Raw genomic sequence first — 119706 nt, forward strand, 5'->3', positions numbered from 1 at the left:
GTGCCCATCAATGCAGACTCACCAGTGCCTGGATGGATCATACACAGCGGGCATCTCCCGCTGTGTCACAGAGTTTTGATCTGAATATACCGGCATGCCCATCCTCCTCCTCCAGCGGCCGCTGTAACAAAGCCCCGCCTCCAAGAAGGGGTCCTGTGATAGACAGAACACTAATCCAATCAGTGTGCCGTCTATCACAGGACCTGGTCTAGGAGGTGGGACTCTGTTACAGCGGCCACTGGAGGAGGAGGAGGGGAGGAGCGCTGGGATATTCAGATCAAAGCTCCACGACACAGTAGGAGATGCCCGTTGTGTATGATCCATCCAGGCACTGGTGAGTCTGCATTGATGGGCACAGTGAGGCTGATTGATGGGCAGACGCCATTTGGATGGCTGACGCATTTCGGGGGAAGGACCCCCTTCCTCAGAGCTAATCCAACCTACAGTTCAGTGGCCATTTTTTGGTGTTTTATGCCTATTGATTTTCACTGTAAGTATCCATTGGTCTTGCAAATTGGAATAAATCTGTCTATAGTAATGCACAAGCTGTTTGCACCCTCCTGTGTGTTTTTTTTGTAGTTTGTTAAAGATTCCCCAATCTCCTCCCCCGATCTCTGTTTGGCCAGGCGGCCCGCTCTAAGAAGAGTCCTGGTGGTTCCAAACTTCTTCCATTTATGGATGATGGAGACCACTGTGCTCATTGGGACCTTCAATGCTGCAGACATTTTTCTTTACCCTTCCCCAGATCTGTGGCTCGATACAATCCTGTCTTGGAGGTCTACAGACAATTCCTTGGACTTCATGGCTTGGTTTGTGCTCTGACATGCACTGCTGTGGGACTTTATATAGACAGGTGGGTGCCTTTCCAAATCATGTCTAATCAATTGAATTTACCACAGGTGGACTCCAATCAAGTTGTAAAAACAGTTAAGGCTGGGTTCACACTAAGATCACACGCGGCTCACAGCAGGGGGTCAGGTGTGTCTCTGTTCTCCGTTTCAGGCCCGAATTTTTGCCTGAATTCAGACCTGAAACTAAGCCAAAGACGCGCAGACCCCTATGCAATCTGCTCAGCAGCCTCCACGGAGATTAATCTCCTGTCATGCAAATTGAATGTGGGGAAAACTGCATCCAATTCGCACTAGTGTGAACCCAGCCTCAAGGATGATCAGTGGAAACAGGATGCACCTGAGCTCAATTATGAGTGTCATGGCAAAGGCTGTGAATACTTCTGTACATGGGATTTTTTTTCGCTTTTAATTTTTAATAAATTTGCAAAGATTTCAAACAAACTTTTTTCACGTTATCATAATGGGGGATTGTTTGTAGAATTTTGAGGAAAATAATGAATTTAATCCATTTTGGAATAAGGCTGTAACATAACAAAATGTGGAACAAGTGAAGCGCTGTGAATACTTTCTGGATGCACTGTATATATCCTGCAGAATTGATAGTCTGAAAAATGCACAAAAAGTAAAACTAAAGATGACAACAACATTATGCATTATTTTATTCCCGGAAAAATCAGAATGAATACAGTAGACGGAGGAGTGAGGCGGAGCTGTGTATCTATGAGGATGAGGAGGAGGAGGAGGACTCCTGTATACAGCACAGCCCACCATCACCCCGCACTGCTCGGACAGGAAGACTGTCGCCCATTGATGACGTAGAGTGACAATATGGCGGACCCGAGGAGACGTAGAAGGTTTTCACCAGCAGGTCTGATTATTGATTATTTATAATGCCGATAAGTGTGAGTGTCGGGTGTTGTGGCGCGGTGTTCGGTGGGCGGGAACTGAGTCGGTGACGGGTTCAAAGGGCATATAACGGGAGTCACGTGACTTGTCCATTTGTTCAGGGGGCCCGGCTCCCAAAATGGCCCTGTAGGTGAAAGCAGAGCATGCTGTGGTGTGCACAGCTCCTTATATTGGCTGCAGACTCTCTGCCCCTCTATAGAACAATTGATGGGAGATGCAAAGTCTGCTTCTCAGCCGACCCTGCCCCCTTATTAAAAACAAACATTTGGGTAATTAATGCACCCATATAGCAATAGAAAAAAACGTGCATGTGTTAATCATTTGCATTGAGGCATGCAGAGCATTGCAGCTGTGAGCAGTGTTTCATGGGTAATGCTCTGCTTTCTGCAGACTGTTCCTCCAGGTATGGTCTGGGAGGTATGCACCTTCCGCTATGGCCCTTGATGAAGTATATCCACTGAGATCCAGGGGGCCGTCTGCTGTAGTTTTCCAATTACAGCTCTGTGAATGGATGCTGTGCAGGCAGCTACACACCTGTGGGGAGAAGTACCCCATGGTTCAGGTAGGTGGGAGGCTGCAGAATGGCACCACATATCATTTACATTCAAAGGCTTCATTAACATGGGGCGTACTACATTGTATGCCAACGATGTATCCTGGCCTAGGCCGACAAGACCCAGGCCAGCACTTTCCAGGGGGGCAGCAGGGAAAGAGTCCCCACCGGCTTGCGATACCCTGTAATGCCCCGTACACACGGTCGGATTTTTCTACGGAAAATGTTCGATGGGAGCTTGTTGTTGGAAATTCCGACCGTGTGTAGGCTCCATTGGATATTTTCTATCAGAATTTCCGTCACACAAAATTTGAGATCTGGATCTCAAATTTTCCGACAACAAAATCCGTTGTCGTAAATTCCGATCGTGTGTACACAATTCCAACACACAAACTTCCATGTATGCTCGGAATCAAGCAGAAGAGCCGCACTGGCTATTGAACTTAATTTCTCTAGGCTCATCGTACGTGTTGTATGTCACCGCGTTCGTGTGTATGCAAGACAAGTTTGAGCCAACATCCGTCGGAAAAAAAACATGGATTTTGTTGTCGGAAAATCCTATTGTGTGTACAGGGAATTGGTGAAGCGCCAGTCTTATTGGGCAGACTGGGCTAAAAGGCAAATTAGTCTAGCACCCCCATAAACCGGCCGCACTGCTTTCGGTATGTGGGTGGCCGGCATTCCACAACTGGGGGGGGGGGGGGGGGGGCGCGCGCCGCTTCTAATTTTGACTGTCCTCTCATCCTGGACCACAAACCTTGCTCACTGTGCTAAGCTGCACCACTGGCATGGTTATATCTTCTTAGTCCTCTCCATAAAATTATCAGACATTTGTGCTTAAAGTAGAACTATAGGCAACATTTTTTTTTTTCTTTTTGGATAGAATAAGGGAGGGTTAAAACCCCTGTCAGTTTATTTTTTACCATCCCTGTCCCATTGCAGAGATTTCCCTTCACTTCCTGCCCCATAGCCAAACAGGGAGTGAGAGGAAATCTATGCTGCCCCCCCCCCCCCCCCCCAGGCCCTCAGGCCCTCAGAACTAGTGTCCCCACTTGAAAATTTCAGGGCAGGAGATAACACCCTGAAAATACTTCTCATTGCGGATTATGCTCGGACCCATAATGTCCCACTGTGCCTTCTTACGGTCGACGCGGAGAAGGCTTTCGACCTCGTCGACTGGCAATTTCTCCGTCTATCACTACAGCAGCTAGGTCTAGGCCAAAATATGATCTCCAGAATAATGTCCCTCTATACATCTCCCTCCGCTAGGATCAGACTGAACGGTTTCCTATCTCCAAAATTCACTATTCACAATGGAACGTGGCAGGGATGCCCCTTGTCCCCCATTCTCTATGTCCTTGTTATGGAACACCTAGCCAACGCCCTCAGAAACAACCCAGCTATTCGTGGTATCAATATAGGCCCTATACATACTAAAATTGCCCTATTTGCGGATGACTTGCTCTTGTTTGTAACTCAACCGCAAGTCTCCCTGCCCTCTATATTACAGGAATTTATGAGATATGGAGAGGTTAGTAACTTTAAAGTTAATCATAGTAAGTCAGAAATTCTCAACATTTCACTCCCAAAGGAGGCTCTCCAACAGCTCTCATCCTCCTTCCCCTTTAAGACAAGCTCCACATCTATTCCTTATCTAGGAATCCATATCCCAACAGACGCATCCCAACTATTCTCCAGCAACTTTACCCCTCTACTTCTTAGAACACAAGTGGATCTGGCTACATACACATCTAAACAGCTCTCTTGGTTAGGTAGGGTGAATGTTTTGAAGATGGATGTTCTCCCTCAATTTCTCTATCTTTTTCAAACCATTCCTATTCATATTCCCACCTCGTTCTTCCAAAAGCTTCGTCAGATTTTTTCTAAATTCATATGGAAGGGAAACTGCCCCAGAATTAAATACGACACAATGACCCTTCCGAAGGCCAGGGGGGGAGCAGGGGTCCCAGATGCCTCTACATACCATAAGGCGGCGGTTCTCACACGTATCGTGGATTGGTTTCACCACCCTTCTTCCAAGCTCTGGGTTCAATTGCAGAGATATCTCAATGAGATTGATCTTTGCGCTCTGCCGTGGACTCCTATGGCCCAGCGTAAAGATAGTACACTCTCCGCTGCTCTTACTCGGCAAACTCTCCAGATTTGGGACCGCCTGATCTCAACTGGTAAAATATCAAAACTCAGGGGCCCAATGACCCCTCTCTTTGGGACTCCGGCCTTCCCCCCCAGCTGTCAGTAGGTGGAGATTTGGACCCTGGAATAGGGACAGTCATAGACGCTTAGCTCAGGTTTTACACGCTGACCCATCCTTGAGAACAGATATACGCTCCCAGTTTGACCTAGGGCCCCCAGCAATGTGGTTGCAGAGGGGTCAATTAAGGTCTTACATACGCACTTTCTCTTCCATCTCTGAGATCCTGAGTGACCCATCAGACTTTGACAAGTTACTTCTACAATCAGACCCGCCAACTCACGTAGTATCATTGTTATATTCTCTATTATTAAATGCTTCTGCCCCTGACCTTCCAACGTACACATAGCAATGGGAATCAGATCTACAACACTCCATCTCCCCTGCTGATTGGCAAAAAAGCTTTATCCTGACGCATAGGATTTCCTTAGCAACTAAGACTCAAGAAAAAGGGTTTAAACTATTGACGAGGTGGTACAGATGCCCAGTGACTATCCAACGGTTTAACCCCTCTTTGTCAGATACTTGTTGGCGATGCCAGTCCTCTAAAGGGACGATGCTCCACATTTGGTGGGCTTGCCCTCCAATTAGGAAACTCTGGCAAACGGTCTTTGAGCTATATGACAGGCTGATGGGGACTTCAATTAAGCCCACACCAGAGATAGCCATACTATCTATGCTCCCAGGCCCACTCAAGTTGATCAAAAAAGATATATTGCGCCACTTTCTAGCCGCAGTTAGGACAGTGATTCCCCGACATTGGAGAACAACAGATGTGCCTTCCTTGGGCGATTGGGTTGTTGAGGTGGATCAGATAAGAGATCTGGAGCGCCTATTGGCGCAGGAAGCCGGGAGGGAGGAACAGTTCTCCATCACCTGGACCTCGTGGTCAATGTTTCGATACTCCGATGACTTTTCAGTATGTGTCAGGGATGACCCATCCCTATCCACCGGCTAGCCATGCCGGGGTGTCTTCCCCACCTTTTTTTATTATTCTCTATTTCTGTTCCCACTAACACTCTCTCTTCTCTTTTTCTTTTTTTTGCCAACTCTTCTGCATATACTGAACCAAACAAGTAAACAGTTGAATAAAGGTCATATACCTAAAATAGTTCAACGACTTAAATACCTAATATAAGTAAATAAAAGATCACGACAGCATATCAGCCTGATTTGGTAGATCCTTCTGATAACGCCAGCACGCAAAACATAAGGGTAAACATATGTTGGATCCCACATGTTTGTTACTCTTCTCATATGTCTAAAGGCTTTTATGTACAATACGAGACTTTGTTGATACACCTGAGACTATGTGCCAAATTGTTTATATAGGCTCATTTCTGATAAAGTTTAAATTCATTGTTCTGTGCATACTATATGTAATGTTCTAATGTAGAACACTTTCTTCTTGTGTTAAACTTTTTTCTCTCGAAATAAAATAAGATTGAAAAAAAAATTTCAGGGCAGGTCCTAAACAGCAAGGGGTGTGGCCTTGACAGGAAGGGGTGAGTCATATTTAAATTAGGGGGTGCTCGAGTTTAGTCAGGCCTAGGGCAGCACAAGGCCATGTTTACCTGCACAATGTTCCATGCATCCCTGTGCAGGGAGTTCCATTTATGTTAATTGGATGCAGCATCCGCACAGACACAGCTCCCAGGTTGACATTTAGGCTACTTTCACACTGAGGCTAAAAATCGTGCCTGTAAAGAGCTTCTATGTCTCTCCTGGGGCGGTGCACTTGCAGGATGGTAAAAAAAGTCCTGCAAGCAGCATCTTTGCAGCGCTGTAGGAGCGGTGTATACACCGCCCCTAAAGCCTCTCTGCCCATTGAAATCAATGGGGTAGCACCGGCAAAGCGGTTTTAACCCTTTTTCAGCTGCTAGCGGAGGCTAAAAACGCCTCGCTAGCGGCCGAAGCACCGCTAAAATAGCGCCGGTAATGCGCCGCTAAAAATAGCGGCGCTTTACCACCGATGCCCGTCCGCCCCAGTGTGAAAGTAGCCTTATGTGAGTGCGGGTGGTGTCCTCAAACTTGTACTGTCTGCATGCAGGGCTATGCACCCCTATGGATGTCATATTGGGAGCAGTATCTGTGTCTGTGCAGACGCTGCATCCAGTTGACTTCTATGGGACTAGCTGCACAGGGATGCATGGAACACCTGTGCATCCCCGTACGGAGAAACATGGCTCTCGACATGGGCATTCGCTGTAGTGTGCCCCATGTGAACAAGGTCTAAAAATGGGTGCAGCATAAAACATACTTAAAAAGGTGAAATTTGCCTTTAAAGAAAGAGAAAAATAAAATGGTGGGGGGGGGGGGGGGGAGTAAAAAGAAAAAAACCTACCTTACCCCCTTAGTTCAAGTGCACTTACTTAGACAAGGGTGAAATTACTGTGCTTTATTCTGAGAAAGCGGAGGATCCTCAGTCTTATGAGAATGCACTCCTGAACAGGGGCAGAGATCATTTTTACAGGATTTAGGATTTTCTGGTTCAAAGGAATGATGACATGGTTGTCTACATGAAGCAGAGATGTAATGTGAGTATTTGTTTAACGAAACTATAGGGATTTCATTTAAAGTGGAGTACCACCCAAAAGTGGAAGCTCCGCTTTAACCACTTAAGGACCAGCCTCGTTTTGGATTTTAGATGTTTACATGTTTAAAACAGGTTTTTCTGCTAGAAAATTACTTAGAACCCCCAAACATTATATATGGTTTTTCTTCTAACACCCTAGAGAATACAATGGCGGTCATTGCAATACTTTTTTTTGCACCGTATTTGCGCAGCGGTCTTATAAGCGCACTTTTTTTGGAAAAAATTCACTTTTTTGAATAAAAAAATAAAACAACAGTAAAGTTATCCCAATTTTTTTTTATATTGTGAAATATAATGTTACGCCAAGTAAATTGATACCCAACATGTCATGCTTGAAAATTGCGCCCGCTCGTGGAATGGCGTCAAACTTTTACCCTCAAAAATCTCCATAGGCGACGTTTAAAAAATTCTACAGGTTGCATATTTTGCGCTACAGAGGAGGTCTAGGGCTAGAATTATTGCTCTCGCTCTACCGGTCGCTGTGATACCTCACATGTGTGGTTTTATCACCGTTTTCATATGCGGGCGCTACTCGCGTGTGCGTTCGCTTCTGCGCGCGAGCTCGTCGGGACAGGGGGGTTTAAAAAATTTTTTTTTTTATTATTTATTTTAAAATATTTTATTTATTTTTACACTGTTTAAAAAAAAAAAAAAAATTGTGTCACTTTTATTCCTATTACAAGGAATGTAAACATCCCTTGTAATAGAAAAAAGCATGGCAGGACCTCTTAAATATGAGATCTGGGGTCAAAAAGACCTCAGATCTCATATTTACACTAAAATGCAATAAAAAAAAAAAAAAAAAAAAAAAAAAAAAAAAGTCATTTAGAAAAATGACATTTGAAAAAATATGCCTTTAAGAGGCGTGGACGGAAGTGACGTTTTGACGTCGCTTCCGCCCAGCAGTGTCATGGAGACGAGTGAGCGCCATCTTGGCCTCACTTGTCTCCAGACACACCACGCAGAAGGACGCGATCGCCTCCGCCGCTACCGACGGCTCCGGTAAGCGGCGGAGGGCACCGGTAAGCGGCGGGAGGGGGGGGGCCCTCTCCCGCCACCGATAAAAGTGATCTCGCGGCGAATCCCCTGCAGGGACCACTTTTATCTGAAAGCCGGCCGCCGCACGAAAACGGGGATACCGGGGTTATGGCAGCTAGCTGCTGCCATAACAACGATATCCCCGTTCAAACTTAGGACGTATATAGTCGTGCGGCGGTCGGGAAGTGGTTAAGCACTTCTTACATGCCACACTTGGTATGTCATTTTTTTTGGGGGAAGCGGCTACCTAGTTTTGACAGATACTGTACCTGCTCCTACTTTCGCTCAGGCCACCAAGAATTACATGCAAGGGAGACAATGAGGACAGATCTGATCATTGCATATACTTGTATCTAGAATTCTATCATCTTTGTGCAAGACCACCAGATATGGAAGAGAGTGCCGTGTTCCCTGCATCTCTAAAAGCACAGGGGGCACAAATTTGACTACACGCATCAGGGTAATGTACCAACGTGAAGGCAGTTTGTAGCCATTCTCTTTTTGTGTGCATTTAGAAGAGCCCAGCCATATTTGGTTACAGGTGGCTTGGTCTGACGTTTTGCCTAGGTCAGCTTCCCCCTGAGTGTACGCGGGCCCATAAAATTAGTAAGTGAGGCTTACAGGTCTGAAACTAGGCCCTACAGGTAGGAGTCTTTCCGAAAGCGGTTTTTAAATGGGGTTAGACGTTTGGGAGATTCTGTTTGGCACTTGAGAAGATTATGAGTAAGTATAGTGGTGTATTTGAATACAGTGCCTTGCAAAAGTATTCAGCCCTCCCCCCCTTGGCTTTTTACCTATTTTGTTACATTACAGCCTTTAGTTCAATGTTTTTTTAATCTGAATTATATGTGATGGATCAGAACACAATAGTCTAAATTGGTGAAATAAAATTAGAAAAATATATACATAAAACTATTTTTCAGAAATAAAAAAACGATAATTGGCATGTGTGTATGTATTCACCCCCTTTGTAATGATGCCCATAAAAAGCTCTGGTGCAACCAATTACCTTCAGAAGTCACATAATTAGTGAAATGATGTCCACCTGTGTGCAATCTAAGTGTCACATGATCTGTCATTACATATACACACCTTTTTGAAAGACCCCAGAGGCTGCAACACCTAAGCAAGAGGCATCACTAACCAAACACTGTGAAATAATTAATTAAATGAATTAATTAAAACCGCGCTCTCTATAAAAGTGCAAGTGCAAAAAAGGTGCTATTATTGCTGATAATGCATAAACCACAAACACAACAATTAGAATCATGTGCAAACTTCTTAGCGCTAAAGCTGATAAAGTGCTAGTATGTTTGGACCACAAGCATAACATTCAGTCATGTATAAGCTTCTCAGCTTTAGAGTCCAAGTGTGGAATCAACCAACATAGTTTACCATAAAGCAAAAACGAATCGAAAAAATAAAAACGTCAGAAAAATCAAAAAACAAACAAAAACAGAAAATCACACTATTGAGTGAAAAGTGTTCGAATAGACAATTTCTGGATAGAATCTTCCTGTATTCGGCAATCATCAAAGAAGTATGTCTTCCACCACCATCACCAGCCACACATCCTACTCACCAGAATCCAATGACCCCCATTACAGGTAGTCAAAAATGCTTCAATGGAAGGTGCCAAATGGAGAATCTCACGGCCGCGGCCCAATCCAAATGCTGTGTGGTCAGGATTTCTGTAGCCCTATGCAGGTACTTGATGGATGTATTGTGGAAACCTCGATGTGGAATTGGTCATAACAGACCATCAATGCCATAGGTTAAAAGAGGAAAAAGACTCCCATGGTGAAGTATATCAAAAATGTATTCAAAAGACGAAATAAAACCAAGTAAAAACTTCATAGCAGCTTAAGCAAACATAACCATGTGTATGGAGACGCTGTTGGCATTCCAGCTGCGTTGCAAATGGCGGAAGTGACGTATCACACTCAAGCAACCCTACCGGTTTCGTCAGTATGCTCTGGCGTCATCAGGGGTCATGTGAACAGATACGTCGCCTCCAACTATATAGGTCTGCCAATTAAGGATATCCAATCTGGCTCAATCCTCGCTAAATAAAAGAAAAATTGTAAATGTGACTAGTTAAATTGATGTAGGACATTAAGAACTACTATATTTTATTCATATTACTTATATTTGAATTGTATGAAAATTATTAGAAGTAAATTAATATTAGATTAAATTAAAATAAATTTAAATTGGATACTGCCATCTTGTGGCCAAAAAGCCAAATTAGGATAAGAAAGGGAAAAAATTTAATTAAATGTGGAGCCATCTTGTGGTGAGAAAGTAGATAGGATTTGAATCAATATTTCACCTCCAAATACTGCCACCTTGTGGCCAACAATAAAAGCACAAATAGCAACAATATGGGGCAACAAGAAAAAAGGTAAGCTATGGAGCCATCTTGTGGTGAAAAAATAAAACTAGAATGGATTAGCCTTTTACAATGCCAAACATGTTCAATAAGTAGACAAATAACAATTTAAGTCAATGTCAACATTGATACCCACGGGAGTGAGTGTGTTTAATTTGTAAATCCATTCCGTTTCATTTTTGATATTCTCTGGGTCATATCCCCCCCCCTCCAATCTACATCTAATCTATCTATCCCAAAGAATTTGGCTACACTATGATCCTTGTGATATATCCTGAAATTATTGGAGAGACTGTGTTTTAGGAACCAATTTTTTATATTATTTAGATGCTCATTGATACGAGTGCAGAGATTTCTTTTAGTACGTCCCACGTACTGCAACCCGCAGGGGCAGATTATAAGATAAGTTACATGGGTGAATTTGCATGTGATGAATTTTTCAATTTTATATTCACTCCCTGTACTAAAAGATGTAAAGTTCACTACTTTACTAGCATTATTCCTTGTCAGTTTACATGCCTTACATTTTTTACAGTAGAAAAATCCTGTTAGATCCAAAAAAGTACCTGCTTTCCTTGGGGGGTTTGAGTACATTAGGGGCTAATTTATTTTTTAAATTAGATGCACGCAATAGATGAATTTAGGACATTCAGGCAACAGTTTGGACAGTGTCCTGTCTCTCAACAAGACTGGCCAGTGCTTCAAGAAAATTTTCTCCAAACTTTTATAGTCCCTATTGAAATTAGTCAGAAATGCTACATAATCCAAATCTTGTTTCTTTTTGTTTTGTCTTCCAAAAGTTTATCTCTGCCCATCTCCAAAATTTGTAATTGGGTGACCCTAAGTTTGTGACCTCGATAACCTTTCTTTTTGAATTTATCAACTACAATGTTAGACTGATGTATATAATCTGACATAGTATCACAGTTACGCCTAATGTTTATTAGTTAATCCTTCGGTATCCCACTCAACCATCTAAGATGATGGCAGCTAGCCGTGGGAATGTAGCTGTTTCTGTCAGTACCCTTGAAATGAGTCCTACTCTGAACACGTCCTTATTGATGATGGCAGCTAGCCGTGGGAATGTAGCTGTTTTCTGTCAGTACCCTTGAAATGAGTCCTTGTCTGAACACGTCCTTATTCTTTATCATGACCAGGTCAAGGAAACTGATCTCACTCAAATGCCAATTGCCTGTAAATTTTAGTCCATAACAGTTGTGGCTGATATTATTCATTCAGGAATGTTTCCAGTGCCTCCACTGTACCATTCCACAGAATTACAGTGTCGTCAATATATATTTTATACAAGGAGATCTCAGGGATATGGGCTCCAAATATGCTATGTTCCTCCCATTGGCTCATAAGTATGTTTGCCACACTGGGAGCATATTTGGCTCCCATAGCCACTCCTTTGATCTGCTTATAACATGAACCTTCATGCCAAAAATAGTTGTTAGACATAGCTAACTCCAATACCTCAATCAAGAACTCCTTTTGTTCCATTTTGAGATTAGACTTGGAGTCAAGGGCTCTCCTAGTAGTTATTAAGACGTCTTTTTGTACAAGATTGGTGTAAAGTGATTCGACATCAATCGTTACAATAATTGTATTATTATGAACTGGAATGTCTTTAAGGAGGTTCATAAGATGTTTGCTATCTCTCAGGTAAGAAGGGTAGGGTTGGACAATGGGTTGCAAGAAAAAATCAACGTATTCACCTATTCTAGAAAGAATGGAATTTATAGCGCTAATAATGGGTCTACCCGGTGGACATTTAGAATTTTTATGTATTTTGGGCAATTGGTATATTACGGGAAGTCTGGGTGCATCAGGGACAAGATATCTAGCCTCTTTTTTTTTTATTGACAATTCCTACTTCTTTTGCCTTCTGTACACTATTTTTCACAGAGGCTTTGAGTTTTTTTGTAGGGTCCCCTTTTATTTTCTTATAGGTATTGGTGTCACCTACCAACCTATTTAGTTCTTTAATGTAGTCATCTTTATTTAAAACTACAATACCCCCACCTTTATCGGCTTGGCGGATGGCTATATTCTTTCTTTTTTCCAATGCTTCTATTCCTTTTTGGACATTCCCTTTCTTATTTCCTCTTTTGGTTTTTATAAGTGTAATATCTTGCTCAACCATAATCTTCAACATCTCCAAAAAACTATTGGACGACTTTTTGGGATTAAACACAGATTGATTTCTCAACCCACTATTCTGGTATTCTTTTTTTTTTCTGGTTTAAGTGATAGGGGTGTGTTTTTCTGCAAAATGTTTTTTAAGTTTCCTTAAAAAAAATTTCTGTATCAATAAACGCATCAAATTTATTTAGTCCCTTATCAGGGGCATACTTGAGACCTAACTCCAACACTCTGAGTTCATTGAAAGTAAAGGTCTCATTACTCCAAATTAAAAATCCCTTTGCCCACTATTCTCTCTTTCTTTTTATTCTTCCTTCCTCCTCTCGTTCCTCTGCGTTGTTTCTTTGTGCTCCTTGAGTTGGCCAAGTAGGTGGTTCCCATTGTTGCCAATGAGGGGTCCCCTGCTGTCCATATTGGGTCCCTTGTTTATTGTACCAAGGTGGATTTGGTGGTCCACCTCTCCCCTTTCCCCTCCAATTTCCTCTCTGGCCGGGATACCTCCTGTTCGAATTCTAGCCTCCTCTGGAAGGTGGGTCCCCATGTCCCCTCTTTTGAAAACCTCTATAGGGTTGGTGGCCTCTCTGTGGATCCTCTTCTTGGTATAAGGGTTGGAATCTGTTGTAGGTGGGAACTTCCTATCCCCCCTAATAGCCATTGTCATATTGATTGGGATTGGAGGTAGGGTAGGTCGAATTAATAGAATTAGCAGTGGCTCCCCTGGTGCCACCACCTCCCCGGTTATTCCTATTACCCCGAGTGGAGGGACCAGGCATCCGCCCTTGGTTACCTCCACCCGGTGTAGAGCATATAGGGGCACCCAGGTCTTGGGTAGGTTCTAGCCTATCTGAGGAAGAATCCAAGGACTGGTTGAGAGCCACTTCAACCAGTTCTTCCTGCCACTTATAAACTCTAATTTCCCTATAATCTTTAAGGTCTCGTTGATACTTCTTTAATTTCCTAAATTTAGTATTCTTATCTAATTTTTCTAAATGTTTTTGTACCTGTGTATTTTTTTTTTTGTATTCTGCAGTATCCTTAAAAGGTGTAATGGCTTCTTTAAGCTCAATAATTTTCGTTTCTAGTAGTTGGAATTTAGCTTGTCTAATCAATACAAAACATTTTTGTGCACTACCATTAAAAAAATTGTACCATTGGGTGTCTAAATCAGAATCTTCAAGACCATCATTGGGGCCAATAACCCAGCGTAAGCGTCATTTTGTTTTTAACATATTGTTCAAGTGTAGCAATGTCCCACCAAGCCCGAATTTTTTTATCCACAACACTTTTTAGAGATTTAAAATTGTGTTCCAAATCTTTAACTGCTAAATTTTCAGCTGATGAAAAAACATTGTGTGTGTCAGTGGGTCTATTACTCATATATTTGAATATGTCCATCGCTGTGGGTGTGTCTCCAAAAGAGGTAGTAAAGAAATTGGTAATAAGTGGAAATACCACCAGCCCGCGCAGATGAAAAAATCTTGTGTAATTAAATGTGTATAATAACAACAAAATAGGAACAGCACATTGTAATGAAGATAAATGTGAAATAATTAATTAAAACCGCGCTCTCTATAATAGTGCAAGTGCAAAAAAGGTGCTATTATTTCTGATAATGCATAAACCACAAACACAACAATTAGAATCATGTGGAAACTTCTTAGCACTAAAGCTGATAAAGTGCTAGTATGTTTGGACCACAAGCATAACATTCAATCATGTATAAGCTTCTCAGCTTTAGAGTCCAAGTGTGGAATCAAGCAAAATAATTTACCATAAAGCAAAAACGATCAGAAGAAATCAAAACGTCAGAAAAATCAAAAAACAAACAAAAACAGAAAATCACACTATTGAGTGAAAAGTGTTCGAATAGACAATTTCTGGATAGAATCTTCCTGTATTTGGCAATCATCAGAGAGGTATGTCTTCCACCACCATCACCAGCCACACATCCTACTCTCCAGAATCCAATGACCCCCATTACAGGTAGTCAAAACCGCCTTAATGGAAGGTGCCAAATGGAGAATCTCACGGCCGCAGCTCAATCCAAATGCTGTGTGGTCAGGATTTCTGTAGACCTATGCAGGTACTTGATGGACGTATTGTGGAAACCTCAATGTGGAATTGGTCATAACAGACCATCAATGCCATAGGTTAAAAGAGGAAAAAGGCTCCCATGGTGAAGTATATCAAAAATGTACTCAAAAGACTAAATAAAACCAAGTAAAAACTTCATAGCAGCTTAAGCAAACATAACCATGTGTATGGAGACGCCGTTGGCGTTCCAGCTGCGTTGCAAATGGTGGAAGTGATGTATCACGCTCAAGCCACCCTACTGGTTTCGTCAGTACGCTCTGATGTCATCAGGGGTCATGTGAACGGATACGTCACCTCCAACTATATAGGTCCGCCAATTAAGGATATCCAATCTGGTTCAATCCTCGCTAAATAAAAAAAAAATGTAAATGTGACTAGCTAAATTGATGTAGGACATTAAGAACTACTATATTTTATTTATATTAATTAAATGTGAATTGTATGAAAATTATTAGAAGCCAAACACTGCCATGAAGACCAAGGAACTCTCCAAACAAGTAAGGGACAATGTTGTTGAGAAGTACAAGTCAGGGTTAGGGTTTAAAAAAAAAAATATCCAAATCTTTGATGATCCCTAGGAGCACCATCAAATCTATCATAACCAAATGGAAAGAACATGGCACAACAGCAAACCTGCCAAGAGATGGCCGCACACCAAAACTCACGGACCGAGCAAGGAGGGCATTAATCAGAGAGGCAGCACAGAGATTTAAGGTAACCCTGGAGGAGCTGCAGAGTTCCACGGCAGAGACTGGAGTATCTGTACATATGACGACAATAAGCCGTACGCTCCATTGAGTTGGGCTTTATGGCAGAGTGGCCAGAAGAAAGTCACTACTTTCAACAAATAACAGAATGGCACATTTTGAGTTTGCAAGGCAACTCCCAAAATGTATGGAGGAAGGTGCTCTGGTCTGACGAGACTAAAATGTAACTTTTTGGCCATCAAAGAAAACGATAAACCCAACACATCACATCACCCATTGATGGGTGGCTTTGATGAGATCTCGGGGGTCTAAATAGACCCCTGACATCTCCCTTTAGACAGGGAAAGGGACTGAGGACAGAGGTTCCCCAGTCAGTGGTTCAGAAAAGGAAGGAGCCGGTAAATGACATATTTACTGGCTCTTTCCTCCGCTCCCCATCTTGACAGATCCGGAGGGGGGGGGGACTGGAGGACACCAGGAGCCAGAGCAGGACACAGGGGACAGTCAGGGGTGATCGGTGCAGCGGTGCAGGCAGTTACAAGCACCAATCTCACTGTATAGCTTTCAGTAATGCAGCTGACAGCCGCGGGAGGGAGAGGAGAAGGAGAAGCGGCTGTCAGCTGCTTTTATTGAAAGCTGTACAGTGAGATCGGTGCTTGTAACTGCCCGTACCGATCATCTGTGAGGCTGCCTGGCCAATCCCCCCCCCCCGTTATGCTGAGGACGCTGGCCCGCTGCAACAGGTATCTGATTAAGTATCGGAGCATTTGCATGATTACAAGTACTCGTGCTAATGCTTGGTATCGGCACCTATACTATTATCGGTATCGGTGCAACCCCAATATCTATACAAAAATGTTTTGCCTTTCATTTCTATTTTAAACTGAATGGGCTGTTTTACAAGGTGATCATTTACAATTACTTTAAGTGTTCTAAAGATACCGTTGAGCACCAGGAGTTCGTAGATGTATTTTATTCCCTTTCCATGCCACCATCGAAGCACCAGGGAAACGAGAGGAGAAATTTGTGCGGTGGTATAGTAATGTTTGAGGTTGGGTACTGCCAAGCCTCCTGCTAACCTTCGCCGATATAATACAGAAGCAGCTGATTAACTCCGTCTATGGCTCTACCGAATGAAACAAATCAGTTTGCATTGTTCAATTCGCAGCATGTGGTTCGGAATGGAGATCGGAAAGACTGGAGTAGTCGAGGAGCTTTGACAAATAGGTCATGCAAAGGGTATGAATTCTTCCAAACCAAGAGAACTGAAGGGAGGTCGAGGAAGTGAGGTTGCCTAAATTCCTAAAGAGAGAGGGGTAGTCTGCCTGATAGAGGGAGTCATAGGATGGGGTTAGGCAAATGCCAAGGTATGGTAGGGGGTTCTTGGGCATTTTGGCATCAAGCAGCTGATTTTTTTGAACTGGAGAGGAATGGCAGAGGATCCCCAAATCCAGGTGTGAAAAACTTGTTGCATCATTCCCAAAAAGACTCATGGCTGTATTAGATCAAAAGGGTGCTTCTACTAAATACTGAGCAAAGGGTCTGAATACTTAGGACCATGTGATATTTCAGTTTTTCTTTTTTAATAAATCTGCAAAAATGTCAACAATTCTGTGTTTTTCTGTCAATATGGGGTGCTGTGTGTACATTAATGAGGAAAAAAAAAGAACTTAAATGATTTTAGCAAATGGCTGCAATATAACAAAGAGTGAAAAATGTAAGGGGGTCTGAATACTTTCTGCCCCCACTGTATATTATAGGTTGTATTTGGGAATAGTTCATGCTTGCAATTTTTTTTTCTGATTTGTAATGATAAACCCAGCACAAAATGTATTGCTTTCTAATAAGCTTTATTTTTATTTTGAAATATGTTCATTATGCTACACTGAAAATGACTAGGTGGGTCTTTCTTGGTAAAGAAGGGCAGACATTTGCAGAGCTGTAGGTGCTGTTGAAAATTGGGGTGATTTAATGTAATTTTACCTTTGCATAACACAGAATCTAATATTAATAATGCTTAATATAAGTGTAAGTGTTCTGCATGTAAAGTTATTGCCCTTCATCTCCAGTGAATCCCCCTATGTCTGATTTCTCCACCATGGACTGCGATGTTCTGACCACGGAGGACTGTAGTGGCAGTGATGAGGAATCCTGTGGTGTGGAAAGTGGTATGCCTCCTGAATTCAACACTTTCTGGAAAGCAGCTATGCGGAAGCCATTCAATTTCCATGCTTGGACTAAACTGGTAGCATATGCAGAAAGTGAGGTAAAGGCCTAATGCCTTTTTTATCATTGCTGATTTGACATAAATTTTTTTAAGGTGTATACAGAAACATTATTGTTCATGTTTTATTACTTGTGTTGTCTTTGTATCTCCTTTTCAGACTCTTGTTTGTTGTTCATTTTTTTAACATCAGGCTGTTATTAACATTATCATTAGCCACCTAGTGTGGGCAAGCATGTAATGTTGGCACTGATCCTATCACAGTGGATCTTACACAAGGAGGTTGATTTACTAAAGCTGTAGAGTGCAAAATCTGGTGCAGCTGTGCATAGAGATTAGTCAGCTTCCAGGTTCTTTTGTCAAAGCGTATACACCGCTCCTCTACCACGCCTGCCCATTGAAATGAATGGGCAGCGCTCCCAAATCTCCTGCAAAGCGCTTCGGCAGTGCCACAACACAGGTGCTTTTAACCCTTTATTCGGCCACAAGCAGGGGTGAAAAGCGATGCTATAACAGCGGTAAAGTGCTGCTAAAACTAGCTGCATTTTACCGCTACCGCCCACACCACCCCAGTGTGAAAGGGGTCTTGGTAAATCAACCCCATGGAGTTTTTTCTTTGAGGTTTGTGTTGCCCCTTTAGCGATTGATTTCAGTTATTTTTTCCAAGGGGTGTGCTACCAAATATTAAATTAAGGATGCCAATAATTTTGCCCAGTCCGTTTTTGGAGTATTGAGTGAAATGTGTCAGATTTGGCTTTTTGTTTCTCCACTTTTTTGTCATACCAATACAAACAAAAGAAATAAACATGAGAATGCCTAAACCTTTGTAATTGCAACAATTTTCTGGGCGAGGAGCTGCGTTACCTAACAGAAATGCAGGGGTGCCAATATTTTTGGCCATGACTGTATATGCTCAAAAGACATCATTGTGTGTGTGTGTAATGTTCCTGTTAATCCAAGCCTCATCCATGTGGCATCATAAGCACTGTTCACTCCAAGACCCCTTTCACATTGTGCCGCCCCGGGCATCATCGGTAAAGCAGCGCTATTTTTAGTGCCGCTTTACCGTCGTTTTGTTGGCGCTATTCGGCTGCTAGCGGGGCAGTTTTAACCCCCGCTAGTGGCCGAAAAGGGGTTAAATCCGCCCGCAAAACGCAGCCTCAGCGCTGCCCCATTGATTTCAATGTGGAGGAGCGGTGAGTTCACCGCTCCTTCACCACTCTAAAGAAGCTGCTGGCAGGACTTTTTCTGACGCCCTGCCAGCGCAACGCTCCAGTGTGAAAGCCCTCGGGCTTTCATACTGGAGTGAATGGAGCAGCTGTTTTAGGGAGTTTTGCAGGCGCTATTTTTAACGCTATAGCGCCTGCAAAATGTCCCAATGTGAAAGGGGTCTTAGATTACACACTTGTACTGTATAGTACAGTGCCCTAAAAACCCCTACCCCTTGAAATTTTCCACATTTTGTCATGTTGCAACCAAAAATGTAAATGTATTTTATTGGGATTTTATGTGAAAGAACAAAACACCATGTGGTACATAATTGTGAAGTGGAAGGAAAATGATAAATGGTTTTCAAGATTTTTTTTTACAAATATCTGAAAATGGTGGCTGCATTTGTATTCAGCCCCCTTTACTCTGATATCCCAACTAAAATCTAGTGGAAACATTTGCCTTCAGAAGTCACCTAATTAGTAAATAGAGTCCACCTGTGTGTAATTTAATCTCAGTATAAAGACAGGTGTTCTGTGAAGCCCTCAGAGGTTTGTTAGAGGACCTTAGTGAACAAACAGCATCATGAAGGCCAAGGAACACACCAGACAGGTCAGGGATAAAGTTGTGGAGAAGATTAAAGTGGATGTAAACCCTCTCCTATATCCAGTGAAGTGAACAGCATCAGATGATACACAGGGATGAAACAAATCTCCCTACATAAGTTTTACATGTATATCTGCTGTCTTCAGCTTTTTATATTCTTTAGAAAGTGAATATTGTGTATTTACTTCCTCTTTCAGCAGTGGGAGGGTAGTCTTGGCATACAATGTGTGACAGCTGTTTGGAGGAAAGGCACCCCCCCTCCTCCACATAGGCAGAGGAAGAAAGACACATGCAGAGCTGTGCTGTGAATAGATCAGCTCTCTGCTAATCTATTTATAGCAACCTCCCTGACACAAATTTTCAGCTGCTTTTATCTCCTGTGTCGGAGAGCTTGTCATTAGTTATAATGCTGATAACAGAGGAATGAAGCAGCAGAAAGACACAGGACTTAATGCTTTGAAGATCGATAAGTAAACACTACAGATATATGTGCCCAGGTCAAATTTCATCGGGTTTACATCCACTTTAAAGCAGGGTTAGGTTATAAAAAATATCCCAAGCTTTGAACATCTCACAGAGCACTGTTCAGTCCATTATCCGAAAATAGAAGAATAATGGCACAACTGCAAACCTACCAAGACATGGCTGTCCAGCTAAACTGACAGGCCGGGCAAGGAGAGAATTAATCAGAGAAGCAGCCAAGAGGCCCATGGTAACTCTGGAGGAGCTGCAGAGATCCACAGCTCAGGTGGGAGAATCTGTCCACAGGACAACTATTAGTCGTGCACTCTACAAATCAGGCCTTTATGGCAAGAAGAAAGCCATTGTTGAAAGAAAGCCATAAGAAGTCCAGTTTGCGAGAAGCCATGTGGGGGATACAGCAAACGTGTGAGAAGGTGCTCTGGTCAGATGAGACAAAAATTGAAAGTTTTGGCCTAAAAGCAAAACGCTATGTGTGGCGGAAAAGTAACACTGAACACACCATCCCCACCGTGAAACATGGTGGTGGCAGCATCATGTTGTGGGAATGCTTTTCTTCAGCAGGAACAGGGAAGCTGGTAAGTTAATGGGAAGATGGATGGAGCCAAATACAGGGCAATCTTAGAATAAAACCTGTTAGAGTCTGCAAAACACTTGAGACTGGGGCGGAGGTTCACCTTTCAGCAGGACAACAACCCTAAACATACAGCCAGAGCTACAATTAAATGGTTTAGATCAAAGCATATTCATGTACTAGAATGGCCCAGTCAAAGGCCAGACCTAAATCCAATTGAGAATCTGTGACAAGACTTTAAAGTTGCTGTTCAGACTCTCTCCATCTAATCTGACAGAACTTGAGCTATTTTGCAAAGGAGAATGGGCAAAAATTTCACTCTTTAGATGTGCAAAGATGGTAGAGACATCCCCAAAAGACTTGCAGCTGTAATTGCAGTGAAAGGTGGTTCTACAAAGTATTGACTCAGGGGGATGAATACAAATGCATGCCACACTTTTCACAAAGTGGATTTGCCTTTTGTAAATGACCCCCCATATGTCCACCTCCAAAATGAAAGCGCAGGTCCCTCTCCCTCTCAAATTATTAGCCATCACATGCCCCATCACCATTAACTAGCAGAACCAGCAAATTGAAGGTAATCATCTTCTTTCTCACCTTTTTTAAACTTTTTTCTTATCCTTTTTCCATTACTCCTTTCTCTGATGCGCATTGAGTGAATAAATCTAAATGCACTGGGATATCCTTGGGATTGAATACTATTTTCCAGGTATGGAAATATCAACTCTATTGCAACTATTCGGAATATCTTGAGAAAGTGCGTTCAGATTATTTCACTCAATGTGCATCAGAGAAAGAAGTAACGGAAAAAGGATAAGAAAGAAGGAAAAAAAAGGGGAGAAAAGAGATGATTATCTTCAATTTGCTGGTTCTGCTAGTTATTGGTGATGAGGCATGTGGTGGCTATTAATATGAGAGCCGGAGTAATGAATTAGAGGTGGTGTTTTGAATTTCCCAGGTGGAGATTTATACTCGAGCATTATTGACAATCATGAGAATGAGTGGCAATGAGGTCCGGTGAGTGATATACTAAAGGGAGATGGACCTGCACTTTTATTTTGGTAGTGGACATATGGTGCATCATCTCTAGTGAGATGAGAAGATGCACAATTTTTTTAGCACTTTTATGGACATTTGCTTTATTACTCACATATTAGTTTATGACAATCTGTATTTTTTTTTTTGTAACGTTTGCGCTACTGTGGAATATTTTCACCTTTTGGGTATAAAGTGCATACATAGTTGTCAGTATAGCCATATTTTATTTTCTTCCCACAGAAAAACCTGCCAGCATGCAGAAAAGCTTATGATGCGTTCCTCGCATATTTTCCTCTTTGTCACATCTACTGGAAGAAGTATGCTGACCTGGAGGAGCATCATGGTAATGAAGAAGAGACAGAAAAGGTATTTGTAACTGGAATATCAAAACCATAAAGTTTATGCAACACAGAAATTTCAATGAAATAAGCCAACATAGACATTACATTCACTGTACTTACATGAAAGATTGCATTGCTATTGAGTCTACTTTTTATACAGGTCACATTCATTGCTAAATAGCATTTATTTGGATGAAAAGCATTGACAAGTTTGTAGGCAGGAAGAAATATTGTGAAGGTTAGATTTTCTTACAGTTTCCTAACACCATACCTATGGAGTTTATGCACAAAAAAATGAAATTCTACTTTTATATGGGGTACCTGAGCGTAGTGGCACAAGGCAGCCATATATTTTTTACTTGTTATAGTAACCCAAAGAAAGGCAAACTCAGCTGTGATTGTGTGATGCTTAGACACAGCCTCCATTTCTACAGTCAGGCGGACTTACACAGAGCTTGTACAAGCTGTGAGAACCATTTAAAAATTGTTTTTGATCATTGGACATTGAAGGGGTAAATGAGCTAGTGATGTCTGAGTGAGCACATAATATGTTTTGGAATGAACACACTGATTTTACAATGGAAAGTGCGTGCAATGTCACTTTATTCAAAGAAAGTCACATAAAGAACACTTAGATCTCTCAATTCCAGTGATCTTTGGTCAAATATTTGCCCATCTGCCATCCAAAAATAAGCTTGATGAAAGCAAAAGATGCATATGATTTCAAGTGTTACTTTGGATTGCTGAACGTTATTTTTCTTCTTTCTTAATGTATGTCTGGGGCAGTTGGGGGTGCTTGTTATTCCAATGGAGATTTTTCAGTTTGCTGTAATAGCTCCATTTAAGCAGGACCCAATGTTTGTATGGGTAAGCGTGCAGCACTTACACATACAGCCGTGATTGTCATATGAATATCATGATTGGTACCTATGCTAGAACAGGTCATGCAAGAGCATGCTCCTTACCCTTTGTTTCTTGGGGTCAGATTTAATCCCACACATAAATCAAATTCCACAAAATGGTTCCTAAACAAGCATTAGTCACTTCTGGGCAGTGCATGTGTTTACAGTTCTTTTAATAACTAGTGTTATTACAGCTTATTTTCACCAGATTCATTTGAAAAAGCATGCAGTAAAACACTTTGCAGTAATGTGTGTTTCCATGAATTTTCAGATGCTTTGTAATTTTGCAACGTTGATTCAGATGTTTGTTTTGAAATTTGAAGCAATGTTCAGGGCTGTATAGCTAGAGAGTCGTCATCGGCACATACACACTCAAGCAACGGCTCGTTCATGCTGTTGCTTCAGCTGATGTGCCGTTACTGGCAGCTCCCGTGCGCATGCTCGGGAGTGACGTCATCGCCGCTCCGGCCAGTCACAGCGCCAGAGCCCACGATACCTGCAAATAACTCCGGGAGTGATGTCGTCAGCCAGAGAGCAGTGTATAGGGACCGCAGCGGGGGCTTTGATCTAAGGTGAGTATTTCATAATGAGAGAGTATGCTATGCATACTCGCTCATTAGGCCTTTGTCTTGCAGATTTTTTTTTTTTTTTTTTTTTTGTAGTGGTTTTACAACCATTTTAACACACTATATAGTAGAGGACAATGCTCCTGCAGCGCAGCGCATTACAGTGTCCATGCTGTACTTCGTGATGTGTACACTAGAGTGTGATGGATGTTTTTCATTGGAGAAGTGACCCAGGTTTTAGTCTTCCTTGTGCACTAATGATTGTATTGGCGCTATTACACTAGTAAGGGTGAGTTGTGATACTGTCTCGTGTATTGCAATCACACATGTGAAAGAAGGGTATGTGCAAAAGGTGGTTACTTTTTATGAACTACTTCTTTTGCCAGTATCCAAATATCCATATTTTTTTTTTTTTTTTTTTTTTAAGTCTAGGTCAGTGTTTCTCAACTCCAGTCCTCAAGGCGCCCCAACAGATCATGTTTTCGGATTTCCCCCAGGTGAAATGGCTGTGGTAATTACTAAGGCAGTGAGACTGATCAAATCACCTGTGCAAAATAATGGAGAGCTTGAAAACATGACTGTTGGGGTGCCTTGAGGACCGGAGTTGAGAAACACTGGTCAAGCTAGTGGTTCCAGTCAAATTAAAGTCGTGGGCTTCTTAACCTTGTGCCTAAATTGTTCTGAATATTTCATTTCCTCACCCAGGCTGTGTTGATAGGGGCAGGTAGGATGATTATCGCCAACAGTAAGACACGAGACTTGCTTACTACTAGAAGGGGAGCATATGTATTATGGTGGCAAGGATGAAGAGGCTGTACGAGTCTGCAGATCGTTGTCGCCAACGAGGGGAGAGTTGTTAGTGAATGGCATAATTTACAGGTGTTTTCTCCTAAAGGAACGTTTTAATGAACAAAGGGCAAAGAGAGATTTCAAAAATTGTTAGGGTTCGGTCACACGTGTGTCAATACCCTGCGTTTATGCGGCATTTATTCAGCATTTTTAAAGCCTCATAGTCGCCCTTCAACACCTGCCATGAATATTATAGTGACCCCAAACAGTGCTGCTCACACACGAGTGGTAGTGTTGTGTTAAAAACTAGGTGGCATATCCATTTCATGAGACCTGATACTTGTCAGCCACCTCCATTAATTTCAATGGTAATGCTCTGTAACTGCACTTTAATGCCCCGTACACACGGTCGGACATTCCGACAACAAAATCCTAGGATTTTTTCCGACGGATGTTGGCTAAAAACTTGTTTTGCGTACACACGGTCACACAAAGTTGTCGGAAAATCCGATCATTCTAAACGCGGTGACGTAAAACACGTACGTCGGGACTATAAACGGGGCAGTGGCCAATAGCTTTCATCCCTTTATTTATTCTGAGCATGCCTGGCACTTTGTACGTCGGATTTGTGTACACACGATCGGAATTTCCGACAATGGATTTTGTTGTCGGAAAATTTTATATCCTGCTCTCAAACTTTGTGGGTCGGAAAATCCGATGGAAAATGTGTGATGGAGCCCACACACGGTCGGAATTTACGACAACAAGATCCTATCACACATTTTCCGTCGGAAAATCCGACCGTGTGTACGGGGCATAACAGTACCTATAGTATTTATGGTGTGCTAGTGAAGTATTTATATAGTGTTACTCGGGCACTGGGGGAGAGATAGTGGAGGATCCAGTATCCCAGAATGCACTGGGAAATAATAAAGAACTGGGACAGAGCAGCTCTAGCCACTTCCTGTTTGTACAGAGTGGCTTTATGGTAACACCATTTGTATGCAGGCAAAAGCATCAAGCCAGCCAGCAATACTGACAGTGCACCCGACCATGGTTCAGCAAACCTGAGCTGGACCAAATCAAGGGTCAAAGAGATGAAAATATTGGAATCCATCTTGCACTTCTGCCTAGCAGGACTAGGGTCGTCTGTTCGAATTCCAACCATTACACCACCTGCCTGGAGTTTGCATGTTCTCCCTGTGCCTGTGTGGGTTTCCTCCGGTGACTCCAGTTTCCTCCCACACTCCAAAGATATGCTGGTAGGTTAAATTGGCTCTAGTATGTGTATGTATAAATGTGAGTTAGGGACCTTAGATTGTAAGCTCCTTGAGGGCAAGGAGTGATGTAAATGTACAATATGTATATGAAAAGTGCTGCGTAAATTGACAGCGCTATAGAAGTACCTCTGATAAATAAATAATCTTGCAGAGAATTTACAAAAATGTCCATCACACCACATGCCTACTAGGCCTTGAAATAGATGATTTCCGCTACATTGCTTCCCCTGCAAGCACTTCCCACTAGAAAAGCAACACTTTCATAGGCATTTATCAAGATTTTTAAACGTTTCAACAACACAATGAAAACGCATCATAAACATGTCATAAATGCTAAAGCCTCATTAATGAGCATTGCTTCCTTCTTTATAATCAAGACACGTATAACTGAACCCTTAAGGAATATATGTGTTTTGTTTTTTAGAGAAGGGGGTTTACTGACACCTAAAAGGAGTTGTGTGAGCTGTCAGTGCCAACCTGTTTTTATGAAAATGCTAGCAGTCTGGCTGTCATAGTGGTTTAAATGCTCTCTGGCCCTGGAAAAAGTATGCAGATTCTGGGTTCAGATTGTACTTGTAGCAGGTCAGTGACTCAAAGTATTTAGACCAGAGGCAGCTAGGCATTTGGCTATTACAAAAGAAAGTACACCTTGACAGCTCCAGTATTCCTCTCCATTCCTTTTACAGCTCCAAAGTGCACCCAGCTTCTCTTCTCTGCAGATCGTGTTCTCTTCCACTGGGCTTCTAATACTGCCGCTTAATATTTTCTCTCCATTCCATACACTCTGACATTGCAGATATTACACTAATGCTGTGTCCGCCTGCAATTACAAACACAAAGTAACTGCATCAGTTGCAGCAAGAGTTATGGAATTGAACCGAGCCTCGGAGACATTATACAGTGTGCAGCTTCTTCAGGGAACGTGAATGAATGGACTTTCTGAAAATATGAAAACAATAATGTTGTAAAAATATTTGAACGTTTGTCCTCAGATGTGTGTAAATTCAGAGTTTTTTTTCCTGTTGTGTGAGTGTTCCTTTAGTCATTGTACGTGCTCTATTTGTGTGTGCCTGTCTGTTACATGACTTGGTGGCTGAGTGTTTTGTCCTCTTTACTTAAATTTTAAGGATAAGCTTCACTCCCACAAGCAACATGTTCTGCTTGTAATTTGTGTGTTTACCTGGTATTTGCATGGAATTCCTCTGAATGATTCACTTTCCTCTCATACTACAAAAACTGAAAAGGAGGTCAACTGCTGCATGGCCAAACAGATCATAGAGTGTGTGTGTGTGTGTGTGTGTGTGTGTGTGTGTGTATGTGTGGAGTAGGGATTTTAGACTGTAACCTCTTTTCGGGGCAGGGTCTGATGTGACTGGCTATATGTACTCTAGAGACACTACATAAATATGATAAATAAAGGATACCAAAAAATAATGGCTGTGTGTAAGTGCTGTATAAACCTGTTGTAGAATTTTTTATATACTCACACTTTGAAACCTCCACTTTATTTGATCGTGTGTAGTAACTATTGTACAGTTTTCATAAAATATACATATCCTATGTAAAGGATGTCTACAGTATTATAAATACTAGGACATATACATAGTAGCAAATACACTAAAAGGTGCTAGCAATAATATTCTATACATACAATCACTTGCAGATTCACACGGTGTACATGCACTGAAGTTAACATTCTCATTATTTCTCTGTACAGTAGAACTAAAATGCTAAAACACAAAGGGGACAAATTCATTAGGGCATTTGTGACACATTTCTGCATTGTGGATGTAGTCAGAAGCCTTGTGCCGAATTCATTAAACCCATGCAACGGTTTCATTTTTGGTACCCACACGTGCTTATTTGACATGTGCTTCCTATTTAATTGATGCAGTTCTTGTTCACTTTTACTGTCTGTTGCTATTGTTGCAACAAATACATAAAGAAAAGCCACTGTATCGATGATAAGAAAAGTGGACGTAGAATGTAAACAAGTCCTGTTCCATGTTGGATTTGTAGCACAGGTGCAAGAATTGTGTCACAGAAAAAAATTCTGTTTGAGACTGTTCTGCTATACACCTTTTCGAAACACACATGAATCTGTCACAAGTTGCGTACCACTGCAAATTATATTTCTAATGAGTATTTACAACACTTTTTATGAATGTCACAGATTTCGATTCAGACATGTTTACCCTAAAGCTGAATTCCAGGCAGGTATAAAGACACAAATTAATGTAGCTTTATATCATAAATGTTTTTGTTTTTTTTAACTCAAGCAGTGTAAGTACAATAAGTTCCCTACTTGTGAACGCTCAGTGCTTGCATACAAAGGCTGCGAGCGCTGATCAGTGTGTTCTGGTGGGGGGCGTCCCCTTGTCAGAACACAATTGCACAACTAGGGAAATTGCTGCTTGTGTTGGTACAGCGATCTGTCAGTTTTTTCGTTCAGCCTGTTGGGTTGAATGGGAAAAAAAACTGTGCAAACACCTGTTCACATCCTTTAAAGTTCACAACTGAAAGGTTCTTATGTAGGGGACATACTGTACCTGAATTTGACTTGATATCAGCTTCTTGCAGCCTAAGTATAGTCTGTACAGCAGAACTTAAGGGAGTAGAGAAGATGCATCAGGTTTACTACAGTGCAAGGAGCATGCTGATAGGTAAGAGCAAAGCCACAGAGAGCTCATCAGTGTGAAGCTCTCCTCTTACTGCCCATTTATAATGACATCTGAAAGTCCATGGGATTTACTATTTTAGGCAGAAAGTTAACATGTCTTCCCTGAAGTTGATGTGTTGAAAGCAGAAAAAAAATGGACATCACAGTTCGTGTATGGTGTTGCATAGCCGCAGACCGGTCAGGGTGCCTATGCTGAACTGTGTCCGTAGTCCTGTTCACTGTGTGCTGTCATACAGGTTTACATGGCTAGATAGGTATATTGAAATGAATAATTATACAACATTCGAACCACGCCATAATGCGATTTTACCACAAAATGAAGACTTTTAATTGCCACTTGAAAATACTGAAATGCCCACACTTTATTTCCTTCAAAGACATTATCCATACTAATTAAATTGAAGGGCATTATGTGCATGCAAAGAAATCTTGCGCACTCGCTTACAGTGTATAGCCACCCCCACTTGAGAGGTTGCGCCGTTTTCTTCAGTGTGCTTTTATGTGAAATCTGAACAATCTGGGGAGTTCCTGGAGGGCTGGATGGGCTTAGACGCTCCTTTTGACATCTGCTCTGCAACCATCAAGATTGTGATTTACAAGGGGAGAGACATCCTGAAAGAAAAAAGGCAAGTTTTATATTCAGTTGGTGTACTGAATTATTTTACTACTGTATTTAAGAGATATATAATATTGCAGCTTCTTATAGAGGTTTTTTAGAATGTTTAATATAAGCGGACATTTGTAACAATATAAGATATATTTGAGTACAGGCTATATGTAATTTGGAAATATTAGTAGCAGTCGGGGCAAATGGGGTCTACTTTTATTTTAAAAATTGCTATGCGATTGTATCAGAATTTGCACACAAATCGTGAATAATACCCTTGCAAAGGTTTTTAATGTGTGAACTTCCACTCAGATCGCCTAGGCCCTATCGCAGTGATGGCGAACCTTGGCACCCCAGATGTTTTGTAACTACATTTCCCATGATGCTCAACTACACTGCAGAGTGCATTAGCATCATAGGAAATGTAGTTCCAAAACATCTGGGGTGCCAAGGTTCGCATCACTGGCCTAGGGGATCCTAGCTCCCAAACAAAAAATAATGTGCCAAAAGTTGAAGGGGGGTTGGGGAGGAGGAGGAAGAGTGCAACTTCCCCTTTTGGGTGAAGTTCCGCTTTATATTTTATTTTGCAGGGCAAATTCTGTTTGTTCAAATGTTGTCTAATTGAATGTAATTAGAATAAGTTACCTATTTTACATGTTATTTTATGGATTTCTCTGGGGAATATAAGTAGTACTGGATATAGCATATTCTAAGTACATTCAATCCTTAAAGAACATACCTTTAAAAACATTTGATCCCAAGAGGAAATACTCTAAGAACATTCAGTCAGAAGAGAAAATACTTTAAAAACATTACATTTTCTCCATTTGCTCACATGCCATTGCTTTACACATTGAGCATAAAATCCCTAAAATGAATAAGAAAATGCTGGTTTAGTCACACAGAATGAATGTACTTGCAGTTTCTCTGGACAAAAAGCTAGGCAATTTTTTTTATAAATAGACCCCTAAGTTTACAGCTTATCCTTTAAAACTGCACTAATATGGTAAGATTTATGAAACTGAAGCAAAAATCTAAAAAATTAAACTTACAAAATAATTGTTGTGGTCCACCCTCATATCATTCTTGGCTACAGTATTCATATATCAAACCATAAATTTATATTTTAATCATTGCATATGGTAATTCGATTTTTTTTTTCAATTTATTTCTAGTTTGTTTCAAATTATTTGTCTATTTAGGATATATATGTTTTTTTTAATGTGTGTTATCCACAAAGTGAAAGTTGCAATATAAGTGCAAATCTCAAAAACAAGACAAGTTACATTACCAATTTCTGCTAATACTTGTTTTTCACCTCTAAAATGTTGTATGTTCTAATATTTTTATTCTGTGCAGATCTTTGAGCGTGCTGTGAAGGCCAACCCACTTAATGTCAACATGTGGACCAACTACATTCAGTTTCTGAAGAAGACTATGGACATGGATTTGACAAAATCTGTTGACAAGTTACGAGGGTAAGACTGATATGACGCTGTTTTTATTCTGGCGTTAGAGAGTAACTCTACTTTTGTTGAGAAAACACTTTCCCCTCTGGGTGATTTATGTATATTACAAGGATCTTAACAAACGTGGTTGTAGACTACTACCTTTTGTTGTTCTGAATAAACAGCTATTTGTTTGTCTGTGTCTATGTGCAAAAGTGAACGTGAATGGGAGTGACTTTATAATGATCATTTATGCACTAATGGGTTGTACATGGTTCTAATGAGGAAAGTGGCAGAGTCTTCGTTCCTTTAGACGTGATTTCCCTTTGGGGTTATCTTACCAAAAAGTTTGTTGCAGGTGATGCCCAAAGTCTGACTTGTATCTTGTAGTGCAGATGTCCTGGAAAATCGGTAAGCCAATCATACAAGCATGAAGTGACATTTTGAGGGGCATTCTATACACCATCTGTGTACAGAACACCTTCAGGTTACCATATTGCATTGCAATTTACAGAACATTACAGAGCTGCAGATTGAAAAGGAAATGTATTTTTTAATAACATTTATTTACAAAATGACTTGTATAGTTATTGTATATGCTAGATTATTATTATTTTTCCTACCAAAGTGCAGTTACCCTTTAGGCTTGACTTGGGCGATGGGGAAATCTATGAATTATTCTGTTGGTATGTCAAAGGACAATAGATTAGATTATGCATGTTTTTCTTTTATTATTATTATTATTATTATTATTATAGACTCTATAAATAATTTTGCTACAGATCCCCATATTTAATGTCCCTTTAAATAGTTTGTTTTGTCCAAGTTAGCCCAAACAAACTATTTACTGCACTAACAGATCCACTTGCAGGGCGCGCTGTATTTACTTTGTGTAACATCAGCTACATACAGTATACAGCACTGTTCTGGCAGTGGGATGGGGACTTTCCATCCCACTACCAGAAAAAAACAAGAGTTTGGCTGGGTGCTGCTTAGCCATTCATGGGAAGCTTTGTATTCTATGAATGAATACAAAGTTTCCTCTGATTGGCTGAGGCAGATTTTGATTTCATCTGCTCGCCTCATCGCCTCACCCTATCTGCTCCCATCCCACTGCCAGAACACAGCGCTGTTAACTGTATGTATCTAAGGCCACATACAGTTAATACAGCGCACCCAGCTTATGTACTTGTTAGTGCAGTAAATGGTTTGCTTGGGCCAACTTGGCTCAAACTAACTGTTTAAAGGGACAATAAACGTGGAGTTAGTCTTTAAGTGTGTGTGGTTGTTTGTTGACTTTTTGTTCTCACTCCCTAGTTAATCAGTGTGTGTGTGTGTGTGTGTGTGTGTCAGAGGGGGTTGGTGGTGGTAAAGGCCGTGTGCAATGTGAATTGAATATTTCTGTTAAAAGGCCCTAACTGATTATTATTTGAAAGTTTTTCTTTGATTTGTTATCACTTAACCATCATGTGCTTTGGAGTTTCCTAAAACTGGTTGTGATATTTCCATTTTTACTTTCAACAAGTTTTACTTAACTTATGACATTTATTCACTTCAGACAGGTGAAGATCCTAAACTTCATGAAAGGGCATCTTTTAGAACAGGTGTAGACCTATTTTTGACTACTAGGGGGAAGAGGTTCAAATGATCAGCCAGATTTTAGTAAATGTATTTCTACTGCTAATAACACTACAGACACCTTCCTGCTCTGTTTTTTTCCCCCATGAATCCCACCCCACCCTAAATTTGCAGTGAACTTTTTTTTTTCCAGGTGACTTTTTTAGTAGTATAATTGCCAGCGTTGGAGATTGAGCCAAGGAAATTGGTGACAATTGGTCAAATCTGGATTTGTGCAGTAGTGTTCACCCTTCTATTATTTATTGCTACTAGATCTCAGTAGACCAATCCACAGATTATTTTGCTAATCTCTCAACTTTAATCATGTAAGGAACAGAGGAGTTTACATTTTCCCATTTTATACGCAAAAAATTTACCTGCAGTATAATATGAAATGACCGGTGTGTAATTCTCTGCCATTAATGTGTGTCTTATAATAAATTGCCTACATGAATATTACCTTGTTGATGACATGGACAAAGATTAGATAATACAGTCTCCTCTTACACCCCCATTCCTGTTGGCAATATTTTCTCCAAAGAAAAGATTATACAGCAAAGGCTACTTTGCTGATTATAAGATACATTTGGGGCTGGGATTTTTGCCAAAGGAAAAGTTAAATACTGACCGACAGGCTCTTCAAACTTTTACACATGCTACATTTTTTTCCAGTTCAATAAATGCAAAATCAAATAGTAAATGTGCATTGTAAGTTGTACAATATGTCGTGTTTTTGGCTACACTCACTTGCACTCCTGTGTTTACCTTTTTAAGATCACCTTTTGCTGCATTTTTTAAGATGTTTGGATACTGGACGTAAGGAATTCTACTTGTTCTGAATGCAGGTAGATGCACAGTGTGAGCGGAACCATTGAAAAATTCTAGCTGCATGGGGAGAGGATGTCTAGACGGCTCGATTTTCAGCTGATTCCTGCGGAATCAACAGAAACTCTAGCCGTGGGTGGCCCTGTGGGAACCAATCGGCATGACAAAATTTGCTTTCTCAATCAACATTTGTTGAAGAAGCTTGGTGGCTGAAGAGTGACTGCATCTAATCAAATGCAATAGCTCGCAGGAAAGATTCCTCCACCTACCCTGTTGAGCGCGTATGGCTAGCTTAAGGGAAACGCACACCAGGATTGACAGGAGGACAACATACAAGGAAAACTTGAGGGATGCCAAACAGTGCTGTTAATTTTAAATTCACTATACAGGCAATAATACAATTGTTTAATATAGTGATCTCTTGAATAAATCAAATGGTGGGTTTGAAAGTTTGATCTGTAAACATTGTATTTAATTGGAAAAGAACAGTGGTGGAAAGTCCAGTTAAGCTGAACCAAACTGTACAAAAGCTCATTTGAAATGAATCTTTAACTGATCGTTTATTAGTGCATTTAGGGTCAGCATTAGGGTTCAGTGAGAGGCCAAAACCTGTGGTAGCCTTTGGGAGAAGAAGCTGTGACCAAGAGAATGGTTGCTAAATGTTTGTGATGGTCTTGAGCATGCACATTTGTTGGGGAATTGTGCATTGGAGTTATTAAGATCACCATGAAATTGGTACACCAGACAGGATGAAGGTGTGCGTAAGGGGCTGGATATGTAGTGGGTAGTGGCCTAATTATTTTTTATAATACTTAGAGCTATACCATATTACAGAATTCTAAATACTTACTAAAAAAACAGGGAATCCAGCTTTTTTTTTTTTTTTACTTTTTGCAAATTAATAATTAATGTGAGGGAGATATACCAGACATGTAAGTACAGATCACCTTCATCCTGAGCCTTGTTCTGGTATCAGAATTCAGAAAGGAACACCATATCACTATTCTTTGCCAAGCACTTCATTTCATGCAGCCTTATCTTCACTTAACCATTTACATCAGTGGGCAACGCATAGGCTAATTTTCTGAAGAACTGTATTGATGTGTACATTTTGACAACATGTGGTTCTTTCATGACTCTGAAATCTGAAGATCAGTGAGAAGAACAGAAGCTGAAGACTGACTGCTGTGCGGTTCCTTTAGATGAGGAGAATTGCTGTGATCTAATGCAAAGGGGAATTTTGACTTCAGCAGCCTGGGTTTAGTTTCTTTGTCATATTTCAGCAAACTTGTTCTATTACAAAGTAACGCTTGAGAGTGTTCATAAATTTGCCAATATGGTCCACAGATTTTTTTTCATTACTGTTTCTCTACTTGTGTTTCTGTTAAATTTTCACTCTTTTGTGAATTAAATGTGTACTGTCATGATTGCTAGAGCTATTGTACTTATTACTTCCAATAAAAAATACATTGAAATAATGTAGCAGTGGAAAAAACTTTTGAGATGCTTGTTGCTTATGGGATCCTACATTTTCTGAATTCCTGTTTAAAACATAGAAGTTTGTCTTCTACAATCCCTTTGCTTCAGTAGTATAGTAAAGGTTCAGTAAAATTGAAACAAACCATGTCTCTCATAACAAATAATACACCATTGCTTAGGGATTTTGCTGAGCTGCTATATAGTTCATTTTATTCAGTTGGGCATTCTTATACAAGTGTTTTTAAATTGTGATGCTTTTTCATTTTTGCAGCATGTCATTGTGACATGCAGCGTATGCAGAAATTAACCTTATTCATTTGAGACTTGCCTTCATTTTGTACCTTCTTGCAGTGTGTTTAGGGAGGCTGCAAAAGCTTCTGGTATGGAGTTTCATTCAGATGTGCTATGGAGGATGTACATAGAGTTTGAGATTCAGCAGAAGAACCTAAAAGAAGTTACTGTACTATTCGATCGAGTGCTTACTATTCCCACTCAGCTATATAAAACACACTATGAGAGGTGAGGATAATGGTTGGTATGCTTAGAATTTAGAATTACTTTCTTTCATTTTCTATTCTTTTACTTCTGTTTTATGATTTATAAAATGTTTCTTTCTGCAAAAACAAACATCTTTGTTGTGTATACTTTGCTTTTTTTAAAGTAAATGTAGTCTCCTTTTTTTTCCTATAAAAATAAAATACATGTTATACTTACCTGCTCTGTGCAGTGGATTTGCACAGGGCAGCCTGGATCCTCCTATTCTCTGGTCCCTTTTCTGTACTCCTGGCCCCTCCCTCCTTTTGAGTGCCCACACAGCAAGTAGCTTGCTATGGAGGCACCCGAGCTGAGTCACAGCTCCCTGGGTCCATTCAGACACAGAGCCCTGATTCAGCTCTGCCCCCTCTCTCTCCTGATTGGCTAGCTGACTTTGACAGCAGCTGGAGCCAATGGAGCTGCTGCTGTGTCTTAGCCAATTAGGAGGGAGAATCTCAGAGGGCTGAGACACTTGGGGATGTCGCTGGACAGAGAGGGACCTCAGGTAAGTGTTAGGGGGGCTGCTGCACACAGAAGGCTTTTTATCTTAATGCATAGAATGCATTAAGATAAAGGGGTTGTAAGGGCAGAAAGTTTTTTAAGTGTCAGGTAAACCTAGTAAAGATTGTTCTTTTCTTTTGTACTATCCAGATTTAGGGCGTTTATATTCTCTTATTCCCCGATTGAAATCTTGAACACAGAGGAACTGGATTGGATCCACTCAAGAGTACAGATTGAAAGTGACAATGATCAGATCGCTGCTGAAGATTCAGATGACTGTTTGGAGTCATTAACAGTGTGTATTTTCTCCCAAATTTTTTGATTTGATTTTGATTCTTGATGTTTACTTGTATATTTTGACACATTTATGTAATGTAACATAGTTAGGGAACAAAGTCCCACATACTATGACAGATGATCAGGTCCCAAACTGACTTTTCACTTTGATTTACTTTAGAGGCTGCGCCATAAAGTGGAAGGGCACAAGAATTGATCATTTCCATAGTGGAAGGGCACTATCCTCAGCCTTTCCTAAACAACTGCATCAATCCAAACATGTTTGAAATCTTTTGTGCATGAAAGGCTTGGTTTCATCCAATTTATGTCAAAATTAGACGTGTTCACAGTTTTTAAAAAATTACTAATATTCACATGTGGATTATGCCTGGCATATTCCATATTTTGTAGTGCTACAACCTAATTGTGGTAATTTTTCTGCCAGCAGGTGAACCTGTGCCCCACTCTCAGATCACCTCTTTACTAAAAGAAACATTCCCATAGCATATCCCTGTATTTCCTTAACATGTTACTAACAACAATCTCCATCCTGATTAGTTTTCCAGTCTTTATTGACAAAAAACATTTTTGCAACATAGTGCTAATTGTGAGGATTGTGTTCTCAGGAAGATGGACTGTGTTGACTTACACCACATACAGTATTTTGTTCTCCATCCAAAAAGTTTGGTTTTGATCTCACCAAAGAGCTATTATCCACCTGTTTGCTGTCTCTCCTACATGCCTTGTGGCAGTGCATTCTGTTAGTGACCATAGTAGATAGTGATATTCTTATGTACATTTAATATAATATCAAGCAGATATGTGCTTATTCATGAAAGAGATAATATGGCTTGAATCGTTTTTGGCTTTTGAGTGATTCCTAACATGCAGGTAGTGACCAGCAATTGCCCCATGTCCCTAAAAAAGGGAACATGACTCCAAGTTTTCTGGACATCCAGATAAACTTTCTACCTTGGCAGGCTCCACAGACATCTGCGTGGTGTTAAACAGTTTTTGCAAACTTGCACCTAACTTCGCCCTAAATAACGCCACCAATGCTAGTACCAGGAAATCCCCTTTCTTCTCTTGACTTGCCATTTCCTGTTCCTGTCTCTCCACTAGTATCAGTGGCAGCTTAAACTCAAAAGACCTTCACCTTCAGACAGTTCCTGTCTCTGCCTTTACTGCCCAAACGCTTCTGTGCTGCTTACCTCTGTTTGTGCAGGTTATGCTTCACACGTTTGAGTAGGGTGAACCTAGTTGCCATGACCTGGGATCAGCATGGCACTTCCGAAGTTTTGTGAGTGGTCCCTGGCAAAATGCTGACAAGCCCTTAGATTCTGCACCACTTGGGGTCCCAAACCCACTGCTTGCACGTGATGTCACTCCTTTTATTCCTGTGACAGTCTGATTTGAGAGGAAGCAGGTTTTCCTGCTAAATTTATTCCTGGTGACAGAATATTCCAGTAAAAGGGAAAATTGCAGTCTCTCTAGACCACACAGGGGGAAAACATTAAAACCCATGCGTCCTATGTGTCAGTGTTGAGAATCATTGTGTGCAAATGCACATCCCAAAATCATAGCTTTCTTGAATCCATTAAAGGTGAATTGTGGTAATCGGAAAAAAGAAGAGTAAATTGTAATCACATTTAATACAGGATAGAAAGTGAAACTGCCATTACCACTATTCTGTAAACTAACATCACTGGTAAAGTGTAGGACCTGCACATGTCTTCAGATTAATTAACTTAACTTAATTTAGACTTTTTGCTAGGTTGTTATTAAAGTGTTACTAAACCCAGGACCCTGCATTCACTATATCTGGTCTCCCACATTACACAGAACACAGAACATGGAAATGCAATTGATTTTTGTAGATATAAATTGCTAAATACCTTTTCTCAGCAGCAGTTAGAGCAGTCTTGTGACTTCTATCAGTGTCCAGTGGAGCACTGGTTAAAGCTTGTAGGAGGCGTTTTCATTCTCCCCTGATTGTCCTATGAGGCTGCATGACTCCTGACCCTCTGTGTGGACAGTGCTGATTGGCACTGTACTGATCACATGAACAAACTGAGCATGTGCAGCTTGCCCCCAAGGTTCTGTCAGGAGGTTTAGTAACACTTTAAGTCAAGCCATTTTGTAATGTTCTGTTAATAAACAATTACATTTTAATTTATTCTGCAAAGATATGTAGCCATCTAGAGGTGTTATGATGGTGTTACAAAATGCTCCTCAAAATCTAATTTCCATATTGTGCAATTGGTTTATCTATAGTAATAGAATACAGACACTGCAGCTTTTCTAGGCAGGTCATCCTATTCACAAATTATTTTGAGATGGAAACAGAACACCAACAGCAATTTATTCAGAGCAGAGAAAGGTGTAAATGTGCCAAAGTGTAAACAAAACAGTTGTACCCTGTTTTGTGACCTAGAGTAAAGTCAAATCCCTGCATACACCTGGGGCATGCAATCAGGGTTCTTTTTCCCATGGACAGAGTATTGGCTTGTAAAGCAAAAACATTTGTTTGTAGTTACCACAAGGTTCAATTCAATTAAATAGTTTAGTATTTACAAACTAAGTTTATGTGTTTGTGTAGCTATAGTCCTCTAGAAACTATTAAAAGAAAAACATAGGGTTTGGTGTATATAATTAATTTAATTTAATAATTATAAGCTTCATAATACAGTTAAGGCAGTTAATTGATGTGATACATGCAAAATGGAGTGTCATTTTGCTAAAATTATTAATATATGCACTTTTTAATTTTTTCTTTCATTTTAGGAATCTGATATAGCAAAGTTTCGGGAACATATACTCAAAATTAGAGAGCAGTTGTACATCTTAAATGAAGCAGAAGTTAAAAAGCGCTGGACCTTTGAAGAGTCGGTGAGGGCACTCTCTCATTCTTTTTTTTTTTTTTTTTTCTTCACACCCCTTTCTCCCACCTTGTACATTTATTTTTATTTATTTTTTACTGTGTTCTGTTTTCTTTTGTACGATTTCTTTCATCCAGATCAAACGGCTTTATTTCTATGCTATACCAGTGAATGTTAAGCAGCTGCAAAACTGGAGAAAATATCTGGAGTTTGAGGTGTCTCAGGGTCAGCATGAGCGTATAGTATTACTGTATGAGCGCTGCCTGATGAGTTGTGCACTTTATGAGGATTTCTGGCTGTCGGTAAGTCTTGTTTGTTGTATTTATATTGTGGGGCAGGAGCTATAGATTGGCCATAGATTTTACAAGGTGGTTGGGCATGCAGCCATGATACGAGGGTCCTTAGGGAAAAACACCTTAAAAACTCCTGTTTTGGCTAATGGTGTTGACATCATTCTGTTCAAAACTGCCAGGGGGCAACTCATCCAATTTATGTGGGGTAACCTAATGTAGATAGAAGATTAAAATATGCACAATCATACTAATTGGTATTTGAGTAAATTCTCTGAAACATGTGCTGCTCTTGTAGCAAAGAGTGCAAGTAGACATAACAAAACTTGCCAAGGCAACCACACAGTTACCTTCATGCCTCCTGAAAGAGTTAGTTGCATTATAATCACAAACAAATGCTTGTATCATAGCTTTCCATGAAAGACAACAGCTCACGTTTGTGATGAGACAGCCTACTATAACTATATTTCTCCATTTTCTATCAGTGATGTGGATATCTCATTATGAACTTGAGCTGTTGTCTGTCATGGAAAACTATGATACAAGCATTTGTTTGTGAGTATAATACTTACCTTCTTTTTACTTATTAAATATATTTATTGAGGATAATGCAGTAGGCCTGTGTGCCCTTTGTTCTATTATATTATTTCAGTGTATTCAGACTTCCCCAGTCTTTGGAGGGCAGCAAGTTGTGACATATCCGGATAAGCCAGGATAAGTGTCTGGCCCCACTTCTAAGCGCAGGAGATTGTGTGTTCTGATATGTAGAGTTACATATTTATCTGCGTATAACACGCATCCCAATTTCGGAGGGAAGTTTCAGGAAATTTTTTTTTTTTTTTAATAAACCACTTTGAAGCAAAATAATGGTCAGTGAGCATCAATGCAGCCTGATTAGTGCCAATCTGCAACCTCCATGCAGCCTGATCTGTGCCCATCTGCAGCTTCAGTGCAGCCTGATCTGTGCCCATCTGCAGCCTTGCTCCTCACTGCAGCCTAATCAGTGCCCATCTGCAGCCTTGCTCCTCACTGCAGTCTAATCAGTGGCCATCTGCAGCCTAATCAGTGCCCATCTGCAGCCTTGCTCCTCACTGCAGCCTGATCAGTGCCCATCTGCAGCCTAATCAGTGAACATTTGCAGCCTTGCTCCTCACTGCAGTCTAATCAGTGGCCATCTGCAGCCTAATCAGTGCCCATCTGCAGCCTTGCTCCTCACTGCAGCCTGATCAGTGCCCATCTGCAGCCTAATCAGTGCCCATCTGCAGCCTTACTCCTCACTGCAGCCTGATTGGTGCCCATCTGCAGTATTACTCCTCACTGCAGCCTGATTAGTGCCAATCTGCAGCATTGCTCCTCACTGCAGCCTGATCAGTGTCCATCTGCAGCCTTGCCGAAATAGACAGAGCTGGATCTCCTGTGTACTTGGCTCAGCATCACGCCCAATCCCGCCCCTTGGTCCGGATCCTATGATGGACATAACGCCGGTTTAATGCCGGGACGTCAATGCTAGGAGCCATCCAGGTTGCAGGACTGAGCAGAGCCGAGTACACAGGAGATCCGGCTCTATTACGGCGGTGCTCGTCCCCTCCTTCCCCTCGGTGGCAGCCTATATCGGCGTATAACGACCACATGCGATTTTCCCCCTATTTTAAGGGGGAAAAGTGTGTGTTATATGCCAATAAATATGGTAGTTGCATGGCTGTGATGTAAGATCACCTTTTTTTAAATGAGTGGCTGACCTGGAACAAGTATGGAGAGCGGGAGTTCTTAAAGGGGTTGTAAACCCTTGTGTTTTTTCACCTTAATGCATCCTATGCATTAAGGTGAAAAAAGTTCTGTCACTGAACAGCCCCCTGTTTTACTCACCTGATCCCATATGTTTACACGCTGGAGACGCGCACACCCTCTCTGGCCTGAGTCTCGGCTTTTGATTGGATAGATTGATCGCAGCGCAGGCATAGGCTCCCGCAGCTGTCAATCAAATCCAATGACGCGGGCCTGAGTCCAACATTCTGTGTCTATGGACAAAAAAGATATAATTTCCACAAAAAAAGTCAGCAATGGCAGGCTATAAGGCAACTTTAAAAAAAAAATTATTATATTTAATTCTTTTTTAAATTTGAAACAGTCATGTGGCAATTTAAGTTTTATAGGAGGCCTAATATAATAAATGGATCTAGCATTTTAGTACAAGGTCTGCTTTAAATATCAGGGACTTAAATAACCAAACTAATAAAGTTTATTTCTATACAGTATGCACAATATATGGAGGGCCATTCAGTGGAGGGTGCCCGTTCTGTATTTGAGAGAGCCTGTCGTATCCATTTACCAATAAAATATGGCATACATCTTCAATGGGCTGCATTTGAGGAGAAGCATGGTAAGTTACTATTTTCTGTTCTGTGTATGTTGTGCCATATAATTTGTTTAGCCAGTGTTTTGCACCTCCTATTTTTCAATTCACGGGCTTCAACCTAGAAGTATAAAAAGATTTTTTGGCCCTGACGTTAAAAGAAAAAAAAAAAGACAGTCATAACTATTAGAGGTGCTGCCTTTAGCAAGTCTCCAATATTGGCTATCAGTTTCCAAACTGCAGTGAAAAAAGTAATTGCTGTAGACATTATCACCCCCTGTCAGGAGTCTGTGATAGTGAGCCCTTGTAGATCGCCAACTCGGGATTACCCAGGGCGTGGAGTCTAAGCCCCAGCCTGCTTCTTCACCAGAGCCCCTGATGGTGGGGTTGACCTTGCAGCAAGCTGCAATCAGGTCCTGGCTCCCAAGTACACCCAGCTGAGAATGCAGAGACCGGATACATAAAGTAGTAAGCGGCCAGGAGCTCCGAGAAATATATAATAGTGATGGTGTTTGCGCTGTGGGGGAAGGTGAGAGGAGTGTTGCCAAAAGAATACTGGTGAAAGCTGAAGTGGTAATAGCAACTAAATAAGTGTACATAAAATCCAAGTACATAAAATAATGACTGGTATAGTAATCATAAAATATAAAACATATGAAATAGATGCCAGTCCAGTGTTAATTTAATATAGAAACACATACAAATGAAATAACAAGTCCTTGTGATAATAAAGAAAGGTAACAAAAGTCTGTGTCGAGCAAAAAAGGAACAATCCCACCACCAGGAATCATATCGCTTATGCCTGCCTTTGTCTTCTCCATGGGCAGGCATGAGCGATATGATTCGCTGGCTGGATCACAAGATGAAAATAGAAGAAAGAAAGATTTAAAAAAAGAACATAGGCATCAAGTTAGGCAAGAAGTGTCACTGAGTCCACCCGACAAACAGTGGGAAGCAGGAGCTAATTGAAGATGCCACACTGAGGACATACGAACTCGGCGTTCGTTGGATTGACGCCTATGTTCCTTTTTCAAAAGTGAGTGCATCATTGTTTGATCCGCCTCTGTCCCACTGTGTTTGTTGCGGTATTATGCTATATACTCTTTATGTTTCTCCGTATGATCCCATACATCCATTATTGGGACTGCTCAAGCAACACATAGGAAATTGTTCTATCTTCTCATCAACCATCCTTACCTGTGATCTGTGACCAGTATATGCTGTACACCTTACAGCAGTAAGGTGAGCTGCTTGCAGACACAGAGGTGTCATCACTGAAGATTGCATTTGGTACACGTGTGCTTCCTGGTGGTGGGATTGTTCCTTTTTTGCTCGACAGACTTTTGTTACCTTTCTTTATTATCACAAGGACTTGTTATTTCATTTGTATGTGTTTCTATATTAATTAACACTGGACTGGCATCTATTTCATATGTTTTATATTTTATGATTACTATACCAGTCATTATTTTATGTACTTGGATTTTATGTACACTTATTTAGTTTCTATTACCACTTCAGCTTTCACCAGTATTCTTTTGGCAACACTCCTCTCACCTTCCCTCACAGCGCAAACACCATCACTATTATATTTTTCTTTCTTTCTGTTTGGATCAGAGTCACAGGTGTTTGCAGCAGTGCCCCCTTAGTTTAAATTTTAGACAGAGCGGGAGTCTTTTTCATATATACAGGAGCTCAGAGAACTGTGAAGTTGCTCGGGTAATCTGACCTGCACTGAGCATGTCTTTAACCACTTAAGGACCACTCCATGTACATTTACTGCGGCGGGGCGGCCCTTAAACGGTTGAAGTGGTTATATAGGGAAGCAGACTGGGAGGTGACCAAGGAAGTGATAGAAGGGAAAAGCTATAAATCCCAGAGTAAGGCTCGATTCACATCTATGCATGTTGCTTTTGAGCGTTTCTGCAGTGCTTTTTGTGCGGTGCTTGCCGCGTTTTTACTGCAATTTTTCCACTATTTGCATTTTGCGTTTTTTTTTTTTTTTTTACACTGTATATAGCTGGTTGCTAAGGAGGGGGCCGGGAAGCCGGCTGGCATGTCCTTACCAACCGATGAGTCATCAGCTGTCAGCTGGCTTCCCGCTCAATGTAAAAAAAAATATGCCTCTGCGCCCCCCACCCCAAAGCACCTTGGCCCCATGATGTCACAAGGGGCGTGGCCTCTGGATGACATAATCCGATTGCCACACCCCCATCATTATTTAAGAAGTGCAGGACATCGGCGCCGACAGATCAGCGGGAAACAGCATTTTTACAGTGTAAAAAAAGAAATTAAAAACCGCAAATTGCGGCAAAATTGGGGTAAAAACATGGTATTTGCGTTTTGGATGCGGGTCCATTGAATTCTATTACATGCAAAACACTGCATTTTGCGCGAAAAAAGTCCCCGACCCTTTCAAAAACGCAGAGGCACATAAATGCATTGATGTGAACATGTTCCATAGAAACCCATGTTAAAAAATTTTCCCTGCATTTCTGCAAAATGCACCAAAAAACGCATTAGTGTGAATCAAGCCTAAAGCAGGAGACGTCCATAGGTGAACAGAGATGCCAGCAGCACATCTAAAATGGAGCCACAGTTCTAGCAGAACACTGAAGCAAGGAGGAAAGAGTTTCACAAACAGAAATCTACAGGCTTAACTTGTGACACCTCTACTCTCTTTTTTTTTTTTTTTTTCACGTTTTTACATTTGCATCTTGGATTCTTTGTTATGATAGCTATTTTCTTCCAGGATGTTTGGACTCTGCCCGTGACATTTTGTGTAACTTTGAACGTAGAACACCTGGTTTAGCTATTGTACGTCTGAGGCGTGTTGGTCTGGAACAGCGAAATGGAAATCTACAGGAGGCTGAACGATTGCTAAAGGAGGCTGTGCAGATCAGTGCAGGCACAAAGTTAGAAGGATTTTATGCTGTGAAACTCTCACGACTAATTCTAAAGCTCCAGAGAGACCCACACAAGGCAAAGGCTGTACTTGGTGAAGCCATTAAGAAGGATCCGGTGAGAATGAATAAACTATTGAAAGTAGATGTTTGGTGTGTACTCTGCTATGTAGCTTCAGCATTCAACTTCTTTTATTGTAATCTTGTTTATAAAGTTCTCCTCAGCCATCAAGACTGCCGATTTGTAGGATCCGCTAATCATGGCTGATGGCAAATTTTATACCAGATCGGGCTATGCCTGCCAAAGAGAGGAAGTTTTGGGCATTTAGATCTGCTCATGTATGGGCAGCTTTAAAGGGAATGTGTCTGAATGCACATACAAAACTTTCATCTTCATTTTTGCTTCTTTTACAGTCAGTCTTTAAAATAGAACAAGTATGTGCATATCCTGTGTATGTGTGTTTTAGGTCAGCAACTCTTCAAGTAGTAAAGGAAGGATAAAAATGACAATCTTGGCGCGTGCATCATCAAAAACAACTTTGCTTTGGCAGTTGTCCTATTTACGTTCCTCTTAAAGAGAAAATGATTTAGATGTTCCACTCCATAAAGTGGCAAGAAAAATATTCATATTCTTGTTACCTCAAATGAGTAAATTTTTCGTTAGGCTGCCCAGGTTATTTTATTCTGCATTTTATTTGAAGTCGTACTTCTATTTTCATACATGAAGTATATAGCAGATATAATTTAGTATTTTTCCACCAACATGTTTTCCCATGAGCGACACAAGAGTATCATACCATTTGGTTGATTGGGATTTTAATTGGCATGTTCTGTGACTTAAATGTATATATCTCCTAGGAAAATCCCCATTTACATATGTGTATGCTGGAGATTAAGATGTCCACAGATGATGCTGAAGATGCTCCTCTGGTCTGTTTGGAAGAAGCTTTGAAATGTAAACTCTCTGATGATTCGAAGAAGATCCTATCTCAAAAACGACTTGAATTTCTAGAAGACTTTGGCAGTAACCTAGCAAGGTACAATGTCTTTTCCAGGTTAGCCCAGTCTCCCATGATCTGTAGGTGTTCGTACAAGAGCACATTCAGATGCGCAGTGTCAGCATCTGGCGATTTGTCTCTTAAACTGCAGATAATCCTATATCTGTTAGATAAATGTAAAGTCACTTTTACAATAACTGTATGTTTGGGGACTGGGGACTTAAGATATATGTTCATATCCCACAGGAATAAAACTGTTTGTCATAGCGATAGCATACCCTATTAGATGAAGTAGCTTTATTAATGTGGATGTAATTGATTATCCAGCATCATTTGTCTCTTATTCTTTTCTTCCAACACACATGGAAATTATTCACAAAACAAAGTATTTAAAGTAAAACTCTTCTCTTGGAGTTCATTAAGGGACACAGAGTTAGAGGGATTCTGAGATACATAGGTTATATTGCCACCTTCAGGAAAATTGGTAAACTGACATTGGCAAACAAAGCTGTTAATCAGCCAGTATAACCCCTCCCAGTCAGAAGTCAGAGGGATACTTGGATGTATGGGACATCCTAAGGCAGTCCAACTGAGCGTTGGGCAATACCGCAAACAGAATGCTACAAGCCTGCAAAACTGCAGTGTAAAATTGGGGGCAGTTTGCAGCTCATCGAGCCACAGAAGGTCCTTGTGTCCAAATCTGGCATCAGATGAGGCCTGAACATCCACCTGGTAAACCTCAGAGAACATGTGAATGGAAGACCAGATGGCAGTCTTGCAAATTTTAGAAACGTGCCTGATGCTGAAAGGCCCAACAGACACTCTTAGATCTAGTAGAGTGTGCCTTAACCACTTTCCGCCCAAGCCTATTCTGGCACTCCTCTCCTACATGTAAAAATCATCATTTTTTTGTTAGAAAATTACTCAGAACCCCCAATCATTATATATGTTTTTTTAGCAGAGACCCTAGGGAAAAAAATGTCAGTCATTGCAACTTTTTATGTCACACGATATTTGCGCAGCAGTTTTTCAAACGCTTTAAAAAAAAAAAAAAGATCATGAATTAAAAAAAACAAAACCGTAAAGTTAGTCCAAATTTTTTCTATATTGTGAAAGATGATGTTATGCCGAATAAATAGATACCTAACATGCCATGCTTTAAAATTGTGCACACTCGTGGAATAGCGCCAAACTTTGTTACTTAAAAATCTCCATAGGCGATGCTTTAAACATTTTTACAGGTTACCTGTTTAGAGTTGCAGAGGTCTTGGGCTAGAATTGTTGCTCTGGCTCGAACGTTCCCGGCGATACCCCATGTGTGGTTTAAACGCCGTTTACATATGTGGGTGCAGAGTATGTATGCATTCGCTTCTGTGTGCGGGGACGGGGGCGCTTAAAAAAAAAAAAAAAAAATTAATTTTAATTTTTTTATTTTTACACTTTCCCTTTAAATTTTTATTTATTTTTTGATCACTTTTATTCCTATTACAAGGAATGTAAATATCCCTTGTAATAGGAATAGGGCATGACAGGTCCTCTTTATGGAGAGATGTGGGGTCTTATCGACCTCACATCTCTCCTCTAGGCAGGAAAGACAGATAAAGAAAAACGAAAAACCTTTTGGCCTGTCCAGCCGAGTACTCGGCAATGTTTACTTCTGCTGGGCCAGATGTGACGTCATAACCTTGCGCTCGGGCCTCCGAAGGTCATAGAGACTGCCGGGGACCATCTGGTCACCAGAAATCTCTATGGCAAACTTCCGGCACCAGAGGATTCCTTCTCCGGCTTGCCGATCGCAAGGGGGGCCATCCCCGCCCACCACCTGTAGAAACGTTCAAGTGGCTGAGCAGGCACTGATTGTTTTTACGGTGCAGGGAATCACTGGTAGAAAAGAATGATATCTGGATGATGCCTGTAGCTGCAGGCATCATTCAGATATCACCACTCAAACCCCAGGATGTCATATGACGTACCTTGGGTGGCAAGTGGTTAACTGGGAAAGGTGGAACCTTATTTTTAATAAACCAGTTGCTGGAGCCACCTAAAAATGGTGGAATCCGAGGCAGGTTGTCTGTTACAGGCACCCCTCAGACATGATAAAAAGGGAGTTGGTCAACCAGAAACAATAATTAGTTGAGAGACTCAAACAGCTTGTACCATGTCCAAACAATGGAGGGAAATCTCCTTCGGTTGTACAGGAGCAGGACAAATAGATGGAAGTACAGTGTCTTGGTTAAGGAAAAAGGAAGAAACCAGGAAAAAAAAGATCTTATCTCTGTGAAGAACAAGAAAAGGTGCTCTAAAAGAGAGGACCTCCAACTCAGAGACTGGCTTTGCATAGGTGATGGCTATAATGAAGGTAACCTTGTGGGTGAGTGGGGACAGAGGACTGTTACTGATAAGTTCAAAGAGCAGTTTTTCAAGAGCTGTCAAAACTAAGTTGAGATTCCATGGAGTCACAAGTGTACAGGTGAACCTACAGTATTTTTTTTTTGTTCAATACATTTTTATTGAAGGGTAAAATACAGTTTACAATGAAATAGCAGTATGTTTCCCCTAGTGGCAATCTCAACAAACACAGGGTGCCACCTGGCTTAGGGAAAACTCAAGAAAGCATTAGTCCTAAACAATGAGTCATTAGATACTTAGGACCATTCAATAAACATAGGCCAGCACGACTCATTGGCATTGTAAAAAACATGAACATAAAATGCCATTAAAGGGCAAAACATACCTCGTATAGAGGATAATGAAAGATAGAAATGGAGAGTGAGGAGAGGTAGAGAAATAGAGAAACAAAGAGAGAGGATGAGGAGGGGGGTGGGGGGAGGGGAAAAGTTATCCTTGACTTAACACTAGGATTGTCCCGATACCACTTTTTTAGGACCGAGTACAAGTACCGATACTTTTTTTCAAGTACTCGCCAATACCGATTACCGATACTTTTTTTTTTAATGTCACGTGATAGTGTTTTGTTTTTTTTTTGTTTGTTTTTTTTTTTTTTTTTTTTTACTCTTTTAGGGGGGGGTGAACGGTGTCTGTGTGTTTTTTTTTTTATTTACATTTTTATTATTTTTTACAATAGTATTTTTTTTTTATTATTTATTGTAATATGTGTTTTTTTTTTTTTCTTAATCAGTACTGTTGGGGGGCTTTGGTGAGATATTAGGTGTCTTTACAGACCCCTGACATCTCCCCCTTGAGACAGAGAAAGAGACCGAGGATAGAGATTCCCCAGTCCCTTTCTCTGCAGCCTCAGCTGCACTGAGAATGAATGGAGAGAAGACAGCGGCTCCTCTCCATTCATGAACTGAGACATCGTAATCACAGGAGGTTACAATGTTTCAGTTATGTGAATGGACAGAGTCAGCTGACTCTGTCCATACACAAAGGAAGACATGGAGAGAGAGAGACAGCACAACGGAGGGGGACAGCAGAACGGAGGGGGCATGGAGGATGCGGTGACAGTCAGCGGTGATCGTGTGTGGGGGAGTTACAAGCACCGATCACCGCTGTATGTCACTAAGCAGCTGAAAGCCGCGGGGGGAGAAGCTTGTAACTCCCCCATGCCCGATCACTGCTGACTGTACAGGTATCGGCGGAAGCATCGGGAGCATTTGCCCGAGTACAAGTACTTGGGCAAATGCTCGGTATCGGTACCGATACTAGTATCGGTATCGGGACAACCCTACTTAACACCGATGTACACAATAAATGACTATGAATCATCTTATGTTGATTGAGACATAATTTCCGCATAGGCGGAGGAGAATTTAAAAGCAAACCAGTAGGACCATATCTTCTTGGATAAATCAGGTTTACAGGCGGTCCCCGTGTTATAAACAAGATAGGGGGTCTGTAGGTTTATTCTTAAGTTGAATCTATTTGCAAGTCAGAACAGGTAAATTTTTTAAGTGTAGCTCCAGCCAAAAAAACTATTTTTAAGCTTTTTGGATAGCATAGGGAAAGGTTAACGCCCCTGTAATGTTTGTTTTGCTGTCTGTGCCTCTGTTCAGATGATTTCACCTCACATTCTGTCCCAATGACAATTGGATTTTGAAAATTTTGGGTTGTGAAAACAAGCTTTGGTGATAAAGCATCAGTGGAGACACCTTCTTCCCATAACAGGAGTGAATTTCCCTTCCTAAGAGTAGATTTCCTCTCACTTCCTGTTGTCTCCCTCCGTTTGTAAGTAGGAGTCGTTTGTAAGTCGGATGTTTGTAACTAGAGGACCGCCTGTATTTCTAAGGGTATAAGTGAGATCTTCCATATAATATATATGGTCTACTTCCTGTAATGAGTCCCAGATTGCTAGAGTAGACCAAGTAAGTGGTGAAGTGTTCGGGGTCAGCTTCCGAAATTTCCTGGGTATCCATATCTGAGGGAACAAGTCCACACCACTTAGGTCCAATTCTAGTTGTACCCATAGCTTAGATTATTTATGGTATTCCCATCCGATATTCTATTCAATAATATCGCTAAGAAGTAACTCTTAAAGTCTGGTATGGCTAGACCCCCTTCCCTTTTAGGTTTAATAGGTAATTCTCTAGCAATTTGGGGACGTTTGCGATTCCAGATGTATTTGCATACTGTACTATCGGTTTCAACACTGTAAAGAACCCCAAAGGGATCTTGTAAGGGATCATTTGAAACATGAAGAGCAGCCTGGGCAAGATGTTTATCTTCACAACGCTGATTCTCCCCAACCATGAGTGTGCTAGCTGGGTCCGATCTAATCGAGTTCAGTAATGGGATAAAGTTTACACAGAACAGAGAAGCTGGGTTAGGTGTAAGAAATATGCCAAGATATTTAATCGAGTGTGGTTGCCAACTAAAGGGAAAGGATGGTTTTAATTGAAACTCAGTTTTATGTGCGATTGAGATATTTAATATTTAGGATTTGGACAGGTTAATTTTAAAATTGGAAATGGTTCAGAACATTGTAAAGGCCAACATCAGGTTAGGGAGTGAAATAATGGGCTGTTGAACATAAAATAATATGTCGCCTGCGTATGCCGCATATTTATTCTCTGTGGTGCCTGTTTTAATTCTGTGTATGCTGGGGTTGTTCCGTACCGTCGAGAGGAAAGATTCTAACGAGAGGGCGAATAAGATAGGGGGAAGGTAAAAGTGAAAGGTTCACTTAAAGTGTCGTTAATTCGTAGTTGTGTGCTAGGGGAATTATAAAGTGCTGAGATCCAGGATAACATGGGTGGGCCAATGCCCAGGTGAGATTGGGTGGACTGGAAATATCTGATGTCCACATTATCGAAAACTTTTTCAGCATCTGGATAGGAGAAGGGTGGGCTTGGAAGATCTACGAACGTAAAAGATCATGGAAAAGGTTCTTAGGGAGTCGTCATGGGCCTCTCTCCCCAGGATAAATCCAGTTTGGTTTCTAGATATCCATTGAGGTATCAGGGGCAGGAGCCTGTGGCTTTAGCATACAGTTTGGCATCTAAGTTCAATAAGGAAATTGGTCTATAACTGCAGCAAATGCTGGGGTCTTTACCAGGTTTAGGGAGAATAGTGATGTGGGCTTGAAGAGTTTCTGGTCAGAGACCCGCTACCTTCAGAGACCGAGTTAGCATATGACGTTAGACAAGGAAGTAATGTATCCGCAAAGGCGCGGTAATAAGCTATTGTTAGACCATCTGGTCCCGGGGCTTTGCCATTAGCCATGGTCTTAAGCACTAGTCGTAATTCTGAGGTAGTGAGTTCCCCTTCCAGTGCTTCAAGAGCAGAAGTGGGTAGTTTTGGTAGGTTAGCTTGTGCAAAATACTCTTGGATAAGGGCTTCTCTAGTCCCCTTATTTACTGTAGTATGGTGCACGTGATAGAGTTGTTGATATAAGGAGCGGAATTCTTTAGCTATGGCAGAAGTCTCATGTACCAGGGTATCCAAGGGTGTCTTAATTTTAGCTATAAATGAGGCTAATTTTTTCTGTTGTAGGGGGGAGCGAGCAAGGAGCTGCCTGGGTTCATTACCCTATTCGTACAAGTGTTGGGAAACTATACAGAATTGATTTTTTTGTAACAAGTGGAAGAGGGTCTTTAACTCTTCCCTCTTCAAAGTCAGAGAATGATATAGTGTCTGGGAATGTAATGTTTTGTGATTTCTCTATAATGAACCGATTTCTCGGATTAGCTTTGATTGTAGATGTGTTCTCTCTCTTTTTTTCCCTAAAACCAAGTTCTATGAACTTCCCACAAATGTGTGCCTTGTGGGCCTCCCAGAGTACACCAGATGAAACATCTGGGGTCATATTGTCTTTGAAATAAAGAGAGAGGTCATCTCCAATCTGTTTTTTATCAATGTCTTCAGAGATAAGGGTATCATTTAGTTTCCATTTTGTAGTTTTTAAGGGTAAGGAGGGAATTTTCAATTTTGAGACTGATCGGAGCAAGGTCCGATATTGTTGAAGTTTCAATGTTAGAACGGAGTGACAAGGCTAAGTGGTGATGATCAATAAAAAAAGAATCTATCCTTGAGTAGGAACGATGAAGGTGCGAGTAGTGCGTATAGTCTTTTGCTCGCGGATGCATCACCCTTCAAACATCCATGCGTTGAGCATCGTGGAATCGTATGCGGATGAAAGTCAAATGTTTGTGGGGGATACTAGATCTGCCCTGTGAGGTGTCTATGGCAGGTTCCAGGGGAGTGTTAAAATCCCCTGCTAGGAGAATGCAGCAAAGCGAGCAAAATCCCTAAATTTGGTAAGGGTAGCAGCTATGAAACCTGCTTGATCATGGTTGGGGGCGTATCTATTTGCTAAAGTACACGCCATATTACCCAGGCTGCCCCTCAAGAATAAGTATCTTCCAGAGGGATCACTCAGTGCTGTTTCGAACGTGAAAGAGGTTCCCCCTACTGAGTCCAATGGCCACTCCTTTTGCCTTATTGACATCTGATGGCTGTAGTGCCATGTTGGATAGTGTTGGGAAAGAAGCTTAACAGAAGTAGTGTGGGTAAGGTGAGTTTCCTGCAAGAAAACAATGCCCCCTTGCAGGCGATTAAGTTCTCTATAGAGGTTATATCTCTTACCAGGGGCATAATGTCCCTGCACATTGAGGGAGATCAGATTTACCATAGCAATTGGAACCATCGGAGAGTTTCTTGATACATAGTCCACCAAAATATCTGGAGATGAGGCAGGAGGTGGGGGGAGAGAGAGGGAGCAGAGAAGTGAGGGAGGCAGAAAGGGCAAAAGACAAAATACCAGTCAAAGTCCAAAAAGAGCAAATTGAAAACTTCAACTAACATATATGATTGTCTGGGATATGCACACAAAATCTTGCGGTGTGTAGACAGGGCAGGCGCGGGACCCAACACCCCTGAGCATGTCACCCAGCGAAGGGCAACGACACGTGGGCATGGGGTCACACAGTGCCCTGTAAGGGGGGCTTGTGGAGACCCGGACATCAGCGCATACCAAGCAGAAGTGTGCGCCATCTGGGTGCTCCGGCGCGGGCATTGTGCATAAAACAATTATATGGTCATAAAATATAACTTTAGGCATAGTAACTAAAGCGTATACCTCTTAGTAAACAGTTAAAAAGTCATAATCAAACCACTGGTGGGCAGTGATTTATAATGTCCAACCGAACAGTAGGGACAGAAAAAACAGATATATCTACCGATATGATACTTGCTTGTGGTAATCAGGGGTGAGACCCCTGCACTAGGGCAACAAAGATCGCATCATGGGGGATTTACCCCATCTGTGGTGAAGAGCCCGGAGTGGCAGAGCAGTGTTTCTGGGCCACTTTCTGCCAGTGTAGTGTTTCTGTCAGAGGTAGTAGGGAGCGGAGGGATGGCATCCTGCCAACCAGGGAGTTCCGGAGGATTGATGTTGAGATCCATGTAGAACTTGTCTAAGTCCTCTGGAAAGCGAAGGACAGGGGTTTTACCATCCCTATTCGCTATGAGGGGAGCCGGGAAACCCCATTGGTAATTGATAGAAGCAGAGTGCAGATTATCCGTCAGGGGTTTAAGAGCCCTACGACACTCCTGGGTTTCCCTGGCCAGATCAGGGAAGTAAGACAGGGTAACTCCATAAAATTCTAGGGTGGCTGCCTTCCTTGCCTTCCGCATGATGAACTCCTTCTCCTTGAAGTAGTGGACCCTGCAGATGACGTCTCTTGGGGTGTCTGAAGACAAGTTGCGGGGGTTGAGGGCCTGGTGAACTCTATTCAGTTTCAAAGGATGGTCTGCCAGGTTTCCCAGCAGGCTGTTAAAAATGCCACAGGTATAGGCAGGAAGATCATAATCTCTGGTCGCCTCAGGCAGGCCTCTGATCCGTATATTGTTCCGCCTGTTGCGGTTCTCTTGGTCTTCAATTTTGTACAGGGCCATGCTGTGAGCGATGGAGAGATTGCGGGTGGTAGTCTGCAGTTCTGTAATGGCTGCCTCATGGCGATCCAGGCGCAGCTCAGATTCCTCTACTCGCACAAGTACTTGTGAGAGGCCAGACCGAACCTCTGAGACCTCTTTCTTTATGGCTCTCTCAAAGCTGAGTAGCATGGAGGCTAGCTCCGACTTGGTGGGAAGTCCGCTCACTAGCGCCGCAGAAGTGTTTTTCTTAGGCAGGGATTTACCCGTTCTCTTGCCCATAATGTCCATACAATAGGAGCTGTTAAATATCAAGGTAAAGCTGATAACTCGGGTGCCAGCGCTGGAGCTCACAGGAGAAGCCTCCTCACTGCTTCATGCCGAAACCTCTCCCTGTGAACCTACAGCATTTGAGCAGTCACCTGTACATAGGTCTTTACCAAGGAATGGGGGTCCAACTGTCTTTAAAAAAAGAAAAGCTGGGGCCAAGATTTTGGCCTTTGATAGTACTGAAGGGCAAATGTTGATCCAGACCTGATTGTAGGAATATCAAGATGTGTCTCAGACAGGGCTAGAATGAGAAGTTCTGCCCAAGTCATAATCGGATCAGTTTCTCTTTAAACCACAAGACTTCTGGTTCTACCTTGGTGATTGATGTATGCCACTGCTGTGGCATTGTCTGATGGAATCCATAATGAATGACCTTGCAGTCAAGAGGTCCACGGTTGAAGGGAGAGATGGGCTTCTAATAGTGACTAAGACCTCTGCAATGATAGGGTGTTCAGGACCTCTCTCCTGCCTGCCAGGCTGGCATCCATCATGGGAATCGTCCAGACCAATTTAAGAAAGGACTTCCCTTCGACTCCAGGGCTGAATTTGTGAGCATCAGGCCAGAGATAACCTGGCCCTGGATGTCAGGCGAATAGGTGAATACAGAGACTGTACCTTCTTGACCCATGCAGCCAGAATGTTGAGTTGCAACAATCTGGTGTGGAATTGGCATACAGGGCTACCAAGGATGCCACTATGAAGCCCAAGACTCTTTTATACAAAGTAAAGAGTTTTGGCTTCTGAACATAGGAGCGGAAGTTAAGGAGTTTGTCTCATCAAATTAAAACTCAGAATCAAGTATTATGTAGTAGAAAACCTAAATTCAAGTGATGAGTGGGTTCCAGCACTGACCTCCTGTAAGTTCAGGATCCTACTGAACTGTTAAAAAGTCTGAACAGTCCTTTGGATGTTGGCTAACAGGGACTGACCAGACTGCTCAGTAAGAGGTCTAGATACCCCACAGTAGGAATGGCCCTTGAGCGCCGCAAAGCTAGCACAGGGCTTAGAAACTTGGTGAATACTCAAGGTGTAATGGACAAGCCAAATGGAAGGGCAACAAACCCACAGTGCGCCAAAAGCAAAACACAGGTAGTGTTGATGTGTGGTAAAGATGGGGACATGATGTCCACATAGGCCAGAAAATCTCCCAAATGGAGGTAAACAATAATTAACTTATTGCATTCCATGTAGAATTTTTGCACTTCAATGAAGGAATTGAATGCATTTAGAGCTGAAATGGGCAACATACCTCCTTTCGTTTTGGGAAATGTGAACAGGTCTGAGTTGAAACTGTGCCTGTTCTAGAATAATTGCAGTGACTCTTTGAGAGAGGCGTGTTGTCCCAGAGCAGTGTGGAGGCCTGTTAATCATTGCTGAGACATTGGAGGAATTGACAAAATGAAGCAGGGTAAAGGTACAGATTGAAACTCTGGTTTGTAGCCCCTGAACACCTTGTCCATTACCCAGGCTTTTGAGATATTAAGTGTTCAGGTCACCGCAAATTACATTCCCTTACTGTAACAAGATGGGGCGGTCAATCTTTGTAAAGAGCACTTGCTTTCAGGCTTGGAAGATTTAGTCCAAAGTTTGTGATGGAACTGAAACCCGGACTTTGACTTAGGCAGGCCATACACAATTCATTTTCTTTTGTGCGACCAGCAGATTGCACGAAAGAAAATGAATTGATTCCCCCATCCACACAATTGAGGCGAATGAGGGAATCCCTCCTGCGGTACTATTGTATTCTGACAGTGGAGGAGAGTTCCCCGCTGTCAGAATACATTCATCAGCACCGCCTGCTATAGCTAGGAGCAGTGATCGACTGAAATATTTTCAACAGGCTGGTTGTAGAGATCGACTTCTGTAAAACCAGCCTCCCTATTGATGGATTGAAATTTGATCCAGTCCCTGCTGAACCAGCCGCATTTCAATCCATCTATGTTGGGCTGTAGAGTTTTGGGAAACTGGTTTTAGTGGTAGGAAGTGTTCCAGCCTGAAACTTAGATTTCTTTTGCCGAGGCAAATTAATGTTTTTTTCCCCATAAAGTAAGTTGTCCAGGGAGGCATTAAAGAGACGGTCCCTATCAAAAGACATACACAGTAAAAAAATTTTTTGCTGTTCTGCATTTTAGCCAAAGGAATACTCTGCATGTGTGCAGACAGGAGAATCATTTTAGATATGAGACTTATGATATCCACAAGCTCCTCAACACAGTAGTGTAGGGCAACATACATGATCTATAGTTGTTTTAAAATGAAAGGGTCAGTGAGGATTGACTCAGGGGCATTAGCTACATCTTCAACCATACCCCCAGGGTTTGGCAAATGGACATAACAGCAGTGACAGGTTGCAAGACCGGGCCTGTTAGGGAGAACAAGCCCAGGGTTTCCAATCTCTAGTCTACTGTGTTCTTAAACATTGGGGATGTCCTCAATGGAAACAGTATTTCTTCATCGTACATCATGGGACACAGAGCACCATAGTAATCACTATGTGGGTATATTGGGCACCTTCAAGTGATGGACACTGGTATACCCAATAAAGGAAGTTCACTCCATATATAACCCCTCCTCCTTCTAGGAGTACCTCAGATTTTTCACCAGTGTCTAAGGTGTTGGTCACGAGTGAATATGTGCTCTGAAGAGCTCCAAAGCTGGAGGGATCCCTGCTGGATTTAAACAGCCTCCATAGACCAGATCCATCCAAAGTGCCACTGAGGCCAAGGTGGATGGTACCCGGGCCTCGTATACGAAGCACGAGGTTTTGCCTATAACACCTCTCTTTTTAGGGCTGGACCCCCGGACCCAAGACTTTTTGGTCATGCTACATTACCTAAAGTTTTTGGCTGGCGGGGTGCTAATTCCAAGGGAGTGGAACCCCTATAATAGGGACCCGGTCCTTGAAGGTTTGCTAACGCAGCCTGCCACGATGGGTGAAGTTTGGATCTGTCTGTTACAGCAGTATCCCGCAGTGAGGAAAAGGTAAGGGAAGAAGTCTAGGAACTGTAAAAAGTCCACCTATGCTTTTTTTCATCCATAAGTAAAATGTTGTCATGCCTAAAGTCTCCACTAGAGGGAGTAAATGCATACCTTAGTATGTTGCTTCTCAGTCAGCTCAGAAGTCCCAGCTAAACAGCACGTGTGTGGTCTCAGCAAGCCAGAACATTTCCCCCCTTGGGGGAAGGGAGGTAGCTTGTTTTTTCCCCACCCCCACCCCCACAAAGCGGGGAGGGGCAGCGGCGGCTTTCATATGTTTAGTTTTTCTTTTTCCCCACAGAATTTTTTTCAAACTTCCCGCCTCCCCACCTCCCCAGCCCTCCCTTTCCTCCCTTCTCGCTCAAGGAGCGTATCGAATGCCGTCCGCGTGTGCACGGACTATGGCTAGTTAAACAGAGGGGGGACGTGCTTAAGGGGGCGTGGCTTAAGGGCGTGGCTCAAGGAGCGGCGCCGTGTGCGGGACATAAGTCCACGAGGAGCACACAGGGCAGGCACTGGGGAAAACAGACAGGCAGACGCTTCACAGCTAACAGCTGCAGTCTGACACACAGGAGCGCTGGGGGCACATAAGGTTGCACAGGCATTTCCAGTACAAGAAAAACAAATTTACACACAGCACTAAAAAGCTGAGCTTTATTAGCAGCATTTTCTTTTGCTAGACTACTTTCTCAGCGAGTTGTGCATTTTACTTAGTGCCTCCGCTTTTTGTGCTCAGCACTATGGCTCCCAAAAAAGACATCACTCCACACTTTCATCCTCTCCTGAGATACAATTGGTGGTGCAGCTGCTTCTCACATTTCAGCCCCTGTATATGTGATTGATGCGTTTTCCTCCGCCCTGCAGGGCCTAGAAGGAAGATTAGCGATTTTAATCACATCCCTATCCAAAAGGATAGGAAGCGTGTTAGATACCCCTCCCCCACCTCAGACCCCTTACCAAGGGAACAGTGGGTAGAGGATGAGGTGTTACCCTCAGGCGATCAGGAGGAAAGGCAAACCGATTACTCCTCTGCGGAGGAAACAACGATAGATGAACCTTTTTCAGCCTCGCAATCTGAGAGATTGCTGGTATAATCTCTTACGGAGATGGTTCATGCCTCTTTCAAGCTACCCCTAATGGAGTCAGCTGAAAGTTCTGTTTCTCCTTTAGGTTCCTTAATACCTTCACAGCCTTTTCATGCGTTTCCTGTACATGCATTACTTGAAAAGCTTATTTATGCTGAATGGGATCACCCAGATAAGCATTTTCTCCCTCCAAAGAGATATACAGCACTATATCCCCTGCAGTAGAAATTCACCAAAAAAATAGAATGTACCAGCAGTGGGCGCTGTGATTTCCAGTGTGAATGATAGTATAACTTGCCAGTAGACAATGCACAAATGCTTAAGGATCCAACAGGTAAAAGGTTGGAATTCCTGTTAAAATCCTCTTTTTCCTTGGCAGGGGCCATTACTCAGCCTGCAGTCGCTGCAATAGGCATCTGTCAGTCCCTAAAGGACCAGTTTAGACAGGGTGGTCCCTGCACAACAGGCCCGCGATTTGGCCGAACTACCAAGGGCGCTGTGTTTTGCCATAGACGCTATGGAAGACTCTATTCACCAGGCGTCCGCCTTGCGCTTGTGCTAGTACACATGCGTAGGACCCTGTGGTTAAAAAAAAAAATAAAAATTTTGTTCAGCAGAAGCACCTTGCAAGAGGCTTCTGACTAGTTTCCCTTTTCATGGGGATTGACTATTTGGGGATGATTAGGACAAATGCATCCAAACGATTTCTAGTGGGAAGAGTACTCTTGCCAGTCAAAAGAAAACGTTCTTCATTTAAACTGACTCTTTCCCCTGCACCAGGGGCATCCGCCTCTAGGCAGTGGTGACGGCTTCCACCGTCAGACTCTAGAGGAAAGCCTCAGGGGCAGGCCCGGGCATAGAAGAAGAACTGGGGCCGGAAATATGCAAAGCAGAATTCTAAAGCCTCATTATGAAGAGGTGCCCCCCCTCGCCAGAGAGGGGAGAAGACTTCTGCAATACTCTGGCAAGAGGAAATCAGGACAGATGGGTCATCTGCACGGTGTCTCTAGGATACAAACTAGAATTTCAGGAGTTTCCACCGTCTCGTTTTCTGAGATCAAACGTTCCCAAAGATCCAGGGAAAAAGCAATCTCTGTTTCGGGCATTAACCGATTACTGGCTCAGGGGGTGATCATACAGATCCCCACAGAAGAGCAAGGCTTGGGGTTTTATTCAAACCTCTTTACGGTACCAAAACCAAATCAGACCCATTCTAGATCTAAAGAATCTAAATCAGCTCCTGTAAATCCGCTCCTTTCGCATGGAGTCGATCAGGTCAGTAGTTTCTATCCTACAAGGAGGAGAACTTCTGGCGTCTATCGACATCAGGGATGCATATCTGCATGTCCCTATATTTCCCGCTCACCAAAGGTTTCTGTGGTTCGAAGTAGAACAGCAGCACTTTCAGTTTGTAGCCTTGCCCTTCGGGCTAGCTACAGCACCCCAGGTGTTTACAAAAAGTTCTGGCCCCACCTCTAGCCAGGTTGAGGGCACAGGGTATAACAGTCTTGGCTTACCTAGACGATCTATTGCTAATAGACCAGTCATTGGAGAAAAGCGTGTGCATTACAACCAAATTCCTAAAAAATCTGGGTTGAATTCTCAAATTAGAGAAGTCTTCCTTAAAAAACGCTAGAAAGGCTGGAGTACTTCGGTCTGATCATAGACACAGCCCAGAAGAAGGCGTTCTTGCCTCAGGCAAGATCAACGCCATAAGAGAGCTGGTGCAGAGGGTCAGGTCGAAAAGAGATTCCTCCATTCGCCTTTGCATGAGGTTGTTAGGAAAGATGGTGGCTTCATTCGAAGCGGTTACCTATGCCCAGTTTCATTCGGGACTGTTGAAAAACAGTATCCTGTTGGCTTGAAACAAAACGGTTCAAGCTCTAGATTTGCCAATGCGGCTGTCCCCAAAGGTGTTCCAGAGCCTCAGTTGGTGCTCGGTATCCGAGAATCTGTAGAAGGAAAAAAACCTTCATACCAGTTACTGGGAAGTGGTAACGAAAGATGCCAACCTTTCAGGTCTTCATTCCGGGAATAGAGAATTGGCAGGTGGACTATGTAAGTCGCCAGCAGTTGTTCCCGGGGGAGTGGTCCCTTCACCCCGGAATCTTTCTGGCTATATGCCAAGTATGGGGGATCCCGAACGTAGATCTTTTGGCGTCCAGGTTCAACATGTAGTTGGTCAACTTTATGTCAAGGACAAGGGGTCCACTTGCATGCGAGACAGATGCGTGGTGACCCCATGGGGTAAGTTTTCACTGAGTTAGGGTTTTTTTCCCTATTGCCACAGCTTCTTTGCAGGATCAAGCTGGAAAGAAAGCCGGTAATTCTGGTAGCCCCAACATGGCCCAGAAGGTCATGGTATGCAGAAATCATAAAGATGGCAGTGGAGGATCCATGGTCCCTTCCACTACAGCCAGACCTACTCTCACAGGGGCCGATATTTCATCCTACCTTACGAACGCTAAATTTAACGGCTTGGTTATTGAAACCCACATTCTGAAGAAATGTGGGCTTTCCGGGTCAGTTATCTCTACTTTAAATAATGCAAGGAATCCAGCTTTCAGGACTATTTATTATAGAGTCTGGAGGGCTTATGTTTCCTGGTGTGAATCCAAGGGTTGGCACCCTCGGAGATATATCATAGGCAGAATTTCTGCCTTTCTACAATTAGGGATAGAGATGAAGTTGGCCTTGAGTACTATTAAGGGCCAAGTCTCAGCTTTATCGGTCTTATTTCAAAGAACGATTGCTACACATTCTTTACTCCGGGGTTTTATGCAAGGGGTGATGCGGATTAATCCGCCAGTTAGATCACCTTTGAACCCTTGGAACTTGAACTTAGTTTTGTCAGTGTTACAAAAACAGCCATTTGAACCAATACAACGTATTCCCTTAGTCCTTCTGACAAGGAAGTTGGTGTTCTTGGTTGCTATATCCTCAGCAAGGAGGGTTTTAGAATTGGCTGCGCTTTCTTGTAAAGAGCCATACTTGATTATTCATAGGGACAGAGTGATGTTGCGCCCTCGTCCAGATTTTTTGCCAAAAGTAGTCTCAGGTTTTCACCTGAACCAAGATATTGGCCTGCCATCGATTTTTCCCAAACCATGTTCCAGGGAAGAAAAGTCACTACATTGTCTTGATGTGGTGAGAGAGGTCAAAGTCTATTTAAAGACGACTACTCAGATTCGGAAGACTGATGTCTTATTTGTTCTGCCCGAAGGTCTTAAGAAAGGACAGGCAGCGTGGAAATCCACTGTCGCTAAGTGGATTCGGCAGGTTATAATTCAGACTTATGATTTAAGGGGTAAGATTCTACCTTTTCAAGTCAAAGCACACTCTACCAGGGCGGTTAGTGCTTCTTGGGCAGTGCGTCACCAGGCCTCCATGGCTCAGATCTGTAAGGCCGCAACCTGGTCTTCAGTACATACATTCACCAAGTTTTATCAGATGGATGTAAGAAAGCATGAGGATATCGCCTTTGGGCGCAGTGTGCTGCAGGCAATAGTATAAGTCCTCAAATCTGGGGGTGCCCTACGGGTTGTCCCTCCCTCCCCTCAAATAGCATTGCTATGGGACGTCCCATATAGTGATTACTATGGTGCTCTGTGTCCCATGATGTACGATAAAGAAAATAGGATTTTCATAACAGCTTACCTGTAAAATCCTTTTCTTGGAGTACATCATGGGACACAGAGGTCCCTCCCCTCTTTTTGGGGTTTAGATATATTGCTTTGCTACAAAAACTGAGGTACTCCTGGAAGGAGGAGGGGTTATATAGGGAGTGAACTTCTTGTGTTGGGTATACCAGTGTCCATCACCTGAAGGTGCCTATATACCCTCATAGTGATTACTATGGTGCTCTGTGTCCAAGAAAAGGATTTTACAGGTAAGCTGTTATAAAAATCCTATTTTTGTCTAAGCAAGACATCCACAATGGGAATGATCCACTTTTCAAAGTGGTATTTAACCCAAAACCAAAACTTTATATATTGCAGCTTGCCAATTCTTAGATGTGGTGGCTGCATTAGTTTTATTTTTTTAGGCTTTTTATCCTCTGTTTTCACCTGGTGATCTGGCCACTAACACACCTGTATTAGAGAGCCCCCATTCTGGATGAGGGGGCACCTTTGGACAGCAGCACTGTCACTCTGGGAGGAGGGGAGCATTGGCTACACTTGTAGATTTAGATACACTAAACAACTTTATAAGCAGTTACAGCAAACAGTTTTCCATTTTAGGATAAAGGTTTTACCTGAATAAATGACGGAAAGCTGATTCTTGTAAGCACCCCTGTCAGTGGTAAATGGTTTGCCCCAACCCTCTAACTGCTATTTTGCCTAGACAGCATGGTCTGTTAACCTCTTGCCGTCCGCGCTATAGAATGACAGCCACAGTGCGGACCTGAATTTCCGGGACCCCTGTGCGCGCGCCCTGTGATCACTAAGTCACTGAGACTCGGGTGATCACAGATCCGAGTAAAGGGCCAGTCCTGTCCCCTTACCACGTGATTAGGTGTCAGCCAATGACAGCTGATCACATGATGTAAACAAAAGCTTGGCAATCTTTTTTTTTTTTTTCTCCTCACACTGACAGCGTTAGGAGAAAAAAAAGCCGATCACTGGCTTATGTGCAAGGGACATCGGTCCCGAAGAGGAATTTAATCCTCATCTGTGCCCACCAGTACCCCCTGCCAGTGCCACCTGCTGGTGCCCACCAGTGCCACCTATCCAATGCCCACGAGTGCCACCTATCAATGCCCACGAGTGCCACCTATCAATGCCCACGAGTGCCACCTATCAATGCCCACCAGTGGTGCCAATCAGTGCCACCTAGCAGTGGTGCCAATCAGTGCCACCTAGCAGTGCTGCCTATCAGTTTAACCGATCAGTGCCCATTATTGCCACCCATCAGTGCCCATCACTGCCACCTATCAGTGCCGCCTCATCAGCATACATCAATGAAGGAGAAAAATTACCTGTTTGCAAAATTTTATATCAAAATCTAAAGAAAAAAAATTAAAAAAAAAAAATTTCATGGAAGTTGAAAAACAACAGATTTACTGACAGGATCACAAGGAGAAAATAAAGGAAACACTTCTAAAAAAGAAAACTAATGCAGCCATCACAATTAAAAAAATGGTGCGCTGCAATTTCATACATTTTTTGGGTTTGATACCACTTTAGCAAACGCCTCTTCAATTGAATATTGCTCAGCCAAACACTTGGTAGGTGAAAATAAATCAGTCGCCATACAAAACTGATTGCAGTAGCAAGTGTACTGGAAATGTTTTGACAGGTTGTGGACTTTAGAGATAGCCCAGGCTGGAACTCTAAAAGAATTCAGACAGCAGTTGCTCCATAACAGACGTGTATGCACCATGTCAATTGGAACAAAAACAGTATGTTTAAGACTATGCGGCACACCTCCTCAAGTACAATACAAAAACTGATAGGTTACACTCATCATCCTCAACTGTGTGTGCAGAAGAAGCTGCAGGTATATCAGAGACAGACCCAGGACTGTAGTAAGTGTAGAATTACATTTGCAGCCCCTGCATCTGTTATCATGGCAGTGATTTTGCGCATAAAATATGCCACAGTTACCGTGAACTCATTGCCCAACTAGCAATAAGTGGTGCAGCACAAAGACCCAGGGACCCAAAAATGGTGCAGGAATACATGCAGAGTGTGGGCAACAGATTTTTTAAAAAGTGCATCGCCTTCCTTCAGGATCCTTGTGATTTACTAAAACTGTAAAAAGTGTAAAAAGCTGTGCATGGTAGCCAATCTTCTAACTTCACACTGTTCAGTTAAGCTTTGACAATAAAACCTGGAAGCTGTTGGTTTCTATGCAGAGCTGCACCAGATTTTGCACTCTCTGGTTCTAGTAAATACACCCCATTGAGTGTGTCACAGGACATCCTTCCTAGCGTTAACCCTTTAGGGAGTCAGTTGGAAATAAGTGTTACCGCCCAGAGCACATGCGACGCATAAAAGTGTCACAGCACAATCTCCATAGTGTTCCCCTGTAGGAAAACTGACAAGAAGCTTACTTACACATGCCAGGCCCACATAAAAACATGGCAAAGCCCTAGTACTTGCTGCAGTGCTGGTCTGGAGAGCGCCTTGAGGCAAAAAAAGACAGCAGCCAGACAGTGGAGTGTGCCAGTGCAGGACTTAATGAACATGCACATTCATCCGTTGGTCATATTCCCAAAGGAGTTGCTCTGTGGTGACACAGTAAACCAAGTGTAAGGAGAATACTTCAAGCAGAGGCGATCCTCTATGCCCTGATATTTTTCCAGCTCCCGTGTCAGTAAGTGGCGCTTCTGGGTAGAGGAGGGAGTGCTGCCAACGAGAGCCCATGAGTGACATCATGGCTTCCAGAATTCCCAGCTATTGTCGAATGTTCCCTCATTTTCCCTGCAGCCGCCGCTCACTAACACATGGGATCGTGTGACCAGAGCAGACTAAAAATGGGTCAGTATGCAAATCATTTTTACACAGATAGGCAGTGTATGTAGCAGGAGGGAAAATATTTAAGCCTAATTAGTGTTATGCCATGTACACACGATCGGACATTCTGACAACGAAATCCTATGATTTATTTCCGATGAATGTTGGCTCAAGCTTGTCTTGCATACACACAGTCACACAAATGTTGTTGGAAATTCCGATCGTCAAGAACACAGTGACGTACAACGAGCCAAGAAAAATATAGTTCAATAGCCAGTGCAGCTCTTCTGCTTGATTCCGAGCATGCGTGGAATTTTGTGCGTCGGAATTGTGTACACACGATCGGAATTTCTGAACGGATTTTGATGCCGGAAAATTTGAGAACCAGCTCTCAAATTTTTGTTGTCGTAAATTCTGACAAAAAATTTCCGATGGAGCCTACACACGGTCGGAATTTCCGACAACAAGCTCCCATCGAACATTTGTTGTTGGAATGTCAGATCGTGTGTTTGCGGCATTAGGCAGGAAGTCCAGTTTAATATCATGAGAAACCCTGTTGCCGTCCGTGCATAGATTGAAAAGAAGAAAAGATTGTACCTGGATTACATTTACATAATGACTTAATATCTTATGTGAAATAGATACCATAAACCTCAATCCTCACAGCAGTTGCTCTGTAGACAAATTGTTTCAGCATACTGTAAGAATTCTATGGCCAATACTTTTTGTTCAGTTATTACATTTTAGACTACTGTTATGTACCTGAGGAAGTCTGAGACAATGAGGGCTGTTTCTCCTAAGCTGGTCATACATTATGCAGTCTGATTGTTCAATCTCCTTCACGTTTAAAGCATTTGTTACCCTAACAAGTCATATTCCTGATATATGTCTGCTGTACCATGTACTTGTATGAGAAAGTATCCTATTCTGTTTTTATTATTTATGTGAAATACCTGGTGTTCCTGCTGGTCCCCTTGCTTTCCTATAAAAAAAAACTGACCACACTAAGCAGGAGAGCACACCATGGTCACTTCTCTAGCTGTGCTGGGAACTCGGGCTGCTCTCCTCTAATCGTCAGACTTGTTCTGACACGCCTCCCCTGCACAGCCATTCACTGAGAAGCTCATTGTGCTGCTGCTTCTCCACCCCCAGCTCTTATGCAGCTGAGAACAGAGGGAATGTGATCGCGTATAGAAAAAAAAGGGGGGGGGGAAATCAGTATTTATGTTTTTTATATCTATACTAAAATGTTTTGCCATTCATTTCTATTTTAAACTGAATGGGTCGTTTTACAATGTGATAGTTTACAATCACTTTAAACTGGCAATAGACAGTTTGATTCTCAGCTGTCCCTGCTGGGAGAACGCAGTGATTATTGCTAGCAGCTATAGCCTCTGGCAATAATATCATTTCGAAAATCCAACATGCTGGTTGTACCGAAGTCGATCGATATATTGACTTGGGTACATTCGGTCTGCACATAAATGGTTAGAATCTCGGCTGGTCCCTGCTAAACTGGCTGAGATTCGAACCATCTATGGTCGGCTTAAAGTAGAACTATAGGTAAAACTTTTTTTTTTTCATTTTGGATAGGGAAAGGGAGGGTTATAACCCCTGTCAAATTTTTTTCACCATCTGTGTCCCACTGCGGAGATTTCCCTTCCCTTCCTGTCCCATTGCCAAACAGGAAGTGAAGGGAAATCCTTGCAAATTAAGGGAATTCTTTGGGGACCCCTTGGTCACCAGAGCTAGCGTCACCATTGGAAGATTACCCTCTATTCCTTTTCTGGGGACAACACAAAACTTGGGATTTTCTGCCAGTTGCACTGGAGATTGCTGCTTCTATTTTTTTGCCCGAAGAGTGATTTGTCATCAAAGGGTAGATTACAGCAAAGGGTTCTCTTGGCTGTTACAGAGCTCTACATTGCCCTGGAAGATCATCTAATAATGTTGCTGGCAGCCTCCCCCTACAAAGCCTGCCGAGAGCTTCAACTCACCGAGTGCCTTGATAATCTGTTCCTCAGGAATCTGTCGCTTTATAGCATACACCAGATTTTGAGTCCAGGCATGCATGGCGCTTGCTACTGAAGTTAGAGCAATAGTGGGTTTATAAGCACCACCAGCCGCCAAGTAGGATTTTTGCAAGTCTATGTCTATGCGCCTGTGTAGAATAACTATAAATGAAGAGGAGTCTTCCATCGGGAGAGTGACATTCCTTGCCAGTCTCATAATCACCGCGTCCACCGTTGGTGGGTTATTTACGGCTGGCGCATCTTCCTCCGCAAGCGGATACAGCTTTTGTAAACGATTGGCTGGGGATGACTTCCTATCTACCTTTTGCCACTCCTCCTGGAACAGGCCCTTGATCTCTGCCTTTAGAGGAAAAGAGGCTAGTTTTTTCAAAAAAGGATAATATGTCTGACTTTTTTGGAGGAGGTTCTGGGTCTTCCCTTTATAAAGTCGCTTTGACTGCCTTGATGAGCAGTAACACCACGCTGAACTCAAAGCCCAAATATTCAGGATCTGCCCCCGAGGAGGATGCATTATTCTCCACCACATTGGATAAAGCTGGGTGCACGGTTGGACCTGGGGAGTCAGCCCGAGGGTTCGGCTGAGCTGGTGTCACCCCTGACGTGTCTGGTACTTCTCTGGTTAGAGAGGGTTAGGGTTGTGCTACTCGACTTACTAGTGGGGGAGCTGCTGCCTGTCCCCCATCCTCTGGTTTTGGTTGTCTAAGATGGCCAGAGAATTCTGCCAGAGAGTCTCAGACTACTTGTTTGAGCAGAGTTGACATCTGCTGACTCTCTCAACCTATCTTTCCCTGGCAAGATGTCTAAAGCAGACTCCCATACTAATTTGTCCGCCCCACATGACCAACATTTATTTCCCTTGAGACATTGTGCCCTCTGAGGAGACGTTTGTTTGCGCTTGTGCAAACTTTTGCAGCTTTTATGATGGGATCTGCCAGGACTGGAGGAATCACTGTCTACTCTGGGAATGCTTGTTGGACTGGGGATCCACTGGATCTTCTCGAACGAGAGCGAGAGTGGACTGGGCTGCAACAGAGAAAAAGCCACCCTTATTAGAAAAGAATGCACTCTTTTACCCTGGTATCTTCTTACTTACCCATAGGCGACCTCTACCTGAAATTGCAGTGATCTTGATTGCGCGGCAGTAGGCTCATACTGAGAAAAAGGTGGTGTAAGGAAAGTGCATGACAAAAAAGGGAAGGTGTTTAGAAAGGACAGTAAAACCTGAATAATCCCCAACCCCACCCCACCCCACAGGAAAACCAATTGCCTGCCATTACCATAGAAACATAGAGGACCTGCAGAAAAAAAAGCTTGGTGCCATGGGCAAAAAAAAGAAACTATTCCCCAAAAGGCAGAGTACAGAAGAAAATAAAAGCCAGAAAGGGAAAGCAAGCAAGAAAAGAAAGGATGGGAACAGAGCCTCAGCATTTAATCAGAAAGGCACAGAAGAGTCACAGAAGTCATGCAGCCCCAAACCCTCAGTTTTGAAAACAAGCATGTACACCACAAGAGGATTATTTTCTCTGGTTAGAGAACACCTCAGCCCCAAAAAGACCACCAGAAGGGGCTCCCCACCTTGTTTGTGCATTTAGCCGCCTAAGATGTGAGACTGCGCCTGGGAGAGGCTGAACCCAGACGGAAACTGACTCTGTCGGTGGGTCAGGGACGCAACAGTGTGGATGTTGATCTTGAGGACAAACAGGAGAATGGGGAAGGTTGCTCTCAGTCAGACTTTTATAGATTTAAACAGATCCCGTGGGTGGTGATAGGAGCAGAGCTATATCATATATATGCTGTCATCAGGAAGTTTTAACCTTTTCCCTACTCCTTCCAAAGCAAAAATAAATATTTTAGCTGTCATTACACTTTAAGTGATTGTATGGACAGGCTGCTTGATGGGCAAATGCAGCGTACTTTTGACATCTGTTTGAACATTTCTGAGATCATGGAGAATTTATAGCAGGTGCTAGTTGACCTGGTTCAGCTTCTTTTGCATTCCCATACATTTGTGTAGGCAGAGAAGCAGTTCTAAAGTGAACTAAAGCCCATCAACACAGGCACTCAAGGGTTGCTGTAAAATCTGTACAGGACAATACGGCCTAAACTTATTTTATGTGTAGGGGGATAAACAAAATGTGATGTAATTTGACAATTTGTGTTGCTTAAACTCAATATAAAAATAGGATGCATTTCAAAATAAGTTTGCAATAATACTTTTGTTGAAAGATGCCCAATATGATTTATTCCTTTTGCCAGGCAAAGTGTCAGCTATCTGCAGAATTTGGAATACAGCGCTGCCTACACATATTTTTATGCTCTTATCTGCATAATAGCATTCTGCTACTTTTGAAATTGTTTTTGCTTGGTGCTTCTTGATGATTGTTTTATGTTTATTCTGTAGCTGGATGGATGCCTACAATGAACATCAAACATATCTGAAGACAAAAGGAGATGATGGGTGAGTGTCTTAACTAAATAATGACTGGTTGTTTTGGTTCCTCTCCACAGTTGTAAAAATTTATATAATGGAAACATCAATACTGTAAGCGCAAAAAGCAGTGTAACTGTTAACATGCAGATAAAGAGGGTTAAGATCATGACCAATACATAAGTTATAAGTGCATGTGTCCATATGGAATCAGTGAATGGTAATGGATGGCAGCAGCTGTCCTCAGAGATAGCCAACCCAGTAACTAGGACAAGAAGGGGAAACGCAGGAAGCGCCACCTGAGTGTAGTATTAGCAAAAACGATTTAATGGCAAGATATAAGAAACACTCACAGGATAAGAATTTAAAACAAGCTTATCAGTAGGTAGTATCATTCGGGTCTCTCCTAGCGTCCGGCACATGCATCCACTGGCAGCTGAGATGGTAGGAGGTCCGCTGCACGTCCTGTGGTTATCAGAATTTATGATGGAACCAGGGTGGATCGCACGGAAGTGATGTCACCAGAAGCGGGGAGACATCCGGGAATGCTGTAAATTTTAGACAGGAAGACAGGCTATGTGCTCGGAGCTTCAGCTCCTTCTACAGGCGCTGTGATGGCTGTGTCTTTTGGAGTAAAGGCCTAATCACCGTGGCCCTTTACCACGTGATCAGCTGTGTCCAATCACAGCTGATCACAATGTAAACACACTTGCCGGTTATCTGCATACCTTTCCTCACACGCTGTCACAGCGTGAGGAGAACAGAGCTGGTAACCAGCCAGTGGAACAGGGGACATCTACATTTATAATCAGGGCACTGATTATTAGTGTTCTGATTATCAGTTCAGCCCCAACAGTGCCCACCAGTTCTGCCTATCATTGCCCATCAGTGCTGCCTATTAGTGCCCATCAGTGCAGCCTCATCAGCACACATCAGTGAAGGAGAAAAATTGCTTATTTGCAAAATATTTATAACAGAAACTAAGAAAAACTTTTACAATTTTCTGTATTTTTTAGTTTGTTTAGCAAAACTAAAAAACCCAGTGGTGATTAAAATACCACCAAAAGAAAGCTCTATTTGTGTGAAAAAAATGATAAAAATGTCATATGAGTACAGTGTTGCATGACCACCCAATTGTCATTCAGTGTGACAACACTGAAAACAGAAATTTGGCCTTGGCAGGAAGGGGTTAAAAGTGCCCAGTAGGCAAGTGGTTAACTTGGTGCATGCTACTTATCTGGAGGTGTCACAGAAGAGGAATTGTGGGATAAAGCATCCTGGTTTATGGGGACACAATAGGGAACTGGTGTTGGGTTGTATTTTGTGCGATTAGGTTTATGGATGTTCATACCATATGCCTTCATTTGCATTTTTTAAGCACATCCTGAATGTATTCACAGTACAATCATTGTTTTCCAGTCACCGGCATTCAGTACCAGTGCTCTTAAAACAAATACACTTGCATGTTTTTTTTTTCATTGTTTACATGTGTAAACTCACCAGAAGACAGATAAACACAGGGAGGAGGTAAAAAAAAAAAAATAAGGAAGAAAGCCCTGAAATTCATCACAAACGCATTAAATATGTGTGGAAACACAAACTGAACGTGGGCATTGTCATGTGAACTAGCCCTAATAGTGGAGGTACAGCAGGGCATGAACAGTATCCTTCCACAGATTCCAACAGTTACACCAGGAAAGGCCAAGTGCTGCTCCCATAGATTAAAAGAGAAGTAAGGGTTTTTGTTTTTTTAAGAATCATACTTACCTAGGTGGATGCAGCATTGGTCCGATGCTGCATCTGTCCCCCGGCGCCTCTACACTGAGAACCAAGCGATCAAACATCGCTGAACGCTTGGTTCTCACAGAGAGTCACAGCTCTCTGCTCTACCCCCTCCTCACTCACTGGAGTGCTTGGCTGTGGAGAGGGCGGAGCGGCAGGCTCTCAGTGGCTCACTGAGAGCCTGAGCCGGGTGTCGGTTCAGGGACCTGGCGAATCCCGAGTTCCATTGTCGTGATGACGCGGACCCTGGACTGACTTCTGTGATGTGAGCAGAGAGCGGACTTCAGCCCGCCCTCTGCTGAAAGGGGATCACAAAACGAACTGCACTCCTGTGATCCATAGGAGAAGTACAGCCAAACGAGCTTTGGCTATACTTCTCCTTTAATCATCCTTCTAAAAAGTAGTCAGTTTCAGTCCACTTGGTAAACAACACACTCTTTAAATTAATGTGTTGGGTCTACAGCCACATCTTCTCTTGTAGTATATTGAAACTTGAATAGTTTTTCCAGACATAGGTTTATACTAGGGTTGTCCCGATACCACTTTTTTAGGACCGAGTACAAGTACCGATACTTTTTTTCAAGTACTCGCCGATACCGATTACCGATACTTTTTTTTTAATGTCACGTGACAGTTTTTTTTTTTTTTTTTTTAACAGTGCTTGCTTTTTTTTTTGGGGGGGGGGGGGGGGGGTGAACGTTGTATGTGTGTGTTATTTTTTTTTTTTTACAATTTTTTTTTTTACAATAATATTTTTTTTATTCTTTATTGTTTTTTTTTTTTTTTTTAATCAGCCCTTTTGGGGGGCTTTGGTGAGATATCAGGGGTCTTAACAGACCTCTGATATCTCCCCCTTGAGACAGAGAAAGAGACAGAGGATAGAGATTCCCCAGTCCCTTTCTCTGCAGCGTCAGCTGCACTGAGAATGAATGGAGAGAAGACAGCGGCTTCTCTCCATTCATAAACTGACACATTGTAATCACAGGAGATTACAATGTTTCAGTTATGTGAATAGACAGAGTCAGCTGACTCTATCCATACACAAAGGAAGGAGGAGGGGGAGGACGGAGGAACTGAGGGGGAGAACGGAGGGGACAGATAAGAAGAGCACTACGGAGGGGACAGCTGAGAGGGACAGATAAGGAGAGAGGAATGCAGGGGACAGCAGAGAGGCACAGAGGAACGGAGGGGGCACGGAGGAGGATGCAGTGACATACAGCTGTGACCGATCACAGCTGTATGTCACTAAAGCAGCTGAAAGCCGCTGGGGGAGAATCTTTGTATCTCCCCCATGCGCCGATCACAGCTGACTTCCAGGTATCGGTGGAAGCATCGGGAGCATTTGCCCGAGTACAAGTACTTGGGCAAATGCTCGGTATCGGTGCCGATACCGATACTAGTATCGGTATCGGGACATCCCTAGTTTATACAATACTTGTATACAGAAGATTATGAGAAGTAACAGTGAAATCACAAATCCAAGCATAATAGATTGTTGATAAATCTATATTTTTATTTTATGCAGAAACAAAGATATAGTCAAAGACTCAGTTTCTGAAGACTGCTACCCACCAGGAGTTCTGCCACCACCTGAAAGTTTAAAACCAGAAGTTCCTCCTGAGTATAAGTCTACAAAAAATGCACCAGAACCTGCAAAGAGCAAAGCAAATGTTTCCGTGCCAGAAAACTGTGCAACTGTATCATCTTATTCAAAAGCAAATGCTACGACACCCACTGTAGAACGTTATTCAAGTAGTAATTACTATAGCCCGCGACCATATTTTGCACCTAAAAGAACATATGGCCCACCTCAAAATGCACCAATGCAGCCTTTCTTCAATCAATTTACAGCACCAAGAGAGAACCTGTTTAATGACTTCCATCAAGCCATAATCCCTCCTCCCCCTCAAGGCCCCTTTAGTGGACCCCCTGGACCATTTATGGACAATTTCAGGATGCCGTTTAACATGCCCCCTATATTTGGCTATGGACCATGGTTTCAGGTGAGCCAAGACACTTAGATAAATTGCTGTGTTGGTGTTTGGCTTGCAATGTCTAACCATGTAACTACTCCTCTCTTTTTTTTTTTTTTTTTTTTTTTATAGAACTTTGGAGCTCAAGCTTGGAACAGATTCTTTCCACCCCAGTGATCCTGCATTATTCTGTTCACAAGAAGGGGCCACCAGATGATAACGCCAATGAGAAGCTTAAACTCTGCTGTGTTAAGAAGACAACCAATTACAGTTCATGGTGTTAAATTTTTTGTTTCCAGCTGTAATTGAATTACACTTCCAGGGTAATAAAACATATAAAACTGCTAATAGCATTGCAAACCAGGCACAAAAAGGTACCTGAATTTGAATTTGGATAGCTACAAGAGTGCCCTGGAAGTGGAAAATAGAATACTGTTATACAAATCTCAAGTTCAGTTCCTGAGTTTCATATTGGCTCCACCTGCTCTTGGACTTTTGTATTGGCCAGTAGTTATGGCTTGTGGCCTTGTTGGCAAATCATGATCTCTACAAGGGCGAAAAAGCTCCATTCAGGGCTGAAACTGAGATTTGCATAACAGAGGGTTACTCCAATGGCTAGCATCTATCCGTAGGTGTGCTTTACCAGCAAGTATTGCTGACCCGTGAAAAACATTAGTGGTTGACACAGCGTTTAAATATGTGGCTTATATGATGGTTTCCTTATATTGTTAAAGTTTTATATTGGTGCATATGCCTTTTTTTCTCAAAATGTCATGTACAGGCTTAATTTACTAAGAATTATTTAATTTCTGTTTATTGCGTTTGGTTGTAAATAAATGTTTACAGTTAATGTAGTTTTATTCATTTTGGGACAATAAATGACTTAAAAGAAGTGTTAGTATTTTGTTCACACTGAGGTCAGCAAGCATAATGCTTTATGTTGCCAAATTGGCATGTTTCTTAATTCAGGTCATAGGATTGGCAGTTCCTAGATATTCTCTTATTTAAATGTAGCCTATTCTACCGCTAGTAGTCAGCAGAAATTTGCATCTGTTCAACCTTTATTTGTCCTCAGACCAACTCCACTATGGAAGTCAGGGGCTGTGTTAGTAAAACTTTGCAGCAGTGTTCATGTAAATGAAGTGTTCTATGTTTTATTCATGCGTTTGGGTTGGTGTGAGCCCTGTGTCTTGTAATTCTGGGTTGGCAGATCCACCCCACCCCCTTAGTTTAGGTTGAAAATGAAGTGCTTTAATCCACTGCAAGAAAATATTGCATCAACTGATTTTGTATAATTTACTAATGAACACTAATCTGTTTGAAACCAAATCATTCGCTTGGCCTCACATTAACTAAAAGAGAAGTATGGGTTTTTTTTTTTTTTGCTAATCGTACTTACCTCGGTGGATGGAGCATCAGACTGATGCTGCAGCTGTCCCCCAGCGTCGCTGCACTGAGAACCGAGCCACCAAACGCCGTCAATGGCTTGGTTCTCACTCCTCCCTGAGCAGAGCGATGCTGACTGTAAGTCAGCATTGCTCCTGGACTGCTTCTTCATGCTCATTGGAGCGATGAGCTGTGGAGGGGCGGGGAGAGGCCGTCTCAGTGTCTTTCTGAACAGTGGAGACTGCCATCAATCAAGACAGCTGGTGGATCCAGACTTGGGAAGTCGGGATTATGCGCTGCCTCGACTGATGGCAGTGACGTCAGACTTCAGACCACTCTCAGCTAAAAAGGGGCCACAGGAGTGCAAAACGAATTGCACTCCTGTGACCCTTAAGAGAAGCCCAGCCTAAAAAACTCAGGATGGACGTCTCCCTTTTAAGGCTCAACCTAAATATAAAATTATTATTATTATACAGGATTTATATAGCGCCAACAGTTTACGTAGCACTAAAATAAAATGCATCCCCGAACCTGAAGTGGTAAAGAGATCTCCAAGTGACAGTTTTATGTCACTCGGAAGTGTGTGTTTAATGCCTTTATTCTATTAATAATTAGTGGCAATGGTAAGTTCATAGAGAGGAAAAATTGCTGTCTGAGCTCCAGATTTTACCCCCTTCATGACCAGGCCATTTTTTGCTATTCGGCACTGCGCTACTTTAACTGGTAATCGCGCATCTAATGCAGCGCTGTACCCTATCAAAATTTAAATCATTTTTTCACACAAATAAAGCTTTCTTTTGGTGGTAATAGATCACCACTGGGTTTTTATTTTTGGTAATATAAATGAAAAAAAAGACAGAAAAAAAAAAGTGTATATTCTTGTATTGATTGGTTTGAATGAAAGTTATAGGGTCTACAAACTATGGTGTGTGTGTATATACTGGAATTTTTTTTAATACCACTAATGGCGGTGATTAGCGACTTATATTGGGACTGCGATAGTGCAGTTGGGCAATCTGATACTAACTGCCACTGACCAGTGACATTAATTCAGTGATACTACTATGCACTCACTGTACTAATGACACTGGGTGGGAAGGGGTTAACATCTAGTGTGATCAAGGGGTTAAATGTGTGCCGAACTATGTGTAATATGTGTAAAGTGTGCTGCTTTTACTAATAGATCTCTTAGTTTCTCATCCCTGCTTTGCAGAAAGATCTATCCCTCTGTACAGAACTCTGTGTCGATTGTCAACACAAAGCTCTGGGCTGTAATTGCACACTGCCAATCAGCAGGTCGCAGCCATAAATCATTGGCTGGGACTTGCTGACAGGCTCCTGATTACAATCACAGCAGGTGTTGGCAAAGGGCGCATGCCTTAAACCCGGAAGCAGGCAGCGACACTTTGCCTGTGCGGGCCGTACATTGCAGGCAGGCGGTCTGCAAGTGGTTTACGGAGTTTTGCTTACAGATCAATATCAATAACCTACACTAGTGTTCAAAAAATTCAAAAAACAAATGTTTTCACCCAAGATTAATGCATTTTTCGAATTGAGTTCAATTGGGCAAATCTGTGTCCTCAGTGACTGAAAACATATATAACTACAACCCCAATTTCAAAAAAGTTGGAACGCTGTGTAAAAATCTACAAAAAAAACAGAGTGTAGTGATTTGCAAATTTCATAAACCCGTATTTTATTCACAGTAGGAAACCTATCAAACGTAAGATGTACCATTTTAACCACTTGCCGACCGCCGCACGACGATGTACGTCCCAACTTTGGCGGCAGATATCGTTGTTATGGCAGCAGCTAGCTGCCATAACCCCGGTATCCCTGTTTTCGTGCGGCGGTCGGCTTTCAGATAAAAGTGGTCTCTGCGGCAGATTCGCTGTGAGATCACTTTTATCGGTGGCGGGAGAGGGCCCCCCTCCCGCCGCGATCCAGTGCCCTCCGCTGCTTACCGGAGCCGTCGGTAGCGACGGAGGCGATCGTGTCTGTCTCCCTTCTGTGCCTGGAGACGAGTGAGGCTAAGATGGCGCCCACTTGTCTCCATGACACTGCTGGGCGGAAGCGACGTCAAAACATCACTTCCGCCCTTATGTCTTAAAGGTACATTTTTTTTCAATGTAATTTTTTTAAATGACTTTTTTTTATTTATTTTTTTTTTATTTTATTGCATTTTAGTGTAAATATGAGATCTGAGGTCTTTTTGACCCCAGATCTCATATTTAAGAGGTCCTGTCATGCTCATTTCTATTACAAGGGATGTTTACATTCCTTGTAATAGGAATAAAAGTGACACAATTTTTTTTTTTTTAAACAGTGTAAAAATAAGTAAAATCATGTAAAATAAATAATAACGAACGTGAGTAGCGCCCGCATATGAAAACGGTGGTTAAACCACACATGTGAGGTATCGCTGCGACTGGTAGAGCAAGAGCAATAATTCTAGCCCTAGACCTCTTCTGTAACGCAAAACATGCAACCTGTAGAATTTTTTAAACGTCGCCTATGGAGATTTTTGAGGGTAAAAGTTTGACGCCATTCCACGAGCGGGCGCAATTTTGAAGCGTGACATGTTGGGTATCAATTTACTTGGCGTAACATTATATTTCACAATATAAAAAAAAATTGGGCTAACTTTACTGTTGTCTTATTTTTTTATTCAAAAAAGTGAATTTTTTCCAAAAAAAAAAAGTGCGCTTATAAGACCACTGCGCAAATACGGTGCAAAAAAAAAGTATTGCATTGCCTGCCATTTTATTCTCTAGGGTGTTAGAAAAAAAACAATATATAATGTTTGGGGGTTCTAAGTAATTTTCTAGCAAAAAAAACCTGTTTTAAACATGTAAACACCTAAAATCCAAAACGAGGCTGGTCCTTAAGTGGTTAAGAAAACAGTAAGGTAATTTTGAAATTGATGGCAGCAACACTTCTCAAAAAAGTTGGGACAGGGTCATGATTAACATGGTGTAGCATCCTCTCTACTTGTAACAACACTGTAAACTTAGAAATTATCAGTACATCACAACATAACCTCACATTTAAAAAAGAAGTACCGTATTTTACGCAGCGTAAGACGCACTCCCCCCCCCCCCCGAAATATGGGGGGAAACGTCTCTGAGTCTTTTGGAGCGAATGTATGCTAGGCACCCCCCCCCAACGGCGGAAGAGAAGCAGGATAGCAGATGACAAACATCTGAAGCCCCAATGGTCAGTATGCATTTATGTGGAATGGTCAGTCTGCATTTATGTGGAATGGTCAGTCTGCATTTATGTGGAATGGTCAGTCTGCATTTATGTGGAATGGTCAGTCTGCATTTATGTGGAATGGTCAGTCTGCATTTATGTGCAATGATCAGGCTGCATTTATGTGCAATGGTCAGGCTGCATTTATGTGCAATGGTCAGGCTGCATTTATGTGCAATGGTCAGGCTGCATTTATGTGCAATGGTCAGGCTGCATTTATGTGCAATGGTCAGGCTGCATTTATGTGCAATGGTCAGACTGCATTTATGTGCAATGGTCAGCTGCATTTCATGATCACTGGTAAATATTTTAGGACACCATTTGGTTCAGAATATTTTTTTTCTTGTTTTCCTCCTCCTCTAAAACCTAGGTGCGTCTTATGGTCAGGTGCGTTTTATGGAGCGAAAAAATACGGTATGTTTTTTTTTTTTGTTATTTTTTTAGGTGGATGCAGTGAACACCGTCAATCGCTCGGTTCTCACAGCTCCGTGAGCAAAGAGCGGGTGACTTGTCAGCGGCCCCCTGAGACGGGTGCCGGTCCAGGCATGTGGTTGGATCCCGACTTTGTTGTCATGATCTTGCTCAAGCCTGGACCGGCTCTGTGGCATCAGCCGACAGCGGGCTTCAACACACTGTCTGCTGAAAACTGGTAAGTGCAGAATGAACTGTACTCCTGTGATCCACAGGAGAAGTACAGCCAAACAAGCTTTGGCTGTACTTCTTGAACATACACTTTGTATACATGAGCATAGAAACATAAAAAATATAAAACTTCATATATAATGAAAAAGTCTCCCATATATTGAAAGTCTATTACAGTGATTGTGTCACTCCACACACGCCAGTCAACATAAAAAAAATCCTCTGTGTATGCTTTACGCCAGTGCACTCACAACCAATGGTACCAGATGATCCAGGTCTCGTTACCTCTTCCGCTTATCGTTTCTCCACAAATTACAGTGTATGCCCCTTTAAGGGGTCAGGGATCCACTTATATGCACTCAATAGCTTAAATAGGATAGGTAAAACAACCCCAGAGTGTAGTATTAAATGTATATAAAAATGTATTCAGTATTGCACTCACCTAGATTAAAAAAAAAACAAAAAACTTTGCTTATTTCATAAGACAAGAATCAAGCTTAGGCAAAATGGTGGCACCTCGACTTCCAGTCACAGTGCGCGATGACGTCACCCAGCACCTGTTCAAAACGAAAAAGCTTTTTCATGTCAGACCATTGTTGATTTGCGAAATAAAGGTTATTTCCTGGTCTGGGTTATCAAGAGTCCAAAGATTTAAAGTCGTTGTAAAGGCAGAAGGTTTTTTCAAATCTTTTATTTATTGCAAGAGACATGAAAACACGAAACACAACATCATCAAGTATATGGAAGATGAGGAATGACAACAAATCAAATGTGACAAGTTAACACAGTCTGCCAAAAGTGGTGTTTCAAGGTACCAGTACATATAGCATGGCGTACTTATCTACCGTTCTTAACAAATATATTTAACCTTTGCAGGGTTTAAACGTGATCCATTAATTCTATGTCATTGTCTATTCCCTCGGGTTATGGTCTGTTGCAATGGGTGTCTCTGTGCTTCCCGCCTCAGGTTTTTAAGCCTAGTTACCCAGAGATACAGTGTATTTCTATTGGGAAATTGCAGAAGAATAGAAAGGGGAAAGAAGGGAAACCCCCTCCACTATAGAGGAGGAGGGAAAGTTAGGGGGGGTAAAGGGAGGGGGAGAGGAATGGGGCTGGGGTCAGGGAGAGGGGGGAGCAGCAGGGCCCGGTGGGGGGAAGGTGGCGAATGTGCATCTCTCGGGTCTCTATACAATCAGAAAAGGTTGGTAAAACTCAGCAGCCACCCACTGCGTGATCCTATGGAGTTAGATTAGATTGTCGTGTCGCTTTCAAAAAGGGCCCGTCCCTCGTCCGAGAAGATGAACATATTCAATAGTGTCCATGTCTTAGTATATCATTCATTTTGGTGGCGTGCTGTGAGGATGAGGTCCTCCATTTTGTTGAGTTCCTCTACTTTTGTGAACCACAGGCCTATGGATGGAGCTTGTGTGGATTTCCAGCATAAGGGAATGCACGCCTTGCGGAGGATGGATTTTTTGCTCTGAACACTAGAAGCATGGAGCAAGAGAAAGGCCGGGTCATTCGGGATAGGACGTTCTGTGAATTTTTGTGCTACTTGTTGGATTGTCTTCCAGAACTGTTCTAGTTTTGGGCAGGACCAGAAGACATGGAGGATTATTCCCCTGTCTTTATGGCACCTCCAGCAACGGTCTGAGGAAGAGGGGAAGATCTTTTGCAATTTTGCGGGAGTGTTGTACCATCTGGTGAGAATTTTAAAATTTGTCTCCTGTAACTTAGTGCATATGTAGGACTTGTATGTGAAATGGAGAATGTTTTGCCACTGGCGTGCCGAAAGCTTATACCCGATGTCTGTCTCCCATGCACTAAGGCATGGTAGGTGATAGTCGTCAGATGGCATGATCAGCAGCTGGTAGGCGGCCGATAGGGTATGAGGCATAGGACCGTCTTCTGAACAATAGGTCTCAAAGGTGGCAAGATCACGGATGAATTTGTCCGGAGAGGGTAGAGACCAGAGGAAATGGTTCAGTTGGAGGGTTCTCCAGTGGTCTATCCTGAAGGGGCCCGCTGTATCCATGAGCTCCGATATGGATGGCCAAATACTGTTGGTAAGAAAGTGAGATGCTTGAAAGTGGCCACTTTGTCTCAGGGAGTGGAAGACTGAGTCCTGGAGCCCTGGGGGAATATAGAGTTCCCCAGTATCGGGTAGAGTGGGTCGACGAACAAATACGTAAAGTCAGTCCCACTAGCGGGTGGTTCTTTATATCGCTTGGTATTAGTGGGTAGCACCAAGGTACCCTGGATGGTACTTTAAGACTGTTGCAACCTCAGCCATAATTTAGTGGTTTGATGTCAGTTCCAGACGATAAGTCTGGTTAGGTGCGTCGCCTGATGGTACTTCCATAAGTCAGGTACTGCTAGACCGCCATAGGGTTTGGGGGAGTGAAAGTTGTCTTCTATTCAATCTCGGTCGTTTGTGGGCCCAAATAAAGTCTGAAAACATTGTTGCGACCTGGTCGAAGTAAGTAGAGGGGATATGGATCGGCAGAGCCTGAAGAAGGTACAAAAATTTGGGGAGGATGATCTTAAGGATATTACAGCTACCGAACCACGAGTGGAGACCCGTGTGCCACTTTGTGAGTAATGTCCCTTGTGGCTTTCAGTAATGGTGGGAAATTCAGGCCAAATATTTGAGATAGTTTGGGGGGGTGTATGTGCCTAGGTATCTCAGGGCTGTTGTCGTCCACTTGAATTTAAAGCTTGTCTGGAGTTGTGTAAGCACGGGCTGTCTTATACCCACCCCCATCGCCTCAGATTTGTTAAAGTTGAACTTCAAGTTTGACAGGGTGCCGTATCTGTGAAATTCATGGAGGAGGTTCGGCAAGGAGATCGAGGGATTTGTAAGCAAAAACATCATGTCATCCGCATATGCGGATATTTTCTGCTGGGTGTCCCCAATTGTCACTCCCCCTATTTCCGGGTTTAGCCGGACTGTGCATAAGAAAGGCTCAAGGGACAGGGCAAAGAGGAGTGGCGACAGGGGGCAGCCTTGTCTTGTACCATTCTTAATCATGAAGGGTTCAGAGAGTACCCCGTTAGCTCTAATGCGAGCTGTGGGGTCAGAGTATAATGTATTTATCTGGTTGAACATGACATCCGAACCCCACATGTCTCAGCACAGAGGCCATAAATTGCTAGTTTACTCTGTTGAAGGCCTTTTCCGCGTCAATCCCCAGAAATACACAGGGGGTACAAGTTTTATTGACCACCTGTAAGAGGTTCGGGACTTTAATCGTGTTGTCCCTGGCCTCGCGGTTGGGTACGAACCCAACCTGATCTAAATGGATCAGGGTTGGGAGGTGTTCTTGGATTCTGGAGGCTAGGACTTTCGTAAAAAAATTTTATTGGTGTTGAGCAGCGAAATCGGCTTATAACTGCTGCAAGAGGTGGGGACTTTTCCCTCCTTTGGGATCACTGCTATGTATGCCGTGAGTGTATTGCTGGGAAATGTTGTATCTGATTCTAAGGCGTTAAAGAACTTGTGCATGAATTTACTGAGGGATGGCAGTAGGGTCTTGCAATATGAGATGGTAAAGCCATCTGGGCCTGGAGCCTTCCCCAATTTGATGGAGCCTATTGCACTTTGGATCTCCTCCAGTGTAAAGGGCTCGTCTAGTAGTTTGCTTACCTCTAAGGGTAGTTCGGGCATATGGGAGTTGGTTAAGTATTCTTCCATCTGGGTCGGTGAGGGAGAGTCTTTTTGGAGATTATACAGAGCCGAATAGTATCTTTGGAATTCCCCCGCAATGTTTTTGGGGAGGGAAACTTTTCGACCGTTTGGCGCTGTTATGTGTGGAATGTAGTTCCCAAGAGTTTGTTCTCTCAGGGCTTTGGCTAGAAATTTGCCGCATTTATTGCCAGATTTATAGGATATTCTCCAGCAAATCTGTATTTGTGCTTTGGCTCTAAAGAGCATTAGATCCGCAATTTTTTTACGTAGGATCAGGAGTTCAGCCTCCAGGGAAGGGGTTTGGGCACGTTTGTGTCGGGCTTCTACTTTGTTTAATTCATTGAGTAGAGAAGTCAACTGAGAGGAACGTTGTTTTTTAATGCAGGATCCATGTTTGATGAGTACTCCATGGATTACCGCCTTGTGTGCTTCCCACACCATGCCCGTGTTACTGTCTAGAGTGTCATTAATCTAGAAGTAATAATCCAGTAATAATGTCACGTCTTTGAGCACTGCTTGTAGGAGGCTTTCATTTAGTTCTAGTTCTAGTCTTAGAGGTGTTGTTGTTCAATCTGTTTTTTGAAACTGCATAAGAGAGGGGTGCACCAGTCCTGGAGGTACTGCAATACCAGGTCGATGCGTGGAGTGGACAGAGCAAGCTCTTCTTCCATCTCCCTGTTCTAAAAATCCATTTAATATATGGTCCCCAGATAGGGAACATATCAGATATTAAACTGATAAGAACAGATTTTTTGATTGAAAATGTATACTTTATTTTGCAAGAAAATATACAAAAAACAAATACTTAAACAGGGTACATTCCAATCTGTACTGCGACGCAGCGCATAAATACACTACATAACAATACATTGCCAAGCATACAAATAAATTACATTCATCCTGCGGTATGATGCCTAATGTGTTGTGCAGAGTAGTAATACCCCGAAACATCACATCATGCATGACGCCGCATTGCCCTGAAAGCAGTACTTAAAAAACATTTCACAAAAAGTCCAGTCATACAGTCAAATAACATTCAAAATGGGCAACGGGTGTGATGGGGGGGGGGGTGGAGAAGGTGGGGCAGGTGAGGGAGTAAAGAGTTCACAGGCCCGAAGCTTTATTTGAACTGCCAAAGGATACACGGGAGAGAGGGGGGGGGAATGGGGAAATCTTCAGACCTCCTCTTCCTCCTTGAAGTCCATCAGGTGATAGTCTCTGAGCAGACTGTGAACCAGTCTGCGACAGTCCTCGATGGACATCCTCTCCCGCTGGTGGATGAGGCGCTTTCTGGCGCACCATAAAGCGTCCTTAAAGCAACACAGCACCTGCCAGGCACCGTCAATGTCCTCCTGTGAATGAGTTCCACAGAAGAGTCCGTTCAACACACCAAAGTGTGTGATTGCAGTCTGTGGCACAAAGTCTTTGAGTTCAGGTTCCAAGGCCCTCAACAGGTCCTGTGCAAAGGGGCACTCCCAGAAAACATGCAGAGCAGTTTCCTCCTGGATGATGCAAAAGGGGCAGTGCCTGTATCTGCACAGGTTTCTGGCATGCATGAATGTCCTGAGTGGCAACCCCCCTTGGATTGCCATCCATGCCAGATCTTTGTGCCTGTTGGTGAGTCTCTTTGAAGAAACATTCCTCCAGACCACTTTACAAGTGGCTGAAGGGAGGCCTGGAACAGTCTCAACAATGTCCGATGCTCTGATCAATTTGTGGATAGTTTTTGGCTTCCACAAGTCGGGCTTCACTCCATGTAGCCCCAGCTCCTTAATAAACTTGAAGGTGTCCAAGTAGTACCAAGGGGTGTCCCAGTTGTAGGGGATGGAGCTGTCCCATTTGTCCCAGCCAAGGGTCCTCCATAGAAGCAGGAGGAAAAAACGGGACATAGAGTTACCACCAGAGTCCACAGTTCTGTCCACCAATGTCCTGCGGATGCAGTTACAAGCAAAGCACACCCTCAATAGTGTAGCGATGTCGGGCACGCCCTTACCGCCCTTGAGGAGTTCCTTGAACATAACCGCCCGCTTCACTCTGTCCATTTTGGAGCTCCAGATGAAGTGAAACACCGCCCTGGTGATGGCCTTACAGGTGTTAATCCGAGGGGGCCAGGCCTGGGCGAGGTACTGCAACACAGGGAGGATCTCGCTGCGGAGTACCAGTGTTTTTCCTTCGATGGCGAGTTCTCTGAGGCTCCAAAGTCCAAACTTCTGTCGCATCTTTGACAGTCTTTCTTCCCAGGACTTCAGGGCTGCGCCCTCAGCTCCAAACCAGACCCCAAGAATTTTGATGAAGTCCGTCTTGATGCTGAAAGGAATTGGTGCAGAAGAAGGCAGGAACCACTTTCCGAAGAGCATGACTTCTGACTTCCCGCAGTTGACCTTTGCCCCTGAAGCTTGGCTGAAGTCCTCACAGGTCTGGGCGAGTGTGTCGATGGAGCGCCGATCAGCACAGAACACCGTCACGTCGTCCATGTAGAGTGAGCACTTGACCTCCCGTCTGTCCGGTCCTGGTGCGGTGATCCCTCTGATCTCTGGGTTCCGTCTGATGCTTCGGGCGAAGAGCTCTATACAACAAACAAAAAGCAGAGGTGAGAGAGGGCAGCCTTGTCTGACCCCAGACAAGATTGGAAAGGGGTCAGTTTTCCAGCACCAAACTAGAAATGTCAGTGTACATTACATTTACATACGAACAAAACATTTCCCCAAGACCAAACCTGCACAGAGCTCTGCACATAAACTCATGGGAGACACGGTCAAAGGCCTTCTCCTGGTCAAGGCTGACCAGGGCCGCGTGCACACGGCGGCCATGAATGTACTGGACCGTGTCCCGGACAAGCGCAAGGCTGTCCACAATCCTGCGACCAGGAATGCCGCAAGTCTGATCCGGGTGGATGATCTGTCCGATGACAGACTTCAGCCTGTTGGCCAGGACCTTGGCGAGGATTTTGTAGTCCACGTTCAGAAGAGAGATCGGACGCCAATTTTTAAGATCCGATCTCTCCCCCTTCCGCTTATACAAAATCGTGATCATCCCCTCCCTCAGTGACGGAGGCATTCTGCCCTCCACCACCATCTCCTCGTACAGCTCGAGCAGGTCCGGGCCCACGAGATCCCATAGTGCTACATAGAGCTCAACTGGGAGACCATCGCAGCCCGGGGTCCTGCCCCGCCTAAAGGATTTAGCGGCAGAGTGCAGCTCCTCCAGCACCAAGGGGGCGTTGACGGTTGATGAACCTGCAGGATCAATTTGGTTAGAGATACCTGACAGGAACCTGTCAGCCGCCTGTGTGTCCGTTTCTTTCGGGGAGTAGAGGTTGGTGTAGTAGTCGCTGACCACTTGCATCACAGCCTTCTTCCCCTTCTGGAGTGTTCCGGACTCGTCACGCAGCTCTGACAAGGGTGTGTGTCCTGAGTGAAGTTTCCTGAAAAAGAAAGAATTACACTTCTCACCTTTCTCAAGATTCTCCACCTTGGCACGGAAGACAATGTGCCTGGATTCTTCCTCGAAGTGTCCTTTCAGGCTCTTCTTGGTGTCCTCCAGGTCCTGCCTAACGTCCCAGCCGCAGTGATGAAGGTCCTGCAGGGACTGCAACTGACGCTGCAGTCTCCTGAGTTCCCTCCTCCTGGCGCACACACGCTGGCGTCCCCTTGCCTGAAAGAAGCTACGCAGCTTAACCTTCACAAACTCCCACCAGTCACTTACCCTTCCGAAGAATCTCTTTTCCCCCGTCCAGGTGGCATAGGCCTCCCGGAGTTCCCCCATCAGTTCCTCGTTTTCCAGCAGGGTGCTATTCAGCTTCCAGGAACCCGGACCGCGGGCAAAGCCCTCGCCCAGGTCACCCCGAAAGTGAATAGCCCTGTGGTCAGAGAAAAAGCAGGGGACCATGGAGAACTCACGATGCTTGACTGTTCTTGAAGTGAGCACGAAGTCAATCCTGGAACGCACAGATCCATCCGGTCGACACCACGAATAGTTCACGGTCCCTTTCCCTATGGATCCCACGGCGTCCTGCAAGGAGGCCTCCGAGATCATCTCCTTGAGCAGCCTAGACGTAGCATCAAGTTTTGCGTATATGCTGGAGCTGCGCCCATCCTCCTCGATCGGACAGTTAAAATCACCGCCGATCACTACTGTTCTGGTGGTGACGAGTTGGGTCCGCAGGGTCTGGAAAAGTTCCAGCCGCGCATTCTTGTCTGGGGGGGCGTAAACGTTGATGAGCCTAACTGGCTCTTCCACCCACGAGCCGTCTATGACCAAAAGACGGCCACAGACTAGCTCATGGATAGAGTCAACCGTGAAGCGCCCACCCCTGACCAGAATGGCTACTCCTGCAGACTTGCAATCGCCACCCCCGGACCAGTAGGAGGGACCAAGGGTCCACTGGGAGGACAGATGAGTGTACCTCCTCAAGGGAGGAAGGGCGCACTCCTGAAGCATGTAGACATCACTCTGCTGACTTGAAAGAAAGGTCAGAACCGCTTGCCTTCTAGATGTATCCTTGATACTCCTCACATTAATTAATCTAGTCTTAGAGGTGAGGTAATCGGTTAGTGCGTAAGACAATAAGATCGGGGCATGGTCTGACTATGTAATATGACCGATCGAGGTGTCGCGGACAGCTTACAGTTTGGAGTGGGGGATAAGAAAGTAGTCAATTGTAGAGTATTAAGTAAATAATGATCAGCGCAGCTTGATGATATATAAAAAATTTTAACAAGCGACAAATGATGTGCAAAATCGCTAATTGCGATTATGCAACTTGCTAATGATGCTGTGCAAAATAACTGAAACAACAGTAGCCCTTTGTTCAATGTGGATGAATATTAAGTGCCTATGTTGTAACTGTGCAAAACCGCATAATGATGCTGTGTAAAAATCGCTAAAAAACAACAGTAAACAGTGCTGAACAAACCAATCTAAATGTGTGCACGTAGTGTTGTGCAAATGCAATAGTGATTCTAGGTATTAATATACTAATGTAAATGCATAGTATATATTAAAGTGCCAATAGCCCTATGTTCAGTGTACATAGTCATTCTATGTTTATGTTGCAACTGTGCAAAAATGCATGATGCTGCTATGTAAAATCTCTGAGTATATGCTAATCAGATAAGTTGCAGCTAGATCCAAAGTGTGTAAATGCACTTAAATGGTATCAAGTAAATAATAATCAGCGCAGTTTAATGATATATATGGAATATTTAACAATAAGCGATAAATGGTGTACAAAATCGCTAATTGCGATTATGTAAATAAATAATGATGCTGTGCAAAATTAACTAATATCTTGGGGCTTTAAAGAGGAAGTAAACCCTGATGGGGTTTACTTCCTTTTTGTTTCCCTGCAAAGGTAAAGCATAATGGGCTATTATGCATCTCATAGTAGCCCATTATGTGTCACTTACCTGACACAGGAGCCGGCGATGTCACCGCTGTCCCCTCAGCTACAGAGCGTCCATCTTCTTTCCGGTATTGTGGCTCCGGCGCTGTGATTGGCCGGAGCCGCGATGGCGTCATTCCCGCGCATGCCGCCACTAACGGCATATCGCCGTTAGCAGCGGCATGCTCAGTGCGCCTGCACGCCGCTGTCTACGGCGCGGTGCCTGTCTTTTTGCAAATATCTCCTAAACCGTATAGGTTTAGGAGATATTTCTTGGACCTACAGGTAAGCCTTAATCTAGGCTTACCTGTAGGTCAAAGTGGTCTGTAAGGGTTCACAACCACTTTAAGCGCTAAGATTTTTTTCACGTTTATTTCACTTTATAGTTCAGACTTTTTATAAATTATTCCATATTTGTGAGGAATTGTTTATGATTTCAGTTTTCATGCATCTGGTGATTGTAGCACAGTTTTATACTGAATTATTACATTTAAAGCAATATTACACTTTAAATGTGATAAGTATTTAAATTGATAGCGCACCCTATTGTGATCAAACCTACAAAAACAAACTTGTCAAAAAGGAAAAAAAGTTTATCTATATATTACATAAATAAAATAATTTTTGCAAGACAATATTGGCAAAAGAAGGCCTAGTTTGTTTGCTTGTGTTTTAGTGAATGACAGTGTGGCTCCCCAGCCACTGTCATTAACACAATGCAAGCCACCAGCAACTCCGGCAGTCATCTCCTCAGACCTAGCTGGCGACTGCAGGCTCAATCCTTTAACAGTATCAGAGGAGACATGGCTGCAGAATGGAGAGAGGGCTGTGGTCTGTCTTTTATTTGTAGAAAAGGAGCAGAGGGGGGGGGCATAGGCTACATGGCAAGGAGTACTGCAAATATTCTGTCTGCAGCATTCAGAGGAGACTGGGGCTGTGTCTGTACCACCCTCCCTCCTCTGTGCACCAATCAGAAGTCTGTTTTCTTTTTTTTAAATAAAATGTTTTTTATTGAAAAAATGTTTTCCATCTTATACAACAATAAAAAAATACATTTTCCCCCTGTCCCACTCCCCACTCCCTCTCCAAAATCCTCGTGATCCCTCTTTTTTTTTTTTTTTTTTTATATCTTTATCCAAACAGTTTACAATTTTTAACATGACATACAAGACACATGCACACCATAAATAATGTATCTTCATAATGGCATTAATCCACATCTACTACCCTTCTGTCTATCTACCTTAAATTAGGCATGTGTATACCCCGATTCGACCCCCCACCCACCCATTCTAACATAGCAACTCATCCATACACAGGAAAAAAAAAAAAAGGGGGGGGGGTCTAAGATAACCTCCCTCTCCATCCCTCAAAATCCTATATCATCGAGCTTCCATAGGCTCTTATCCCTCACAGAGTAGTTGCGAGGAGGCGCTATACTCTGTCCATCTAGACCACGTAGCTAATGTCTGTTTTGTCTGTTTACTTGATCTCTCCTCTAGTACCTTTCTCTCCTCCAGGGTCCGCATCTCCGTCATCTCACACTCCCATTCCATCATGGAAGGCCCATTTACGCTTTTCCACTTTTCCATCTTCTCGCTATACAAGTACGTGCTGCAGTTAAGAAATATTTTAATGGACCTTTCCTTATATTTTTCAATGATCCAGGTATCATAGATAATACTGTCATTTGTATATCTAGATATAGTTCGTTCCCTGTCATAGCCCTATAGATCTCAAACATTTTTTGCCAGAATGGTAGGATTTTGGAGCAATAATACCATATATGAGACATTGTACCCGGTGCTACCTGACATCTCCAGCATTCTTCTTTATTTATTGGGTTTATCCTATGTAGATCCACTGGGCACTTATGCCATTTGGCTAAAATTTTATAATTTCTTTCCTGATGTTTAATAGACACAGAAAGTTTATGGGTTACTGTAATAGCTTTTTTCCACTTTTTCCTAGGGATCTCCAGCCCCAACTCCTCCTCCCATTCCTTAATATATGGTATCCCCTGATTTTGGCCTTCCTCATTCAAGATTTTATATACCTTTGATAGCACATGTGAAGGTCTATCCTCTTGTGTAAAAAATGTTTTCTAAACCATTAAAGGCCTATCTATTTCTGCTTCTTTTATCAGGGATGTAATATATCTTTGGAGTAGACCGTGTTGCATCCATTCTTTTTTATAATCCTCCCCCATAGCCTCCAACGGGAGAACTTTGTTCCCCAACATCGTTTCTATTATCCTGGTATCTTCGTGTCTTTTCCATTTAAGAAATGTCTTTACACCTAGTGCAAGTGGGAATTCTGGGTTATCAAACAATGGGGTCATAGGCCCTCTAAAGGTAGAACCCAGCCCCATTTTAATCATAGTGTCCCATGCTTTCATTGTTGAACCCACTAAAGAAGGTATATATAGCCATCTGGCGATCTTTGTTCTCTTTTAATCCAGGGCAAAGATTTCAATTTTAAACCTGTGATCTCTTCCTCTAATCTCACCCACTGTTTATTATTCCTATTTTGGAACCAGTCCACAATTCTAGTAACCATTATTGCCCTAAGGTATATTACTATGTCTGGGAGGGCAAGGCCCCCAATTTTTTTGGTCTTATTTAGCACCTTTCTACTAATTCTAGGCGTCTTGCCTGCCCAGACAAATTGCCCCATCACTCTGCACAGCTTTTTCAAAGTGCCCGTTGCAGGGAATATGGGGATCGTTTGTAAGATATATAATATTTTGGGGAGTATGTCCATTTTTATAATATTTATCCTACCCATCCATGAGAATGTACCTTTTTCATATTGCTGGAGTGTTTTCGTTATTTTTTGCACCATCGGGACATAGTTATATTCCTCCAATTTCTTCAAATCCGTGGGTAATCCCCCTACTTTTTCACACCCCTAACTTGTTGCCATCTTTCATTCGTCCCACTTCCCGCCCCATCCAAACCCATCTTCATGGGACTGGGATTGCTCCACCTCCAACCATAATTTCCACAGTCTCTCATAATTTTTAATGTTTCCCCTCTTGCTATATGTAAATTTTTCCTTCCGTATTGTATCTTTCATAACCTTCATCCATTATTCCACCCTCAGGGGGGCCTTTGCTTGCCACTTCTTTGCAATCAGCTTTCTTGCCTGAAACAGGCATCTAGTTATTGCGGTCTGTATATCTCCTGAAAAAACATTCCTTTCTATAAGTCCCAAAACACATATCTTAGGCTCTATGTCTAGAGATGTCCCAAATACAGAATTTATTTTATCAACTATTTCCCTCAATATCTGTGTAATTTTGGGGCATCTCCAGACCATATGCACCAGATCTTCCTTTACATCCCCACACCTTGGGTATTTTCCATTTGGTCTCCTTCCAAACATAAACATTTTCAGGTACGTGTAGTATGATCTATGTACCAAAAATAAGTGGGATACAATCTGTGAGGGTGATAATGATACCGTAGATCCCAGTGCCAGTTTTCGACTCTATTGCTCCTCAGTTATTTGTCCGATATCCTCCTCCTATTTTCCTCTATTCGGGAGTTCTGACCCCCCCCCCCCTTTCTGCCCCACTTATACATCCATACATGTCAGAAATCGGCCCCTTAGAGGTCCTAGCGTTAAGCACCTTTCGGAGAGAGGGCATCTCACTCCACTCTAATATCCCCACTCTAAACTGTGCGTCTAGGGCATGTCTGACCTGCAGGTACCTGTAAAAGGACCGGTTCGGGACAGCGTATTCCTCCCTTGGAATGATTTCAGTTTACCTGCTCTATACAGCTGTGCCAGACAATGTATACCACTTCGTTCCCACTCCTCAATTTTCCCCATTACCTTAAGTTCCTTTAAATTATTATTATCCCATAAAGGGGAATATTCAGAAAACTCATTATAGCCCAACAGGGCCTTAACGGTTTCCCAGCTCTTTACCATCAATTGCACTGTAGGACACCTGGAGCTAAAAGAGTCCGCCTCAACTACTGTATCATGACTAGTATCTGCCAACACCAGTCCCCCTCCTACCCCCTACTGGCAGGTTACTTCCTCCCATATGCTGCTCGGGTGTGGTAGTGCTAACCCTCCTTCCTCTCTCGGTAGCTGCAACATTCACAAGCGGATTCTAGCCGAACCGTTTTTCCAAATCAGCTCCCTAAAGATACTATCAATTTTGTTGAACCAGTGCTTTGGAACCCAAACTGGGGAATTGTGCAACAAGTACAAAATCTGTGGCATCCAAACCATTTTAATTAAATTACGACGACCGGCTCGAGAGAGAGAGGAAGCTGGTTCGAAACCCAGCATTTCTGTTTTAATTTAGTCATGAGTGGAACTATATTACTGGCTATATATTGTCTTGGGTCTTTTGCAATGTTAATTGCTAAATACTTCATTTGGTTTGCTACCCTTACTTGAAATATCTGTTGCGGAAAGGGCTCTCTAAGGCCCCTTTCACACTGGGGCATCGGCGCCGTAGGCTGTGAAGCGCCGCTATTTTTAGCGGCGATTTACCGTTGTTTTTGCAGGGGTTTTCGTCCGCTAACGGGGCGCTTTTAACCCCCGCTGGCGGCCGAAAGAGGGTTAAAACCACCCGCAAAACACCCCAGCATTAATTTCAATGGGCAGGAGCGGTATATACACCGCTCCAAAGATGCTGCTTGCAGGAGTTTTAACGTCCTGCCAGCGCATCGCCTTAGTGTGAAAGCCCTCCAGTTTTCACACTGAGACTGCAGGGGAGCCGTTTTACAGGCGCTTTACAGGTGCTATTTTTAGCCCAAAAGCACTTGAAAAACCCCTCAGTGTGAAAGGGGTCTAAGAAGATCTATTGGCAAAAGTACAGATTTTTCGCAGCTGATTACCAGCTCGGAGAGTTGCCCAAAAACTATATTCATTGCTGCTCCCAGGGAGGTCTGCGTGTCCCCTAAAAACAGCAACACGTCGTCCGCGTTCAACGCAACCTTCTCTTCTCCCATTGCCCTCCTAAATCCCTGTATGTACGGGAGGATCTTATAGCAATGGCCAGTGGCTCCATTGCGGGGGCGAACAGCAGGGGCGATAATGAACACCCCTGCCTCCTCCCTCTCGCCAACTTGAACCACTCAGAGCACTCTCCATTTATTCTCATTTTGGCCCTAGGTGCCTCATATAATATTCTGATCCATTTAACAAAATTGGGGCCAAATTAAAATTCCGCTAATACTTGCCAGAGATAATGCCATTCAAGGCTATCAAAGCCCTTAACCGAATCCATGGACAAGATGGCCCTTGTCCCCTCATTTTCCATTGGTAACTGGAGGTTTAAATATGCCCGCCTTATATTCACGCTTGTGGCTCTATCCGGTATAAAACCCCCGAACATTCCAGGAACATATCTTAAGCCTTCTGGTTTGCCTCAGGGACTTTTCTCTCCTTTCGCTAGTAACTGTAATTTTCCTCTCTTTATGCTTCCCCTTTCAAATAATCTTAGCCCTATTCCTTCTATTTCTAACCCAAAGTGAGTTTCCCTATTTCTTGTGTTCAGGTGCAATATTAAAACATCATAACTTTGTGGATCTTCCCCTTCCTGCCTAAATCTAAATATGTATAGCTTCCACTCATCCCCCCACCCCCATCCAACCCCCCTCTTCCTCTTCCTGCCCTTCTTTAGGCCCATACCAAGGGCTTCTAAAGTGACCATGTCTTCTAACCAAGGTAATATATGCAAATTCTTTTGTGATCCATTTCTCTTGTGTGATACTCCCCCAAACTAGGAGAGAAAACCAAGTGCAAAGAAAACAATTCTCCACAACTACAAAAAATACACTCTTGGTAGTCCCCTTGGCCCTTTGCAACCCCCTCCCCCACATCACTGTATGGATGTCCAAAGAAGAATAAAGTTTACAAAAAGAGACCACAAAAAAAAAAGAGGAGGAGTTAAAAAAAAATAAAAAAGTGTCCTTTCCTTTCCCTTCTCTCCTTCCAGTTACATAGTTCTATTGGCTCTCCATTCTTGTTATGCTTCCTCTCCCTTCTGTAGTCTCCCTTCATTGGCATCTAACCACAGTATCATTTCTGCAGGCGTGTTGAAAAACTTAGTTTCCCCCAGGGCTGTTATCCGCAATCTTGCCCGGTATAGCATTGCATAATTGATTCTTAGCTGTTGCAACCTGCGTTTGCTTTCTATACAACTAGTCCTTTGGTTTCTGCAGCTCCGGGGAAAAGTCCAGGTATATAGAAATCCTAGCGCCGTTAGACAATACGTTTTTCATCTCTCTTGCTTTTTTTGAAGAATGGTAACTTTATCCTTATAATGTAAGAGCTTAATAAGTAAAGACCTCGGCTGGCCTCCTGGTGGAAGGGCTTCACTTCGCTCGGGGAGACCCACAACCCTTACATTTTTCCTGTGCAGTCTATTTTCCATATCATCCATTTTATATATATATATATATATATATATATATATACACACAGTATCTCACAAAAGTGAGTACACCCCTCACATTTTTGTAAATATTTTATTATATCTTTTCATGTGACAACACTGAAGAAATGACAAGTTGCTACAATGTAAAGTAGTGAGTGTACAGCTTGTATAACAGTGTAAATTTGTTGTCCCACACAAAATAACTCAACACACTGCCATTAATGTCAAAACCGCTGGCAACAAAAGTGAGTACACCCCTAAGTGAAAATGTCCAAATTGGGCCCAATTAGCCATTTTCCCTCCCCGGTGTCATGTGACTCGTTAGTGTTACAAGGTCTCAGGTGTGAATGGGGAGCAGGTGTGTTAAATTTGATGTTATCGCTCTCACTCTCATACTGGTTACTGGAAATTCAACATGGCACCTCATGGCAAAGAACTCTCTGAGGATCTGAAAAAAAAAAGAATTGTTGCTCTACATAAAGATGGCCTAGGCTATAAGAAAATTACCAAGACCCTGAAACTGAGCTGCAGTACGGTGGACAAAACCATACAGCGGTTTAACAGGACAGCTTCCACTCAGAACAGGGCTCGCCATGGTCCACCACAGAATTTGAGTGCACGTGCTCAGCGTCATATCCAGAGGTTGTCTTTGGGAAATAGACGTATGAGTGCTTCCAGCATTGCTGCAGAGGTTGAAGGTGAGGGTGGTCAGCTTGTCAGTGCTCAGGCCATACGCTGCACACTGCATAAAATTGGTCTGCATGGCTGTTGTCTCAGAAGGAAGTCTCTTCTAAAGATGATGCACAAGAAAGCCCGCAAACAGTTTGCTGAAGACAAGCAGACTAAAGACATGAATTACTGGACCCATGTCCTGTGGTCTGATGAGACCAAGATAAACTCATTTGGTTCAGATGTTGTCAAGCGTGTGTGGCGGCAACCAGGTGAGGAGTACAAAGACAAGTGTATCTTGCCTACAGACAAGCATGGTGGTTGGAGTGTCATGGTCTGGGGCTGCATGAGTGGTGGCAGCACTGGGGAGCTACAGTTCATTGAGGGAATCATGAATGCCAACATGTACTGTGACAAACTGAAGCAGAGCATGATCCCCTCCCTTCCGAGACTGGGCCACAGGGCAGCATTCCAACATGATAACAACCCCAAATGCACCTCCAGGATGACCACTGCCTTTCTAAAGAAGCTGAGGGTAAAGATGATGGACTGGCCAAGCATGTCTCCAGACCTAAACCCTATTGAGCATCTGTGGGGCATCCTCAAACAGAAGGTGGAGGAGCCCAAGGTCCACCAGCTCTGTGAGGTCATCATGGAGGAGTGGAAGAGGACTCCAGTGGCAACCTGTAAAGCTCTGGTGAACTCCATACCCAAGAGAGTTAAGGCAGTGCTGGAAATTAATGGTGGCCACACAAAATATTGACACTTTGGGCCCAATTTGGACATTTTCACTTAGGGGTGTACTCACTTTTGTTGCCAGCGGTTTAGACATTAATGGCTGTGTGTTGAGTTATTTTGAGGGGACAGCAAATGTACACTGTTATACAAGCTGTACACTCTACTTTACATTATAGCAAAGTGTCATTTCTTCAGTGTTGTCACATAAAAAGATAAGATATAATAAAATATTTACAAAAATATGAGAGGTGTACTCACTTTTGTGAGATACTGTGTGTGTATATATATATATATATATATATATATATATATATATATATATATATATACACATATACACACACACATACATACATACTGTTCCCTTATTAATTTTATCTCTTGTTCCATCGGGTTCACATCATCTTCTACCGAGCTGAGTCTCCCCTCTAGAGCGGAGGTCCGCTCACAAACCTCTTGTACATCATGCCTTAAAAGTGACAAATCTTATTTTATGCATTTAAGTTGATCAGAAATTTCAGATAATAAGGACTTAAGCCTCGTATACACGGTACGATTTACTGATTTTTGTCAAAAGGGCGCGGATCTTGTCTTGCATACTAATGGTACACAATTGTCATGCCACAAACAAACGTTGTGACATACTACGAGGAATTTCAGTTCTTGAGCACCACCATTTGGGCCCCTTCTGCTAATTTCGTGATTGGTGACCATTGATTCCGAGCATGCGTGTTTGTACTTTCAACTTTTGTGTGACAGATTTGTGTACTGACCATACGAAAATCTGACGTCAAAACGTTGTCTGCCGAAAATGTACTAGACTGTCATCCAACAACTGTCAAAAGGAGCGTACTAACAGTAAGATTTTGGGACAACAGTCTGTCAACAGATAATCCCCTGCCAACAATCGTACTGTGTGTACGAGGCTTTACAGTTGTTGATTGCTTGAAGGATGTCTTTCAAGGATGGCTCTTCTTCTGCTCCTGGGATTGGCCCACGATATTTCTCCCTCTGTCATTTTGCTCACTCTCCTGAGCTGCTGCTGGGTCCTGGCTCTTCCTCCCCACAGAGGGGCCGGTCTGGGAGCGAGATTGTTGTGCCCCCCCACCCTTTGTGAGTGTCTGGCCCAATGTATGGGCAAACCGCTCCAGCTTAGCAGCTGTCTGGTTCCCCTCTTCCTTTGGCATGCGCTGTTTGTACGCCAGCGCCGTCCTGCATGGCCATCTCCTTTGCTCCCCACTTCCTGGTCATAGCAGAAGGTGCGCCCAGCATGCTCAGGCACCCTCTGCAGCTCTATCCCAGATCTTCGCTGTTATCTTTCACGGGAGAGCGCACCGCTGGAAACCACGGTGGGAGCAAGACACGGACCCAGGCTAACTTGACCTACCAGCCAGCCATTCCACCGTTCAGCGCTTCCTCCTCTCCCCAACACACCGCATTACCGGATGTCCAGCGTTGGAGCGGGTGTGAGGCCTGGGCTGCTGTGGCCTCTCACCTCATCATCCGGTCCTGCCCCCAAGAATGTTCCTTTCAGTGGTGGTCAGTGGAAAGAATGCTTCTTACAGTGGTGATCAGTGGGAAGAATGTCCCTTGCCAGAAGTCTGTTTCCTTAGTCAAGTGTTGTTAGAGTGTGGAGGAGAGTAACTATCCGACAATGCTGCCTAAAAACCACAGCACAATTTTTAAACAGAAACAATTGCTATGTGTAGAGTCCCCTGGGGGATTTAAAAAAAAAAAACCTTATTTATCTTCTACTGAGACCCCCTCCCGCTGACTGTACACATATACGCAGCCTCACAGAAGTGGGTCTTTATCCATGGGATTGTATATATGTATAACTGTGTTTGTGCTGGGAGCATTCGCTCCAGGAGCCCCGGGTCACACAATTTTGCGAATTTGAAAACTACAAGTACCAACAGCCCTTGCAGCTGTCAGTGTGAAACTGCCTGCCCATATGATGTACCGGCAAACAGCTTACACAGTCTGTAGGAGTTCTGCATGGCACCCATGATCAGCATTATGGTTTCCAGGCACCTATAAAAAAAAAATTTAAAAATGCACATTTTTTTTCCTGCAAAAAAAAAAAAAAGTTTTTTTAAGATAAGTTCACTTAAAAAAATAAATAAATGGGAGACACCCATTATCACATACCACCAAATGAAGGCCCAACCTTGGCACACTAAGTAGTTACTGTGATATGTACAGTTTTACCAACACGTCAAATTTGCGTTCAGACATTAGGATTTGTTTTACCTTTATAACAGTTTGCACAGTGCTTTACAACATGGGGGCAGACAGTACAGTTTTAATACAGAAGGGATCAGAGGGCCCTGCTCGTTAGAGCTTACAATCTAGAAGGAAGGGTCAAGTGGAACAAAATGTAATAGCTGTGGGGGATGATCAGATGGAGATAATGAAAATACAGTTGTTAGGTGTGGGTAGGATAGGCTTTTCTGAAGAGGAGGATTTTCAGGGATTGTCTAAAAGCTAATAAAGTAGGAGATAATTAGACTGGGGTAAGGAGTTCCATAGGATTGGAGAGGCTCTGGAAGAGTCCTGGAGGCAAGCATGAGGGAGCTAGAGAGCAGGAGGTCTCGAGAAGAACAAAAAAAACGATTAGGTTGGTATTTTGAGGCAAAGTCAGTGATGTAGCTGGAGGCAGAGTTGTGGATGGCTTTGTAAGTAGTTGTTAGTATTTTGAATTTAATTTGTTGGGTGAGCGGAAGCCAGCGGAGGGACTGGCAGAGAGGAATAGCAGACACAGAGCGATTGGTAAGGTGGATGAGTCTGGCAGCAGCATTCATGATGTCTGGACAGGTGTGGAGTGACGTCAGCTGAATACGGGTCACAGGAGTGCAAAACAAAGTGCTTTCGGTTCTAATTCCTTTAAGGAAATTCAATCATTGCTGTCTTCACAATATTCTTTTCATAACTGCATCCTTACCAAGAATTTTTTTAAATTAGTTCTGCCAGTCATAAATTATAAAAATAACAGGAAAAATTATGGGGCTGAGGAGACCTTACAAAAAAGCAAGAGAGGAACCATTGTCTTATTATGTTCCTATGGCTAAACAGTCTAAATCAGTAGCATCGCTAGGGGGTGGGGGGTGCGGTGGGTGTGGACTGCACCCAGGTGACATCAGGGGTGAACTGAGCCATGCCCCTCTGATGCCCCCTGAAAGGCCGCACTGCTTCTGCCGCAGACATACAGGGCCAGCAGAAAACCCGCAGTTCTATCCACCTGCTCCTCTCCTCCAATGACCGCTTCATCTTATGCAGGTGCGTGTGACAGCCGCTTTGGGAGCTGCAGCTGTTCTGGAAGGAGGGATCCCCACACTGCTCCGTCCACCTCCAGCATGCCTTAGCATGACACATGCCTTCTCCCGCCCCTCTCTCCCTGCCTGCGTGCTTCATCTGTGAAGCCCACAGCCACATTGAAAGAGACGCCCTAGTGACGCCACTGGTCCAAATATAGCCAACCCTAATACATAGTCCTTTACTACTAAAGATTATTCTACCGCAATAGTTCAAGTATTCATTTTTTGTGCCCTACTTTCTAGAGAAGGGGACTACACCTTATGCATATTTCCACACACAGATTCACATTGGAGTTTACACATAAAGTAATATTAACATATTGCAAAAAAATGCTTTATTTGCAAGAATCATATTTACAATAATTTTGAAAGGTTATGTCTATTTTACAAGTATATTCGTAGCCTAATCTACAGAGGCAACCACAGGTGGAACTTGTGAGCACAGTCACTATAGCTTGCAGTGGCTACACCATTTCCACTTTCCCAGTTCTACCCATGTTAAAAGCCCTTCTCTGCAAGCCAAGTCTGTAGCTCTTTATCAAAGTATCCTTTGACTTTGATGACCCTGGCGATCTCATTAACTTGAGTTGCTGGTGTCTTTCCTGTTCGCTGGGTCAAAAAGTCTCGTACTTCAGCTTCAAGAACCTGTGGAAAGTACAGAATATTACATGATGAAACAAGTAGTTGTATTTATATTCTCCAGAACACTACACCTTACTTAAAGTGTTACTGAACCCAGCATTCACTATATCTGGTCTCCCACAGTACACAGAAATTAAATTATTTTAGTAAATATAAATGGCAAAATGCCTTTTCTCATCAGCAGTTAGAGCAGTCTTGTGACTTCTATCAGTGTCTGGTTAAAGCTTGGCCCTATGCTGATCACATGCACTCTCCCAAGAAAGGAAAAAAACAAAAAACAAAAAAACAAAAAACAAAACCTCTAGCAAAATACACCAAACTAAGCATGTGCAGAGTGCCTCCAAAAGGCACTGTCTTATCGGGAGATGGATTGGAGACAGTAGAAGAAGAGGAGAATCAGAGAAGGCAGGATCAAACAGAATTTTTACACAATGCAGAGGATTAATCCCTTAGGTTCCATAGTGAGTATAATAAACATGCTTTACTGCATATACAGACTGATTTTGCTGTTGTGGGTTTAGTAACACTTTAAATTCACGCTGATCAGTTAGAAATCAATGGGGTTTATTTACTAAAGGAAAATCCACTTTGCACTACAGGTGCACTTGGAAGTGCAGTCATTGTAGATCTGAGGGGACATGAAAGGAAAATAAAAAACAGCTTTTTTGCTTGCAGCACATGATTGGATGATAGAAATCAGCAGAGCTTCTCCTCATTTCGATCTTCCCCTCAGATCTACAGTGACTGCACTTGTAGTGCAAAGTGGATTTGCCTTTAGTAAATCAACCCCAGTGCGTCAATGATCCAGGCAGAAAGAGGAGGTATGAGCCATTGGCAATACATGGAAACAAGATTTCTTCTTCAAAGCAGCTCATAAAGAGAAAGATGTTCAAATGCATACAAGATGAGACAAAACAGATTTTCTTTATCTAATTTAGCTGCAAAAAGAAGATTGCCTGATAAAATGATAGAGTTGTATGCTCACCCATATGTCACCTTCAATCTTGCGGATAATCGTCATTTGACGATTACCATGAGTGATGTCTTTGTACACTGGAATGTTGTGCATTCGAGAGCGCCTCACAAAATAAGGAAGATCAGGAGGTGTATCTAAAAATTAAAAACAGAAAATTCAAACTTGTTTGCTTCATGTCGTAAAGTTATGGAGACCACGTGCCTGAAATTTAAAAAAATATATAATAAATCAAATGTATAGTAAATAATCAGTAATAAACAGGCTACAGCACTACAATGAAGGCACCTGGCATATCTGCACACAGCTTTGGGGGTCTCTAGCTTCTTGGTAACCTGAATCATAGGGCACTGTAATATTATAGGTTAGCTCTGCCCTACTCCAAGGTGGTCACTGCAGCTAACAGGAAACCCCAATGTCATCACATCCTTTGCTATACTTTTACATTGTCGTTACCTTGTTTAACAATCTTCTCTTACAAAGTACAACTATTTAAAATGGACATTAAAGATAATAATAAACTTTATTTTATATAGCACCTTCTCAAAGCGCTTTACAAGGAAAACACAGGATATCATAAAAGGGAAAAAAAAAAGGGACCATTAAGTGAAAGCTTGTGTAAAGAAAAACATTTTTAGATTTGATCTGAATGAGTTTAGAGACGAGTTTTGGAGCATAGTAGGAGAAGGCTCTGTCTCCCATCAAGTGTAGGTGAGTACAGGGGACACACAGAAGACCAGAATTTAACAAGCGGAGGTTATGAGGGGGAGGTGTATGTTGATAACATTTCAGTGAGATAATGGGGTGCCAAGCCATGAAGAGCCTTATAGGCGAGCAAGAGGATCTAAAAGTCTATGCAAAACCTGACAAGTCTCCAGTGCAAGGACTCCAGGATAGGGGTAATATGACACATGTACCAGACCTAGTCAGGATTCTGGCTGCAGAATTGTGAACATATTGAAGTAGATTAATAGTGTATTTAGATACACCAGTGAGTAGAGCATTGCAGCAGTCAAGTTGGGAGAACAAAAAATGTATGGATTAGCTTTTTAGCTACAGTGTATGATAGCATAGGACGCAGCCGAGCAATGTTTCTCAAGTGGAAAAAAGATGTTCTGACAACATTTTGTACATGTGGATCAAAGGTTAACCACTTGACTCCCAAGCCAATTCTGACACTTCTCTACTACATGTCAAAATCAAGATGATGTTATGCCGAGTAAATAGATACCCAACATGACATGCTTTAAAATTACGCACACTCGTGGAATTGCAACCAAACTTTGGTACTTAAAAAATCTCCATAGGCGACGCTTTAAAAAATTTTTCTACAGGAGGTCTTGGGTAGAATTATTGCGCTCGCTCTAACGTTCGCGGCAATACCACACGTGTGGTTTGAATGCCATTTACATATGCGGGCACAACGTACGTATGTGTTCGCTTAAAATGTTTTTTTTTCCCCTTTTTATTGTTTATTTTACTTTTATTTTTATATTTTATATTTTGACACTTTCCCTTTACATTTTTTTTATCACTTTTATTCCTATTACAAGGAATCTAAACATCCCTTGTCCTAGGTCCTCTTTACAGCGAGATCTGGGGTCTATAAGTCTTCAGATCTCTCCTCTAGGCTGGAAAGCGCAAAAATATTGATTAAAAAAAAAAAAACACACACACACACACACACACACACACACTATGGCCTCTTTCACACATGCGGACTGTTCAGGTCCACCTGTCAGTTTTTTTTAGGTGGACCTCCGTGCAGGTCTATGGAGCGACGGATGTCAGCTAACATCCACTCTGCCCTCTGCTGAATCCAGATGGATGGAAACTCTATTAGAGTTTCCATATAGAGGAGAACAGGGCTCTGACAGGTCCGTCCGTGCACAGTGAGCGGAGACGGACCTGTCATCCGCCGGATCAGCGGAGCAATCCCTGCTGAGCAAGCGGAGTCTGTCAAAACAGACGTGTGTGTGAAAGGGGCCAATCTCAGCTTTCCAGCCCAGGAAACAGCAGTGTTTACAACTGACGAGGCCGGACATGATGTCATCCCCAGCCTCAGAAGGTCATAGAGATGACTGGAGACCATCTGGTCCACAGTCAGCTCTATGGTAAACAGCTGCTGCTGATTCATTCTCTGGCTCGCTGATCACATGGGCGAGCTGGGAGAAACACCGGAGGGTGGGGGCTGGATGTCCCCCTCCTGACACCTGTAAAAAACAATCAAGCCGCTATGATTGTCTTTATGGTGCATGGCATCGCCAGCAGAAAAAGACGATATCTGAATGAGGTATCATTTAGAAATTCCCACACAAAGTCCACAATGTCATATGACCTCGTTGGGTGGGAAGTGGTCAAACTAGCATCAAATATCACCCCTAGATTTTTTAATTTAGACTAAAGCTCAAGTACAGCTCCATCATGGAATAAGACTTTAAACAAAGGTGAACTAACCGGCTGTTTATTGCAGGTGAGATTTGGAACTACCCGTCTGCAATACAAGAAAACGTACCTGTCTGTAAGGTACATCATCCCATGTCAGCCTATGAAGATGGCCAAAGGTCTACACCCAGAGGAAGCCGGGGAGAAGGTGGTGGTGAGGGACATCTCTGGCAGTGGACAGAGGAAAAGTATTGCAGACTTTAGTTCCGCTTTAACATAGCAGGCAGAATTACACAGTTGAAGGAGATCCAATCACATGACTTATCCCAGCTAGCTTTTTCCTTAAATCATTTACTGATCCAAATGCAGGGAGGCACTAAACACATCTATGAATCCCACTGCTTTATGAGTCGCCCCAAAAGGAAGATTTCTGCCCATTACAACAAAGAACGTCTCCTGGAATCTAACATTTCAATAAAGGCACCTTTAGGGGGGATCCACCCAGACGGGGCTACTCCTGTGTGTTTTGGTGGGATGGGCACTTGAAGAGGTGGGATGAGGCGCTCCACGAAGCGATACTCGTCATGTGACTCTATAATACCCGGGTACTGAGATGTCACAGCAGGTGCCGAACCGCTGTATGGGCGCTAAAAAGGAAGGAAGAGACATGGATTATTCCTACAATACTGGTGTGGAAAATGTCAGCGGTCTGTCCTACATGGAGCTCATCCTTCATCACCAACCAGCCACATGACAGTGTTCAGTTACCTTAAAAACAAGGAATGGCTCCCATTACAGCTGACCTCTAACACCCATTTTAAGATAAACCCCCCTATGAACTAAATGATAATATTACTAAAGAAAATCAAAATAACGTGAAAAGCCACACACCTGTAGCCTGACAGCAGTCTTCAGGACATTTAACGCTGTCCTTCTAGACAAGAAGGCAGCCATCTTGGTTTAGCAAAGAGGGTCAGTTTCCTTTCTTCACTAAGTGTACCAACATGGCCGCCCCTGACCTTCCGGTCCGCTAGGCGCATGCGCCGGACTGTTGCGGTCAGGGATTCGAAATGGGTGTAGCAATGTGGCGGAAAAGAACGCGGCTGTACATCATGCCGTAAACGTGCACGTTCATGTGTCGGTATAAGATACGTGCGCGCTCCTGCTCCCTCCTCTTTCTTTCCTCCATTTTGAGAGACGCGGAGTGGCCGGTGAGGGGTTGTTGGATGATAGTTTGTGTGTGTGGAGGGGTTCTGTGATGGCGGGGAGGTCAGGCTGGTGGTGAGAGTGTGTGGAGGGGTGCTGGGTCACGTGGTGTGTGCGGGGCTCGCTGCCTCAGTCACCGGGGAGTTCTCCCATCCCCCTCACTTCATCCCCTCATGTCACATGTGAGACTCTTCACTGTCCCGGCTTATACTTCTCCTCCATACAGGCCAGACCTACCGAGAGCAGAAATCATCACACTTTGCTTCCTGATCATCATGGTGATGGTTTGTTGGGGTCTCCTGGGTGATCCTGTTCACATGGGAGCGACTTGACAGGTTACACCGCAGGACAAGTCGCACCCTGTTGTAGGCAATGGCCGTGTTCAAATGATGCAACGCCGACTTAGCGCATTGATTTGAACTTCTAGTCCCCACACTACTTTTGTGATCTCGGGTGCAACTTGAACAGACGCCCGTTCATAAAGCCACACAGAGGTCTTCAAGATCGCAGTGACATGTCGCTTTGTATTTGTGTGGTTTTAGATGAAGTCGCACAATTTAAAAGCCGCTTTCAATGTGATCCGAGCTCATCTATTGGAATCTAATGTATGAGTCTTGTTCAGGAGGTGATTCCAAGGAGGAAGAAGGCTTTCTCATTGGTCAGTCAGATCTGTGTTGCTATCCAATGACTGCTGTGGTAGTGGAATTTCCACCTCATCCCTTCAAACCAGAACACACATGAATTACACAGGTTCTGTGACTGATTAAGGTGGTAATTAAACTCACTTGGTGCCTTATCTGAATTTAATTACCCTCAACCTGTGTAATTCATATGTATTTGGGTTTAAAGGGAGGAGGTGGCAACTCGGTGTTACCCTGTTGCTTACAGCCTCTTGGTACAATGTTACACCCTGTGGGCCCATTCACACTGGGCAGCGAGGCTCCGTCCCCTCTAGTGCATCTTCCGACACGCGTTGCAGCCCATTGATTTCAGTGGCTTCTGTTCCAATGGAATCAACTTGAAAGAAAGGTTCTTCTACATTGATGTGACTTGAGTGGCAGAGAGTAATGTTACACTCCGTCACCTGACTGGAGTATCACTGGTGTGAACGGAGCCTAACTGCTGTTTTCTGCCCTGGTGGAGTGCCATTCTACATGCCCATTGCCATTGCAAGATGGCCCAGAGGTGAGGTGCAATAATATGCAGATGTGGCATTTCACACCTCGCTGGTTGGTGCTGTGCAGTGATATAAACTGTCACTTTGTACACTTCAAATTAAGTTCCTGGAGAAGAATAAACTGTGATGCAATAAAACGCACATACCACCCATTGCTGGACATCACTGCAGACTAAAACAGACTGCTACCTGCACACCAAACTGCTGTGGGTTAGGCTTTGGATAAGTGTGAATGGGCCCTTTAAAAGAGAAGCATGGCCAAAGCTCTTTTGGTCATGTGGGTTACAGGAGTAAACCTGTGCTGTGGAGCTTTGCCAGCTACAGTGGGCTAAAGTTGTCTGACATCAGAGAGCCACTACAGACTCTGGAAGGATCCCAATGATAATGTCAGGATCCTCCCAGGTGCCTGACAGGCAGCCGCAGAGAAGAAAGCAATTACTGACAGTCACCTCTGTCTGCTCAGAACAGACCTGATAGTTGAGAGATCAGCCCTCATTGAATGGTTTTTAATGTAAAGATGTTTCCTTGTTTATCCACTGATTTAGTAAATGAGTCTAAAAGCTGAAGGTTTGTTTTTTCTTTAATGCAAACTCTGTATTAAGGTAAACTTTATTGCAGCTCACCACTCCCATCATACTACTTACCTGAGCCCAATCTGATCCAGCACTGCAGTGGCTCTCTCCCTCCATTGGCTCTGCTGCTGTCAATCCCAGAACTACCTAGAGCATTCAACAGCGTCATTGAGAATTACAACCAACAGCTGCGAAGGCTGTCAGTACTTAGTTTCCCCATTCACAGAACTCTGACTGAATAATGTGGCCAACAAGGCCCCACATGGCCGAGTTTAAAAAAAAAAAAAAAAATATTGACAGCAAGTGCAGGTGGTAAATCCCTCACTTGCTGTCACTAGATGCAGCAGATCAGGGAGATGCTGCAGGAGTGAGAACATGTTACCTATTCCCAAAGATGAACTTTTTTATTCCAGGGGATGGGTTAAGGTAAAGACGTAGATTTTAGCACCACTTTACGTTTCATGGACTGGTGATCACTGATTACTAAGTCTGTTGACAACACTGCCATCCTTGGTTAGTCACTACAGTGCTTTATAAATACATGGGGTGTTTAAAGCTGAACTCCAGCTTTGGTTGTTTGGGCTCACTAACATGAGGCCGCTGGATGTGTTGTATGTAGCTGAGGCTATATGCAGTACTGTGTTCTGGGTTTGAGCCGAGACTTCCTCTTATACCCGGAACACAGTAGAGTCCATCTGATCAGCACTCAGCCAAAGTGATGTATTCTAGCAATCAATACAAATCTTCCTCTAAATAGTGGAGTCAGAGGTTGTAACATCAGCCTGCCTCTGACTCCGCCTATCAGACGAAGCTTTGTATTCATTGCACTCATCTGCTAGGTGTGGACTGAGTAGTGTCAGCCCTCCCCTACTCAACCACTCCCACCTCTACAACATAAAAGCCAATCGTTTTGTATTCCAAGATGAGAACTGGGGGGGGGGGGCGGGCTAATGGCTAATACAGGGAATCTGCAAAAGACAACAGGACAGACCTACATTTCTACAAGAAAAACAGAAATGGAAGGCGCACACCTAGTGCATTTCCAGAGATAATTTAATAAGAAATTTTTGTATAGGCCTAGCTCTGAGGAAGGGGATGTGCACCGATACGCGTTGGCTGTACCCTGTGTTCTGTGCATGACCATGCACTGTGTTTATGGCCTTTTGTCAGTTGTATTTTGTGAGTGCCCACTTTTGTATAATAGTTTCTTATTATTAAATTACCTCTGGTAATGCACTAGGTGTGCGCGCCTTCTAGGGGTGCAAAGGATCGTCATCGATCCGTGATCCGATCCGCGGAGGTTGATCCGTACGGGACACCTCTGTGGCCTCGGCCATAGGAAAGGCCGCGGCTTTGGCCTAGCTCCGGAGCGGCGGCCATCTTGGTACACCCGGAGGCCGTTTAGCACGTCGAATGACGGAGCGATCACTTGTAACAAACCGGCGTCATGTCATGATGCCGGTTCCTCTCTCTCTCCCCTCTGTGTAATGATCTGTACAGTGGAGGGGAGAGATCGGATGGCAGCAGTGCCAATACTCTGCAATGCCCTGCTGCAATGCCCTGCTGCAATGCCCTGCCAATACGGAGATTGTGGATATTACTGTGGGGGAGATTTTTTTTTTTTGTTGATCCGAAAATGATCCGAACCGTGACTCCTGATCCGAGGAACTATCCGAACCGTGAGTTTTTTGATCCGTTGCACCCCTAGCGCCTTCCATGTCTGTTTTTCTTGTAGTTCCTTTCGGATTACCCCATCTGAGGAAGGCAGCATCCACCTAGTTTTGGGATACCATATATACCTTTCACACCACCATTTTATCTGACATCTGTTACTCCACACCTTGGAAGGCCTATTAGTGCTGGAAGTGACTGTTTTTTATAGACCTACATTTCTGACGAAAGCAAAAAAATTTACATAATGTTATTGTATATTAGACCAAAGGGGAGGAAATGAGTTGTATGTTTACATGCACTTTAACTGTATTGTAACTCAAGATGATTTGTTTTTGCAGCAGCCATGCAGATTTTTGTAAGGGCTCAAAATCTACACACCCTTGAGGTGTCTGGGCTAGAGACTGTCTACCATATCAAGGTAAGTGTATCTGATCAAACTGTTTAAACTTTAAGGGCCAGTTTACACCATAGAATCGCAGTCCGGATGCGCTCCATATGCTTTTCTGTATGTGTGTTTTTGATACGTTCCAGTGCGTTTTTTGATGCAGTCCAGTACATTTTTCTCCTTTTTTTTTTTTTTTTTTTTTTTTCTTAACCTTTTTAATAAGAATGTGTGTTTCAGTGCATTTAGGTGCATTCCACTTTTTTGATGCTTTTTTTATGCCATTGAAAACCATATAACCCACTTTCTATGTGTTTTTGATGCAGAAAAAAATGCACTGGACTGCATGTGGTTAAACTGCCCCTAAAGGATAACTTTATTAGAAAATACAGGTTATAAATGAGCCCTTTTTGTGCTGCCAGATGTAAATAGTCTCAGCTTTGTCTTAAATGTTGAGGTTTTGGTTTTCTGGCTGGTTAATGGTAGGCTCAGTATTCCCATTCTTTGCAATTGCTTGCAAGACAAGTAACAGCGGGCAGAGTACTTTAGAGGAAAATGGGTGCAGGATTTTGTCAGGCTTGAGGTCGGGTTTACATGTGCTGCGGCCACGACTCGCAGCATGGGGTCCAGTGCGTCTCTGTTCTCCATTTTAGGGGTGAACCAGGTCAGTTTTTTGCCTGAATTTGAATCTGAAACTGAGCCAAAGTTGCACTGGACCCTTTTCCAGTGAGGAGCGCAGCTGCCTCGGATGTGTGAATCAGCTCTATTGAGAGCCAGTCACGGTCTCCTGTCATACAAATTGGATGCAGGGAAACCCGCATCCAATTCGCATAAGTGTGAGCCCAGCCTAATTGTTGGGAATTATTCTGCTTTCTTCTATTGAAGTATGTCATCTACCCCAAACAGACGGAGTATCACTCAACATGACTAACATCTATTTTATTTATGTATTTTAACTATGCTAGCAAAGCAACTCCTTCCTCAACTAAACTTAAAGGGTTGTAAACCCTCGTGTTTTTTCACCTCAATGCATCTGAGTCCGGCATTCGTGTCTTTGGATGCAAATGCTGGACTCGGGAGCGCGGCCACACGGTAACCCCCCAGCAGAGCGCTTCTCCTAGGGGGTTAACTGATGCAGGGAGGAGCCGCTGAGGGACCCCAGAAGGCCACTTTGTGCAAAACGAGCTGCACAGGGGAGGCAAGTATGACATGTTTGTTACTTTAAACAAAAAGGTTTACAATCGCTTTAAGTGTCTATAGGTAAACTATTTATTTTACACTAACTTTTAACCCCTTCCGGACCAAGCCTTTTCTGGCACTTTTTGCTTACGTCTAACAAGTATTTGTATAGAACCCCTATATATATATATATATATATATATATATATATATATTTATTTATTTGTCACACGGTATTTGCGCAGCATTTTTTTCAAACGCAATTTTTTGGGGGAAAAATACTTTTTTGAATTTTAATGCAAAAATAACACAATACATAGCCCTTTTGTTTTTTGTAAAATATAAAAGATGTTACATGTCAAGCTCTAAAATTTATGACATACATTTTGCTATCCATAGGCAACGCTTTAAAACCTTTACAGGTTACCAATTTAGATTTATAGAGGTCTACTGCCCATGATCTGACTTTCACAGTGATACCTCACGTGTGGGACGTTCGCTGTTTGTACACGTTTGCCTTTGCACTGGGGCAATTTCACCACTTTAAAAAAAAAATGTTTTTCTTTTTTTTTATTGCTGTCACAAGGAATGTAAACATACTTGTGACAGTTACTCTTTATAGAGAGAGCTGGGGAGCCTAAATCCCTCCTGATCTTAAAACCATTTAAAACACCAAGATCTATGTCTTTTTGAATGCTTTTGAGATAGATATAGATATAGATATATAGAGATATATATATATATATATATATATATATATATATATATATATATATATATATATATATATATATATATATAATTATATATAATATATTTTTTTTTTTTTTTTTTAATGGCTCCATTGACATCCAGGTAAATGTGAAGCGAAGCCAGATCATTGCTTCAGGGTTATCATAGCGAGAGCCAAGCCCAATGGGGCAGGAGAGTCCAAGCAAGCTGCAAAATGTGGCGGTGGGGACATCCCGTCCTGCTTGTAATAGCAATCCAGCGGCTAGTTAGCCGCTAGGTTTGCTTTTATAAGAGAGACCATCGTCGGCTCTAAAAAAAAAAAAACTAAAAATGTACCAGCCATCATCCTGGCATAACCACCAGAAGTGGTTAAATCATTGAGCTTTCAGTATTCTGCAGTGTGTGCTTTGAGTCTGATGCTGATATAGAATAAATTTCATCTTGTTATCGCTGTCCGTTCTCCTCTTGGCACTTTTTAAACTGTAGTCTTGCTTTGCATCCATCACACATACTATTTGATCTTCTTTCAGGCCCAGGTCTCCTCTCTAGAGGGAATTTCCTGCGAAGACCAAGTTATTCTTCTTGCTGGTTCCCCCTTGTCTGATGAAGACACCCTTGGCCAGAGTGGAGTATGTGATCTCAGCACTTTGGATGTTGCTGCTCGTCTGTTGGGAGGTCAGTATTTCAGGGTGCAAAGTACATCTTCAGGAGTTTGAGTCTATAATCCCTAATGATGCTTCCCTTGGGCCTAGTCACACATTTGTTTTGGTAAGATAGAATGCATAAGTTTTTTGTTACATAGGATTTATTTTCCAACCACAAACCAATAACCACACTTCTCTACCAGACATTCATTTCATGATCCCAGTTATACGTTCTCCATATGTTGTAAAATTCACCTTGCTCTAATAGTCAAACATCCATGTGCATAATTCAGCCTTTACACCCGATGAAAACAGGTAATCCTTTAGCTGCAAGATCAACTTTTCGCATATGCTTTTTAAAATGTGCATTTTTGGCACAAACATCACTTAAAAACTCCCAGAACAATATATTTTTTAAAAGCATTGGACCAATGGAGTAACGTATGAAAGTTGAAAGATGCCCACAATTGTACACAGTTGACAACCATATATGACCCTGAGGAAGTATGAAGGTTGACCTGGCTGTAATGCTTATTTTTTGTCACTTAAAGGTTATTGAATGGAACCCCAATGCACTACTTCAAAACATGCAATGTAGCACTGCACAAAAAGACATAGCCACTTAGTGTGTTGCCACCTCTTTCATCAAGAATAGGCTGCAACAATAAAATATGCCTTAATGCATAGTGTGAATGGGTCCCTAATGTGGTCATCCCTCCATGTTGGGCATGAAATGAGTTGTTTGATTTGGCCATTGTCTCTAGAACTAGATAAGGCTCTTGTCTATGGAAGGTGCCTAACCCTGCTGGTTTACCACTTTCTGGAAGAGCATTTGATTTGACAGATTGGAAAAACCCATCCTAGTTGATGGTGTCCTCCAGCAGCTGCCTGCACTATGCATATTTTCCCTTTTACTGCCTACTACATGGTTTAGCTGAGCCAAAATGTGTAATGTAATAACGTTGCATGTTCCTGAAGACAGTACGATTGTGCTTTTATATTTGATTGCCCTCAGTTGTCTATGGTGACACTGAGGACGGCATTTTTCTGCAACGCAGTACAGTCCTCTAAAGAGCACCCCTTCCTCACTGACTAAAATGTACTTATTTTTTAAATGTAATAAATGGTGTGTAAAGTCTACTTTAATAAAATGTACATTCTGCAAAATTTAAATGTGCTCTGGTAACCTATTTTATCTGAAACTTCAGGGATCATATTTTAGTTTTTCATTCCATGCAAGGCTGTCAGGGGTAGGCAACCCGCGGAACACAAAACCTCTTTTGCCGGCACTCAGCTCCCTCCCCATCAGCAGAGCAGTGCAGGGAAGTGTCAGTGAGACACTAATGCATTCCAATTTCAGAATTCCCTACACCACACCTGAACTGAGGGGGAGGCACTGTGCCCCCACACATTGTAAAAGATGGTAAACATTGTTTGGTTCTCTAACTTTGCTGTAGCTGCGTTTGTCAGCTTTTGTGATGTGGAGGAGATTGGGTGCAGTTCTGCTAGGGGGGCGGTCCCTGTTTCCAAGAGGATTGTCATTGGCCACTGCTAAAGCCAATCAGTCCTGCTAGCCTCGCTCACCATCTGGAGGAAGATGACGCTTAGTTGCCACTGCCAATCTCAGAAGAGATTTCGCTGTGATTGAGAAAACCACAATCCGGTGACAGTTTGTGGAATTACTGTTAAGCTTCTGGGAACCTTGTTGAAATTATTCCTGAACCTTTGTGTCACTACTGAACACCTGCACTCTGTGTCCCTTAAAGCCAGATCCATTATTCAGCGCAATGATAATCACACCCAGTTTTTCCTGTGGCGCAGAGCGCTGCACTTTTTCTCAGCTATGAGGGCTCAACTTATGATCCTGCACACAGGCCCACTGCTTTCAGAAAATACCCCTGACCTGAGCTCATCATTGCGCATCCATTCCAGATTCTTGTCTGTGACATCACATACAAGCACGTGGGCAGGATGTGGGAGTTGGATCAGCAGGATGAGTGTGCCAGGACAGGTAGATGTCTCATCTCTGCTTCCTTTCACCACTCTGCATATCACACATATCATAGATGAGAACAGGGTGGGGCAGATGTGCAGGGAGGTACAGTGGTGGAAGAGATGAGAAGGGGGGGGGGGGGTTCAGCAGTTGGACAGAAGAGTAGGGGGGCTTCAGTGTTGGGCCAGGTGAGCAAGGGGGTTCAGTGGTGGGACAGAAAAGTAGGGGGATATGGCAGTGGAGCAGATGTGCAGGGAGGTGCAGTGGTGGGACAGATGAGAAAGGGAGAACATTGGTGAGGCAGATCAACAGGGGGACAGTGATCTGAGGTGTGAAGGTGCATGAATTGGGGCTGATCTGAGGAGTGCAGGATGTTAGTTTCTCACTACTAAAGTACTTTACAGCATTTACTTTATAAAAAAAAATCCTTTTTGTGATTGAGTGAAGTTGACTTTTTTTTGGTTATAAAATCGGGATGCTCAATTTTTTTGAAAACCTTTTTCAGCACACTGTGCTCAAAAGGTTATCTACTCCTGCACTTGGCTATTTGTTTTAACAAAATCCGTCCTACAAGATTATATGTGCATGTATCTTTTGCATATTACCTGTGCATGATGTCCTTGACTTGATCAAGTCCTGAGACTTCTGTTTTGGATTGCCATCTTGGGTAAGATTTTGAGCAACCCAGCAGATTATATGCCACTCTCTATAATTCCCTTTGCTGCTTCTTCCAACAGCTACCTACATAAACGGTTATGTGGGAAGGTGGAGGAGCTGGGCTAGCACAGAGTAAACACTACCAGAAGAAAGCTATGATGTGGAGGCAGGGTGGTGCTGGGAATGGACTCTTCCTAAAGAAGTAGTTCTAGTTCAAAGACATGTTAATACAATATGTATGAAAATGAAAAACACCAAAACTGAGCATTTAAAGCCCTTTTGCTTTTACCTGCAATTTCTTTTAAGTTGGTGGCAGGGACTCTTTACTAGCGATTGGCACCCATATTTTTATTTTTTTGCATATCTGAAAGAGTTAGGCTATCATTTTGCTTTGTATTGGTGGAACTGAGCTTGGAATTCTGAGAATGTCTTGCCACAGGAATCTGAGATATTGGATGGATTTTTTTTTTCTGACTTGGTTTAGTTTGATAGCCTCCTGTAATTGTAGTGACTAATCTGTAACATGCTTTTTTCAAACAGGTAAAGTCCATGGTTCTCTAGCTCGTGCCGGAAAAGTACGAGGCCAGACTCCAAAAGTAAGTTGTTTGTTTTTTTTATTCATGAAAAAAAAAAACACATTAGTCCAGTATTTTTATAGTAGCTGTGTGGAGCAACACTGGAAAGCACTGTTGGTACCCAATTAATCCAGAGATATTTCAACATTCTAAATGTAAACTTTTAAACAACTCACTAGTGATGTCATTAGTCTTGTATCTCCTGTTTTTTCATTCTGCTCACTATATATTTTTACTGCGTTTGCAGGTGGCCAAGCAAGAGAAGAAGAAAAAGAAGACTGGCCGGGCAAAGAGGCGCATGCAATACAACAGGCGCTTTGTTAATGTTGTGCCCACTTTTGGCAAGAAGAAGGGACCCAATGCTAACTCTTAAAATGTCACAATGGGTTAATAAACAGATGTAGAACTTCAACCTGTTGTGGTGTTTGAGTTGAGAAAATATTTTATCATAAACTCATTTCATTGTGAATATGGTTGTAAACCTCAAACATGAAATATGAACAAAGCACATTCCTGTATAGTGCATATACGTGTCTCAATTCAGAGCGCTAAGGCTCTGTTTACACCTGTGTTTCTGCAAAAAAACATAACAGTCCATTTAACATGGTTTCCTATGGGACACGTTCAGATCTGTGCTTTTTTCAGCAAAAGGGTGCATTTTTGGTTCAGACTTAATTGGAGTAGCTGCAGAAAAGCATCTAGTGCGTATTTGCCGCGATTTGTCTTTTAATCCGCTCATCAAAAAAAGCATCAAAAATGCATCAATACATGTGTGCAAAATGCATCAAACGCAAAAGGCACTGCAGAAATTATTATACAGAATTTATATAGCGCCAACAGTTTGTGCAGCGCTTTACAATATAAAGGGAGGCAATACACCAACAGCACAATTCTAACTAGGAGGGTTAGAGGTGCCCTGTTCCTGCGAGCTTACAAAGATGGATCAAAAACAAACTGCGTAGGTGTGAACCAAGCTAAGGGGAGGCTAAAACTGGTGCATGCAGAAACTGATGTACCTGTGCATGGTACCCAATCCGCTTCTAAGTTCAGCTTGTTCAGTTAAACTTTGGAAATCTAACCTGGAAGCTGATTAGTTTCTTAGTTGAACCAGATTTTTGCACTTTCCAGTTTTTAGTAAATGAGACCCCCTCATTTAGTGTCTTTTTTTTTTTTTTTTCCTGCTACCTTGTTCCTCTATTGGCATGAGTCACTTCTGACAAGTTTTACAGACACAAGAGGTAAAAAGGTGACTGGAGGGAACTCCAGCTGATTGGCAGCCTCAGCTCTGTTCCTGGGGGGGGGGAGAAGAAGAGTATTGTCTAAATGTGCAGAATATTGGGAAACTTGACCTTTATGAATATGCAAATAGGTTTTCTGTCCTGGTTCACACCGATGCGGGGAAACGCACAAATGTGCTGGGTTTCCCTGCATAGCAATCGCACGGCTTCAATGTGATTTGCTACAGATGTCAATGTTAAATTAATGACACCCCCAAAACTGATAAAACGCAGTGCGATTGCCAGCATCGCATGGGTGTTCATACTCATGCAATGTGATTCGGGGGGGGGGGTCCTGTGCCATTTTGGTGTGGATGCAATTTGAAATGTATGGCTCAAATCGCACAGACAAAGCATGTGATGTGCACAGGAATGCGGTGCGATTCGTGCCAATCACATGCAGTGTTCCACATGCACTAGTGTGAACCCAGGTTTAAAAGAGGAGTTCACTTATTGGAAAAAAGTGTCATTGTGTGACTCCTCTCCACATCTGTCACTTTCCTCCAGCAGTTGGTGAATTGGATAGAAGAGGGGAAAGGGTTATTGCTGTGTATGGGCTGGGGTGCCCCCTTTGACATTGACCTTCCAGGGTCATTATAATTTAAGCTCTAGTAGTATCTCAGGTGTTCAGTGCTTTGTGATTAGCTCTGCTTCCAGGTCTGTGAACGGTGATGGGTTTGGTGCTGCTACAGTCAGACCCCAAGTGCAGCTCTTCATCAAGGCCAAACCAGAGGGAAACACTTTATATTATCAATGGTTTGTGTGTACAATGTATGATCACGCTGGGGTTGATTTACTAAAACTGGAGAGTACAAAATCTGATGCAGCTCTGCATTAAAATCAATGAGCTTCTAGGTTTTTTAAATCAAAGCTTAATTGAACAAGCTAAAGTTAGCTGATTGGCTACCATTCACAGCTGCACCAGATTTTACACACTCCAGTTGTAGTCAAAGTGATACTAAAGTCTTGTTATGGTATTTTTAAAGGGGAAAAAAAAAAGTTATACTTGCCTGCTCTGTGCAGTGGTTTTGCACAGAGCAGCTCAGATCCTCCTCTTCTCGGGTCCCTCTTTGGTGCTCCTGGCTCCTCCCTCCTGCCCCCACTGCAAGCAGCTTGCTATGGGGGCAGCCAAGCCACAGTTGTGTCCATTCAGACTCCGAGCTGCGGTTTGGCCCTGCCCTTTCTCTCCTGATTAGTTAACTGACTTTGACAGCAGCAGGAGCCAATCAGGAGGGAGAGTCCCGGTTGGCAGAGGCACTCGTGCACATTGCTGGATAGAGATGGGGCTCAGGTAAGTATTAGGGGAGCTGCTACATACTGGGTTTTCATTACCTTAACCACTTCCCGACCGCCGCACGACTATATACGTCCAAAGTTTGAACGGGGATATCGTTGTTATGGCAGCAGCTAGCTTCCATAACCCCGGTATCCCCGTTTTCGTGCGGCGGCCGGCTTTCAGATAAAAGTGGTCCCTGCGGCGGATTCGCCGCGAGATCACTTTTATCGGTGGCGGGAGAGGGGGCCTCCCGCCGCGATCCGGTACCCTCCGCCGCTTACCGGAGCCGTCGGTAGCGGCGGAGGCAATCGCGTCCTTCTGCCTGGTGTGTCTGGAGACAAGTGAGGCCAAGATGGCGCTCACTCGTCTCCATGATACTGCTGGGCGGAAGCGACGTCAAAATGTCACTTCCGTCCACGCCTCTTAAAGGCATATTTTTTCAAATGTCATTTTTCTAAATGACTTTTTTTTTTTTTTTTTTTTTTTTATTGCATTTTAGTGTAAATATGAGATCTGAGGTCTTTTTGACCCCAGATCTCATATTTAAGAGGTCCTGCCATGCTTTTTTCTATTACAAGGGATGTTTACATTCCTTGTAATAGGAATAAAAGTGACACAATTTTTTTTTTTTTTTTTTAAACAGTGTAAAAATATTTTAAAATAAATAATAAAAATAAAAAAAAAATTTTAAAACCCCCCTGTCCCGACGAGCTCGCGTGCAGAAGCGAACGCATACGCGAGTAGCGCCCGCATATGAAAACGGTGGTCAAACCACACATGTGAGGTATCACAGCGACCGGTAGAGCGAGAGCAATAATTCTAGCCCTAGACCTCCTCTGTAGCGCAAAATATGCAACCTGTAGAATTTTTTAAACGTCGCCTATGGAGATTTTTGAGGGTAAAAGTTTGACGCCATTCCACGAGCGGGTGCATTTTTCAAGCATGACATGTTGGGTATCAATTTACTTGGCGTAACATTATATTTCACAATATAAAAAAAAAATTGGGATAACTTTACTGTTTTATTTTTTTATTCAAAAAAGTGAATTTTTTCCAAAAAAAGTGCGCTTATAAGACCGCTGCGCAAATACGGTGCAAAAAAAAGTATTGCAATGACCGCCATTGTATTCTCTAGGGTGTTAGAAGAAAAACCATATATAATGTTTGGGGGTTCTAAGTAATTTTCTAGCAGAAAAACCTGTTTTAAACATGTAAACGCCTAAAATCCAAAACGAGGCTGGTCCTTAAGTGGTTAAAGTGGATGTAAACCTGATTCATGAAATTTGACCTAGGCACACATATCTGCAGTATTTACTTATCTTTTTCCAAAGCCCTAAGTCCTGTGTCTTTCTGCTGCTCTGTCCTGTTATCAGCATGATAACTTCTGACTGAGATAAAACCACCCTGAAATTTGTGTCAGGGTGGGTGCTATAAATAGATTGGCAGAGAGCTGGTCTATTCATGGCACAGCTCTGCACATTCCTTACTCTGCCTATGTGTAGTGGGGGGTGTGTGCCTTCCCTCCAATCAGCTGTCACATTGTGTATGCCAAGACTACACTCCCAATGCTGAACAGGAAGGAAAAAAAAAAAAAAAAAATCTCTTAACACGATGTGCAGTTTCTAAAGAATATATAAAGCTGAAGACAGCAGATATGTAATAGACATGTAAAACTTCTGTAGGGCGATTTGTTTAATCGCTGTGTATTATCTGAGGCTGTTCACTTCAATGCGTATAGGAGAGGGTTTACATCCACTTTAATAAATTAGAATAAAAAAAAAATGCCTTTACAACCACTTTACCTCCAGTGTGTCACTGTGGGTCATCTATAAAGTACCATGCACCCTCTCCAGTGCAGATCCCATCATCCACTGCACCCTCTCCAGTGCAGATCCCATCATCCACTGCACCCTCTCCAGTGCAGATCCCATCATCCACTGCACCCTCTCCAGTGCAGATCCCATCATCCACTGCACCCTCTCCAGTGCCGATACCACCACCCACAAGCACCCCCACTGACACATCTGGTTGCCGCCTCACCAGTCTGGGGCTTAGAAATCCATGCAGCTTAATCTCCAAAGTGTACCTCATCAGGAGGTACATTTAGGAGCATTCTAATTGGTTGGCGTCGTCACATGGGCGGTGCCGACCAATCAGAACCCGCATAGCCCGTTTTGTCACCGCAGTCGAAGAGAGGAGAGAGCCACTGGGATTTCAAATCCCCGGACCGGTATAGCGGCGATACGAGCTGTCAGTGCAAGTGATCACCAAACTCCAGGTTAGCAGGACGCGGGGGATGGGGAGGGGTCCAGTGTAAGTACCTTACACATTTTCTGCAAAGGTGAACTTGCACTTTAACCACTTCAATACTGGGCACTTGTACACCTTCCTGTCCAGACCAATTTTCAGCTTTCAGCGCTGTCACATTTTGAATGACAATTGTGCAGTCATGCTACACTGTACCCAAACTAAATTTTTATCATTTTGTTCCCACAAATAGAGCTTTCTTTTGGTGGTATTTGGTTACCTCTGGGATTTTTATTTTCTGCTAAACAAATAAAAAAAAAAGACCGAAAATTTTGAAAAAAAAATGTTTTTTTTTGTTTCATTTACAAAACTTTGTAAATAAGTAAGTTTTCTCCACTGATGGGGCTGCACCGATGGGCACTAATATGCGGCACGGATGGGCACTGATGGGCGGCACTGATGTACTGTAATGTATGTCACTGTTGGATGCCAATCAGTGCCAAACAATGCCTACCAATCAGTGATGCCCATTGTGGGCACTGATTGGCATCCCTGGTGGTCCAGTGTGGGCATCCTGGGGGGGGGGGGGGGGCTGCGCTGCGCTGCGCTGAAAATCGAACAGCACAGACCCCCAATCAGAGGAGCAGCCGATCGGCTCTTCTCTACTCGCGTCTGACAGATGCGAGTAAGGAAAAGCCGATCACCGGCTCTTCCTGTTTACACAGTGATCAGCCATGATTGGACACGGCTGATCACATGGTAAAGAGTCTCCATCAGAGACTCTTTACCTAGATCGGTGTTGCGGGGTGTCAGACTGACTCACAACAACGATCGCCGCGATGCGTGCCCCCGGGGGCTTGCAGCGGCTCAATATCCTGAAGACGTCATATGACGTCTGGTCAGGTTATTGAAACCACTTTGCCGCCGTCATTTTGCTATATGGCGGGCGGCAAGTAATTAAACTTTAAAATCTACCTAACTATCCCCTGTAAAAAAACTTTGCTAAATGTATTCTGCTACATGTTTTTGATACAAAAAAATCACAATAAGTGTAGATTGATTGTTTTGCTTGAAAGTTATAGCGCCTACAAACTATGGGATATGTACAGGAATTTGTATTTGTTTTATTCTACAAATGACAAAGATAAAGGACTTATAGTGGAACTGTGATCTGACACGAACTGCCGCTGGCTGAACTGACTAATTGCCACTGACATCACCAGTGACACTAATACAGTGATCAGCGCAAAAAAATATGACACTGGTTGGGAAGGAGTTAACATCTAAGGCGATGAAGGGGTTAAATATGTTCCTTAACGAGGTGTAACGTGTGCACAGTGTTCTGCTTTATACTAATGATCTCTGACAGGTCACTCCCCCTGTACAGAGCTCTGTGTTGAATTGTGATTGGACACAGCCGATCAGTTGGTCCCGGGTGTGAATCTTTGGCCAGGAAGCTATGTACAATCATAGCGGGACCCAGGTGGGGCTGAACATGTGTGCGCCCTAAACTTGGGGAGTAGGCAGTGACATACCAGCACATCGCTTTGCCTACAGCGCACCCCCCCCCACCACCTCCCCTCCCCCCCCGTTCCCTGTACATATATGATTATTGCCGACATACCTTTGAACCATAGAACATTTTTTGCGTGGAGATCCATGTGTGTCTTAATCTTAGCCCTGTTAGTTGGCATGAAGGTCAGCAAAAAAAGGACAATGAGATTGTGCTTAGAGACATGGATTGTATTCTTCTTCCAACATAAACATGAACTTCCAACACCACCAAAAATGTACATTGGTAAATGTTAAACAATTGCTTTTACAAACAAATCCAGTTTACAAAGTTACCTTAACCACTTGCTGCCCACCCACCGTCAAATGACAGCTGGGCGGTGCAGCTCTCGTTCTGGTTGGACGTCATATGACGGCGCCCAGAACAGCCGCTCTTGCGTGCCCCCAGGGTGCACAGTGCAGCGATAGTGGCTGCGTCGTGTTGCTAGGACATGGCGCGACCCCGATCTCTGTAAAAAGCCGTGGCCGCAGTTTTTTAACCATGTGATTGGCCGTGTCGAATCACAGCCGGTCACATGTAAACATGGAGATGCCGGTAATCAGCACTCCTCGCCTCACACTGACGGAGTGTGAGGAGAGGAGAGCCGATCAGCGGCATTTCCTCACAGAGGACATCTAGGCATGTAATCAGAGCCCTGTTTATAATAATGCACCCACAGTGCCAGAAGTGAGTGCCCACCAGTGCCAGCAAACATTGCCCACAAGTACCAGCAATCTGTACCAATTAGTGATGCCAGTCAGTGCTGCCTATCACTGCTGCCCATCAATGCCCA

The 119706-nt window shown here is 42.9% G+C and overlaps 3 protein-coding genes and 1 pseudogene across 5 annotated transcripts; 2 read left to right on the plus strand and 2 right to left on the minus strand.

The window, feature by feature from the left end:
* The first annotated feature begins 1588 nt into the window (after window positions 1-1588).
* On the plus strand, window positions 1589-73181 carry LOC141112233 (pre-mRNA-processing factor 39-like). 2 transcript variants are annotated; one of them, XM_073604858.1, is made up of 14 exons: window positions 1589-1719; window positions 17564-17760; window positions 21866-21991; window positions 30150-30268; window positions 34511-34678; window positions 35345-35489; window positions 38255-38359; window positions 38487-38651; window positions 40893-41019; window positions 43745-44013; window positions 44754-44932; window positions 68508-68564; window positions 71842-72319; window positions 72422-73181. In XM_073604858.1, exons 1-14 carry the CDS (start codon window positions 1680-1682, stop codon window positions 72464-72466), a joined length of 2220 nt encoding a protein of 739 aa, XP_073460959.1. In that variant the 5' UTR covers window positions 1589-1679; the 3' UTR covers window positions 72467-73181. The 2 variants fall into 2 exon arrangements, with proteins under 2 accessions (XP_073460959.1, XP_073460960.1); XM_073604859.1 differs by lacking the exons at window positions 1589-1719; window positions 30150-30268 and having other exon boundaries at window positions 17597-17760.
* Window positions 73182-81852: 8671 nt separating this feature from the next.
* On the minus strand, window positions 81853-82025 carry LOC141113017 (U2 spliceosomal RNA; annotated as a pseudogene).
* Window positions 82026-96690: 14665 nt separating this feature from the next.
* On the minus strand, window positions 96691-102818 carry MRPL49 (mitochondrial ribosomal protein L49). The gene is made up of 4 exons (XM_073604860.1): window positions 102662-102818; window positions 102255-102417; window positions 99398-99522; window positions 96691-98415 (listed from the first exon to the last, which is right to left on the minus strand). Exons 1-4 carry the CDS (start codon window positions 102722-102724, stop codon window positions 98269-98271), a joined length of 498 nt encoding a protein of 165 aa, XP_073460961.1. The 5' UTR covers window positions 102725-102818; the 3' UTR covers window positions 96691-98268.
* Window positions 102819-102904: 86 nt separating this feature from the next.
* Window positions 102905-112973, plus strand: FAU (FAU ubiquitin like and ribosomal protein S30 fusion). 2 transcript variants are annotated; one of them, XM_073604861.1, is made up of 5 exons: window positions 102905-102981; window positions 106738-106817; window positions 109223-109367; window positions 112527-112582; window positions 112809-112973. In XM_073604861.1, exons 2-5 carry the CDS (start codon window positions 106743-106745, stop codon window positions 112932-112934), a joined length of 402 nt encoding a protein of 133 aa, XP_073460962.1. In that variant the 5' UTR covers window positions 102905-102981; window positions 106738-106742; the 3' UTR covers window positions 112935-112973. The 2 variants fall into 2 exon arrangements, with proteins under 2 accessions (XP_073460962.1, XP_073460963.1); XM_073604862.1 differs by having other exon boundaries at window positions 102913-102981; window positions 106741-106817.
* Window positions 112974-119706: the final 6733 nt, after the last annotated feature.

This window comes from Aquarana catesbeiana, linkage group LG11 (assembly GCF_042186555.1).
Source record: "Aquarana catesbeiana isolate 2022-GZ linkage group LG11, ASM4218655v1, whole genome shotgun sequence".
In the NCBI taxonomy this organism is placed as follows: Eukaryota; Metazoa; Chordata; class Amphibia; order Anura; family Ranidae; genus Aquarana; species Aquarana catesbeiana.

Excerpts from the sequence above, each read along its gene's own strand:
- LOC141112233 (XM_073604858.1), top strand. The coding sequence starts at position 1,680 with ATGGCGGACCCGAGGAGACGTAGAAGGTTTTCACCAGCAG. Across the intron at positions 30,269-34,510 it reads TCTGTTGACAAGTTACGAGG|TGTGTTTAGGGAGGCTGCAA; the intron begins GTAAGACTGATA and ends ACCTTCTTGCAG. Across the intron at positions 44,933-68,507 it reads TTTGGCAGTAACCTAGCAAG|CTGGATGGATGCCTACAATG; the intron begins GTACAATGTCTT and ends TTTATTCTGTAG.
- MRPL49 (XM_073604860.1), bottom strand. The coding sequence starts at position 102,724 with ATGGCTGCCTTCTTGTCTAGAAGGACAGCGTTAAATGTCCTGAAGACT. Across the intron at positions 102,418-102,661 it reads AGACTGCTGTCAGGCTACAG|CGCCCATACAGCGGTTCGGC; the intron begins GTGTGTGGCTTT and ends CTTCCTTTTTAG. Across the intron at positions 98,416-99,397 it reads AGATTGAAGGTGACATATGG|GTTCTTGAAGCTGAAGTACG; the intron begins GTGAGCATACAA and ends TACTTTCCACAG.
- FAU (XM_073604861.1), top strand. The coding sequence starts at position 106,743 with ATGCAGATTTTTGTAAGGGCTCAAAATCTACACACCCTTGAGGTGTCT. Across the intron at positions 106,818-109,222 it reads AGACTGTCTACCATATCAAG|GCCCAGGTCTCCTCTCTAGA; the intron begins GTAAGTGTATCT and ends ATCTTCTTTCAG. Across the intron at positions 109,368-112,526 it reads TGCTGCTCGTCTGTTGGGAG|GTAAAGTCCATGGTTCTCTA; the intron begins GTCAGTATTTCA and ends TTTTTCAAACAG.